At 53.9% G+C, this 105843-nt stretch overlaps 8 protein-coding genes and 1 long non-coding RNA gene across 24 annotated transcripts; 4 read left to right on the top strand and 5 right to left on the bottom strand.

Moving 5' to 3' along the window:
* The first annotated feature begins 510 nt into the window (after positions 1 to 510).
* TFR2 (transferrin receptor 2) lies at positions 511 to 27219 on the top strand. 3 transcript variants are annotated; one of them, XM_032328195.1, is made up of 20 exons: positions 511 to 831; positions 1077 to 1326; positions 1435 to 1621; positions 7317 to 7457; positions 7539 to 7650; positions 7773 to 7895; positions 8268 to 8384; positions 8516 to 8655; positions 8934 to 9097; positions 10051 to 10170; positions 10686 to 10768; positions 10843 to 10906; positions 10993 to 11060; positions 11144 to 11220; positions 11300 to 11384; positions 11473 to 11700; positions 11987 to 12127; positions 14635 to 14937; positions 23139 to 23158; positions 27209 to 27219. In XM_032328195.1, the coding sequence occupies exons 1-18, from the start codon at positions 793 to 795 to the stop codon at positions 14917 to 14919; spliced, it is 2424 nt and encodes an 807-aa protein (XP_032184086.1). In that variant the 5' UTR covers positions 511 to 792; the 3' UTR covers positions 14920 to 14937; positions 23139 to 23158; positions 27209 to 27219. The 3 variants fall into 3 exon arrangements, with proteins under 3 accessions (XP_032184086.1, XP_032184087.1, XP_032184085.1); XM_032328196.1 differs by lacking the exons at positions 23139 to 23158; positions 27209 to 27219 and adding an exon at positions 15813 to 15878 and having other exon boundaries at positions 14635 to 14920; XM_032328194.1 differs by lacking the exons at positions 23139 to 23158; positions 27209 to 27219 and having other exon boundaries at positions 512 to 831; positions 14635 to 15398.
* Positions 17386 to 20231, bottom strand: MOSPD3 (motile sperm domain containing 3). Of its 3 annotated transcripts, none has more exons than XM_032328220.1 (6): positions 20139 to 20231; positions 19397 to 19660; positions 19097 to 19172; positions 18632 to 18861; positions 17686 to 17850; positions 17386 to 17605 (listed from the first exon to the last, which is right to left on the bottom strand). In XM_032328220.1, the coding sequence occupies exons 2-6, from the start codon at positions 19596 to 19598 to the stop codon at positions 17574 to 17576; spliced, it is 705 nt and encodes a 234-aa protein (XP_032184111.1). In that variant the 5' UTR covers positions 19599 to 19660; positions 20139 to 20231; the 3' UTR covers positions 17386 to 17573. The 3 variants fall into 3 exon arrangements, with proteins under 3 accessions (XP_032184111.1, XP_032184109.1, XP_032184110.1); XM_032328218.1 differs by having other exon boundaries at positions 20048 to 20221; XM_032328219.1 differs by lacking the exon at positions 20139 to 20231 and adding an exon at positions 19892 to 19945.
* PCOLCE (procollagen C-endopeptidase enhancer) lies at positions 22894 to 27832 on the bottom strand. 2 transcript variants are annotated; one of them, XM_032328211.1, is made up of 10 exons: positions 27713 to 27832; positions 26725 to 26833; positions 26039 to 26297; positions 25747 to 25821; positions 25017 to 25141; positions 24404 to 24540; positions 23867 to 24096; positions 23552 to 23629; positions 23260 to 23430; positions 22894 to 23129 (listed from the first exon to the last, which is right to left on the bottom strand). In XM_032328211.1, exons 1-10 carry the CDS (start codon positions 27805 to 27807, stop codon positions 22963 to 22965), a joined length of 1446 nt encoding a protein of 481 aa, XP_032184102.1. In that variant the 5' UTR covers positions 27808 to 27832; the 3' UTR covers positions 22894 to 22962. The 2 variants fall into 2 exon arrangements, with proteins under 2 accessions (XP_032184102.1, XP_032184103.1); XM_032328212.1 differs by lacking the exon at positions 25747 to 25821.
* Positions 27833 to 28021: 189 nt separating this feature from the next.
* FBXO24 (F-box protein 24) lies at positions 28022 to 38574 on the bottom strand. Of its 4 annotated transcripts, none has more exons than XM_032328202.1 (10): positions 38137 to 38574; positions 35842 to 35940; positions 35560 to 35743; positions 34373 to 34611; positions 33902 to 34136; positions 33204 to 33362; positions 32814 to 32935; positions 32415 to 32546; positions 29830 to 30000; positions 28022 to 29509 (listed from the first exon to the last, which is right to left on the bottom strand). In XM_032328202.1, exons 1-10 carry the CDS (start codon positions 38173 to 38175, stop codon positions 29147 to 29149), a joined length of 1743 nt encoding a protein of 580 aa, XP_032184093.1. In that variant the 5' UTR covers positions 38176 to 38574; the 3' UTR covers positions 28022 to 29146. The 4 variants fall into 4 exon arrangements, with proteins under 4 accessions (XP_032184093.1, XP_032184090.1, XP_032184091.1 ...); XM_032328199.1 differs by lacking the exon at positions 38137 to 38574 and adding an exon at positions 36211 to 36468; XM_032328200.1 differs by lacking the exon at positions 38137 to 38574 and adding an exon at positions 36211 to 36468 and having other exon boundaries at positions 32814 to 32866.
* LOC116581160 lies at positions 34007 to 36809 on the top strand. Its single transcript, XR_004281932.1, has 4 exons — positions 34007 to 34094; positions 34829 to 35016; positions 35443 to 35514; positions 35586 to 36809. It is a non-coding gene; the product is annotated as an uncharacterized LOC116581160 (long non-coding RNA).
* Positions 38575 to 38610: 36 nt separating the features above from the next.
* Positions 38611 to 49689, top strand: LRCH4 (leucine rich repeats and calponin homology domain containing 4). 2 transcript variants are annotated; one of them, XM_032328197.1, is made up of 18 exons: positions 38611 to 38918; positions 42611 to 42755; positions 42904 to 43030; positions 43187 to 43292; positions 45315 to 45451; positions 45593 to 45708; positions 45850 to 45949; positions 46186 to 46276; positions 46368 to 46444; positions 46563 to 46624; positions 46715 to 46843; positions 46978 to 47046; positions 47139 to 47242; positions 47374 to 47457; positions 47668 to 47753; positions 47917 to 48054; positions 48154 to 48231; positions 48549 to 49184. In XM_032328197.1, exons 1-18 carry the CDS (start codon positions 38699 to 38701, stop codon positions 48744 to 48746), a joined length of 2067 nt encoding a protein of 688 aa, XP_032184088.1. In that variant the 5' UTR covers positions 38611 to 38698; the 3' UTR covers positions 48747 to 49184. The 2 variants fall into 2 exon arrangements, with proteins under 2 accessions (XP_032184088.1, XP_032184089.1); XM_032328198.1 differs by lacking the exon at positions 48549 to 49184 and adding an exon at positions 49560 to 49689 and having other exon boundaries at positions 38614 to 38918.
* SAP25 (Sin3A associated protein 25) lies at positions 49667 to 51905 on the top strand. Its single transcript, XM_032328217.1, has 7 exons — positions 49667 to 49758; positions 50355 to 50507; positions 50685 to 50785; positions 50876 to 50982; positions 51084 to 51237; positions 51357 to 51454; positions 51537 to 51905. The coding sequence occupies exons 2-7, from the start codon at positions 50362 to 50364 to the stop codon at positions 51822 to 51824; spliced, it is 894 nt and encodes a 297-aa protein (XP_032184108.1). The 5' UTR covers positions 49667 to 49758; positions 50355 to 50361; the 3' UTR covers positions 51825 to 51905.
* A 158-nt stretch (positions 51906 to 52063) lies between these two features.
* LOC116581151 (insulin receptor substrate 2-like) lies at positions 52064 to 58310 on the bottom strand. 2 transcript variants are annotated; one of them, XM_032328203.1, is made up of 3 exons: positions 53936 to 55045; positions 52618 to 53732; positions 52064 to 52236 (listed from the first exon to the last, which is right to left on the bottom strand). In XM_032328203.1, exons 1-3 carry the CDS (start codon positions 54330 to 54332, stop codon positions 52234 to 52236), a joined length of 1515 nt encoding a protein of 504 aa, XP_032184094.1. In that variant the 5' UTR covers positions 54333 to 55045; the 3' UTR covers positions 52064 to 52233. The 2 variants fall into 2 exon arrangements, with proteins under 2 accessions (XP_032184094.1, XP_032184095.1); XM_032328204.1 differs by having other exon boundaries at positions 52064 to 53732; positions 53936 to 58310.
* A 64-nt stretch (positions 58311 to 58374) lies between these two features.
* AGFG2 (ArfGAP with FG repeats 2) lies at positions 58375 to 80764 on the bottom strand. Of its 6 annotated transcripts, none has more exons than XM_032328205.1 (13): positions 80261 to 80764; positions 71746 to 71839; positions 70775 to 70890; positions 69584 to 69737; positions 68803 to 68968; positions 67974 to 68099; positions 67261 to 67293; positions 61846 to 61966; positions 61590 to 61672; positions 61326 to 61412; positions 60267 to 60395; positions 59856 to 59941; positions 58375 to 59566 (listed from the first exon to the last, which is right to left on the bottom strand). In XM_032328205.1, the coding sequence occupies exons 1-13, from the start codon at positions 80479 to 80481 to the stop codon at positions 59510 to 59512; spliced, it is 1473 nt and encodes a 490-aa protein (XP_032184096.1). In that variant the 5' UTR covers positions 80482 to 80764; the 3' UTR covers positions 58375 to 59509. The 6 variants fall into 6 exon arrangements, with proteins under 6 accessions (XP_032184096.1, XP_032184097.1, XP_032184100.1 ...); XM_032328206.1 differs by having other exon boundaries at positions 61326 to 61409; positions 80261 to 80760; XM_032328209.1 differs by having other exon boundaries at positions 80479 to 80760.
* Between the last annotated feature and the right edge of the window lie 25079 nt (positions 80765 to 105843).

The following is a 105843-nucleotide window of genomic DNA, read 5'->3' as shown; positions in this document are numbered from 1 at the left end:
AGGTCATCCAGTTGTGCTCAGGTCTTGACCAGGACTTTCCACCAATGCCTGGTGGGCTTCGACCCGCAGATCCTGGAGAACCCCGACTTGGAGCGCTCACTTGTCCCGCTTAACCTTATGCTCCCACCCATGCCCCTCCCTCCGCAGAAGTTAATGGCTTGAGACCCACTTTTCAGCCTGATTTTAATGAGACAGTCATCTGCAGGGCCAGACCAACCCCCAGGTCACACCACTGTGACCAATTCAGTTTAGGATTGCTTGGGGGCAGGTGTTGGGAGCCGGGAACTAATGTGTTACAAGGCCCGGCTGTGTGCTCTGTGCACGTGCTTGGTGGGCCTGCAAGCCGGATGACTCGAGGGGGAGCGAGGTTTTCATGGCGGGGAGCTTAGGAAGGGGTCCCCAAGGACGGTGGGAGGGGTGGAAGCAGGAGCCGGCATCCTTATCTTTTTGCCCTCCCCGGCCATCAGTCCCCCCTCCCCCACCCCTGACCGGAACTAGGAGGCCAAAGTCTGCCCCAAGGTCAAAAAAATTGATTGTTTTGCCGGGAAGGAGCGGGAGAGGGACTGTGGAGGGATTGGCAGGGGACGGCACAACCCCTTGTCCTCTAGCCTGGGCTGGGGGTTCATATCTGGAAGGCTGGACTGAGGCCAGGACAGAGCCCCCACCCCTTTCAGGGGGAGAAGAACAGCTTGGGCCCAGGCTGCCTGCCAGGGCTGATAAGAGGCCCTCTTGGAGCTCCCACAAACGGTTTATCACTGTGGGGGGAACGGCCTGCAGGGCTCAGGAGGGGGCATGAGCATGGAGCGACTTTGGGGTCTACTTCAGAGAACGGTAAGACCAAATGGGTTGGGGGACACTTTAGGCCTTCTCTCCAGGTCCTTCCACCCGCCCCCCAACCCCCAAGGCTGGTCCCTCCCCTTCCCACCGCCATCTCTCCCCTCCAGCTTGCCTCTGGGGACCCTTTCCCCTGCCTTGTGCTCCTTTGGCACTCCAGAGCCACTGACCGTTATGGCCAGATCCTACCCCCTGTGCCTCTTTCCCCAGTCTCATGCCCATCGTGCCCCCACCCCCTGCAGCAAAGGTTGTCCCCACGACCCTCTCAGACCATCTACAAGCGCGTGGAGGGCACCCAGCAGTGGCGCCTGGAGGAGGAAGAGGAAGAGGGGGCGGAGGGGGCTGAGCCAGCAGCCCACTTCTGCCCCATGGAGCTGAGGGGCCCCGACCTGGGCTCTCAAGCGGGGAGGCAAAACCTTGGACTCTGGGCAGCAGCAGGACGAAAGGCTGCCCCCTACCTGGTCCTTACAGCCCTGCTGATCTTCACTGGGGGTGAGAGTCTTCCCGCCCCCACCAGGGAAGGGCCTGGGTTGGGGGGATTTACGGAGTCCGGAGTCCGGAGCGGGGCGCCAGGGGAGTCTCCATCTTGCCCTCCCCCAGCTTTCCTTCTGGGCTACGTGGCCTTCCGCGGGTCCTGCCAGGCATGTGGGGATGACGTGTTGGTGGTCCCCGAGGACGTAAACTATGAGCCGGGCCCAGACTCCCACCAGGGCACCTTGTACTGGAGCGACCTCCAGGCCATGTTCCTGCGGTTCCTGGGGGAGGGGCGCCTGGAGGACACCATCAGGTAAGGATCAGCCTGTCCCCTGCCCCTGGCCTTGAAAACCCTCATTCGCTTGGTTGGACTCCGCTTCCTTTCCTCTCCTCCTAGGACCCTGATGTGGGGTCGCTTCTGAGTCCTTCCGCTCGCCTCCTTGGCCTCCCTGTTCAGTGTGGTCCTGGGAAGGATGTATGTTTGGAGCGCAGGGAAGGGAGAGTGTTCTGGAGATAAGCGGACAAAGGGCGGGACGCCTGGGTGGCTCAGTGGGTTAAAGCCTCTACCTTCGGCTCGGGTCTTGAACCCAGGGTCCTGGGATCGAGCCCCATATGGGCTCTCTGCTCAGCAGGGAGCCTGCTTTCTTTCCTCTCTCTCTGCCTGCCTCTCTGCCTACTTGTGATCTCTGTCAAATAAATTTTAAAAAAAATTAAAAAAAAAAAAGAGGGCAAAGGGCTTGGGAAATTCGGGAGCGAATGAGGGAGAGCATAGGGGGCCAGTATGCAGATAGGAGGCAGGACAGATCCAGAAAAGTCCTGAATGCCACATCACGGGTCCGTGGATTTTGACCTGGGACTGTGGGGAGCTCTAGGGGCTGGGGGCACAAGGAGGGGCGGGGGAGCTCTGAGGAAGGATATTTTAAACAATCAGAAAAAAAAAAAAGAAAAAAAAATGAGAAAGCAAATGCATTCAAGAGCTCAGACCACCCCCCTCCATCTACATTACGGGAGAGAGAAGCCAGCCAGAGGCAGACCACACGGGGTTTCTCTTGTTTTGCTGAGGTCACTTTCCCCATTGGGAAGGAGCTGCCCAGGCAGGTCCAGAGAAGAGGTAGAGTCACCAGGAGCACTGTCTTGGGTCAGGAATAGTATTTCAGTGGATTTTCCTGGGGGTTCTAAGTAGAAGCCCATGTAAGCCATAGACAGTAAGAGATACAAAGTTTCTTTCTCAATGGTTATACCCTTTCTTTTTCATTGCTTTATCACATTAGAGAGGACATGAATTTAGGTAATGATGACAGGAGATAGGCTTGTCTCCTGACTTGCATAGAAATTTTTTTTTAATTTTTTTAAAAGATTTTATTTATTTATTTGACAGACAGAGATCACAAGCAGGCAGAGAGGCAGGCAGAGAGAGAGGAGGAAGCAGGCTCCCTGCTGAGCTGAGAGCCCAACATGGGGCTCCATCCCAGGGTCCTGGGATCATGACCCAAGCCGAAGGCAGAGGCTTTAACCCACTGAGCCACCCAGGTGCCCCTGGATTTTTTTTTTTCAAATATTTTTCCAGAATGTACTGAAATGATCATCTGATTTTTTTGCTTCAGTTTATGTCTATACGTTTTTAGTGTATGTTTCTGTTGTAATTAGTATTGATAGATTTTTCTCATCTTCATGGGATCAGTGTGAAACTTGATCAAGGTGTATTACTACTCTTTGCATACACTGGACCCACCTTGCTCAAAGACCTTGCGTCTGAGCCATCAACAACATGCGGGGCCTCCTCATTTTCTTGAGCAAGAGTCGGTCTTCTGGGTGCAAGCTGAGCAGGTGGATGGTTTGTCAGGTCCCACGGGCAGGTGTGGCACCGGGGATGCCATCAGAGGGCAGGGAGGTAAGAGGGGGGTGGTGAGGGGGGTGAGCAGTGAAGGGATCCACCATTCCAGGGTGGATGGAAAAGGAAGGAACGGGATAGTCTGGAGCACTCAGTGGGGTTGAAAAGCAGGCATAGGGGAGGGTCAAGAAGCAAGCCAGAACCTGGAAAGATCTAGTCAGAGAGTGGGATATTGGAACTTTTAAGATTTATCTGATCTCCCGGGTTCTATTTATCTGCATGTGTCCAGCACCTAGCCCAGTGCCTGGCATTTTAGTTGGTGCTCAGTAAATCCCCAGTGGGTAAAGATTCCAGAGATGGAATTCTGAGTAACCACAAGCCCGATGTGGGTGTGGCAGGGGAAGTGAGCCGCTAGACTCAGTGACACTGATGAGGTCTTTCATTCATTTATCCACCAAATGTCTTTGAGCCTGTACTATGTGGCAGGTGCTCGGCTAAGTAGGTGGGGTTAGTGGAGGAGAGAACAAAAGTCTGGGCTATGTCCTTATGAAGCTTCCAGCCTGTGGGGGAAAATCAGTACTGAACTAATAATCACTTTCATGACAATGTATTTATTACCACTGTCACTGTTTCGAAGGAAAAGTGAAGGATGTAGGGAATGACTGTGACCAGGGGGACCCGACTTAGATTGGGGGCCAGGGAAGGCTTCCTGGAGGAGGTGATGAGCTGAAGCCTGAGGGCTGAGTTGTTCACCAGGCAAAGAGAAGGTAGAAAAGCATTCCAGGGACGCCTGGGTGGCTCAGTTGGTTAAGCAGCTGCCTTCGGCTCAGGTCATGATCCCAGGGTCCTGGGATCGAGTCCCACATCGGGCTCCTTGCTCGGCAGGGAGCCTGCTTCTCCCTCTGCCTCTGCCTGCCTCTCTGTCTGCTTGTGCTCGCTCGCGCTCTCTCCCTCTGTCTCTGAAAAATAAATAAAATCTTTAAAAAAAAAAAATTAAAAAAAAAAAAAAAAAAAAGAAAGAAAAGCATTCCAGGTCAGAGAAGAGTAGGTGCAAAGGGGCTGGGGTGGGAAATGGTGGCTTCTTGGAGCAAGTGAAGGAAGGTCCATGTGGTTGTCTGAAGGAGAGCAGAGGGGTCCGGTATCCAGACAAGTGGTGGGACAGAACCAGAAAAGTCTTGAAGGCCCCATCATGGACCTTGGATTTTTGACCTGTGGCCTCAGGGACCTGTGGTGTCAGGGTGGCTATAGCTCAGGCCATAAAAAGCCTTAATATCTACCCAAACTGCTTTGGATTTTATTCTAAGAGAAAAGAGAGAAATGAAGAATTTTTTTTTTAAGATTTTATTTATCTGAGAGTGAGAGCAAGAGAGAGAGCATTGGAGCAGTGGGGAGGGGCAGAGGGAGAGGAAGAAGCTGGCACCCCACTGAGCAGGGAGCCCAACACTGGGCTTGATCCTGGGACCCTGGGATCATGACTCAAGCCGAAGGTAGACATTTAACCCACTGAGCCACCCAGGTGCCCCAGAAATGAAGACTTTAAAACAATAGAATATCATGGTCAGATGGGAGGGGGAGGGGTTTTTTAATTTTTTTAAGGTGAGTGCCAAGAACAGTTTATAATACTCCTGACACGGTGGTTCAGTGTCTCTGTGAAGGGCTTTTTTTGGTTTGGTTTTGTTTTTTAAAAGATTCTATTTTTAAGTAATCTACACACAACGTGGGGCTCAAGCTTAATAACCCTGAGATCAGGAGTCCCATGCCCACCGACTGAGCCAGCCAAGTGCCCCAGTGAAGGGCTTTTAAAATTTCCCTCCCTAGCCCGTAGCCCTCTTTCCCATGCCCTCCCCCAGAAGCAACTCATCTTTTTTTTTTTTTAAGGTTTTATTTCTTTATTTGACAGAGATCACAAGTAGGCAGAGAAGCAAGGGGTGGGCAGGCTCGAGCAGAGAGCCTGATGCGGGGCTTGATCCCAGGACCCTGAGATCATGACCTGAGCCAAAGGCAGAGGCTTAACCCACTAAGCCACCCAGGTTCCTCTAGAATCACCTCATCTGATATTTGCTGTGTGTCTTTAAATTCACACATGGCCTTGCTATACATGTAATGTTTTATGGGCACATGTAGATTTTTCAAAACATAAATGTTTGCCTAAAATCCTCTGTGTCCATTATTTTAAAAGTTAAGCCATATGGAAAAATACAAAGAGGAAAGTTTAAAAAAATAAAAATCAGGGGCGCCTGCGTGGCTCAGTGGGTTAAAGCCTCTGCTTTTGGCTCAGGTCATGATCCCAGGGTCCTGGGTTTGAGCCCCACATCAGGCTCTCTGCTCAGTGGGGAGCCTGCTTCCCCCTCTCTCTCTGCCTGTCTCTCTGCCTACTTGTGATCACTATCTGTCAAATAAATAAAATCTTTTTAAAAAAAATCATTCCAAGAGGCATTGCTTGGATGTAGCTATCTCTGGTGTGTGTTTTTAATTTTGATAAACTTTTTTTTTTTTAACTTCACATGGTGTTTTCAAGGTCTATCCATATTGCAGCGTGCCCATCAAATTTATTGTTAGGCACAGGAATCCGCACTGCGCATCACGTATTTTACAAACACACTAAAACTAACACAGGCTAGCTCGCTCTTTCTTTCTTTCATTTTTTTTTTTAAGATTTTATTTATTTATTTGACAGAGAGAGATGACAAGCAGGCAGAGAAGCAGGCAGAGAGAGGAGGAAGCAGGCTCCCCGCTGAGCAGAGAGCCCGACGCGGGGCTTGATCCCAGGACCCTGAGATCATGACCTGAGCCGAAGGCAGCAGCTTAACCCACTGAGCCACCCAGGCGCCCCTCTTTCTTTCATTTTTGAGATTTTATTTATTTGAGAAAGAAGAGGGAGAGCATGAACAGGGGCAGGGGGAGAGGGAGAAGCAGACTTCCTACTGAGCGGGGAGCCTGAGGAGGGGCTCCATCCCAGAACCCCAGGGCCCCAGGACCCCAGAACCCTGGGATCATGACCTGAGCCAAAGGCAGACGCTTAACGGACTGAGCCATCATCTGAGCCTGACAGATGCAGTTTCAAACAGATGCTTGAGCTCCTGGATTGGGCTGGGAGGAGGCGGCAGGGATGGTACCGAGAAAGCCCCCCTGACCACGAGCCCTGGGGTGCAGGGGTCCTCTTGAGAGCTGAGGGGTGGAGGCTGGGACTAAGGCACATCCTGCACATGGATTTCGAAGTGGCAGCATGGACTGAGGGGACCGTGTGTCGAGAGGAAAATGCTAAGCCAGATGCCAAAGTCCTTGATGAAAGCAGACAAGGGACAGATTGGCTGGAAGAAGGGCAGAAGAGGGGAGAGCTGGATGGCAGAGGCTTCAAAGGGGGTTTACCGGAGGAGAGATGGTCCGAAATTCCAACAGTGGAGCGGGGAGCTTGCTTCTGCTCCAAGCCCGGGTGGTATAAGAACCCGAGTTCTCTCCTGAGCTCAAGAGCCCCACGGGAGACCTAGCCTCTCAAGGGACAGCTTGGGTTTCTGCCAGAGCAACAGGTAGAGGGGTACTGGATGAGGAGGCTGAGGAGGGAGGCGTCCGCCTTGGAGCGGGCACAGGTGAAGTCCATGGCAGGGAGACGGGGGTGGGGGGGTGGGGGGGCCAGTCTGTGGCAGGAGTGAGATGGAAGAATAGGGGGACAACAGGCTCACTTAGGTGGTGACAGTGGAAGAAGACAAGGGACCCGCTATCCTATCAGGAACCATAGTATCAGATGTCTCTGTTCGGTGCAGCTGGAGGACGGGGGAGACGGAGGGCTGCCCAAGCCCACTTAGTCCTTCAGAAGAAAAGCGTTTTCATGGGTGGCCAGTGTGCATGTGTGTGCATGTGTGTGTGCACGTGTGTCGGGGGGCCGTAGATAGACTGGTGAGTTTGCCTGGGCAAGGAAAAACCTAAGGAATGGTGGGCAGGATAGCACGGTATCGGATGCTAAGGCTTTAAGCAGAAGGAGGTGACCTTAGAGATAGCCCAGGTGGTGACCGGATGAATGGTGATGGCCTGGGTCAGGGAGAGACTTAGGAGCCCCTCGCCGCCCAGAGCCCAGGGCGACCCCACGTCTCTGGCATCATTCCCTCCTCCCGCCCTCTCCTCCAGGCGTCCAGAAGTCCCTCTCCCCTTCCGCGCCCCAATCCCGCCTCTTCCCGCTCAGGCAAATCAGCCTTCGGAAAAGGATGGCTGGCTCGGCGGGGATGGCCGCTCTGGCTCAGGACATCCGGGGGGCGCTCTCGAGCCAAAAGCTGGACCACGTGTGGATGGACACGCACTACGTCGGGCTGCAGTTTCCCGACCCGTGAGTGCGCTGGGGGCGCGCGGGGGGCGCGCGGGGGGCGCGCGGGGAGCCACGGAGACGCTCACCACCTCTGCTCTTCAGTGCTCATCCCAATACCCTGCACTGGGTCAATGCGGCTGACAAGCTCGGGGAGCCCCTGCCGCTGGAGGACCACGACGTCTACTGTCCCTACAGCGCCACGGGCAATGCCACGGTGAGCGCCCCCTGTCTCGCCTCCAAGTCGGGAACAGCGCGCACCCTTTCTGGGGTGGCGGAGGAGGGACCCGGAGGGCGAGCCTTACCGCCTTACCGCCTTACCGTCCTCCCCATCCCCAGGGAGAGCTGGTGTACGCCCACTACGGGCGGCCGGAGGACCTGCAGGACCTGCGGGCCCGGGGCGTGGAGACGGCGGGGCGCCTCCTGCTGGTGCGCTTGGGGGAGATCAGCTTCGCCCAGAAGGTGAGCGTCCCTGAACGGGGGAGTGGCCGTGGAACCGGGAGGATGCGGGGCTGGGGAACAGAATAGCAGCGGATGGGACGCGTCTAGGAGGCTGTCGGAGAGAGAAAAGAGAGAACCAAGTGGGTCGTAAGAAAATGTTGGCAGGAAATGTTGGGATGGGGAACAAACACGGAGGAATGCAGAGGACAGTGGGACAGTGCCAAGGCACCGGGAGAAGGCGGGAAGATGAGGGTCAGGCGGTGCCCACAGGCTCTCTGTGGTTCCATGACAGCGGAGCGGAGACTGTGCTACTTCCCTTTTCCTTGCTTCTCCTGCCCTTACAACTGGGTGCTCTCTGGGAGGAGGAGTCCGTTAGCCACTCCCCTTCCCCAGGTGGCCAGTGCCCAGGACTTTGGGGCCGGAGGAGTACTCATATACCCCGATCCAGCAGACTTCTCCCAGGACCCACACAAGCTCGGCCTGTCCAGCCACAGGGCTGTGTATGGACATGTGAGTCTGGGGGAGCCAGCAGTGGTTTCTTGGAGTCCCCAGAACTGGACCTCCTTGTCTGGGATGAGGCTGGTAGGCTACCCCCGGGAGCCCAGCTCACAGCTTTGGTGTGGACATCCCTTTCCTCGCAGGTGCATCTCGGAACTGGGGACCCCTACACGCCTGGCTTCCCTTCCTTTAATCAAACCCAGTTCCCTCCAGTCCAGTCCTCCGGCCTCCCTAACATACCCGCCCAGCCCATCAGTGCGGACATTGCCTCCCTCCTGCTAAGGTGAGGGGCCTGTGGGGGCCAGGATGGGAGGAGGAAGGGAGACATAGCTAGCCTGTAAAGTGCTTTTGCATGAAGTAGGAAAAGGTCGATCTTCTGCGTGGGCTCAGCCTCAGTTTGAGCAGGACACAACCTGCACAACTGTCCACGGCAGCAGGCAGAATGCAGAAGTCGAGCTGGAGCCGGAAGGTGGGAGGGAAAGCGCAAAGAGGGAGCTCTGGGCTCTTCTACAGCCTGAGCCTCTGTGTCGCTTCTGACCCTTTCTCCCCACCTTTCTCCAGGAAGCTCCAAGGCCCTGTGGCCCCCCAGGAGTGGCAGGGGCGCCTCCCAGTCTCCCCTTATCGCCTGGGCCCTGGGCCAGGCTTGCATCTCGGGGTCAACAACCACAGGGTCTCTACCCCCATCAGCAACATCTTTGGCTGCATCGAGGGCCGCTCCGAGCCAGGTGTGCTAGCTTGCCCAGCATCCCCTGCAGCCAGAAGTTGGGGAGCCACCACTCATGAACCCTGGCTAGAGATGGGGATGGGGCAGGTGGCCCTGGGGGCGTGGGCAAGAGTGGTGCTCAGTGGAGGGGGCGGCAGGGCTGAGCAGGGAGGGAGGCTGGCGAGTTGAGGCTGATCTGGGACCGAGAGGGGTGGCAAAGAGTAGATCCCATGGTCAAATCTGTCCAGAAACGGGATGGGCAGCTTGGCACAGTAGTGAGTTCTCTGGCACGGGACGGGAGTAAGCATGAGTTGGGTGATCTTACAGCATGAACGGGACTTCCCATGAGATAGATGAACCTTTCAAACCTAACTAGACATAGAGAGCAATGGGCAGTCAAAGTGGGTTTTTGAGCCAAAGAGGGTGGTAGCTACAAGCGCTGATGGAGAGACACGGGGTGGGGGGTGGGGGGGCATGTGGCGGCTCAGAGGAGAATGCGGGAGCAGGGGGGGGTGGATTAGAGAGAGGCGTGAGGGAGCCAAGCTGCCCATCCCGTTTCTGGACAGATTTGACCATGGGATCTACTCTTTGCCACCCCTCTCGGTCCCAGATCAGCCTCAACTCGCCAGCCTCCCTCCCTGCTCAGCCCTGCCGCCCCCTCCACTGAGCACCACTCTTGCCCACGCCCCCAGGGCCACCTGTCAGGACTTGCGCAGGACATGGCCGGGCCAGGGAGGTGATGGAGTCCAGCATGAGGCCAGGCACCCTGCTGAGGGAGCAGGCCATCTAGGCAGGGCCGAGGGGAGGAGGGCCACTCTTCTTGAGGACAGCAAGGATTGTAGGGCTGGGAGGTGGAGAGTTGTGGGAGTGCAGGACTGGGAAATGGTGGGGAGGCCCCATGAGCACGCACCCTCCCGGGTAGTCTCTGGGTTCTCCCAGTGTAAGGACGTGGACCCCAAGTCTCCCCTCCTGCAGATCACTATGTTGTCATCGGGGCCCAGAGGGATGCGTGGGGCCCAGGTGCGGCCAAGTCCGCTGTGGGGACGGCCATCCTGCTGGAGCTGGTGCGGACCTTTTCCTCCATGGTGAGCAATGGTAAGGTCAGGGCCTGGGCCGGGCAGCTGGGGCTGTAGCCCCAGCCAGCACAGGGCAGAGAGGCAGGCGGGCACAGGCTAGAGGGTGGCCAGGCAGACCTGGGCTCCAAACCTGGCTTCCTCACATCCTAGCTGGTGCCAGGCAAGTCGCTTCTCCTGTTTCTGCTGCAAACAGGAGAGTAGAGTTGGCCCTTGAGCAGCACCAGGGTCAGGGGCGCTGACTCTGCTCAGCTGAAAATCTGCATGTGAGTGGACCCAAGCGGTTCAAACCCAAGTTCAAGGGGCAGCTGTAGTAATGGTCCTCGGTCTGAGTGAAGCATTAGGCAGGAGACTCCGGAGGAAGGCTAGCTCCGTCCCTGTGATAGTGGAATCTGGGCAGACCAGGTGAGGTGGGCTGGGCTGGGGGCTTGGTGGGAGGGACAGAGAGACCCCAGGGCTGCAGGACAGAAGGAGACAAAGGTGCGTCACTGCTGGGCCTCCAGCGGAGCCCATCCTCCTGACCCGCTCTGCTTCCAGGCTTCCAGCCCCGCAGGAGTCTGCTGTTCATCAGCTGGGACGGAGGGGACTTTGGGAGTGTGGGCTCCACGGAGTGGCTGGAGGTAATGTGGGGTCCAGGGCAGGGGGTCAGGCAGTGGGGAGGAGGGGGGTTAAACTCCACGTCCCTCATCCACAGGGCTACCTCAGCGTGCTGCACCTCAAAGCCGTGGTCTATGTGAGCTTGGACAATGCAGTGCTGGGTGAGTGGGGACGGGGGGCACCCGCTGGGTGCACGCTGGCCGCGGGGCCCAGCCTAGAGCCTGGCATCCTTTGTCCCTCTCTACAGGCGATGACAAGTTCCATGCCAAGACCAGCCCCCTTCTGATCAGCCTCATAGAGAACATCCTGAAGCAGGCAAGAGCCTGGCCAGGAGCCAGGGACAAAGGGAAGCTGGTGGCAGCCAGCGCTTGACCCGTGCCCGTGTCCTGCCCCCCCAGGTGGACTCCCCTAACCGCAGTGGGCAGACCCTCTTTGAGCAGGTGACCTTCAACAGCCACAGCTGGGACGCCGAAGTGTAAGTTGGGGCCAGGAAGGCGGGAGGACAGCTGTGGGGGGAGCCGAAGCCACACGCCCTCCAACCTGCCCACTCCCAGGATCCGGCCGCTGCCCATGGACAGCAGTGCCTATTCCTTCACGGCCTTTGCGGGGGTCCCTGCCGTCGAGTTCTCCTTCATGGAGGTGAGACTTCCTGGCCCTGCCCCAGAGCAGCAGCCCCCCGGCCCCTGTCTCCCGTGCCCCTGCGCCAGCCCGAGCCCTGTCCCGGCAGGATGGCCAGGTGTACCCGTTCCTGCACACGAAGGATGACACGTACGAGAACCTACACACGATGCTGCGAGGCCGCCTGCCTGCTGTGGCCCAGGCTGTGGCCCAGCTCGCGGGGCAGCTCCTCATCCGGCTCAGCCACGATCACCTGCTGCCTCTGGACTTCGGCCGCTACGGGGACGTGGTCCTCAGGCACATCGGCAGCCTCAACGAGTTCTCCGGGGACCTGAAGGTCTAAGATACAAACCCTGCTCCTGGCTTCTGGGGGTAGGGGGGGCGCTATATCCCCTTAAAGCGTTGCCCCGGCTCCTCACAGTCCTTAGGGTCTAGTCCCCTCTGGCAGCCCGGCCCCTTGACTCCTGCCCTACGACCCAGCTGGTACCCTCCCAACCACCCAGGTCTTCCCTCTCCCAGCATCCCGTCCCCCTAAAGCCCCTCTTCCTGCCAGCCCGGGAGTCCCAGCCTAGGCCGGGGTCCTGGCCCCCGCGGCTGGCCCCAGTCTGCATCTCCACCCTCAGGCCCGCGGGCTGACCCTCCAGTGGGTGTACTCGGCGCGCGGGGACTACATCCGCGCGGCAGAGAAGCTGCGAAAGGAGATCTACAGCTCGGAGGAGAGGGATGAGCGGCTGATGCGCATGTACAACGTGCGGATCATGCGGGTGAGGCCCCGCCCACCCCTCCCCCTCCCCCCTTCCCCTCCATCATACATACACACACACACACACACACACACACAGGGCCCTCCACTGCCTCCTCACCCCTCTGGAGGGAAAAAGCATGTACACGATCGTCCACCGTACAAGAGGCACAAGCTTCTGGCCCAGGAGGGGCAAATGCTTAAGAAATTCAGAGCAAGGAGAGCTCTCTTCCTCCTGGTAATAAGGCGGGTGAAACCCAGAGAAGCTGCCTGGGGGAGGTGTCAGGTAAAGTTATACAAGACCTTAGTCCTTGGCCCGTTCCTCCAGCTTAGTTTTGAAGACTTTGCAACCCACACAACATCTCCTGTTCCATCCCCCTGCTTCCTTCCATTTCTTTATGCCAAGAACTCGGTCTGGCCACCCACTGATTTTGGAAAATGGGATAAGTAGGGGCTGTGGGCATGGGGGAAAGTCTACAGGGCAAAATTAAAAACTGGAGCATCCTCTGTGAGTGTAGAGTAGACAGCGGACCCTCAGTGTATGCCCGACATTGAGTCCTCCTTGAGTCCCTGCCTGTTTTCCTTGGCATCACTCATTCTTTCTGTTTACAAACCCACCCCTCTTGCTCTTTTGTCCTTGCTCCTTTCTCCTGACCCCCCTCATTCTCTCTCTGTAGTTTCCTCTTCCTCCCCACTTCCTGGCCTCGCCACCTCTCCTCCCCTCTGTCCCCTCCACTAAGACACCAGTGATCCTGCAGGTGAGACAAGAGATTGGGCCTGGTTCCTTCTCATTTACAGATCTTGTTCTAACCCCTGCTGTCCCAGACTCCAGGAACACAAAATGATCCTCCCCTCGCCTGACCCCCTAAGTAGCTACATGTCCCCCATCTGTGCGTAAGGGACATGACTCAGACTCAGGGCTGGAGAGTTTAAGAATCAGTACTTCAGAACCAGGAGCAGAGAGCTGGGCCAGACCCAGGGAAGGTTGTGGCTCTAGACCAGGGGCTGGTAAATGATAACCCGTAGGCCAGACTTGGCCTGGTGCCTGTTTCTGCAAGTAACGTTTTATGGAAACACAGCCACGCTCATTGGTTTTCATATTGTCTATGGCTGCTTGTGTGCTGGCTGTGGTGGTCAAGTTTAGCATTTGCAGCAGAAACAACATGGTCTGCAAAACCAAAAATATTTACTATGTGCAGAAAAGGTTTGCCAAGCCCTGCTTTAGACTATGACGTTGGCCTTGAAGAATGGACAGAACTTGGGTCGGTGCAAAGAAAAGTCATTTCGGAGTGGAGAGGCCCAGAGTAAGGGTGTGGTGGGGACACAGGCCTGGTTGTCCTTAGGAGCAGCGTGTGGGCTAGCAGAGCCAGAACAGAAGCCTGTGGAGAAGCAGGGGGGCAGAGGTACACCAAATAGTGGGATAGAGTTCACCGATGAGGAGCCTTGAATGCCAGGATGAGAAGTTTGGATTTTTAAGGGTCCAGGCATCAAGGAAATTAGGAAGGTGTTTGAGCAAGGAGGTGATGTGGGCGGAGTGGACTTTTAGGAAGGATTTGGCCAGGGTGTAAATGGAGAAGAGGGAATGAAGTTAGCAAAGACCGAGGTCTGGATGAGAGTGGCAGGTTGCTGATGAGCGGCAGAAGATGCCGCCCGTGGGTGAGGGAACTGGAGTAAAGATGACAATTTTCCTGGGGAGGCACCCACCCACCCAGTGGGTATTGGAAAGTTCCCCAAGTGATTCTTTTTTTTTTTTTTTTAAATGATATGTTTTATTTATTTGAGAGAGAATGAGAGAGACAGAGAGCATGGGGGGGCAGGGGGGCAGTCAGAGGGAGAAGCAGACTCTCCACTGAACAGGGGGCCTGATGCAGGACTCCATCCTGGGACTCCATGGTCATGACCTGGGCCCAAGGTGGTTGCTTAACCAACCGATCTCTCCAGGCGCCCTCCCCAAGTTGATTCTGATATGCAGCCAGAGAAGAAAACTAATGGCGTGTAGGTAAGGAGACGAGAGGGTGTAGGTCGAACCCTGGGCTTGGCCATGGGTGGTAGCAGAAGGAACCAGAGAGGGTGGAAAGAAGGTGAACGAATCCGGCTAGGAGAGAGGCCGTCTCTGGAAAGACGTTTTGCAGGGAGGACAGACAGACAGGCACTTAATTAGGGCTGGCCAATCCCTTTGACCTTTGACTCTGGGCTGTGGACGTTCCCGGTGGTGAGGGGGAATGCAGACCATAGACTTCTTTGAGGCTTCAGCCGGGTAAGTGAATGGGTGAAGAGGGAACACTGGGGAGACGTGGATGCAGGCTTGGAGGCCCAAGGCTCAGAACTGGATAGAACCCAAAACACAGCGCGAGGACGCATCCTACCCAGCTGCTGGTGACGTCAAGGAATGGCCGCCCCCGATTGGGTAGCCACAGGGAGGTGGGACTTGAAGCAGCTGCAATGGTCCCAAGCTGGGTGGGGAGTTGCTGTTCTGGCCCGCGCTCTCGGCGGAACCCCCACCCCGACCTGATCCCCTTCTTGGCGCAGGTGGAGTTCTACTTCCTGTCCCAGTACGTGTCGCCGGCCGACTCCCCGTTCCGCCACATCTTCCTGGGCCGCGGAGACCACACGCTGGGCGCGCTGCTCGACCACGTGCGGTTGCTGCGCTCGGGCGGCTCTGGAGACCCCGGGGCCGCCGCCTCCAGGGTGGCTCCCGGCCTGGGCTTCCAGGAGAGCCGCTTCCGACGCCAGCTGGCCCTTCTCACCTGGACGCTGCAGGGGGCCGCCAACGCACTTAGCGGGGACGTCTGGAACATCGATAACAACTTCTGAGGTCCACGGTGGGAGGGGGCGGGGGGGACGGGGGAAGAAGCTGGGGCTTATGCCCGGAGCTCTTGCTCTCCCGTTAGAGTGATTTCTGGGTGATGGGGGTGCCTAGTACCACCTGTCATTGCCCACCGATTTCTCATCAGCCCTTCCCGTCTCTGCAAGGGGCCCAGCCGAGGTGCCAGTGCAGACACCCACCCCCAGGCCCTGCAGTGTAGGAGCAGGTGAGCTGTGCCTTCCACGATGGGCCGGCCATCCTGTCAGCTAATCTGAGAGCATCCCCGTGCTCATCGCACAGCCCTTCCCCTTCAGGAAAGGGGGTCCCCCACACCTAGCGACGCCTCTGGAAGGTTTCCTAGGCCCTGGGAGGGGGCCACCCCTCTTAGTGGAACCATAGCCTATAGCCCCAGCAGGTGGTCTGTGGCTGGAGGGGCTGGGGTTTGGACCTGAATAAACTAGACGGTGGCATCTGTTCTTTACAAACACCTTTATGCATGTTCCTTACTCACTCCACCCAGTCGTCTCTCACTTGAGACAGGGAAGGGTTGGGCAGAAGGGCCAGAGAAGGTAGAAGTAGGAATGCTCTCTCTCCACGTCTTGGGAGGCCGCAGGCTGGGCTCTCACGTCCAAGGCAGCTGCATAAATCCTGGGGCTGGTCTTTGGGCTACTCCGTCCTCTTTTGCTCCCAGTATGGCACAACAGGTCCTACCCTGGTTCCAGCATGAGCCTCTGCCTTTGCCCCTGCGCACCTCCTTGAGCCCCTCCATCCAGACTGGGTTCTCGGGAGCCTGGAAGAGGGTCAGACCCTCCTCAGCTATTTCCTTCCCTGACATACTGTCCAGGACAAATTTCCCAAAGTGGTTTCTCGGCCCTTTACCTTGTCCATTTGCTTCTTGTAGCACACAGAATAGTGGTCTGGAAAAAGATGTTCACGTCGTAATCCCCAGAACCTGTGAGTGAATGTTACCTTACACAACAAAAAGGACTTTTTGGACGTGATTCAATTGAGGATCTGGAGATGGGGAGTGTTTCGCGCTGAAATGTGTCCCCCTCACCAGAGCTGAAGCCTGATCCTTAGTACCTCAGAGTCTGTATTTGGAGACAGGGACTTAGGTTTGAATGAGGCCATTAGGGTGGGCCTAATCCAATCTAATCGGGGTCCTTATAAGAAAATTTGTCACAGGGGCATCTGGGTGGCTTGGTCAGATGTCAGGCTCTTGACCTCAGCTCAGGTCTTGATCTCAGGGTCATGAGTTCAAGCCCTACACTGGGCTCTGCACTGGGTGTGGAGTCTACTTTTTAAAAAGGTGGGGGTTCCCTGGGTGGCTCAGTCAGTTAAGGGCCTGCCTTCAGCTTCGATCATGACCTTGGAGTACTAGGTTCGAGCCCTACATTAGGCTCTCTGCTCAGCAGGGAGCCTACTTCCTCCTCCCTCTCTCTGCCTGCCTCTCTGCCTACTTGTGATCTCTGTTATGTCAAATAAATAAATAAAATCTAAAAAAAAAAAAAAAAGACGCAAGAGGAGCAGAGGTGGATAAAGGCGACGTGGCAGCAGAAGCAGAGAACAGACTTGAGTCTGTCTTAACAACCTCATCTTGCTGATTTTTGTCCACAGTCAACAACCTGCCAGTGTCACCGGCTGCCCCTTTCCTTCCTTCTCCCTTGCTCTGCATCTGAGGGCTGGACACATACCTTTTGAGGATCCTGTCCTTTTCCTGTGCCTTAGTTTTCTTGCCTGGTTAAATTGAAGTAATGTCAGACTATGCCATTGCCCCCAATCTTGGCAGGGACCTTGGTGTTTCTGAACCACTGGAGCTTAAGTCTTAAAGGGAGAGAAAAAATAAGGCACATAAAGGGTCAAAAAGCAGAAAAGGATTCTGGGTATTAGAAGCATCTAGGCAGGGGCGCTTGGGTGGCTTTAGTGGGTTAAAGCCTCTGCCTTTGGCTCAGGTCATGATCCCAGCATCCGTGGGGCTCTCTGCTCAGCAGGGAGCCTGCTTCCTCTTCTCTCTGCCTGCCTCTCTGCCTACTTGTGATCTCTCTGTCAAATAAATAAATAAAATCTTTAAAAAAAAAAAAAAAGCATCTAGGCAGCCCTGGCAAGAGGCTCTGATGGCTCAAGACTATGAGACTGGATATGTGCAGTGGGCAGGATCGGGCAAGATTTGTTTCTTTGTAGGTTAAGTACATTATTTTAGGGACGGGACCCTATTTGGGGGGCTAAAGGGGACCTTAAAAATCTGCCGGCCCAATCCCCTCATTTTAGAGGTAGAAAGAGAAGCTCAGAGAAGTTCAGTGACTTGCTCAAGGTCACACATTTTCCCAGTGTGACACTAGGACCAGAACCCAGGTCTTCTATATCCTCACTGGGCTCCTTGACTGTCCCCCACCCCTTCCTGGGTCTCCTGTGGCCAGAAGGAGAAACTTCAGGAAAGAATTGGGAAGGAAGGGGCTGCTCCCTCCGTTTCTCAGTTTGATTTTAAAAATTTATTTTATTCAATTTGGAAAATGAATACAAATCCCTGGGTGCCTGGGGGAGGGAAGATGGGCGGGAAGAAGAGGGAGTAGGAACTGAGGCGAGGCATAAGCATCACAGTGGCTGTCTCATGGGCACGTCCAAGTCCCTGCCCCAGGAGGTGGGGGGAGGGTGAGCAGAGGGCTCAGGTCCGGAGGAACACCGTGGTGAGGAGTCCTGGAGAGGAGAGAAAGAAGACCAAGGGGGTGAGCAGACCTGGGGCCCTGCTAGCCTCCCTCCTAGGTCCCAGTGCTCACCCAGGATGTAGGCTGCCACCAACTTCTGTCCCAGGGAGACGTGCAGGATTTGGGGCAGCTGGCTGCCGAGCTCGTCCTGGAGCGGGAGCAGCAGGAAGGCCACAGAGACTATGCCGGTCAGCAAGAAGAGGAGGAAGGAGCTGGTGGCCAGTTGTGGGGGGCGGTCTGGGAAACAAAGGTCATCAGAAGCTTCACCCCCCCTCCTGCCCAGCCCAGCGCCCTCCAGGGAGGAAGCTGGAGATGGGAGGTGTATTTTGATGGGCCTCCAGGGGACATATGGCAAGTGTCCCCTCCTCCCTGTAGCTTCTGTCCCCACAGGCATGAGAGACCCTCTCCCCTCTGGGCCCTCAGCACTTTTTTCTCTTCACCCTGCCTTCATTATTGACTCTGGTATATGTCCCTCAGGCAAGGGACTGTCTCCCATGTGCTGCCCGCAGCTTGGTTTGGCATAGTTGCTCAGTATGGGTTTTTTATTGAACTGAGCAGAGAGGAAGCAATGATAGGAAGTACTGAGGTTAGAGCTAAGGAAGAACTTTTCCTTCTAAGTAGAAGCCGGAAACCAGGGAAACTACAAAGCCTGCTTTTTGCCTAACCTGATATAAAATCTAAACTCCTAGGAATGCTTCTACAAAGAAGCAAAACACGGAGCCAGAAGACCCCTTCAGCTCCAGCTGAGCCCATCTCTAGGGTAATGCTCAAGAACTTGGGGCACCTGTGTGGCTCAGTGGGTTAAGCCTCTGCCTTTGGCTCAGGTCATGATCTCAGGGTCCTGGGATCGAATCCCGCATCGGGCTCTCTGCTTGGCAGGGAGCCTGCTTCCTCCACTCACTCTCTCTCTCTGCCTGCCTCTCTGCCTACTTGTGATCTCTCTCTGTGAAATAAATAAATAAATTCTTTTAATTAAAAAAAAAAAAAAGAACTTGAGAATTCCCATCCCCCGACTCACTCTCTGGGAAGTGTCTGGCCTTGGGTGGTGCTGTCCAGGAAGGAGGCCCTGGGTGGGGTGTTGGGTCAGGCTGTCCCTGAAGCTCAAGGGGGTAGGCTGGGGCCCTCAGAACCGAAGTGATGTCCTTGCGCCCCACCACTCGACCCTCAGCTCCCTCCTCAGACAGCTCAATGCGGAAGCGGTCCTGGACGTCATAGTGGCTGGGAATGGGGGCCACGTGGCGAATCACACTGGTCCCAAAATAGGAGAGAGACCCAGTGAGAGGAAGTAACAGGCAGTGATCCAAGTGGATCCAGGCCCCACCTCCCAGAAGCCTTCCCCTTAGGGACGCAGACAGAGGTGGGGAAAAAGGTTGCAGAGAACCAGGTCTGAGCTGTATGATACCAGCTCGGTAATTGAGACAAATTGAGACAAGGTGGCACCGACCCCTGGCTTCCGTGAGTCCCCTCCACCCTCCTCACTCACATGTCAATGCAGGATTGAGGCTTCACATATCCTTCTGCGTCAAACACCGTGTATTTGGCCGGCGCTGTGCACAGGACTGAGGGGTAAAGGCACACAGAGACCGACTTTTGCTTCAGAGACAAGCTTGCCCATGGAGGGACATTAGAGTCCCCCCCCCTTCTAACCCAGGGCTGGACGTGACTCTTCCAGCCCGCCAAGCTTGGCTATCTGACCCCACTCATCTCACTCCTCCAGCCCGCACATCCCCCAATGTCCTGCTGCCAGACCCAGATCCCGGGCATGAGGCGCCCATCCCTTCACCTCGGAAGCGAAGCGCAGCTCCCGTGGGGTTATAGAGCGTCAGCAGCTGCCGGGGTCCGCTCCGCTGGTCCGCCCTGAATACTAGGTCCGGGGGAAAGACGAGGACAGGGACAAGTCCCGAGGGAGGAGGGGCGCCCCGGGACCCCCGCCCAGGAGCCCCCGGGCCCACCAGCTCCTGGTCCTGGGGCGCCCCACGGCGCATGCAGGCTGTGGACGGTGGACATACGAGGACAGAGCTCAGGGGACAGGGCCCGGAGTCTAGAGCTGGGGGACGAGAGGGGAGAAAGGGATTGGAATGAGATCGGGGGGCAGGGCCTGGTCTGATGCCGCCGCCGCCGCGTCGGAACCCCGCTAGATGAGGCTCCCGCAGACCAGGCCCAGGCCCCCCAAACCCTTCCCCTCTCCAGCTCTGTCCCGGGTCCCTTTAAGCCCCGCCCCAAGCCCCACCTCATGGTCACGCCCACCCCATAAACCCTGCCCCTAGCTGTTCCCAACCCGGGCCTCGTTTCCAGGCCCGGCTCCCGATCTCCAAAAGCCCCGCCCGCCCCGCCTCGGGCCCCGCCCCTTCCGGGCGTCCCAGCTCTCTGGCCAGACCCCGCCCGCCGCAGCGCCCCCCTCCGGAACCGCCCTTTCTCCAATCTCTCCAGAGACCTTTATTTGCCCCTCCGACTCCTCCCTGAGGTTGGCCCGCAGCGCCTTCGTGCCTCAGCCTCCGAACTGCCGCTCGTGCTGTGAGGCTTACCTTCTGGTCACTGAACCTGCCAATCAACTTTTGGCCGGACCGAGGCTGCCATCTTCCCGAGAGACCGGTTTCTGCACTTCCGCCGTACGGCCCCTGTCATTGGCTAGGGCGGCCTCGTTTCCGCCGTCAGCGCGCGCCGATTGGTGAGTCTAATGACGTGATTGGCTTGATCCCAGTGACGTATAACTTTACGGGCTACTCTGGCCAAAAAGCTCTACCCGGAGTAAGTCAGGGGGTCCGGCGGAGTTTGGGAGTTGGGAACTGGGCTTTGTTCCTCCCCACTGAGACCTCCAAGTCGCTAGAATCACAACCCATAGGAAAGCCCTCTTTTTCTATTTTAATCCCAGGCTCTCCTAGAAGCCCCTGCAGCCATCATAGCGGCTTTCCATGGTCCTAGTTGGGAGGTTGCTTCCAGTTGGGCTAGGATTGAGGCAGGGAAACTGCAGGGACCCCATTGTTTTGTTTTGGTTTTGTTTAAGAGTTATTTGAGAGAGAGAGAGAGCACGAGTGGGAGGGGCAGAGGGAGAGAGACTCCTGAAGCGGACTCCCCGCTGAGCGGGGAGCCTGTTGCCCGGTGAAGCCGAGGACCCTGATCATGATCTGAGCCAAAATCCAGAGAGTGGGCCGCTTAACTGACTGAGCCCCTCAGGTGCCCCAAAAGCCGCCCCCCTCTTTGATTCTTTTCCAGTTTCTATTCTTGCTAGGACCTGCACCCCCACCCCACTCTACACATGCCTCCTGATGCAAAAAGCATATGTCCTCCTTGTAAGGGACAAAGAGAGAATATCTTTGGAGGCTTCCAGTACAATAGGTGATACTTAGGGAATGATCTGACAGAGCCGTCCTGTGCCTATTCAGGCCACTCTCACTAGATATCTACAGGCCAAGACCCCCTGGCTTCAGGGAATGAGTGACTTATGAAGGACGTGGAGCCTATGCTTGTTCTGACCAGTTGTTGGATGCCTGAGGGAACAGGTGTAGTGGACCTCAAGAAAAGACGAGACTGGGACGCCTGGGTGGCTCAGTTGGTTAAGCAGCTTCCTTCAGCTCAGGTCATGATCCCAGCGTCCTGGGATCGAGTCCCACATCGGGCTCCTTGCTCGGCAGGGAGCCTGCTTCTCCCTCTGCCTCTGCCTGCCATTCTGTCTGCCTGTGCTCGCTCTCTCCCCCTCTCTCTGATAAATAAAATCTTTAAAAAAAAAACTTCAAAAAAAAAAAAAAAGATGAGACTCATGCTCTGTTCCTTTCCAAGTCTCAGGAATGCTCAGTCCATCTCTGTCTCTCTCTGTAGATATAGATGTATAGATATATCTAATGGATCTCAACACCCAACCTTCCTGCATCAGGATGTCAGTCCATGGCTCCTCTCCTGAGTTTCCCTTTCCAGCGTGGGACTCAGAAATCAGTCGCATTTGCATAAAGGAAGTAGGATTTACCAGCCCTGCCACTGGCATCATCCCAAGGTGAAGGATCTCACCCCAGGCCCCACGACTGGTTAGCAGTAGAGCAAAAATAAAGTTCATCTTATCCCAAAGCACCCCAACAAATGCAGAAATCCCTTTATCCTCTTAGGCTTTTGTTTTCTTGACATAGTTTCACTTGATTTTATTACCTGCTTTTTATTTTATCTGCTCCAGTAGAATGTACTTTTCTTCCCTACAAGAGCAGAGACTTTGTTTTTTGGTTCATTCCCAAGTGCCCGCCATTTGAAATGAACAAAGGAGTGACTAGGAAGAAACTTTGAGCTGAGATCTGATGGAAGTTAGGAAGCGGGCCATGAGAAATCAGGGGAGCGCATTCTGGATAGAGAGGATAGCTAAAGCAAAGCCCCGAAGCAGAAGGGTACTGGAAATGGTCAAGGAGCCACCGAGACTGGAGGAGTGATTGCAAAGGGGACAGCAATCACTGGGAGGGTGCGATGCAGATCACCTAGAGCCTCGGAGTCTGCAGTAGGACTTCAGATTTTATTCTGAGACTGATGGAAAACTATGGAAGAGGTTTTCCTCATTTCTTTTTCTTAACGGCTTTATTGAGATCTCTTAGACATAGAAAAATTGTTTAAGGTGTACAACTTGAGGGGCACCTGGGTGGCTCAGTTGGTTAAGGGTTTGATTTCAGGTCAGGTCGTGATCTCAGGGTCTGAGATCAGGTGATCTCAGATGATCTCACCGTTCCCACTTGGGGGGCACGGTTTGCTTGTCCCTCTCTGTCTGTGCCTCCCCCTGCTTGTGTTCTCTTTCCCCAAAGAAAGTCTTTTAAAAAACATGTATACATTGTGAAAAGATTACCACAATCAAGCTAATTAACATATCCGACACCTCTGTGGTGTGTGTGTTGGGGGTGTGTGTGTGTGTGTGTGTTGAGAATAAGGGAGAGGGTTTATTTTTTAATTTTTATTTTAAAAAAATTATAAAGATTTTATTTATTTGGCAGAGATCACAGGTAGGCAGAGAGGCAGGCAGAGAGAGTGGAAGAAGCAGGCTCCCTGCTGAGCAGAGAGCCCAATGCAACGCGGGGCTCCATCCCAGAACACTGGGATCATGACCTGACCCAAGCCGAAGGTAGAGGCTTTAACCCACTGAACCACCCGGGCACCCCCTAGAATAAGGGAGAGTTTTGAGCAAAAGGTGACAAGGTCTTAGGTTCTTAAAAGATTATTCAGGATAGCAAACAGTCTGTTGAGTCTGTTGAGTTTAACGCATGAACGAAATCTCCTAGATGGACCCCCAGACTACAGAAATGGAGATGATACCCCTTCCTCCATCAAGAAACATTTATTTGGATAAGAAAGGAGTCTTTAGGGCTCCGGAAGGTAGCCTGGGTTTTAGGCCTGGGACCCAGCAGCCCGAACAGGCTGGGAGGGGCACTTCCTCTTGCTGAGGTTGGTGAGGATCTGGTCCTGGTTGGACCGGTAGAGAACCACGAAGCTGTCTGCAGGAAGGACAGGACCTCTGTTTTCGTCCACTTGGCCCATGATCAGATAACTGGCTCCTGGGGGAGGAGAGGGAGGGGTCGAGAGGGTGTTATTGAGACCTTGTAAGATGTACCTCCTTGTCAGTCCTCCAGATTCTATCATTTTCATAAGGCTATGTCCTCTTCCCCATTTTGCCACATCCGTTACCTTTCTTCATGGGGGGGCACTGCTTGCAGGGCACATAAAACTTCAGGGGGGTGTCAGTGAGTGGAGAGGGCAGGTCCAGGCCTCCGGTTTTGTAAGCACCAATGAGACTGACGGTGACAGTGAGGCCCTCTCCTGGACCCCGAACCATGGACTTCACTGTTGCGGTCACCACTGTGGGAGAGTGGGCGTGAGAGGTTGAGGCGACAGGAGGCCAGCTCAGGGCTGGAGCCAGGAGGGGGGACTCTGAGGACAGGAGGGGAGGTTAGAGCTGCTGGCAGATGGGGCTTCTTACCCAGGCTGCTGGAACAGAAGTTGCTCTGCAAGGTGCCTGTCCGTCGGCACTGCTTTGGGCAGGACACAGCAGGCACGGCTAGGAGGGAGAGGGGGCGACGTTTGTGGAGGGGGACCCACCCAGCAGGTAGGAAGGGCCACTTCCCTTATAATGGCCTCATTGATTTGAATTCATTCAGAGTTCTGGGCAGCACCCAGTACCAGACGTCAGTAAGGAGGAGGCACCAGTGAGTGATGAATGAATGAGTTTGGAAAGTTGGTGTTTGAAACGGCTCTCTTCAGTCTGCATCCCCTTCCTCCCCCTTCCCAGACTCACCGGGGGCCCCCGGAGTTGCCTGGGCTTCAGACGAGGCCTTTGGTTTCTCTGCAGGTGGGGGTCTGGGCTTGGGGAGCGAGGTACCCGGCCGGGCAACCTCCCCGGGGCTCCGGGCCTGCCCTTCGGCACCTCGCGGCAGGGTCTTGTAGGAGGCCGAGAAACCATCGGCCGTGACACTGAGGTCAGAGACGAACTGGACGAGGAGCTCGTTCCCTTCGGAAGAGATGGTACTGCGGGTGGCGGGGCACGGAGGAGGGGGCGTCAGGCGGGCCTTGTCATCTCCGCCCTGGTTGGCTGTACCAGCTTCCGGCCTTCGCAGGACCTACTCGCTTCTCCATGGATCGGTGGACCCGGACCTGTCCTGGTGCCAAGCCGGGTCTCTTGCCTGGTCTCCTACTAGCTCCGCCCACCCGCCTGGGGCTCACGGGTTCAGATCCCGCCTCTTCAGCTAAGCCTGGTCTCCCCCCGCGCCCCAGTCCTTTCCCTAGAAAGGTGGAGACGCTGGGACCCACCAACCACCCGGGTCCATCCCCTCACCCCGGGGCCGTGTCGCCGCAGAACTTCCCCAGCCTCTTGGAGTCATCGCTCACTGCTCCGTTGAACACGCTGACCGAGTCGTAGCGGCAGTAGGTGTCGGGCTCCAGGTCAAACTTCCCGAAGGTCAGCGAGATCACCTGTCCCCGGGGAGAGAGGAGGCTGCGCGGCTGGACCCCCGGAAGCCCAGAAGCTCGCGGCACCTCCTCTTCCTCCTCCCGGGTCCCCCGTACACCACCCCCCTCGTAAAAGCGTTCACACCCCAGCTCGGAGGGTCACACGCCCAGGGGAACCCTTCGGCGGCGTCTTCCGTCTGGGCACCGTCTAGTCCTGGCTCGCGCTCAGGGAACAGACCCGGCCTCCACCTCCAGCGCCACCTCATACACCCACAACCCCGTTTATGGATCAGCGTCGGGTACCTCGCTCTCGTAAGACTTGTCACAGGTGTGATTTTACACTTTTTGTTTGGGTGCAAGCAGTTCTGGGTCTGTTTTTGCTCCCTACCAGCGCGAGCTCAGTGGTCGCCACCGAGCAGATGGTCAGTAAATCTTTGCTGGCTGCACGCTGGAGAATGGCGCCTGGGTCCCCGAGGGCGGCCCGGGCAGGGGGTCGGTACCTGGTCCGGGGGCGCGATGATGTGCCAGGAACAGCTGATGCCCGGGGGGTAATCGGACTCGGGCCAGTTGGGCGTGGTCAGGGTTCCCTGGGCCTTCTCCAGCCGCCCCCCGCAAAATTGGTGCTCTGGGGAGGGGAGAAAGTATTGGGGGTGGGAGGCGGTGGAGACCCTCGGTCAGCTCGGAGAGAGCTCTAGGCTGGAAGACTGTGCTGGAAGCTCAGACGTCTGGGTCCCAGCGTGAGGGGACGAGAAGAGGGGTAGGAAAGAGGGGGTTGGTTAGCAGAGAGGGGGCCTGGAAGAGAAGGGCTCGGGGGAGTCTTGGACCTCCGGGCCCCCCAGGCAGGCGGTGGAAGGGGGAGGAGCCATTGGCTGGACACGGTCCCTTCTCGCCCCTCCCCCTGCCCCGCGGCCACTTCGTTCCTCTTCCCCGGGGAGATCCCATCTCCCCGGTCCGGCGGAAAAGTCCCCTGTGCAGGCTCGGGAGTCCTCACGTTGTGAGGGTGCCCTCAAATTGGGGCACAGCCCAGAGACCCCTTTGGGGAGGTCTCTGCCTTAAACATTTTAGGGGAGACTTATGCCGCCAGGAGGGGGGTGATGGGACCGCAATCGGGAGCCCCGGGCTGGGTGTAGGGGGCTCCGGGTTGGGGGAACCTAGTTCCCCAGCCCGGGGGTGCCCCCTCACGCCCGTCTGAGGGAGCCCGATTGCGGACGGGGGCGGGCAGTTACTCACCGTCCCAGTAACCCCAGGCCGCCCATTCCACCCGCGGGTCGGTGACCCATTTCCGCCTCGCGCCTGGGGGGGGGCCTGGAAGAGGGGGTGGGTGGGAGCGGGAGGGGGGGAGAGAAGACGGGGAGGAGGGACTGAAGGGGCAGTTAGTGAGGAAAAAGGGTAAGGGAGGTAATGGGGGCCCTAGGCTCTCGGGCGCCGGGTTTGGCGCCGGGTGGAGGTTAAGGCTGGGGGCGGGGCCTGCGCCGGGGGCGGGGCCAGGAGAGGGGGAAGGCGGAGGTGAGGGAGGTCTCACCAGTGCCTGAGGTGGCCCTCCCGCTGTACCAGAGCAGGAAGCCTCGTCCTCCCGTGCCCTCGTCCGCCGTCATCCTCAGGGTCACCTGGTTGCCGGGGGCGACTAAGGGCGCAGGCCGGAAGGTCCCGCAGAAGCGTCCAAGCCGCTGGCCCGAGGTTCCAGACCCGGCAAAGACCTCCAGAGCATCGTAACGGCAGGCCGAGTGCTGCTCCAAGTCGAAGACTCGGAAGGAAAGGGACACAGTCTGGCCCTCAGGGACCTGAAGGCAGGGACAGGGAAGAGGACCCGCAAAGTCAAGGCACACACAACCCAGGCGGAGGGTACCTGCATTTCATACAGAAACGGGGCCTGAGCAGGAAGGGACCCCATCAGGGTGCAGAGCAGGGGGCTGGGGCGCTGCCCTAGCTTGTGGCTCAGGCAGGGACAAGAACTAGGGCATGGAGAGATTGGAGGGTCGAGAACGGAGTTGGGAGTAGGGGAGCAGGCCCTGAGTTAAGGAAGGTGTGAGGACACTTTGCCACGTGTTACTGTGGGCACTGCTGCCCTCTGTGACCGGAGGGAACAGGGCTTGGGCCTGGGAGAAGCGGTGGTGCAGGGACCGGAGGGGGCCGGCAGACTGGGGTTCCCTTAGCAGTCAGGCCTGCAAGACTTCAACCAGGGGGTAGTGATCAGGAGGACCTTCTCACCGTGATTGTCCAGATGCACTCCTTATTGGGGGGGTAGAGGTTGGGGAAACCCTCACTTGCCACGTAACCTGACTCCCCGGTCACATCCCCTCCACACAGGAACACGGGTCTGGAGAACAGAAGAGGGGTCAGCCATGAATGGAGGAGAGCTTGGGACCGATAGGGTAATGAGGATGGGGCGGGGTGTGTGGGGGGGGGGGGGTGCAGGGAGGGACGCCAAGAGGATGGAGGAGAAGGCCTAGGGGATCTGGGACAGCCTCAGCCAGCCAGACCGGGATTGAGAGGATTAAGAACAAGTGGGGCCAGCAACTTTGCTGTCTTTCCAACACCCCCAGTCCCCACCCCCACCCCAACAGGAATTCCCGGAATCCTCCCCAGGCTGCTCCTCACTCTCCCCCCCACCCTCGCCCTGCCTGGCAGTCGGGGACAGGAGCCGCCTAACTACTTCCAGATGTGGACACAGCCACGAGGCCATGGGGGGGAGGGGGGCGGAGAGATGAGCGGCGGCTATGGCCCTCACGTTGAACCTGGAGACCAGATTTCCCCAGCTCCCAACCTTTGCCCTGCTCCTGTTCCTGCTAAGTACTTGAGTATCTGACTCCCCGGTCCCCCACTCGCTCTCTCCTCTCCCCCCACCACCTCTGATTTCCCTCCTGGAATCCAGATGTCCAGCTACCAGGCAAGTTCAGAGTCTTGGTGCTCTCAGGTTCCACGGAGGGGGGCCAAGGGTCTGGGTGGATGGGGAGACTTAAGAGGACAGGGGACAAAGGGTGGCGGAATGGGGTGGGGGGGACAGTGGTGACCCACAGATGACCGTGGTCTTGCAGTAGGGAGAGAGAACTTAGGGGCTAGGGGGAAGCTGGGGCTGTGGGAGATTTTGGGGGGGGTGGTGTGTGAGGAAAAGAATCCACAGGATCCACAGGCAAAACCCCCAGGAATCAGGGCTTTTGCAGCTCACTCAAGCTATCTGGAAGGTGCCGAGACCTACCTGGTATAGTTGGGGGTCTGGCTCTGGGCGAAAGGTAGCAGGGCCCAGGCAGTGAGGAGGGGCCCCAAGAGGGAGGCTGTGGCAGCAGGCAGCATGGCCAGGGGGAGAGGCGCTGGGGTCCTCGAGTCAGTGGCGGCAGCTGAGTTGAGCAGCGGCAGCGGCAGCAGCAGGGATAATCAGGGCCAGATGAGGCAGCCTGGGTGTGTGGGCGTGGGGACTGGCCAGCGGGGCGGGCGGTGGGGAAGGCGGGACAGGGAGAGTTTAGTCGGGACAGTGGTGAGTCCAGGGGCCTCTCTACGTCCAGGACACATAAATATTGACCCAAGTAGGGGGTCGAGCAGTGAAGGGCAGAAGAAGCATCAAGCCTCAGCCACAGTGCAGGCACCGGGTCCCGTCCTCCGGAAGCCCACTCTGCCAGGTGTGCGAGCATCCTGCGAACACAGCCTCGGGTCCCTCGTCATGATCCTCCCCATGCCCGCCTCCCCGGCACCCACAGGTCGTCCTTCCTTGACCCCCCCCCCCCCGACATCCAGTCACTCACCCCCTTCCTGACCACCCCCTGGCTCCAGCTTATTTTCCACTACGGAATTTCTACTGTCTTCTCCCCATCCCCGGGCCAGACTACCGGAAGGAGAAAATTCTGCTCGCCTATTTTCTCTCCCCAGTATTTGGAGGTGGGGGAGTGGCTTAGGGAGGCATGGTGTGCGGGCGGATGAAGGGCCTGTCCTGTGTCTGAGTAGAACAAAGTAGAACGTAAGGGACAGGGACAGCACATGAGACTGAACCCGGGAGGTAAATCGGAGAAGGGGAAGAGAGGACTGACTTCCTGGGGACCAAGGGCAATGGGTAGGACGCTCTGCGAGGTCAGAAGCAAGTGGCCTGCTCAGGATGGGAGCAAGTCTGAGGGACAGAGGACCCCACTAAAAGAACCAGAGAACCGAGTAGCATATGTTGCCTGCATCGCTCCAGAAGGTGGGGGTTGGACTTCCAAGTCCAGAAGCCAGGGCGGGGGGGGGGGGGGGGCGGGGGGAGGGGAAAGCGAGCTGAGAGATGTAGGTGGTCAGGTCTGCAGCACCTGAATGCCTGAGCCACTTCTGCTCTGCCTGCCCCGGCCATGCTCCTGTCCTCCGTCGCCCACCGCGCCAGGCATCGGGCCCCCGTCCCCTGCCCCATTTTCCTCCAAACCGGGCCTCACTTCAGCCTTTTATTCTATTTGTCCATCAAATCTCTTGTCCATGATAGTCAGATTGGGGGCCCCTCCTGGGCAGCCCCCCAAACATTTTTACAAAACAGCTCCCTGTCCACCCTGGCATGTCGAGCAATCCCCCCCCACCGTGTGCACATACAGTGTTTACCGCTACCGCCCTGTGTCTCCTTAGCTCCTGGCCTAGGGCTGCTCTCTCCCTCTGGGGGTGAGATGAGGAGGGGGAGGGGTCAGCTCTCAGGGTTTGAGGGACCTGGGCCGACCCCTGCAGCAGCCCTCTGCAGCATGTCCAAGGCCTCCCAAAAGAAATCCTTCTGTGCCGCCATCAAGGGCATCCAGCCCACGATCTCCTTCATTTTTTCCATGCGATCCTGCAACGTGGGGCAACTGTGGATCTGGCTAAGGTACTCCTCACACGCCCGGGCTGTCCCCCCAGGGTCCTGGGATGCTCCGGGCCCCAGGCTGGGCTCGGGGGTCCCCACCACCCTGCTGGCTGGTAGGTCCCGGTAGGTGGGGTGGTGCTCGATGTCATGGCTGGACAGCATGTAGAGGCACTCTCTGGTCGAGCAGAGGGAACAGGCACACAAAGGAACCTTGGAGGAGAGAAGGGGCGTGGCTCAGTGGGGCCATCACTGAGGGGCTCCCAGGAAGTTCCAGCTGTTGTGTTCCTCCCTCTCCGGCCAGCCCCGAGCCAGCAAGTGAGCTAGGGCTGGCCGAGCCCCAAGGTTGTGTGAGGTCAGAGAGGGCCAGCAGGGTCTGCTGAGGGAGGGAGCCCGGGGCTGTGGTGTGGGGCCGGGAAGGGAGGCAGGTGGTGCTGGGGCATGCCCCCACCCCCGGGGGGGTTTCCTGTGTGCAGTCTAGCTCTATGGCCCCTGCCCTCCCTGGTTGCCTGCTGGTCTGACAATGCTCTGACCTTGACGTGGAGCTTCACGAAGGAGGCACTCCCCTTAGGCCAGCCAGGGAGGCGGCCTCCAGCCCCACAGCCGCAGCCCAGAAGCTCCTTGCTGAAGTCCGAGCTCTGGCTCAGCACCAGGGAGTGGTTGAGGCCACACCACAGGGCAATGGGGCGTTGTAGATAATGCACCTGAGGACACAGGGCCAGGATCCCTAAGGTGGGAACGCCAAGGATTTGGGGGCCCAGACAGGACAGGAAGGCTCAGGGAAGAATCTAGAGAAACTAGGAGGGCAAAGGGAAGGGACTCAGCGTCCCCCAGCTCCCACCACCCCACTCCCAGCCAGGAGACAGACCAACAGCAATCTCTCCCTCCTTGGATCTCCTGAAGCCCCAGTCGGACTGCATGGGGTCTAGAACTTTCTTCGGTTCCTCATCTTTGCTCCCCAGAAAACAGGCTACTTGCCTGGGCCCAGGGTCTGCTATCCGCTCCCTGGCTGTCACCCCAGGCCTGTGCCAGCCCAGCCTTTCATCCTGCTTTCCAGCCCCAGGAGGAGGGCTATCCTTCCTCTTCCCAAAGTTGAAAGACTTCCTCCCGCCCTCCAGGCCAGCCCCCAGGAAGGACTTTCCTTCCACTTATTCCTCTCTCCTGTCTCCAGCGAGTTCAATTGGTCCTATGCCTGTCTTTCAAATTGGCTGCCCTATTTTGAAAAAAACAACATGGCCACCGGATTCCTGCTGCTTCCAACCTCCGTCTTTTCAGGCAGCAGAACTGGTTACGTGACCAGTCTGAGGTCGACCCCTTCCTGCTCTCACCATGGCCAGGCTTTCCTGCACCTTCTTGTGATCTGGCTTCTCTCCTTACTAAGCTACTGACGTGTTCTCTCCAAGCGCCCTTGACCTCCCGGCGGCCAAATCCAAGAGCCTCTCGCACACTTTCTCCTGAGATTATGAGGGCTTTAATTTTGAAGACACAGGCAAGTAATTTATGGTCATGATAGAGAAGTTATAAAATATTGGTGAGCAAAGAGTAAATTAAAAATCACTGGCCAGGGGCGCCTGGGTGACTCAGTGGGTTAAGCCTCTGCCTTTGGCTCAGGTCGTGATCTCAGGGTCCTGGGATCGAGCCCCGCATCAGGCTCTCTCCTCAGCGGGGAGCCTGCTTTCCCCCCTTCTCTCTGCCTGCCTCTCTGCCTACTTGTGATTTCTCTCTCTCTGTCAAATAAATAAAATAGAATAAAATAAAATTTAATTTAAAAATCTTAAAAAAAAATCACTGGCCAGGGGCAGCTAGGTGGCTCAGTCCGTTAAGTGCCTGGCTCTTAATATGGGCTCAGGTCCTGATCTAAGGGTTGTGAGTCGGAGTACCTCACTGGGTTCCACGCTTGGTGTGGAGCCTACTAAAAAAAAAAAAAAAAAAAAATCACTGGGAATCCTACCACCTACTACAAACATCTTGCTGGATATTCTTCACTGCTGTGTGTGTGTGTGTGTGTGTGTGTGTGTGTGTACAAATTGTATTTTTTTAAAACAAAAATGGCATTGTATTATGTAAAATAATTTTTTTTTTCACTGAAAACTATGGCCTGACCATCTTTCCGTGTCAGTGGGTATTTTCCTGCATTATCTGTCCGTCTGAGTCACTCCCTCCTGTTTGAAACTCTCTGAGCCCACGGCTTCTGGGATTTGGCATCCAAGAATGTGCCCATCGGGCGTCAGCGACAGCCTTTTCATTCCCTCTGCCTAGGACATTGGCCCCTGCCCGGGATTTGCCCCTCTATCCCTACTCCTGTCCAGGTCAGCCTTGTTTCAGCATGGACCCTAATGCCAGCGAGACATTTCCACTTTAGAAAAAGTCCAAATTCACACTCTTTCTCTTTCCTCAAGCCAGTATCCCTTCCCAAGTTTGTAGGCATGCTGTCTTTCTTCAAGGGGTCTCACCCCAGAACCTCTCTTGTCCTCGGGGCCTTCTCCTCATATCTCAGCAGTTTCTAGGGCCTGTTCATTTCCTTTCAAAAACATCTCCGGGATCCTTTCTTTTAGGTTCTCACTGCCCCCAGGCTCTTGTCTCAAATGTTGCTGGGGCTCAACAGTCTCCCAGTGGGCTTTTCATCCCGTGGCCTCCTGTTCTCAGTCATGGGGGGGAGGGGGTGGTTACCTTCTGCTCCCGAACCTGCAGTGACTCCTTCCCAAATCTGTGCCACCTGTGCCGCCTCCTATCTACTGATGTTTGAAACACCCTGTCTGCTTTAAGTGTGTGCTTTAAGTGTCTGCTTTAAGTTCTCGTCCCTACTATACAGAATGCCTCTCCCTGTGCCCGCCCAAATCCGATCTGACCTACCAGGCCCCTGATGACAGCTCACCTCTTCTGGTTAGACCAGCCCACCGCCCGGTCTCCCTGCTTCGCTAAATTCCTATTGGCACCTCACAGTGCCAACCCTGGAAAAGACATGCGCCAGTAGTACCACGGGCATTACCTACGGGTGGCTTAACTTCCCCAGGGAGTAAGGAGTAGATTCTAAAGACGGCGGAGAAGTGGAGAGATTCAGGGCTTAGGGAACTGGAGGAAGGGGGTCAGGGTGACAGTAACGGAGAAACGGTCTCACCTGTGTGGGTTCCCCTCTGTCCATTTTGTCCCCTGTCCCCAGCTGCCCATATCTGTTATTTCCCTGCATGAAGATTCGGCCAAATTCATCCACCAGGCCAAGGTGATTGTAGCCAAGAGCACAAAATAGGATCTAGGAAGTAAAGCAGAAAGAGGAGGGGACTATTCAGTTCTCTCCAGGGGAACCGTGAGCTCTAGAGTCTCCCAGCTGCTAACCTGGCAATTCTAGCTGCCTTCTTTTGGCCTTGCCCGCTGCCTCGCCCCTCTCTCTGGGTCCCCTGTCCCTTCCTGAGGAATCATTTGATCCCTGCTCACATTTCAGACCTCTGGCACCCTTCAAACCCTAACACAACCCCCCTCTGCCCGCCCCCTGGTCTGCCCCACCTCTCCAGGCTCCTACCTTGGCAGGCAGTGAGAGAGCAAGCGGCATCTGCTGGTCCAGGGGGTCAAAGGCTTGAAGGGTCCCAAAGAGATCACGATACACCCCTGGGGTATGCACCTCAAAATACACTCCCCCCTGGTCTGGGGGGTCAGGAGCCCTCAGCTTAGCAGCTTTGGGCACCTATTTCCTAGAGATAAGGCCCTACCTGGGAGAAAAGTTATAAGATCTGGGGTGACACCCCCACTAGCAATGTACCAGTTATGATATCTGGGAACCTAAACTCATCTTTTCACTAGGATGCCCGAAAGGGTCCACCACAGAGCTGGAGTAAGTATCAGGGGGTGCTGTCCGTATCTGGAAGGTCTGTTTTAAGACCAGGGTCTGCAGAAGGAGGAAGGTGGTTCTTACCCGTGATGTAGAGAGTACTGCTCTGGTTGGAAGCCATGCAGGCCACACGAAGGTGAGGCAGGCAACGGGACACCTTCCTCAGGGCCAGCTGGATGGTGTAGGAGCGTGGCTGGTCCAGCTGGGTTTCGTTCACTACCAAAGAGTAGATCTTTCCTTCCTCTGGGAGATGGGGGAGAGGGAGACAATTATGGGGGGGGACCCCCCCCAATATCCACATTAAGTTCCCAGGAGACTCTCTAAGGCATACGGATGAAACATTTACTGTCCTAGAATGGGGCCGGAAGAAAAAAGGTAGAAATGGAATAATGGAAGAGTGACCCTGAGTCCAGACTCTAGCCCTTTACCACCCAAAATAAATCAGGCAAGTCCTTGAGCGTGAAAGATGAGTGGAGAGAACACCTAGCAGTGAGAGTTGGCAGAATCCAACTGGAGTGTTAGGAAGAATGATGCTGAGAACTTGGGGCCCTGCCTGGCTAGAATAGTGGTTTCCAACTCCCCCCCCCCACCACCACAGCACCCTTTATTCAAATGAAACTCATAGCATCTTAGACTAGGAGGCAGACAAAAAGCAAAGCTCTTGGATTTGAGAGCAGGATGAGGTGGCCTGCAGAACCCATGTGAGAGGCCTCCTGCGCCCCTGCCGCAGGATCCGAAGAATCTGTAGAGAGCAGTTTGCAAACCACTGCTCTGGGCCACACCTGTGAGAAGCAGAAGAGCCCGCTGCGTCTCCTGACCAACGAGCACAATCTGTTTGAAGCTCATGGAGTGGTGGAAAGTCATCTTGAAGACACGCTGCCCACTGGACTGCAGATAGACCTCGACACAGTCACAGGCCCGGCTGCCCGTCGTGCCCACCATGCCTGGCTGCTCCCGAGTGGCCAATACATAGAGGTATTTGCGGTAAACCGTGTCACATCTTGGGTCCGAGGCAAACTGTAGGAAGAGATGAAGATGTCTGGGGTCTAGGCCTTGGGAGTGGAATGAGGCTGGGCCCACGGGAGCCTCTCACCACCCAATGGGGTGAGAGATGAGGTACTTGGAGTTCAGGGCTGGGAAACAAAGACTTGTTTCTCAGTTCCTGGGACAGGAGGGCGGCTGTCCCGAGGAGAAGACCTCAGGGCTGGTGTGGTCCCCGGGTCCCCGCAGGAGGGGTGGGCTCTGCTTCTCACATCCTTGGCTCCGCGACACAACACAACATAGCGGCAGGCTCGCTTCCACTGGATCTGGCCAAGGGTAGAGGAGACCAGGGCATTTTTGAGGAAGAAGAGGGTCCCCGCGTAGTCAAGAATGAAGACATGGTCCTTGGTGGGCAAGAAGCGGCGGTAGCCGTGGGCTAGCAGGGGGGCTACGCTCTTGCTGAGACAGCGGCGGCGGCCCCCGAATGCCTGGAAGTACAGGCCCTTCGTGTCTGGAGAAAGGGAGGAGATGGGAGGCTCAGGGGGTCAGCGTGGCACAAGGGAGAGGAATCAGAGCTTGGGCGGACTCGATTTCTCGGGCAGCGTGGTAGTTAGCAGCTCCCAGACCTAAGACTGGGGAACAGACCCCTTCCAAAGGACACTGGAAAGCTCAGAGCATATCTTTAATAATCCCCTATGCCTGAACCTGAGTTCTCTGCCCCCCCTCAGCCCAGGGCACTACACATGCTTTGGAGCGCTTCAGGCCAACCTTGCATCAGAGACATCGAAGGGAAAATAACACATAGAAAAGCAGCAGGAGGAGGAGTGAAAAAGAATGATCGAGAAAGGCCAGTAACCCCGCTCAGCCCAGGCTCCGGATCTGCTATCGGGATCAGATCAGGATCTCCATCTCCAGTGTGTGAAATCAAGTATTTGGGTAGGGGCTCCCTGGGAATGGTTTAGAGCATGTTTCTCAGCCTGGAGTGACTCTGTCCCTCAGGGAACACTGGTTGTCACTTCTAGGGGGAGGTTTGCTCCTGGGATCTAGTGGGGGGAGGCCAGGGATGCTGATGAACATGCTGAAATGCACAGGACAGGCCCCCACTCCAAATAACTATTTGGCCCCCAAATGTCAACAGTGACAAGGCTGAGGAACCCTGGTTTAGAGGAGGGAAGACTCCACATTTGGGGAGTAGTGGTGGTGTCCGGGGTAAGATTTGGAAGAGAGTTTGACTATGGAGAGAGGTTTGTTAGGGATGCTAGTAATGGGGGTCCCTCAGAAGGTGGGGCTAGAAGCTTGTAGCGCTGACAGCATATGTTTTGAATCTAATGGGTTCTTCCAGAGAAAGGGGCCCCGGAAGTTTGGCCAGGAATGCGGAGGCAACTCTGTGGAACAGGAGGGACCCCAGAATAAGGTAGGACAGCGGCAAAGACAGTGGGGGTTTCTGGGGGAGGTGTACAGTTAAGAATGGCAGCTCTCTTCCAGGGCCGGACCCCAGAACCCTGCTCTCGTAGGCGAGGACTGAGCCTGCGACAGATGCGTCTCCACACGCCCTCGGCGTCGCAAACTTCGTGGAAGTAGTGGCAGGTCTGGCCCAGAGCGACTACATCTCTGACTGGGAGGAATGAGATGATATGCTCCACCTGGGGGGGCAGGAGGGAGGAAGCAGGGTTCAGTGGGGTCCCTCCGTGGCCTGGCCCCCTGCCCTTTATTCTTTAATACCTCCCTATGGAGGACTCACCAGCTCTGGGGGGAACAGCTGGACAGAAATAGGGTTCCCTCTCCCCTTCTTCTCTTCACCCCCAGGCTCTGGGCCACATGAAGGGCAGCTCCGCTTCACCTGCCCGAGAATGGGGAGCACAGGGGTTCCATGAGAGTCAGGCCTCTTTTGCTGCCTTCTCTCAGCCTGTCTTTCATTAGCTACTTTCTTGGGGGCTCACCGCCCTGTCTTCCGGCTCTGCGTTCTCAAATCCTCCCGTCTTTCTCTCTAGGTCCATGGGTCACCCTTCCCTGTCTGCCGTGTTCCTTGGTCCACCGGCTCCAAAGAACCCCTCCCCCGACCTCTGGCTACCATCTTCTCCGTCCTTCCCTTGGCTCGCTCCCCCCTCACCCGGAGCCCCTCCTCCCGTCCGCACAGCCTGGTGACTTTTTGCAGCTTTCGCCTCCGGCTTCTCCTCACCATCCTGACTGCCCCCTCCCTGCTCTTGCCCTCATCTCTCCGTGCCCCTAGGCCCCCCGTAGTCAGCTCCTTGGCCCCCGTCCCTGCTGCCTTTCCCACACCATGTCCCCCGCCTGGGCTTGGGGGACCTCTGGGGCCCCTCTGCCTCCTAGGCCCCTCCCCCATGGAGTCTGGGAAGACAAACCTCTCTGTGACCTCACTGCCCAGCCACTGTGACCTATTTTCCCCAACCTGGCCTGGGATTTTGCTCCTGGACAGCTCCTGGGTTCTAGCTCAGCGTTAGCCGCCCCCCCCCCCCGCCCCAGGGGCTCATGGGTTATGCATTTTACAGGAGAGAGAAAGTGGGAACTACTGGTAGATGAGGCCTTTCCTTTTGGGGAGTAATTCTGAGGTCCCTCCACTTGAGGCCCTTTTTTTGCATTAACTCAGCTCCGTAGAGAAACACTGGTGAGTTCTTCCTACCTCAGCAGGCCAGGGCCTCCAGTGATTTGTAGCCCAAGAGTATAAACTCAAAAAAAAAAAAAAAAAAACAACAAAAAAGCATCAACTCAGTTTGACAGCTGAGGGGGACCGGTGACCCTGCTAGACTCTCTTAGAGTCTGAAGATGAAGGTGGGGATAATTCAGCACAAACTCTTGAGTCTTGTAAAAACACACCCAAAGCATGTTTGGGACAGTAACATCAAGGCATGTATGAAGGACAACCTATCAAGGTGGAAGAAAGGGCTAGAGTTACTCTGAAACAGGGGTTATCTCCCACAGTCTAAGCTTTTAATGTAGTCTTACAGGGGAGAAGGGTGCCATGTATGAGAAACAACAGAAGTTGGGGGGGGGGGGTGTCTGTCCAGGTAGGACCAAAGGATCTACACCAATAAATTCAAGGAGTAACCGGATCTTCCAGGAACTTGAAGCAAGCCAGTCCTGGAAAACCAGCCCTCCGCTGCCTAGCATTACAGACTTTATTGCGCGAGCTAACCGTCAGCCACCCAAACTCCCTTATTCATGGGGACTAGTAAACAACTAAGTTTTGAAGGCACCGGGGATGGAATTTTAACCATTCAATAAATGTTTAGGAATGTCAACATTTGAGATGTGATTTATAAGAAACTCTCAGTGGTTTGCGGTCAGGCGACTCTGACTGTATCCTAAGAGAACGCTAAGATCTCTCCGCAGACAGAAGGATCGTCGGCTTCCTCCGGTGGCCGGGTCCCCTTTTATGCCTCCACTGCAGCTCAGGAGGCAAAGAAGAGGGTGCGGATAGAAAAAGCCCACCGAAGGAGCTGCTGGGAAACCGGTGGGAAATCGGGCTTCTAGAGCAAGCGGTAACTTGCGGTTCGCTCTTGCCAACCCATCGACCTCCCTCCGCCTCAGTTTCCTCATTTGTAAAACGGAGGCCTTCTTCTAGAGGGCACGGTCCCTTCTGGACTAAGACCCCCGCCCCACCCCGTCCGCCCTGGGGTTGTCATCACAATTCCCGCCCAGGCGTGATCTTCGGGGCCGGGCGGCCGCTCTGGAGGCTCTCCGGTCTCCCGCAACCCTTCCTCCAGGATTGAGCTGGGCATCTCCGGTCTCTGGTAAGCCCTCCGTCCGCCGGGGCTCCGGACACCGCCGCAGGGCCTCAGCCTCCACGGCCAGAGTGGCCTCCACGGTCCCTTCGGATGCAAAGACCACCTGCGCACTGGCCTCAGGCATCGGCTGGCTCCAGCCCCCCACCCCCGGGCTTCCCTCGCGCGCTCAAAGCGGACTCGCTCCCTAACAGTTCCAGCTCGCACGCGCCACTCCAGCCCCTGCACTGTTCCCAGCCGTGGCGGCGCGCAGAGCTCACATTCTTTACCTCAGTCTCAAAGTTCTAGCTCACCCGCCTCCTCCTAGGCGAAGGGACCGCCTTCTCGCCCATACTATTGGTAGGTACAGCCGTCCCTCAGAGAAGAGGCCGGGCCAGCTTCCCTCCGGAGGCTCTAACTGGCCTTTGTGACAGTCAGTCGCTTTTATCTGCCTTGCGATTGGTCTCCGTTGGAAGAAAACCTGGAGCCCCGGTTTGCGGTCGCTCGGCCTCTATCCCTTCTAGTAGAGCGCCGGCGTCTCCGTCTCCTGGTTAGACCTGATTGGCTCCATCTCCAGACCTCAGCATTGCGATTGGATGCGGCTGCAGGGGGCGGGCCGGCCTGGAGCGTCGGCCGTTGGCGAGCGCTCCATTCTAGCCCCCTCCCTTCTGTCGCCTCACTCCGGAGCAGGAGTCTCCACCCCCACGGCGGGTTCTGATTAGCCACTTCCGACGCGTCTCGGGGCCGCTATTGGTTCGCCGGGTCCCTGAGCCCGTTTCCGCCCTCTTGAAGCGACTACGGCGGCTCCGAGGAGGGGGAGGGGGAAGGAGGGACGGCCGGTCCCGTCAGTCAGGCAGCGGGAGCCGCCGGGAGCGGATGGCGGCGGCGGTAGCGGCCCCACTCGCCGCCGGGGGTGAGGAGGCGGCAGCCACGACCTCCGTTCCAGGGTCTCCGGGTCTGCCCGGGAGCCGCAGTGCAGAGCGGGCCCTAGAGGAGGCCGTGGCCACCGGGACCCTGAACCTATCTAACCGGCGCTTGAAGCACTTCCCCCGGGGCGCGGCCCGCAGCTACGACCTGTCAGACATCACCCAGGCTGGTGAGTGCACCCGGCCCCCCTACCCCAGCCGGGACCCTCATTTGCATAGCCCCGCCCCTGGCTTGTTTCTCACCGGGCTCCGGAGTCTGGCCCGCCCCTTCACCTGACCGTCGGGGTTCTCGACCCCGCCGATTTGCATAACTCTGCTACCTCCCCCTCCCCACTTTGAGAACTACCAGACAATGAACGCGTTTCTCGTTTGCACGGAACGCCCAGCGCCCCGGCCGAGCGTTGGGAGAATTCCCCGGTCTTCTGCTTCTCTTTATTTGCATAGCTGCGCACCTGTAGAACGGTCCCGCCCCTCACCGGGCTGACTCATTTTCATGATCTCCTCAACCTCAGTTCTGATCGTCCCTTAAAGCGGCCCCCACGAGCCCCCTCTGAGGACTCCTTTATCTTCCTCCACTTCGTCTCCCAACTCTCCCCCGCCCCCCGTTCCACCGAGATGCGAGCAGTCTTAGGCCCTTCTCTTCCCTAGCATTTGCCCCTAACAACCTGGTGTTGCTGTTTACCGTGCCTGTTGTCCCGCCCCCTAAGGTCGCAGGCCCTCTCGACTCTTCACCCCGCTAGCCTATGGGAAAGAAGCAAATATTCCATGTCCCCTAACTCTTTTCTCCTCGAGCTCTTCCATCTATTATTCCTGACCCCCTTATCCGAGACTCCCCCTCCTTCTCGCGTGTGTGAGGTCACTGGGGAGCCTGTGACCTCATAGAGACCCTAGAATTCCCGTTTCAGCTTCTGCTTTCCCCTAGAGGGAGGGACATGAGGCAGTTGCTGAAAGGAAGGAAATCTTATCTCCTGGCTAGGAGTGCTGCGCGACTAGAGACTGTCCCACTGTCCTTCTACTCCCCCACTCACAGATCCCTCTAATCGTGCTCCTTCCTTCCTGGTGTCTCTCTCTCTCTCTTTTTTTTTTTTTTTTTTAGATTTTGCTTATTTATTTGATAGAGATCACAAGCAGGCAGAGAGACAGACAGAGAGAGGGGGAAGCAGGCTCCCTGCTGAGCAGAGAGCCACATGCGGGGCTCGATCCCACGACCTGGGATCATGACTTGAGCTGAAGGCAGGGGCTTTAACCCACTGAGCCACCCAGGCGCCCCCTTCCTGGTGTCTCTTGAGGGCAGGGTGTGGGGGACTCTACCATGACAGGTGAGTCAGGCCACAGCTGCTCAGGAGGCAACAACCTATGACCTTGGGCTGGCAGCTGGGGGGTGGAGATTGGGAGCGGGGAGGAGGCCTGCATTCCCGAAGCCCCACCCCAGCCTAGCCCAGGGTGGGACTTGGGGCTGGGTGAGTGCCTTCCCTCCCGGGGACACTGCTCGGAGACTGGTTGCGTTTCTTCTCCAGCAGGTGCCTTCTCACCTGCAAACATGCAGGAGGGCACCGGCCCTGTTTTCTCCACTGCTCTGGGAAGGACCGGTTTAAACTTCTCCACGTTACTTGGGTTGCTGGGTAAACTCCCTTTGCCGCCATGCAGAGAGTGAGTTCAGGGACCGAGTGAGCCCCAGGAGCCATTCCTCTCCCTCTCCGTCTCCCCCAGCCGCCTAACCCCCCCAAGCTTCAGATTGACCTCAGCAGCTGTGTGACACTCGCCGTCTGTTCCCTTTCCCCTCCCCCTTGCTTGTTTTTTGACAAAGACCAAATGTTATTCTTGACTTCCTTAGGGCTCTGCCTCTGTGAGTGGACTCCTGGGGAAAACTACCAAGAACTCCCTGGCCCCTCCCAGCTCCTGCCCCCTCCCACGCTCCTCCACCAGCATTCCGGCTCGGGGTGCAGGCCCTTCTGAGTGAGCTTGTGTGTTGGAGCGGGAAAATCCTCGCTTCCCGAGGGCCTCTCCCCGCCCCGCTCTCCATGCAGAAATCCTGAGTCCTTTCTGGACCCAGGTTGTAGGCCAGGTGGACTCTGTCTTATCCAGAACGTTCTCCTCTGATCCCTCTCCCCAAGCAGATTGCTGATAGTTTGGGGTGGAAAAGGGAAGTGACAGTCAGGGTTGCGTGGACCCTGTCCTCTACACCTCGCCCTACCGCCCAGACCAAACACTTCCAACACTCCGCTAAATTATTTTGAGCCCTCTCCTCCTTTCTCCGCTCTTTCTGAAGCATTGTTTTCCCTGCATATCTCCTATGGCACAGGTCTCTGATATCCTCTGGACTCTGTTCCTTGGGGCCCCCGAAAGCAGGATGAATCCTGAGATGGCGGGGAGGGGCGGCTCTCGCAAAGGAGAAGTGCAGCTCACAGCCTTATAGACCACATCCTGTGCCTCCTGTGCCCTGCCTCCTCCAGCCTGGGCTCCCTTCCGCTCCGAGCTTTTGCCCCATCTCGTCCTCCCCCAGCTTCATGCCCAGCACGCACAAGTGCGCACGCACACCTGTGTGGGTGCACGGAGAGCAGGCGGTGGAGGGCAAACAGGACGACTGCATCTGGCCACCTCCGCCTCGGGGCAACCTGCCCTTCTCCCTTGAAGGGTCTTCTCTCCTTGCACACCAGGGCTGTGAGCAGAGAGGGAGAAAAAAGGAGGCCTGGTGTCTCGGGCTGTCATCCGCCCTGGTAAACATAGGGCCCACCAGACACCGACACAGAACCTGATAGATTGTTTCTACTCCATTTCCTGTCACAAGACTCATTTCCTTGGGGGATAGACCCCAGCTTCCCTCCCATCAGCTTTGGCTCACGCCTTCCTGGGGAGGGCTGCCTAAGAAGCTCACTGAAGTTCTATCGCCAGGGCCATCCCCCTGCAGGCCCTGGGCCCCTCCCTGTGCAGGGGAGGAGAGGAAACAGAAACCCAGGCTTGCAGAGCTCTGAGCGGTTAGTGTCCCCAGACTGGCAGAAACCCCATGCCTGCCTCCTTTCATTGGAGTAGCAAGCGACCCCTTGAAATAAGCGGTACCGTCCTCCCCGCTCCTCACCCACACCAAGACACAGGCAAAAGTGCTGAGCGCCTGAAGCCTGGGTCGGTAAGACAGGAAGTAGAGGGGAGCCAGTGGGACTGGGAGAGGGTGGGAAAGAGGTCCTGAAGAGGCTGGGGTGGGAGGGACCTGAGGACTCCAGCTTCCGCCTCCAGCCTGGTCGGCTCGCCTTCCCCTCCTGGTCCTCGGGTGTCTGTTCCTTCACAGACCTTTGGAGCTGGCTTGCTGATCCGAGGGGCTGATGAATAGCCATTGTCCAGTGTGCCAGGAGCCTTACATATTCTCTAGAGCCAGACTCTAATGACCCTTGGCTTCTCCCCTGTGTTGAAAAGAGGTTGAGGCTGGGGACGAGGCCCCCGTGGAGGGGCGAAGAGGGATTAGCTTTCTCAGTGGTCTCCCCGGGCAGCTGCCCATAGTCAGTTTGAGCCGCCTGGCCCATTACCTTGCTGCTTCCTTTGGAGCAACAGCAGGAACCGCAAGAGTTCTAGAAGCCAGTTACCCTTTCCAGGATAGCCCTTCATTTGTGTATCTGAAGGTGGTTTGTCCTGAGTGTGGGCTTCTCCAGCCCAGTGACCCTGCGGCCTTTGCTGTTCTGCTAATGCTCTGAATGTGCTCGGTTTTGCAGAAAGCTTTGTTCTCTCCAGGGAGCCCAGGTTTACAGGCCTGATTCTTTAGGTCCAGCGGGGAGGCGGACTGCTGGGCAGCTGGCTCTGGGAAAGTCGAGGGCCCTTCTGTCCAGGGGCTGGGCCTGTCCCCAGCTCTCCCCTGATGTCTTGCTTCTCCTAGACCTGTCCCGGAACCGGTTCCCCGAGGTGCCGGAGGCAGCGTGCCAGCTGGTGTCCCTGGAGGGCCTGAGCCTCTACCACAATTGCCTGAGATGCCTGAATCCAGCCTTGGGGAATCTCACAGCCCTTACCTACCTCAACCTCAGGTAGGGAGGCATGGCCGGCAGAGGGTGGGAGCCCCAAGTCCCTCCCAGCGCACCGTACCCTGAGTGCCCCTCCCAGTGCCCTGGAGAGAGGGCAGCACGGGGCTGCCGGGCCTGGGGAGTGAGCCCCATGCCTTTCTCCCTTCCACAGCCGAAACCAGCTGTCGTCGCTGCCACCCTACATCTGCCAGCTGCCCCTGAGGGTGCTCATCATCAGCAACAACAAACTAGGGGCTCTGCCTCCCGACATCAGCGCCTTGGGAAGCCTGCGGCAGCTTGTGAGGGCAGGGCAAGAAGGGGGGCCTTCGAGCCAGGCACCAGGGGCCTTTGGAGAGTTTGGGGAGGGGGGCACCGAAGAACGTGGCCAGGGGCTGGAGGCAGTTTCTGATGCCCCTGGTCTCGTGGCTCCTGGCCTACTTCCTTCCTCATTGCAGGATGTGAGCGGCAATGAGTTGCAGGCCCTCCCGGCGGAGCTGTGCAGTCTCCCTTCCCTGCGGGACCTCAGTGTGCGCAGGAACCAGCTCAGCACCCTGCCCGATGGTGAGGAGAATAGAGATCTGGTGGGGGTGTGGGGGTGTGGAGAGAGTGTGTATGTCTGCACTGGAGAAGTCCCGAAGACTCTTCAACATCACCGACCTAGGTGCCCAGGGTTTTGCAGTGTATAAGACAAACTAAATTATTTGTTCTTGACTGGCATCCCTCTGAGGCTGACAAGGCATGGGTTATTAACTTTATCTTCACAAATGAGGAACAAGGCACAGAAAGGAGAGTGGGTAAGTGGGTTGGCACCCTGCAGAATCCCAAGGTTGGAAGGGACCTTCAGGGCCACCCAGGGCCATCACTCAGCCAGTGGAAGCTCTCGGGCACCTGAGTCAGATGATGCCCTGTGCCTCCTCCCCCAAAGATTGCGAGTCAGTGGAGCCATGAGCTGGAGCCCAAGCAGCCCCCGACCCCAGTTGAATGAGCTAATTGTGATCCACTCCAACATTTGATAGCCTCTGCTCCAAAGCAGGCGCCCCTTCCCTTATTCGGCCGGCACTGTTGTGTGCATCCTGTGTTTTAGGTGGGGGTCAGGTAGACGGGGATGTCACTCCCACCTAGGGCCAACTCTGAAAATGTCCGGGCTTCCCGGGGAGAGACAAGTGGAGGGACGTGCTAGAGCAGGCCATGGAAAGAGCTGCCGGAGCTGGAGGGAGGCTTGTGGCCCTGCTCGGGGAGCTTGAGGAAGACTTGCCCCCCGCCGCCCCGAGGGGTGGCAGGAGCTGACCTGTGAAGGAAGGTTCTCCTTCCTAATGCATCCCAGGGAGAGGGAACCCATGTGCAAAGCGTGCGGGTGGGAGGGAGCACTGCCGGGCACGGATGTGGCAAGAGATGCAAGCCAGGGCCAGGTAGGAAAGATGGGAGCCGGAGCCATGCACATCTTGGTTTTAAAGAACAAAAGAGGGCGCCTGGGTGGCTCAGTGGGTTAAAGCCTCTGTCTTCAGCTCAGGTCATGGTCCCAGGGTCCTGAGATCGAGGCCCGCATCGGGCTCTCCGCTCAGCACGAAGCCCGTTTCCTCCTCTCTCTCTGACTGCCCCTCTGCCTACTTGTGGTCTCTCTCTCTGTCAAATAAATAAATAAAATCTTTAAAAAATAAAAATATGAAAAATAAAGAACAAGAGAGGCGGTCAGGTGGTCACCCATTTTCTCTGGGCTCCCCCTCCTTCTACTCTGGCCCTCTTTCCTGCTAAGTCGGTAGCACTGTAAACAAGCATTTGATCAGAGATCCGATCACATAGTTTGATCTTATGTGACCATAAGAGAGACCCAAGCAAAAATGCCCTGGGGACACAGAGGAAGGAGCAGTAAATTCCAACCTGTCTCTGGAGAGATTTCATGGAAGAGGCAACACTTGGAGCTGCACTTTGAAAGATGGTCACAAAACTGCCTGTCCCAGCTGAGCAAACAGCACGTGGAAAGGCCCAGAAGCCTTTCTGGCTTTATTTTCACACATGAGGGGGTTCACAGGGCTGGAGGTTGTCTGATGTGGTGCGAGGGTGGGTTGTGAGATGGGAAATGTGGTCCGAAGTAGAAAAAGGGCACCCTTTCGTGTGGGTGGCCACAGCCTTGCCTGGGGTGGGAAGGGCTTAGCTCGTAAAGTTCCGGTGGGAATGCCGGCCCCTCCTGCTTGGGTGCCTTTGCGCAGGTCATGGTCCGCTCACCCTCAGCAGCCTCCGCTGCAAGTCATGGTTTTTGACCATGTGCAGTGTCGCAGTTTGGGTCTTGGGGCGGTCAGTCAGGGATGAAGGAATGGCCGGAGTATGGGGTAGGTCGGGGGGCAGAGGAGAGAGAAGCCCATGAGCTGGGCAGGAGCTTGGGGAGGGGAGGCCTGGAGGTGGGCCCGATTCAAGCAGGAAGGGGAGCAGGGAGGTTGTTCTCGGGGCACACCCTCAGCCAGCCAGCCAGGCCAGAGGACGTGGTGGCCCCAAGGGTGGCGAGTGGGCCAGAGCAGAGGGCAGAGGAAGTGAACACAAGGCCCCACCCTTGGGCAGGCTCCTGACTCTTCCCTCACCCACCCCCAGAGCTGGGGGATCTTCCTCTTGTCCGCCTGGATTTCTCCTGTAACCGTGTCTCCCGCATCCCGGTCTCCTTCTGCCGCCTCAGGCACCTGCAGGTCATTCTGCTGGACAGCAACCCCCTGCAGAGCCCTCCGGCTCAGGTGAGGGGGGCGGGTTGCCCTAGACCATGGGGACGGGGCTGGGAACGGGTAGGAGTTGGGAGATGAGTCCCTTGAGTAGCCAGGCAGGATCCGGGGGAGCCCCCTTCCCTTAACCCCTACCATGTGCCTCTTTATACCTAGATCTGTCTGAAGGGGAAACTTCACATCTTCAAATACTTGTCGACAGAAGCTGGGCGGCGTGGGGGGTCTGCGCTGGGGGACCTGGCCCCTTCCCGCCCCCCGAGTTTCAGTCCCTGGTAAGTCCCAAGTGGGAAGGAAGCAAGCGCCTGGTTACTTCCTGCCCGTTCCTGGCAGCACGGACTCGTGGGTTTTGGTGGGAGGGCGAGAGGGCTTGTTGCCCGGTGCTGGACTGACTGGCTCTCCCCGGCGGCCACCAGCCCTGCTGAGGACTTATTTCCTGGACGTCGGTACGATGGTGGGCTGGACTCAGGCTTCCACAGCGTCGACAGTGGCAGCAAGAGGTGGTCCGGGAATGAGGTAAGGGCCTCCCTTCCACGGGACATTGGGGGTCTTGGCTCTGGGGGAGAAACTCTGAGTCAGGACCCTGTGCTTGGTGCCTGGGAGTATCAGGGTGACTGTTCGTGTCTGGAGTGGTCTTTTTCCCTTGCCCAGGTATCTCGGGGAAGGGCTGGCTCAGCAGCAGACCCCAGGGGCATGAACCCCACGAACCCCCAGCACTACAGCGCAGCTCGCTCCCGTTTTTGCATTTCTAGTCAACAGATGAATTTTCGGAGTTGTCCTTCCGGATCTCAGAGCTGGCCCGGGAGCCTCGGGGGCCCAGGGAGCGGAGAGAGGATGGCTCTGGTGAGTGGTGGGGTCAGGGTATGGGGTGGGGGGTAAGGTACGAGTGCCTAAAGGCCTCCAGAGGCTTGCTGACATGCCCTGGCCTCTCCAGCTGACGGAGACCCTGAGCAGATCGACTTCATTGACAGCCACGTGCCTGGGGAGGACGAGGAGCGAGGCGCTGCTGAGGTGAGGGTCCCGTTCCTGGCCGCGTGCAGGTCCTGTGCAGTGTGCAAGGGACCTGTGGGGGGCGGGGAGCGGCGCAGGCTTGGGGGAGCACTTCCATCTCCTGCTGCTCCTTCCTTAGGAGCAGCGGCCACCAGAATTAAGCCCTGTGGCGGGGGACACCGAGAAGGCGTCAAGCAGCAGGTACCCCGGAGCCACCTGACCCCGCACCTTTCCGCCTCCCTCCGTCCCCGGACCCGGCTCTGCCTCACTGGTCCTGCCTCTGCCCCACAGGCGGGAGGAGCCGGCCGGGGAGGAGCGGCGGCGCCCCGACACCTTGCAGCTGTGGCAGGAGCGGGAGCGGCGGCAGCAGCAGCAGCACCAGCAGCACAGTGCGCTGTGGGGGGCCCCCAGGAAGGACAGGTGTGGGCAAGGGGGCAGGGTTGGGCGGGGGGCCTGGAAATGAGGGGAAATGGGTCCTCAGAAGCTCCTCTGCCCCTTGGGGTTGGCGGGTCCCTTGCCTGCGCTGCTGACCCCACATGTCCTTCATTTTCCAGTTTTCTGAAGCTGGGGATCAGGGCTGCTGGCGGAGGGGCCGCTGCCTCGTCCACTCAGGCCTCCTATGAGTATGTGTCTTCGCAGACCCACCTCCCTGAGCTCTGGCCTTGCACGCCGTGCCCCGGCCATCCCCTCTAACTCGCTTCCTGTCTGTCCTCAGTGGCATGCCGAAGTCCAGTGCCACGCAGCCGGGAGCTTCAGGAGGACAGGGAGCCCCCGCCCCCGCCCCCACCTCCCAGGACCCCCCTCCTGCGGCTGGACCAGGTGGGACAGGGACTGGGGGAAGAGGAGGCGGGACTCTGTAGGTGAGGGGGTGGCTGGGGCCTGGGGGCCTGAGGGAAGAGGGGAACTCTGAAGGGTGTCTTTTCTGACCGGTCTCTGGCTCTGGCCCCCAGCGACAGTGCCTGCTCCCCGGCCACTCGGCTCCATTCAGAGACCAAACAGCTTCCTCTTCCGTTCTTCCTCGCAGAGTGGCTCAGGTGGGTTTCCCCTGTCCCCGGCGTTAACCCAGCCCTCAGCCCTGGGCTGCGGACTCCCCTTCTGGCCCGGGAATTCGCTAGTCTATTGTCCTTTGTGTTGAAAATCCCACAAGCACGGAGGCAGGAGATGGGAGTGCCAGACACTGTGACCCAGCTAGGAAGTCGGCTGCGGTTGACAGAGACAAGCCCACATTCCTCCCCTTTCTCCAGGCCCTTCCTCCCCAGACTGTGTTTTGAGACCTCGGCGATCCCCCCAGCTTCTGGATGAAAAGGAGCTAATGGCACAGCTGCGCCAGGTAAGAGAGGTGGGATCTGCGGGGCCGGGCACGGTGGGCCGCTCAGCCTCCTCGAGTTCCCTGGCTTCCCACCGTACCCTGTGGGTGCTTCCACTGAGGACACAAGGGGACAGGCGGGAGTCCCCAGCGAACCTGACCCCTCCCCCATCCTCCTGCCTCCCAGGTCCTTGAGTCAAGGCTGCAGCGGCCCCTGCCCGAGGACCTGGCAGAAGCTCTGGCCAATGGGGTCATCCTGTGTCAGCTGGCCAACCAGCTGCGGCCCCGCTCCGTGCCCTTCATCCACGTGCCCTCACCTGCTGTGGTCAGTTCTGTCCCCGGGCGGGAGGCAGGGGATGGGACAGAGGACGGCCAGGGCCTCTCCCTCACTCTCTCCTTCTTTTCCTTTCTCACGCTCCCCCAGCCAAAACTTAGTGCTCTCAAGTCTCGGAAAAATGTGGAGAGTTTCTTAGAAGCCTGTCGAAAAATGGGGGTGCCTGAGGTATGGGGGGTATATTCTGGGGAGCCCAGGGCAGATCCCTACTATAAAGGGTGGCGACGTTCCGGGCTCAGCTGAGCACTCCGCATGGGTGGCGGGGCTCCATTCACAGGGGTGTCTGCTGCCCAGAAAGAAGCATGTCCGCAAGTCCCCGTCCTGCATGTGTCCCTGCCCTGCATGTGTCCCTGCCCTGCACTGCGCATGTGGGCGTGGCTCAGCCCCTGGCACGTGAGGGCAGGGGGTGGGAAGGATTGTCTTGCTGCTGCTGCTGCTGACGTCTGCTCTTTGTCCTTGTCCGTCTGTCCCTACTCCCTCCCTAGGCCGACCTGTGCTCGCCCTCGGATCTCCTCCAGGGCACTGCCCAGGGGCTATGGACCACCCTGGAGGCTGTGAAGCGGGTGGGGGGCAGGGCCCCCCCGCCCGTCTGGCCCCCTTCTGGTCTGGGCGGCTTCATCTTCTTCTACGTGGTCCTCATGCTGCTGCTCTTTGTCGTCTACACTCGGCTCCTGGGTTCCTAGGACCTGAAGTCACCCTTTCTCCCCGCCCCCATCACCCTATTTCTATTTATGACTCCTGTGCGACCCCGGTCCCTACCAGTGGTGCCTTCAGCCCCTACCAAAGACACTAGTGAGCCCCCTCCCCTCACAAACACTGACCTCAGAGGCCCCACTCTGGTGTACCCAGACCCTGGGCCCCCAGCCTCTGGCCACCCTCCTGTAGCCCCGCCCCCTCCCTCCCCTCTCAGTGCTGATGGTGCCTTCATCCCTCCAGACCATGCCCTCTGCTCCCTCAGGGGGTTGATCTCAACCTTCCTCCTTTTGCCGTCCCTCCCCCACCCCCCACATTGTTCTGGGGAGCTAAATTATCTATATTTTGTAGAGAGAACTCTATATTTGTAGGGGATACAGGGGCCCAGGCTGGGTCCCTGTCTCTGTGTATAAATTGTACAGACCGTGGCCGCCTCTTGTGTGTGTGTGTTTGCGTCTGCTCCTGCTGTGGCCAGGCCCAGCCCTGGCCATGCCCCAGGGGCTTTGTTTGTCAGCCTGCCTGTTTCAGCATTTCCCTCTGGAAATGAGAGGTCTCTGCTCCCCTGAGCCTTGGCCTCCTGTGTCATCGCCCTTCTGTCACCTGCTGGCAGCTTCCTTGTATCTCGTTTGTCCCCAACCCATGTCCAGGGTGCCCCTGACCTTTGCCACCTCCACCTGGAAGGGCCATCCTGTCAGCCTTGTTTGCCCAGGCTTCTGTAGGGTTTCTCCCCCCCTGCCTTTTGAGAAGGACAGGAAAGCCAGAGAACAAGGTGACGGGCACTTAACCCGGGCCCCTCCCCCCAGGAGTCCCTGTGCCAGCCCCACCACATCTTGGAAGAGGAGGGGGCCCCGGGAAGGGGCCTCCCCTACATCGCTGCTGTCATCCACGCACTGCTGGAACGGCCATAGGGGTCGAGGTCGGGTCAAAGGGCTCCCATCCGGCCGGGAACCCAGGAACAGAGAAGACAGCCGCGTCCGGCTCTGCTCCCTAGCAAGGACTCCGGTGAGGGCGGCCTCAGGCTTGGCCCTGTTACTTGGGTGCCCCTCGGCCCGCCCAGGGGTTTGGAAGCCGGCCGGCCCAGCAAGGCCCAGCGAGGCCCCTGGCCGCCCCTGGGTGTGGCGGAGGGTCTAGGATAGAAGACGGTCCCAGATGTTGTGTCAAGTGCAATAAAGAAGCCGGGCCCTATAGGTTGCCCCTCGGGTATGCGTGTGTGTGTCCGTCTGCGAATGAATGCCGTGCGTCGTGGGAAAGGAGGTGGCCCTGCCGCGGGGCGCTGCCGCTCTTCCGTGGCCGAAGGCGCGCGGACCCCGCCAGCCCCGCCGCCAGGGGGCGCCCGCGAGACCCCGGCGGGAGCGCGCGCCACGTGGCCCGGAAACGCGCTGGGCGCCGGCGTGGTCGCGAGGCCCCGCGAGGTGGGCCGGCGACGTGAGCTCGCGGGGCGGCGAGAGGGCGGGCCGCCGCGGGAGGAGGGAGCCTCGTGGGTCCGGGAGGAGCGAGGTGGGAGGCGCGGGCGGCGTGGACGGCGTGGACGGCGTGGACGGTGTAGACAGTGCGGACGCGGGGCCCGGAGTTGCTGCCCGCGCTGCCCTCCCCGTCAGACGCGGCATGTTGCCCCGGCCGCCTCCGCTGTGGGACGCGGGCAAAGAGCAGGCGCCCGAGAAACAAGGCCCCTCGGCGGGCAGTGACCCCGGCGAGGTCTGGAGCTCTGGAGAGGAAGGACTGGGGGAGCCAGGAACGCCCCCACAGGACAGGTGAGGGGCCCCGCCGCAGGGAAATCCGACAGGGGGCCCCACCGTGGGAGGAAACCTCCGCCGCCCACACTGAGGACCGGGTGTGCTCAGACTCCCTGCCCCAGACCCCCCCGGCCCTGCCTCCAGATGAGGGGGAGGCTGTGACGGTGGTTGCACCTCAGTACCTCCCCCTCCCAGCCCGCAGCCCCGGTCCCGAAGGCCTTCCTGGACCCGGAGAGAGCAGCTGCTGCCCCGGACCCCCCCAGGCCTGGCTCCCGAGCAGTTCCGGGGAACCCCAGGTAGGTACAGGCCTTGCAGTCTTTACCGCCCCAGACACCTTTCCACGGACTCCTGAGCCTCTTTTAATCTCTTCAACCCCACCCCTGCAGTTGCCCTGCCGCCCCAGATGGCCTGGGAGGTGGCCCCCTCAAGGATGACGGTCCTAGCACCGTGGGACCCCAGCTACAAGGCTAAAGCAGGACCCCGGCTGGTGTGGGTGAGTTGGGAGTATCTGTGGCCCAGGCCTTGGGAGGGGGCAGGGGTGCCCCGGGAGGGGGCCGAAGCTGCAGGGATCCATCTTTCCTGCCTCTGGCACAGGGGCCCAGCTGTGCGTCAGGCGCCTCCTTCTCAGGCCGGACTTTGTGTCATCCCTCATTCTGGCCACTGTATGAGGCAGCGTCAGGCCGGGACCTCAGGCCCCGGGCCCCAGCAACAGGGCATCAGAACGCAGAGCACGTGCCCAGGGACGCAGGTACTTTGCTTGGTCCCCCAGGCTCTGGAGGTTCCCTGCGTGAGCTCGTCTGGGAACCAGTGCGGCCCTCGCTGGTGTGGGAACCCCAGCCTGCTGCCCTCCTGGCTTTTCCTCCCCAGGGCTCCCAGTGATGTGCCGTGAAGATGTCTTTCTGTCAGACCCGCTGCTGCCCTGTGGCCAGCGTGTCCCGCTGTACCTGTCCGAGGCCCCTCAGCAGGTCAGTGTAATTCCTGCCCCGGCCTCGGGCCACTCCCCCCGCAGGGCTTGGGAGGAGACATTTCTCCATTCGTTCTCCTCAGGTCGTGGGCTCTCTGAAGCTGCTGCTCCCACCTCCTGTCATGACTCCCTGGGTCCTTCGCACCCCCTCCCCGGGCGGCTCCACCGCCTGGCTCAGTGGGCCTGAGCTGATCGCCCTCACTGGCCTCCTGCAGATGAGCCAGGGGGCTCCGAGACCTGCCTCCTCGGGGGCTCCCACGCCCCCTGCTGGCTCCCCAGACCCCGTATCTGACCACCCAGGCCCCAGTGGCGGGCCCGGCTGTTCTCGCTGCACTGACCCGTCTGTCCCACGAACTCCGGAAGCCCACTGAACACAGCTCTTCTGTGGGCATTGTGGGTCCCCCCCCCCCCCGCAGGTTCTGTTGACAATAAAACAGTGTTTTGGTTTGCAAGCAAGCTCCTTGTAGCAAGTGAGTAGCCTGAGTGGGGCATGGAGACAGGGATGGGGTCTCTTCCTGTACGTGGCTTAGGCTGTCCGCCTCTCAAACTCTCGTTACTCATCGGTCACCCCTGCAAGGGGGCAGGGGAATCCATAGATCTAAGGCCTTTCGAGGCTGACCAAGCAGGATCACTTTAATAGGGTATAGGGCATAGGGTGTGGGGGGTCCACAGTACAGTATACAGAAGACAAGGATATGGAAGCAAGAAGGCTCTCAGGTCCACCCGGCTCCAGAGAAGGGAGGATTGTGCGAACACTTGAGTTGTATTGTGATTGTGTTGTCACTGGAAGAGGGAAATTAGGGAGGAAGGGAGTGGCACAACACTTTCAGGAAGCAGTAGAGACAAGATACCTGGTGCTTCAGCCTCTTGCTCTGGGACCCTGGGGCCGGGACTAGTTCTTTGGCTTCGAGGAGATACTAGGCAGGCCCTGCAGGTGCGGGGTGGGGAGGAGCAGGTCCTTGTGGGACCAGTCATTGGGGGCAGGGTTGGGGGCCAGGGCTGACCTGAGAGCAGGTCCTAGGGGGCCTGAGAGCCCCTCTGTTTTGGGAACAGTTTGAGGGGCTGAGGGGAGCAGGCAGGAAGGCATTCATAACTTGGCCCTGTTCTCTCTCTTCCTCCCCATCCATCCCTCAGCTAGACAGGGCGGAGCTGCCCACGTCTCACCGGAGCCTCCCTGAGGTTCTGGAACTCGATGCGGGCATAGCTGTGTTGTGGGTTCCTGCTGTCGCCTCGAACCTCCAGTGAAGGGATCAGGTCCAGGTCAGCGTAATTGAGGCGGCCGTTGGGGGGTTCTTGTGTGGCAGTGCCCATTCCTAAGTAGTCAGGGGCCACGTACTTGATGCACACGTACTCCCCTGCTAGCTCTGAGGGCGGCTGCAAGGAGGGATGCGCCCCTGCTGGTCCCCAACATTCCCCCATGCTGCGACGGGGTCCTTGAAAGGAAGGTCCAGACTCCCCAGCTCCGAGCTCATAGGAGCCGGGCAGGGAGCTGGAGAACAAGGACCCTGGCAGAAAGCGGCTCATGGGAACGTATTCGGTGCCCTGGCAAACTTGGAGCTGGTCGTGGGGGGTTGTGTGGACAGAGGCCGCAGGGCCAGGGGGTGCCATCACCATGTAGCCACCCGCTTCGCCACCCCCCATGGGCTCATAGTTGCTCCCCGCTCCCATGGCTACGTAGCCCCCTCCCAGCTCCAAGTCCTTGGGGTGCGAGGCTGCCTTTGCCAGCATCTGGAGGGTTTTCCTGTTTCTCTCCCCGATGCCCCCGCGAGGGCTCCCGCCGCTTGACTGGGCTATCGAGGCCAGGGTCGTAGAAGATTGGGAGGCAGAGGGTCTGTAAGCGCCGGTCGGGGGATCCCTTGGCAGTGGCTCAGCCCTGCCAGTGGCACCGCCCTCCCCGAGTCGCTTCATGGCGGCCAGTACAGTCTCGTGAATGCTTTGGGCCACCAGGGCGTCGGGCGCCTGTAGCCACAGCTCCCCGGGACCCGTGGGCGCCGAGCGGCCGAGCTCCAAGAAGAAGAAGGAGTCTGCGTGGCCGCAGCGGCGCACGCTGAGCAGGGACAGGCGAAGGGCGGGCGGCGGAGGCGAAGCCTGGGTGTCCCCAGAGCCTCTGCCCTTGGGCTTCCGCAGCAGGCTCAGCACCCCCGAACCCAGGCACAGGCGGTAGCGGCCGCTGCCCAGGCCTTGTGTTCGCCCCAGTCCCTTGGGCCGCAGCGTCACGGGCCAGACGTCCTGAAACGGAGCGAGAATCCAGGCGCCGGGGTCCTCGTGGAGGCTGGGACCTGGAGAGAAAGGGGGCCGGTCACAGGGGCTCTTGGGCCGGGGCGGTTGGAGTCACTGCCCCGAGAACTAAACACGTGTAAACGCTTCATATTTGAACTTGATTTCGGAGACTTACAGGGAGGGACAACCCCGGATAAACTCGCGATCACCCAAGCCCCGGCCCCTCGCCCTCGGCCCCGCCCGCCCCAGGCTCGGGCCTCACCCGCGGCCGCGCGCGCCTCCAGCAGGGCGCTGTACCACGCCTGCTGCTCCGCCTCGCAGGCCGCCGCCACGCCCAGGCTGCGGTCGCGCGTGTAGAGGACGATCAGGTGGCGCTGGCGCGCGTCCACGCGCTTGCTGATGGTGCACGCGCCCGCCAGGCTCACGCTGAGCTTGGGCGGCGCTCGGCCCGCGCGGAACTTCTTCTCGCTCTCGTAGCACTCGAGGCGCGGCGGGTCGGCGCGGAGCACGAAGAAGCGGCGGCGCTGCGACTTCTGCTTCCGCAGGTGGCCGCAGAGCCGTACGTCAGCGGGACAGGCCCAGGGCCGCGGCAGAACCAGCGGCCTGTCCGCCGGCTCGGAGTCCGGGGCCGCCGTGGGGCCACCGCCTCCGGGCTTCATCCCCGGCCAAAGGCAATCGGGGCTGAGACTCAGCAGAGGCGGGGTGGAGGTGGCGGTCTCCGGGGAAGGGGGCAGCGTCCTGACAGGCTGCCACCCGTCTTGATGCCCAGCGTCTCGCCCCTGCTCCGGACTTGAAGTTTGGGGCAGGGGGTCTGCGGTGTCCCCTCGCTGCGCGCGGCGTATGCGGCACTGGCTGCAGCGAGGTTCCAGCGGCCTCCTCGGAGGCTCGACCCTGGCCGGCTCCCCACGCCTCCAAACGCCTCCTGCCCGTTCCCTCCCTCCCTCTGCAGACCGCTCCAGAGTCCCCACCCCCGCGGGGTTAACCCTCGCGCGCCCCCGGCGCTGGACGTCGGGCAGTGGGAGTGAAGTCCGATTGGGGAAGTCTAGGGGACCGGGCCTCCACCCCACCCCAAGCACCCTTGGGCTGGGATTGCGGAGGCGGGGAGTGCGTGGGCGTCTCCTCGGATCTGAGCTGACTGCTAAGGGAGCGGCCAAGTGAGGCCAGTGTGAGTGGAACTGCGTCGGGAAGCGATCCGCAGTCCTGCCGATTTGGGGACGGCCCTGACAGGCGGTGCCACCTTCTGTTCCCGCCACTTCCCACTCTAGGCGTCCAGCACCTGCGTTCCCCCCAACAATGGTCCCATGCTCTTTTTCCCAAGCCAGCCTAGCTCTCAGGGCCACCAAGCACTGGGCTGTGCTGATTTCAGAAGAGCTGGAGTTTCAGGTTCTCTCCGCGTTTAGGGGGACAGGAGGGATCTTCAGATAAGTGAGCTTTTAGATGGGTCCCTGTGCATAGACCACACCCCCAGAGTTCCAGCCAAGGGGCCACTGAAGGAGAACCTGGGAAGAAACCTCTCACTGCCCTCAGCCCCTTCTCAGCACCGCTGTCCCCAAATGCCACCATGGGCCAGCTAAAGGCTCTGACCAGAGGTGCAGACTCTGTGGTGGAGATACTCTCTGCCTCTTCCGTCCTAAGATTTTGAGATAGGTTTGAGATTCAGACATTTTACACCACCCCTCTTCTGATCCTTCCAAGGACCACAGACTCCTGCAGGGGTGTGTGTGTGGAGGGGTGATGTCTCTAGTCACTGCCCACTCTGCAAGACACCCCAGGAGCTGATGCTTGGGTGGGAGCCTTAGAGGACCTCCTATATTGCTCTGTGGCAAGTAAGAGCTAAAGCGGGGGCTGCGGGGAGGGTAGAGGAGGGGGAAGTGCGCAGCCGAGGCCCCTGTTGAAGACGGCATATGGGGAGGAGGGGATAGAACAAGAATAAGGAGGCAAGGGAGGCCTGCGCTGTCTCAGGCTAGTCCAGAGGCCATGACAGTCTGAGCTGGGAGGGCAGGCCGTCCCACTGACACTTCTCCATTTCCCAGGCCTGTGAGGGACTCTTCTGGAACACTGGGGAAGCCATAGTGCAGCGTGCGAGCAAGCTAGGATCCTTGACCATCTTTTCAAGGGTCCCGTTGAGAGTGAGGTGCATAGCACCAACCAGCATGGTGAGGGTGGGCGGCTGGCTGGTAGGCAGGGGGTGCCCGGAGCCTCCACCAGGTGCATCCGGGTCCGCCATAGCTTCCCAAGGGGCAGGGGAGGTGCTGTCAGCTCATGCGTGCACTGGGGCTGGTGGCAGTCACCGCCTTTGGTGGGCATCGGCCAGGGAGAAGCAGGTATGCGACAGACCTAGAAGTGGCCACCCAGACAGAAGTATGTTCAAGGCCAATGCCTCCAGTGTGGTCTTCACAGACTTACGGTGTGCAAAGCAGCAAGCAAAAAAGAGATCTGGAGGCCCCTCCCCTTCCCAGGCTTGGTGCTGCTGGGAGGAACAGGACATCCACAGGTCCTTCGATGGGCTGTGCTTTGAAGCTACCCACAGGCGCCTTCTTCATCCCTCCTCCTCCCCGCTCCCCATCAGCCAGGCCACCGTGCAGCACCCCAGTCCTTGTGCAATCATGGCTGCCTCAAGGACCAGCTCCAGGCCACCTTGTGTCACTGAACCCAGAAGTGCTGGGCACAGATGGAGCGGGAGGGAGCAGGGATCTGAGTACCTGCGTTCTGGGCAGGCAGTGCCAGGTGATTTAGCCACGCTGGGTACCAGGAAAAGCCTGGAGCCGAACAATTGGCCTAATCAGTTGCCCTAGCAACACTGCCCTTGGCCCTACCCAGACAAGATTTATTTTAGCCTGTTGCCCTGGTAACGCCAGCTGCTCCCCAGGGACAGGAAATGGCAGAACCTCAGCTCTGCTGGGTGAGAACATCTCCCAAGCCCAGGGGTCTCTCTCGGCCTCCCTCCTTGGGGTGCAGGGTAGCCGTGGGATGGAATCGCCACATTCTTAAATCCCTATGGAAGAATCTCATTACAGTGACAAGAACCTAGAGGGAGGAGGCTGGGGAACTCAGGCTGGGCTGTTCCCATCAGCCCCTCCCTCCCCACTCCGGAGTTCTCCCCACTCTGTGTAGGGGGACGCAGGGAGCGCCCCCATCTCCTTCCTTCAGCCTTCCCCCCGCATGGCTCCCAGACCCCAACGTGGGGGGAATGGCGTTCTTCACAGTGGTCCTTGGGACTGTCTCCTTCGATCTCACCCACGGGGGCAGGCAGGTGACTTCCCGAAGGCTGGGGCCAAGCCACAGGACTCTTAGTCTGCAGAGCACGGCCACAGCATCGGCCGCCTGGTCAGAAGCCCAGGGGGAGCCTGGGCAAGCTCCACAGTGTGCCTGGGGTTCCCCGGTTTGCCTGCAGTGGGGTTCGGACATGTGACCACAGACAGGGCCGTGCAAGGGCGGGCTGGGGGCGAGGTCAGAGGAACATGGCCCAGTCATTCAGACATCTTCTAGCAGGCCAGGGATTTTTCCATTCTTTGCTGCTCGCCTGGATACAGGAGGCCCCAGGGAGGCGGCACAGTGGCTACTCCATGCCAGGACAGCTGCGGTCCTCGTCTTGGCCTGTGCCCAGGGAACTCGGGTTTTCTGTCCTGGAGTTGGAGGCTGACCCAGTGTCACTTCTCTGATTGGTCATTCTGCCCTGGCCAGTGAGCTGGCGGGAGTCCACGTTGGACAGAGTGCCCTGGGGCGCACGGAGGGGGACCGCAGGGAGGGCCTGGGCCCGGGGCACCGAGCAGTAAGGAGATCCTTGGGAAGCAAACAGCAAGAGAGTGACTGAAGGGCCCTTTCCGTCTCGCCTCCAAGCCTCAGTGCTCTTGGTTAGGAAAGGGAGTTGGGGTGGCCGGGGAACAAGTAAGAAAAGGGTCCTCCTCCTCCTCCATACCAGACCAGCTTCCTCCCCTAACTGGTTCTACAGAGAGGAAATGGGAAACAGAGAGGGACAAGGGACAGAGAGGTGATCAAGTGCGATAAAGAAAAATACTGAGAGAAGGGGACAGAAGGCGAAGAGCCCCAGGGACGGTGGTCTCTAGGAGACCCCGGCGAGAGGAGGAGGAAAGGGGCAGGGAGAAGGGGAACACAGACCCAGGACAGGACGGGGTCTGAGCCTGGCGAAGGTGGGGAGGCCATGCCCGGCTGGGCGAACAGCAGCCGCTAGAAATATTTCTAGAGAAGTCTTCAAAGTAAATAAACCGCTAACACAGTCCCCACCTCTCCTTGCTGTTCTGCTGTTAAAGGTCACTGGGTGGAAAGACCCGGAGAATCCCAAGAATGAGCAGCTGAAGGGCCTAGAGAGTCCCTGGGCAATGCAGAAAAGGGAGGAAGGTCTCCTGGGAGCAAGGCTGAACGCTGGGCTTCTCCTCTGCCCCTGCCCCCTGAGGTGTTTAACCCACACTGGCTACCTTGTCCCCACACAAACAGCCTGGACACCGTGGCTGTTGACACAACACCCTTGGCTGAAAACAGTCTGGGGAGGGGCTGAGGATGTCCCTGCCCGGGCCTGGGGGCGGCCCACTCCTGCACTCAGGCCCCAGCGTCTGCATCTTGGAGCTGGCACCCCTGCACCCCTGGCGGAGTCCCCCCCTCACCTAACATGGCTAACCCGGTCCGGCAAGAATACCTGTCCCGGGCCCGCAGCGCCAAAGTGAGATCCTGGGAGCCATTTCCTTTTTTTTTTTTTTTCAAATGCAGTTCTTTTCCAACATCGCCTGCCACAGCTTTGGCTCAGAGATTTGGGGGGTGGGGGAGGCACATGGGAAAAAGAAAGGAAAAAAAAAAAAAAAAAACCAAACCAGCCAATTGCACAAAGCCTTTCCCTGGAAAAGCCCAGGCTCTGGGGTGCTCAGGACTCGTGACTGCCCCCCACCCCCACCACCCTCTGGAGCTCTGGCTTTGCTGGTCGAGGCACAGATGGGGGTCCGTTCCGTTCCCCATGTGAGAGAGCTTTCTGGGGGCAGAATGGCGGCCTGTGTCTATATATCTCTATGTGTGCGCACGTGTGTGTATATATAATAGACTATATTAGAAAATTCTCTATGTATAAATATAAAACACTGGTATCCAAACATGACACCACAGCGAACTAAAGTGCTTGACAGGAGTTGGGCATGTCTAAGTAGTAGGCAAAACTATTATTCATCCTGAGTACCCAGGATGAGGGAGGTTGCCGGGGAAGCAAAACCATGGAGGGCCTCCTGGCCTGGTGGGCGTGGGGAGGGAAAGGGGGTGCTGGCCCAAGCCAGCCTTCTCAGCCTGTCTGATCACTGTCCCAGGTCAACCCCACACCTTGACCCAACTTTGCCCACTGTGCTTCTGTCCACAAGGAGACCAGCACTGGAAAGTCGGGAATGGGGGGGGGGGAGGCTGGCTCCCACAGGAAGCTGGTCAGTCTGTGCCCACAGTTTCCTCCGCCCACATGGCTGGGAGTGAAGGGACCACTACGTATGCTGAGGGCAGGAGGTGAAGATTCCTGTCATCATGATTAGTAATTTGAGAAATCAAACGCCATCAGTCCTCTAGGCAAGGCCGTGCCTTCTCTCCTCCTGGGTCTCCTGCCTGGGTGAGGGCTGCGGAGAGGAGGGGAGAAGCCTTGGGGGCAGCTGACCTGGGAAGCTGCCCTTTTGTCTGCAAGCCCCAAGCGAAGCATGAGCACCTCCACCATCCCCAAGACTGCTTCCCTGGAAAACAAGGCCCATTCTGTTCTCAGACCTGCAGAAATGCCACAGGCAAATGGTCACCAGAGCTCCTGGGAGTAGAGGGGCCCCAGACGGCAGGGAAGAGGCCTCCCCCCCAGGCCACAGTGCTACAAGAATGGGTTGGTTGGAGGTTTGGAGGCAAATGGGCTTGATGAGGATCCAGTCTGGAAAGAAACAACAACCACAAATTAGGGGATTAGGGGACAAGAGCTGGAGGCCAGAGAAAAGAAGCGGTCCAGCATTCCTTTCTCCCCCAGAATTACCACGCTGGGGGTTGTGGGAAAGTCAGGGGGCTGAGGCAAGCGGGGGGCAGGGAGTGTGGGAGCCAACACCACCCACGGACTAACCCAGCACCCCCTGCGTGGTCAAGGCAGGGCTTCCAGCCCACATTGCCCTGTTCTCCTCAAAGGATTCTGTCCCCGACCCCCAGAGAGAGGCCATACCCGCACTCACCACGAAGGGGTTGGTGGAGGTCCCGGCTGGCTGGCTCAGTTGCCTCTGGCCCAACTTGGCTGGTCCTAAGTCGCTGAAGGAAGAGCCTGGAAAGCAGGGGCAGAAACTCAGCAGACGCAGCCCTACCCCTCATGCTGGGGCTGAGCACTCCACCGGCGGGCCTGCAGGCTGGGGACCGCCCCCCTCCCACAGTGGCCGCAGGAGCCTGGCCTTGCTGAAGTCTGCGAAGGAGGGTGTGGAGCAGAGTCAGAGGACACCAGGCCGGTCTGTGGCTTCTCTGGCGCCCCCTACTGGTCCAAAAGGGAACTAGCTCAGACGTCTGGCTCTCTGATAGTCCTAATAGTCAGGGCCTGCGGGGGCTGGGGGTGGGGGCTGGGGGTAAGAAAGGAGGGTCTAGTCTGAATCCCTTACCATTCTGCTGCTGAGTCACCGAGGTCTGTGCGGGGAACAGGGGTGGTGGGAAGGTGCTGACAAAGGCCCTGGTGGGTGGCCCTGTCTGGGGGAAGCCAGGCTCAGCGCTGCTCATCCCAAAGCTGGGCCCTGTGGACCGAGGACACGAAGTTCAGGGGAAGTTCTGGAACACAGGCTCGAGAATGGTTCTTCCTGGATCTCTCCAAGACGGGGGACATGGGCTAGCGTGTGTCCCTAACCAGAGGTACCCAGTGAAAGTACCCGGAGCGAGCCACGGAAGCTTTTGGCTTTCGCGCCACCTAGCAAACCAGGCCTCTTCCTGCCCACAGTGGCTTGTGGCACGGAGGGCACTGCAGTGCTGTGCAGGGGCATGGCCCGGAACCGGGGTCAGCTGCCAGCTACCTATTAAACTGTGCCAACGAAAGCAAAGTATCAGCGTTCTATGGGCCTCAGTGGTCTCCTCTCTAAAAGCAGGCTGGACCCCTTTCCTAGGGCTGCCGGGAAAAGCCAGTAAAGCTGTCAACAGTGGCGTTTGCCACGCCTGTCAGCGGCGCTGGCAGCCACCAGGCACACTTCCTGGCCTCAAGGTTTTTAAGAACAACAACAACAAAGGCAGGGGAGGAACAGGGAGCCAGAAGATCCCAACACTCCAGGCCGATGACAGCAGGGACCAGGGGCAAGGCTGCAGGTAGGACATAGAAGGTGGGGGTTGGGGGGGGGACACTGCTGAGGGGCGAGAAGGGAGAGTCCCTGCCACATCGGTCGCAGAACCAGCTCGGGAAGCAGCAGTCTGTGTGTCGTGATTCTGAAATTCTCATTCTGGGACTTGAGTGGTCTTCCTTTGCCCACTAGGCGGCCTGGAAATTCAGCCTGGTCTGGCCCGATGAAGGGTGACAAGGGGGCTGATTTCAGGACCGAGGCTGCCGGCCACTCCTCCGAACAGTGGTGTGTGTGTGTGTGTGTGTGTGTGTGTGTGTGACAGACAGACAGAAGGGAAGAAGGAGAGAGGGATTTGCGCCCTGGAGAGAGTCAGGGCCAGGGCAGAGTCCGGAGACTTACCTGTGGCCAGGCCGTTGGGCTGGAATGGGTTGGTAGAAGGCAACTGCGGGAGAGCAGCAGGTACTGTGAAAGGGTTGGTGAAGGCTGCTCAGGGCAGAGGGGGTAGAGGTGGGAGAAAGAATTAATTTTTTCTCATCTGGTTAACATTCGGAAGACAGCATTCCTCTCGAGTTTCCTGTGTTTTCTCCCCTCCCCTCCCTGCAGAGTCCCCAGTTTCCTCTTGGCCTTGGATCTCCTCCCAGGGTCTTCACAGCCAAGACTCACCTCCAAAGGCAAGGCCAGTGCTGCCGCCTCCACCAGCTGTGGCCGACTGGAGCGTGGGGACCGGGCCGGCCACCCCGAAGATGCTGTCATGTGGGAAGAGAAGTCAGCACACAGGGCCCCGGGGCATCAAGGGGAGAGGCAGGGCAAGGGACCAGGAGATGGCAGACCCTTGTCCCAGCCCGTGGGAGGAGCTCAGCAGGCCGGGAAAAGCAAGGCTCTGCGGCCCCAAGGTAGAGTCCCTGACCTCTGAACCCACCTGCTAGGGATACCTCCAGCCGATGGTCCGGGCGCCAGGAGGCCACCCATATCTGCGAGGCTGCTGGGCTGACTGGCCGGTGCCAGAGGAGAGGCCGCAAACGGAGTTACCTGGCTGCTCCCTGGGCGATCACAGGAAACAGAACAGGTTGTGCTGGGCTGAGGCAGGAGGGAAGGGGCAGGAGGAGAGATGGAGGTGGGGGGAGCAGGGGAGACGCGGCCAAGTGATGGCATGAGTGCACCCATTGAGAGAGTCCCCTGGATTGTCTGGTTCAGAGGGCCTTGAGTCCTGCCAAGAGTACTAGGTAACGGCCCTCCGCCCTCCATCTCCCTAGCGCTCAAACCGCCCTCAGGTCGGGTCCATGTCCCTCTGGCTGTAGGCTGACTTGCGGTTCCCTTTTTTCCCTCAAGACATGGAAATGTCTGTCCTTTCCTCAAATCAGCATTTATGGATAAATCCTAGGAAGGGGCAGGTAGAGGGGATGGGGGGAGGAACTGTGAGGGGCAGAAAGCCCAGACGCTCAGGAGCCTCTCCTGGAAGGTGCGGCCCCGCGCCGGAGCCTGCCCGGGCAGCTCAGCTCCCGCTCCCACTGGAGCTGTCCCCTCTCGGGAGGCCACCCTAAGCCAGGAGCTTAGCTCAGGGTTCCTCTGCCTTCTCTGGTCATCACATCGCAAAAGAGAAACCCCCGAGGGTGAGCCCATGTGGGAAGCTTCCAAAACAGCCCGAGGAGCGAGTCCAAGACATCCCTGTCCTTTGGAGAAAGCCTTCGCCTCATCTCTATGATGGGGTCCGGTCCACCACTCTGGGCTGTTGTGAGGGCAAAATGAAGCTATGGATGGATAAGGCTTGACTTTTCTGAGTGCCGGAAGATTCGTACCGAAGGCAAACACGCTTTGCATGGTGTCTGCCACACGTGTAATCCGAAGTCATCTGCTGGAGGACAGCGTGAGAGGGACAGCGAGGTAACCTGGACTCCAGTCTGGGCCCTACTCTGGCTCCTGCTGCGACCTGAGCAAACCACCTTACTCTCCTGAGCCTGTTTTTGCGGGCCCTCTCCTCGGAGGCCTGGAAGACCACCCACCCCTAGGTTAAGTATTTTCGGCAAGTATTTGGAAATCTGTAACGCATGCACAATGGTGAGGTATCATCGTAACTTTTGATACAATAAACTGTCTCCGGGGTCAGAGAAACCAGGCAAGGTCTCAAAGGAAACACGATGGCTGGCTCAAACACAAGCGAACCAGAGCCTCTCCTGGACCCCCAGCTCCAGGCTTTCCATGTGCTCTGTCTCCACCTTGAACAGGAGCCCCCCCACCCCCCACCTCCCGCCCGCCACGGTCCACACCAGCCTTCGGGCTTTAACAGAACCGTGTCTTCAGGTGGGCCTCCTCTGAACTCTGATTGAATGAGCCTGGCTTTCCTCTCCTGACACCTTGTTCTTTGCCCTTGTGGCCACGGACATCTTTGTAGGGACGTGTTTTTGTTTCTGTATCAACTGCGTCCCCCTCTAGACCAGCTGTCCCTTGCCAGGAGTTTTCTCACGGATGTAAGTTACAAACGTGCAAAACAGGACACATGCGGGGTAATTAACGGCAGTGCCGACAGCGAAAGACTTCATCATTCGTTCTACATATTCATCAACACGGGACGGATTAAATAAATTATAGTGTACACATAAGCAGGACTATTGTGCAGGCATAAAAAAACAATGAGGAAGCGCTTCGTGTACTGATGAAAAAAGATCTAGCCGTACTGTTCAGTTAAAACATAAATCAAGGTACAGAACGGCATGTCTATTATGCCACCAAGCATGGAAAAAAAAAAAAAAGAGAGAGAGAGAGAAAGAAAATAGGATGATAAGAAAAGCGAGTGAAGGCCACAGGCTCCTCTTCCCAGGAGCATGGCGGTGCGGAGGGGGTGAGACAGCAGCCCAGCCTGGTGGGGCTACAGAAGCTGCCTAAAGGAGGGTAACCTGAAGCCCATTTGTGGGGAAGGAAGCCTATTCGTGGGAAAGGGGGAATGTGGTGGCAGAGGTGGAGAGAATGCAGGGGAGACTCAGATGAGAAAACTGGTGGGGAAAACCCTGTCGAGAGTGGGAAGGATGAGCAGGCAACTGTCAAAGGGCAGATACTCCCCACCCCCTTCGAGGAGGGGCATAAGGGCAAGGAAAAGGTAAGACACAAAGCAAGGGAGGTGGCCAAGCCAGGCTGGTTCTCAAGCCTATGCTGCTCCCTGGCCCCCTCAAACTTTAGCCTGGCTTCCCCTAAGTTTGGGGGCTTTTCTGAAGACCCCAGAACTGTCATTTGAAGCTCCATGCTCTTCCTTCCCTAAAGGACAAGGCCAAAGCGCTTTGGTTTAAGGGGATCCTTCCAGTGCTAGGCACCTCCACTCGGACTTGGAGAAGCTGGGTCCAGCAGGGAAGGTAGGTGCCCAGGGCTGGCCCTGCCTGCTCCGAGGTTCCAAGGTTGGGCTGCTTCCCGAGTGCCAGTGCTCGCCTTGGCCACCCTCCTTCTCAGTCCCTGGGCTTTCGACGGGAACCAGTGCAAGGCTACCACGCCACTGAGCACACTTGGTCTGCGTCCTCCCCAGGCCCCAGGCGGGCAGGAAGACTGGAAGCCAGCAGCCTGGTATTGAATCTTCTGATTCTCGGGGGCCCCTGGCCTTTCCTGGGCTATGACTGGGGGTATGTGGAATTTCTGAGTGAACACAGCTTCCTGTCTTCACTTAGGTCAGACTCTCCAGTCCTGCTCTGGGCCTTTGGGTCAGGAGCTCCCCAAGCTGGGGAGGTGCCGTTGTCCTGTCCGGCCGCTGCCAGGCTGTGTGTCTCCCCGCGGACACTAGGGGGCAGAGCCGGCCCTCGCGACGGCCAGGTGGATCCAGCACTTTCGGCTGGTTCTGGGGAACCTAGGAATGGAATACCTGCGCTGGCTCCTTTGCTTCCTCTACACTTCCAGCGCCTCATTCCCTGCGGCTGGATTGGTAGACATGCCTTCTAGCAGTTTCGGGGGAAACAGCAGTTTTAGAAACTTCCCCTCTCCAGACTCCCCCTCAGAAATATAAAAATACAACCAGGCCTGTCAGAAAAGACACCCACCTCTCACCCAAGTCTCCCTACTTCATCCCCAGTACTCCTTTATGGCGCACTCAAGAGAACCACCCTCGTGATCACGGCGTGGTGGGAAGTGAATGGGAGCTGCCACTCATCCGACATTCGGGTCTGCCCAGGTCACCGGCCACGTTGAGCCGGTTTTGTCAACGGCAAAATGGAGATCTTTCCGTTCTCGTGGAGATGATATGGGGAAGCTCCTCACAGTGGCTCCCAAGGGCTGGCTGGCTCTGGTGGGCTGCAGACTGTCTCTTTTAGAGATGACCAGACACTGGACAAAAGTTCACCCCAGTTTCAGCCAGAGAGGGCTCTGGATACCTTCCTTCTCTCCTTTAAAGGTTGGCCCTTTAGGCAACGGATTGGGACAGGCATGCACTTTTCTTTTCTTTCTTTCTTTTTTTTTTAAAGATTATTTATTGGGGCGCCTGAGTGGCTCAGTGGGTTAAAGCCTCTGCCTTCGGCTCAGGTCATGATCCCAGGACCCCACATCGGGCTCTCTGCTCAGTGGGGAGCCTGCTTCCCCTTCTCTCTCTGCCTGCCTCTCTGCCTACTTGTGATCTCTGTCTGTCAAATAAATAATAAAATAAATAAATAAAATCTAAAAAAAAATTATTTATTTACTGAGAGAGAGAGCGAGCGAGCATGAGCAGGAGTAGGGGGAGGAGCAGAGGGAGAGGGAAAAGCAGGCTCCCTGCTGAGCAGGGAGCCCAACAGCCACCTGGGACTATAACCCCAAGGCAGGCGCTTAACCCACTGAGCCACCCAGATGCCCCAACAGGCATGCATTTCTGGCCAGACCAATTTATTACCACCTTGTACAGGCTGCTTCCTTTCGAGCTCTCATTCCAAGAACACTTCCCTCTTGCTACACTGAATACTCCTGTGCCAACTTACTTTCTTACTGGGAACATGCAGAAGGGCCAATTACCCCACACAGTACCGGCCATGGCTAGTCTTTAAAACTTCTGTGAATATAATGTGCGGAATTATCATCTGACCCTAATTTCTGTTTTTCCGTTGATTCGTCAGGTTGAAAACACTTTCATCTTTTTCTGGGTATTATTAGCTGCTTGTATCTGTTCCGTGTTATCCTATTCTTTATTATTTACATGAGGTTTGTTTTTTAAGATTTTATTTATTTGCCAGAGAGAGACACAGCAAGAGAGGGAACACAAGCAGGGGTAGTGGGAGAGGGGGAAGCAGGCTTCCCGCTGAGCAGGGAGCCCGATGTGGGGCTCGATCCCAGGACCCTGAGATCATGACCCCAGCCGAAGGCAGACACTTAACGACTGAGCCACCCAGGCCCCCCTATTTATAGTTTAAAAAAAACACATGATGGCTATTAGCTTTTTATCTGTTTTCCATATTGTAATTATCTTTTCCCTGTTTCACGCCTTCAAGGACAATGAAACATTATTATGGGACATCTTTTAGGACACCTTTTATCATTTAGAATGTGACCTGAACAATTTCTACTCCTTTTTTTTTTTTTGAAGATTTTATTTATTTATTTGACAGACAGAGATCACAAGTAGGCAGAGAGGCAGGCGGAGAGAGAGGAGGAAGCAGGCTCCCCGCTGAGTAGAGAGCCCGGCATGGGGCTCGATCCCAGGACCCTGGGATCATGACCCGAGAGGAAGGCAGAGGCTTTAACCCACTGAGCCACTCAGGCACTCAACAATTTCTACTTCTTAGAAGTTTATGTGTTGTCTCTTGGTCTGTGGTCAGATTATAAAAGTGTTCCATGTTTGAAAATCCTGTCTTTTGATTACAAAATTCTACTCCTATTTATTAGGTCAAACTTGTTCAAGTGTTAGTCAAATGGCCTACTTTCCTCCGTATTTGTCTACCTACTTGATCTACTATTAATCTTGGGAGTCTGCCTCTCTGTTGCCGTGTTACATTTTCATTGTGTCTAACAGTTTCTGCTTTCTGACTTTCAAGGCTACCCTGTCAGGTACTTTAAGTTGGTTAACAGGAGGACTTATTTGTGAATTTTAACTGGGATCAATATAAAATGTCCCTCCTTGCTCCATTCAAAAAAACGAAACTAGAATAAAAACAAAAGCACTCAGACAATTCGCGGTGCACAGTGGGAAGGTGGTGGGCAGAGCGAGAGAGTAGGGGAGTCTGGGCTTTGGGCCCAGCTCTGCCCTGCTGTGGGCTGTACGACAGGGAACTGCCGAGCTGCTTCATGGGGAAGCTGGCCACCTTGGAAAGGTTCCTTCCAGACCTCAGAGCTCTCTGCTCAGAGCACCTGAGACAGGCTTCTACCTTGGGTGGGCTGTGGGGTGGGAAGAAAAACTCACCAAAGCTGTAACTTCCAGTTAGCATCCGACTGGCTGGCAGTGGGGGTGGAGAGGGGGAAGGGCGGGTGGGGGGGAAGGGGAGAAAGAGAGAGCGTAAGTCACTGGCTTTCCCCAGACATCGGGTCTTTCCAGCACACCGGCTGCCCTCTTGTGTGTGCAGGATGGGCAACCGCAGGGGGCCGGCCCCAAGGCTATGAAGACCTGATGTCTGGGGGCTCGGGGAGGAACAGGTGCTTTACAGCAGCGGCCTTTAGGGCATTTTCTTTTGGGTGTGTGTGTGTGTGTGTCTCAATTGCTGCACAACACAACACTGAGTTTACAGGCTTCTGCTCTAACGGGGATAAGTGACGACTTCTGGAGACTGTCTTGGACTCTGACCCAGCCCTCGCCCTTTGCGCAGGGTCCAGCACGGGCCATCAGAGCACTCTAGAGGAAATCTCACGTACACTCTTGGTTTTTCGAGTACTGGGGTCTCTCCAGCTTGCCCGTCAGAGCTCTCCTATGCACAGCCCCCCAATTCCTGCGGCAACTGGGCTGCTGTCTTTCCGGGACAAAATGGAGGGGGAGCCCCTTTCCCTGCCAAGAAGTCTCCTCTGCCCCCTCTGCCCAGCTCTCTAGGTCGGTGCAGATGCGAATGAAGGGCAATACATGAACGCAGTCGGAAGCTAGGAGGGGAGCGGAAGGGAGCGGGAAGAGAGCCGGGCAGAGTCTACCTGTGGGTGCGGGCTGGGCCTGGAACGGGCCTTGGCTGCCGGGAGGAATGCTTCCAAACGCGGACGGGCCGGCGCTACTGCCAAAGGCATCGAAGTTGGCAAAACCTCCGTGGGAGGGTGTCTGGCCTACAGGTGGAGGGAACATAAAGGCCATATATATAAAATGAACATATAATCCATAAATATGCACCAACTGGGAAGGCCAAAGGCCACTGATGGGACACTGCCTTTCCACAGGGTCCTGCTCAGGGAGAGATGGCAGGGGCCTGGGCAGAGGGCCAGAAGCCCGCTGGGGGAGAGGCGATGTCAGAGGCCTCCCAAGTTCACTCCCTACCATCTTCTGTCTTTATTCCATGAGGCATTCACATTTCTGTCAGGGGCTACTTTGGGCTAAATCACGTGGGGGAAAGAAGTTGGTTTTGGTGGGGGAAGGGGCTTGAAAGGCAAAAAGGAAAGCTAGATACCATTTTATTCAACCCTCTGTTGGCGGTTGCTGATCTCTGGGAAGAGGGCAGGGGAAATGGAACAGAGGATAAGCCCCCGTCCCCATTTTAATGGAAAAAAGACAGTAATAAACAGGCGCTAGAGTCCCCGACTGTCATGTTTCTGGTCAAACTCACAGATATAATCCTGGCCACTCTCCTCTGACCCCGGCCCTTCCAACCCTGATGCTTCAGAATTGTCAGCGGACTCATTTGTGGCACGGGAGCTAAGAGCCGGCGGGGGGCAGGGGGGTGTAGGGGGGAAACTTGGGTCACCCTAAGGGCGTGAATGCCTTGTGTCAGGGGTAATACACTGTAGGAATGTTCTTTTCCCAGGTCCCACTTACCCCCGAAGGCTGGGAATGCAGCGAAAGCTGGTGCCACCTGGGGAGCAGCAAAGGGGTCTCCTCCTATGTCGGCCAGCAGGTCCGTACTGGCTTTCTTGACCGAGGAGTGGGGAGGCGGCTGAGAGCTCCGGGGCTGGGGCGTCCGAGGCTGAGACTGACTGACAGGCTTGAGAGGAGAAGGCATGATGACATAGAGCACTTGGGAGTCCCAGACATGACCCGGCCCCTGCGTGGCTCTCTAGGCTGCCCCCAGATAGGCACGTGGAGAAAGAAGAGAGGGAGAAACTGCCCTCAACGGAGAGATTTCCTGGGCAGCAACTGCCTGAGCCCCTCACGTACCTAACCTGTCTTCTCAGCGCACCAGCTCCCAGAAGCAGACATTTCGGAGCCTATCAGTGACAGGAACACTGAGCTACACAGGGATGTTGCCGAGTACCCCCTCCCCGCCAGGTCCCCAGCCCCGGAGCTGGGACTTCCTCCTTTTTCCCAGGGGCTTGAGGCATTGTCCCCGCCCCTCCGCGTTTCCTTGGAGCAATGGTCAAGTTTGAGGTTGATACTCTGACTTCCCTAGATAGCACTTCCTGTTGGGTTCTTTCTTCCAGAAGACAGGAGGCCAGGGTGAGGCCGAGACATAGGTAACAGCAGGGCGGAGAATTAACTCACATCTCCTCTACTGTCGTCTGCTAAGTCCGGAGCTGGGGCTGGATTTAGGAAACAGACATCCCTGTCTGCCGAATCCCTAGCTAGTGTTGGAGGGTGGAGGGCGGGTGTTGAGAGTTACCTGGCTAGAGGTGGAGGCAGTGGCGGATAGAGACGGCGCAGGCTCCCCCAGGAGAGTCCGCAGGGGCTTTCCTTCCGGGACGGAGCCCTGGATGGGGGTGGAGGCACTGCCTTTGGTATAAGCGGGCCCCTTGACTTGGTCTGGGGGGACATACCTTGGAGAAAGAATAGTCAGGCTGAGAGAAGAGGGTAACACCGTGCGCCATGCTCAAGTGTAGGCATCTGGGAAGCACAGGTGACAGCAGTCGAGTCCCCTGGTCTTTGCCCACTGATTTTCTTTTTCGAACTGAAGGGACTTTCGTAACTCAGCCAAGTTCTGCCCATCCTGAGGGTCCCTCTTTACTGTCGGATGCTCGTTCTTTTCTGCGGGAATGTTCACTTTGCTCTGACGTGGGCCGGGTTTTCTCTCCCCTTCTCCTTTCTCTTTCTGACATCAAACCGTTTGGATTTCAAGTAATAACCTGCCAGCAATGCTGCTGGACAGGTGATGCTAGCAATGCAGGGGGTGCATTTTCCAACTCCTTTCCAGTCCCACAGAAAGGTTCTGCCCCCTCCTATTCGAAGTGCTCACAGTCTATCCTGCCAGCTTTTGCTACGTCTGATAAAATCCCCTCCACTCCAGCGTATGTACGTACTACCCTGGAGGTATCTTCTTTGTCTGGAGGACACCCCCAGCAGGGTCTCCAAAATGCTGTTTTGTCCACGATGATCTCCTTGCTGTCTGCCTTCTCTTCTATGCCCTAGCGTTATCCCCCCAACATGCACACACCCCTGAGATCAAGCCACGGAAAGTGCCACTGGGGAGAGACAAGGCAGGGCAGGGCAGAGATGCTGTTCTTGTCACCAGGAGAACAGAACACACATAAACTGTGGATAAAATGCTGGGTTTTTAAAGCATAGGGCTCTAGGACATGTGCACCCATCTGCCTCTCTGCATATATGGGCCCAGCTGGGCTTTACCCTGCCCCATACTCCCTCAGGCCCAGCCCTTCTCCAAGCAGTCTAATGTCTCTCCAAAAGAGAGGCATCGACTCTGCGAGGTTAGTGACTGGGAACAAGTTGTCCTTTAGGCAGCTTTATAATTTTGAAGTCTGGCCTTTGAGAAAAGCCCCAGTTCAAGTCTGGAAACTGGACCGTCTGACGAAGAATGTCGTGGGACACGGGTGTGCGCAGCAATGGCTCTCCTCCTTACCATCTCTTTTTCTCGTATTTTTCCTGGAGAAACTCCTTCACCTTCTGAGGGTCCCTGGAATCTGGTATTAAAGATGTCCGAGCATCAAAAAGGCCCAGCCAAATCTTCCTGCAAACCTACAGGCGTGGAATCAGGTAAGAGAGGCGTTCAGGCAGAAAGCATGGGATGGGGAGAGCCACCCCTACTTTATTCATCAATATGCTATTTACTGAGCACAGACACAGCTGAGAGTCTGGGTGTATCTACAAAGCAGACACCGTCTCTGTCTTCACAGAGCTGACCATCTAATGGGGAGGTCATGCCTTAGGTAAGGAAAAATAGATTTATAATTACATGTTATGACACAACTTAGAAAAGAGAGGGCCATGAGAATTATGGGGAACTAAATCTGGAGGGGCGTGGGGTCAGGGACAACTGTTAGTGCTGTGGCTTCTAGAACACCCCTCCAGAGCCTTCCCTGGTCGGCACCCTCCAAGTAAGCCAATCACCTTCAAGCTAGGAGGACCGCCAACACCAAGGATGGTGTCTTCCCACCGCCAGCAGATGTAGCTGGGGAAGGGGTCTAACCCACATTCGAGGACACGTTTGGGCTTAATCCCAGGCTGCTGAGGGTCGGGTTGGTAGAGTTGGCTCCAGGAGATCTTACTCCAGGGGGCCGGCTCTGTCTACTCTGAATGTTCAGGAATGTGGAGCTCTAACTGTCCAGGGGCAGTCTTCCCTGTGAGTGCCCAGGAGTCACCCCCTACAGAGATTTTTGCCCCCCCCCCATTCCTCTAACAAGGGCCTAGACAAAGCACAATTTGTATAACCAAGATTCCACAGATATACAAATATACATAGACAAGATAAACTATACACTAAATAATAAAAGAAAGTCGACCAAAAAAGAAAGCTACAGTCTTGAGGCAAAGCGCCCCCTGGCCAGTAGGGCAACCATACAGCCAGCAGGCATTCCATCGGTGGTGGCTCACCTCGTTTCCACGGGATTGCAGGAATACCACTTCAGGCTCAGTGAAAGTTGTCATGGAGATGGACTTGACTCGATGAGGGGGGTTTAGGCCTCTCCTGTGGGAAAGAGACAGGAAGAGAGGCACAATGCAGTTAGCACTGCAGGTCTGTTTATGGGAGGAGAGGTGGGAAGAAAGGATAAAACAACACATGAATTAAGCTCAGAGAGATCCCTAATTCAAGGAAAGAAGGGAAGCGAGAATGTTTTGGAGGCTTTTAATGACAGTCAAGAATGTGTCATGTTCCCTGTCACTCTGGAGAGGAAGGCAGAGCCCGCCCACCCAGAAGCCTTCTCTTCTTTGCCTCAGTTCCGTGTTCAGCCTGCAGACTGGGGGGCGGGGGGTTACTTCCGGGAACTCAGAGATGGGCCCACTTCCCATTTCCTGTTTTACCACTGCAGGCTGGGGGGTACTTCCGGGAACTCAGAGATGAGCCCACTTCCCATTTCCTGTTTTACCACTGCAGGCGGGGGGGGGGGGGGTACTTCCGGGAACTCAGAGATGGGCCCACTTCCCATTTCCTGTTTTACACCTGCCTGCCCCTCCTCTTTGTCTCAACAGAAAGTGTGGTGGTAGGAGTGGAGAGGGCCCTTCTCTTTCAGGAAGAGATCTCTGGGAAAAGAGATAATCCAGGTTTTCTCAGCTCTGGATCTTTCTATGAAGCAGGAGGAAGTGAGCTTCAACCATGAATAGGAGATTGGCATGAATCAGGAACATGCATCCCGTAGTGATGCTTTTGTGCCAGCTCTGTTGTGTTCTGCTAACTCTCTAGGAGTCTAGTTGTGCCCACAGAAGCCCTGTGGAGATTACAGTAGACAAGAAGGCTTCCTTGCCCCGACTCAACTGTCCTCTGGAGTGTTCTCACAAGGGAAACTTGGCGCTAGGCCAGGTTCCCCTTCCCTTTTCCCTTAAGTTTTACTCTGGTCTAGACCACCAGCACTTATCGGATAAAAACAGAGCTGGCCAAACCACAATGAGTAAACCAGCCCCTGGGACCAGCACGTGAATGAGCACAGGCACCGGCAGGAAAGACAGTTTCAGCTCATGTGGCTTTTCAGACTTAAACTCCCCTGGGGGGAAAAAAAATGAAAGGGCAAACCAAGATATGAAAACAAAAGGAACTCGGGAAGAGGGTCCTGGTTGATGCCATCAGGAAAGCAAAGAGAAAGGCAGAGACCACACAGTTTACCAAACGGAAACCGCAGAAAAAATTCAGGCTTACAGGTGCACGCACAAAATGAAGGTGTCCCTGCAAGTCTAGAAGAATGGCAGTGTTGTGTAAGCCTACACCGAGGCAGTGGGGGGGTGGGGGGGACAGGTGACACAGTCCAGGGCGAACAGTGAAGAGCAGTAGCCCCTTTGAATGACAAATTACGGATTGCAGGATTCTAATGAAGGACAGGACACTGAAGGCTGTAATTGAAGGCATTTTCAGCAATTCTGCTGCTAGACTTTTAAGTAAAGGGTCTCAAAATACTCCTTTAAAAGACAGTATCAAAGAGGTCTGATGCCCCAAGGAAAGATTAGAGCAGTGAAATGCAAAAGCAAGGCTTTGTAACTACATGTCAAACAATAGCTCTTAAATCTGATCGGCCCTGAAAACTCTTCTAAGCACATTTCAGAGATACTCCAGTTTTCTCTCCTAAAGCCTGTCTTACTCATGGCCTAGTTTTGTCTTGAAGTCCAGACAGCCTTTTATATTCTTTCACTAGCTCTTGGTCACCTTAATCCCTAAACCCTTCCCTCTCAAAGGCCAAACGGTCCGAGTTTAGCCAGAGCAGACCTCTCTGTCCCTGTGATCCCAGGGATTCCAACCCTTCCCCTCCCACTAACAAATATATCCTTTGGCAAAATACAAGGTATTGTGGTAGGCGCTTGGAGGAATACAACAGTTATCACTCTGTATCATACAGATAACTTGTCATGTAGGACCTAGTCCTTGATCACTGGGCGCTGGCTTACAGTGACCCTAGAAGCCTGGGCAAAGATACTTCTTGACCCAGTTGGGTGCCATTTAGGCATACACAGAGCCGGATCAGGGAGAATGTGGTACCAGGATGCCGCCGTCAGGGAAGGAAGAGAAATGGCCATGGGAAAAATAAAATGTATTACGTTAACACTAGAAAAACAGATTCGGAGCCTATCACAAAAAGGTCACTGACATTTCCTGAAAGGACAACCAGGAACTGTTAGCAAAGTGTAAACAGGGAGATGTGTTTCCTAGTGGGGGAGGGGGAGGGACTTGACCCATTCATCAGTCTGGAGGGGATGATTAGAACAACAGAACTTCCTATGGCTGAGCTTGGGCTGGAGGGTTTCTTTTGGGGGGGTGGGCATAGATAGGATGAAGGGAAAGCAGAGAAAATTAAGTGACTTAGGTGCTTTGGGCCAAATGAATCCGAGGGAACAGGATGTTTCCGTAGCACAGCACAAAAAGCAGTGCTCTGACCTTGATGTCTGTAGACTGGATTATGTATAACTAGAGCCACAGTTTGGGGGCAGGGAGAATTCTCTACAAGGCAACATTCTGCAGCCCAGGTAGAGGACCTAGTTACATGGCCTATGAGTCAGAGCTTTTTGTTTCTGAATCAGAGAGAGGCCACTGCTGGCTGACAGGAACAAGTTAGATACAAGAGCCCCTCTCCTCCCAGAAGCTGAAATCGAATGGTTGAGGGGTATAGGGGCTCGCTGGGGACATAGCAGGGGCATGCGAGGGGCCAGATCTGAGTCACTGGCCTGGAATCAAACAGAACCAATCTCCAAGCTGCCCCCAGTCTCCCGACATGACTCACAGCTTTCCCCCCAAAAGAAGTGAGAGCTAGAAGGAGACACTGCCCTTCGGGTATCACAGCAAATCCATTCTGTTATTTCTGACCAGGTGGTGCTGGGGAAACACAGAGATAAATTTATTTGCCCAGAATAGGGCAAGTGTTTCCAACGGAAAGCAAGTACGTTACTAGGACTCGAGCCTTGGCCCATTCAGGAGGCCTTCCGCTTTGGTTTCACAGGGCACCTGACTGGCATTCCCACTTTGAAGTGCCCTGAATTACTGGCAGCCAAGGGACCTGCAGGGACCCTAAAGCCCGCCCAGGGCTCTCTCCTTGCCTCTCTCTCCCTTTCCTTTGATGCTAGCAAGCGTAGGACTATTCCTACAAATCCCACACCTTTTGTTTTCCTGTGGTTGTTACCCTTACCACGGCCCGTATTTTGCTTCTGTCTTGCTTGGTGAAAGTCTCAGACCTGCTCAGCAGCTCAGATAAGAAGTTTCTGTCAGGTCAAACAATGGAAAAAAACAGTTCTACCGGGCACCCAAGTTCTTTCCTTTGTGCCAAACTTGGACCTGGGAATTCCTGACTTCTGAATATTTTGTGTTCAGGTTCATACCCCCACCCCGGGGGGTTTCTTTGCTCCTGGGATTCCAGTCTTCTGTCTCTGAGCAGGGTTCTTATCTTGGATCCAAACATCACCAAAGAGAGTCCCTATTAGAGACTCTTACTAGTCCCTAATAGGGGAGCTCCCCACTTACCCTGCTGCAGGCTCAGTTTCACTACTTTTAGGGAACTTCTTCCTAACCAAAAATCCCCGCTTCAACTCATTTCCTGTAGTTCTTCCTTAGTGACAGTGATTAACTGTTGTCCTCTGCCCTCCTCTTCAGGCTCATTCTTGGTTTCTTTGACATCCTTCCCCCTTCTTCTCATCTCTTTGGATGAAAGGTGAAGTGGGAGGCGACGGAGGGCCGGGACTCACACCGGGGCCAGGGACACGTCTGCCTCTCTCACCCAGACGGATGGAAAAGTACTGAATTATTGAGCAACACACTATGCCTTTTCCTCCATGGAGATAAAAGAGCTTCAAAGAGGAACCACTAACAGCAAAGCCAGATGGGGAAACTAAGGCACCTGGAAGTTAGGGACTTGTCACAAAGAAAGAGCTGTCAAGCACCTCTCCTAGGCACGCAGCCCAGAGCTCTGTCCACCCAAATCCTGACTTAATCCCACTACTGGAATAAAGTTGTGCAGAAGTAGAGGAGACCAGTATCTATTACTGAGTCCTGAAGGACTATGGATTAATGATGGACCTATGGGGTGCCTGGGTGGCTCAGTAGGTTGAGCCTCTGCCTTCGGCTCGGGTCATGATCTTGGGGTCCTGGGATCGAACCCCACAACGGACTCTCTGCTCGGTGGGGAGCCTGCCCCCCCCGTCTACTTGTGATCTGTCAAATAAATAAATAAAAACCTTAAAAAAAAAAAAATGGACCCAAAGAGCCAGGTTAGGGAAGCATGCCACAGACTTTGCAGAAAAAAAACTGGGCGTCAAAGACCGTTCCCATTCCTGATGTTAATGACATTTCAGGCCCTATCTATTTTTTTACTAAAGAAACATGGTCTATCCATTGAGGCAGGTGGGCAAACCAGAACAACAACAAAAAAAAACCAAACCACTGAAAGCACTTGTTTTGGCAAAGGTACTTTTTAGCAGCAATCTGTACCCTGTCCTAGCTGTGCTCTCTACTAGAAGAGTCAGACACAACAAAACACATAGGCAGATGTGTATGTTGGGGAAATGAAAAGGACCTATATCCAGGTTAAGGAAACTAGGTATTGGACGAAAACCAAATGAATAAAACTAGGTCAAATTTGGGACCTACAATTGTGGCAGCATGAATGTAAATTTAGAAACAGCCCAAACTAGCAGCTTCTCTCTCAATCCCTCACACCAACGCTGTGGTTTTCTGCTAGAGCTGAGAAAATATTTCTCATGAAAAAAGAAAATGAGAATGAGCTCTCACATGTAGTGATGAAGCCATAGTTATAGCCACCCACCAGTATTAAAATTGAAAATTTTCTGCAGATCTTGGGAAATTCAACTTCGGCTGCAACAGTCAACTTTGCCACATCAGTCCGTGCAGCCAGCTGGGAGCTCTGGTAATAGTGCTCACTGCCCCCAGAACGCTCCACTCCCCCAAGAGGCAGACATACTTGTAACATCCTCGGTAGAAAGCTGGCTTTCAAAATAAAGCCAGTCTCGTTGTCTTCTTTCTCTGGCTATGGTACTGAATGTTGTACTTGAATTCTTGCCCCCCTCAATACCCTCATCCTTTTTTTTTTTTTTTTTAAAGGAGATCGTATCTTTTTTTTTTTAAGATTTTATTTATTTATTAGACAGAGATCACAAGTAGGCAGAGCAAGAGGTAGAGGGAGAAAGTGGAAGAAGCAGGCTCCCCACCGAGCAGAGAGTCCGATGCGGGGCTCGATCCCAGGACCTCGAGATCATGACCTGAGCCGAAGGCAGAGGCTTTAACCCACTGAGACACCCAGGTGCCCCCCCCTTTTTAAAGGTTTTATTTATTTGAGAGAGAGGGAGCACACAAGCAAGGGGAGTAACAGAGGGAGAGGGAGAGGGAAGGCACCCCGCTGAGCAGGGAGCCCAACTCAGGGCTTGATCCCAGCACCCTGGGATCATGACCTGAGCCAAAGGCAGATGCTTAACCAACTTAGCCACCCAGGTGCCCCAAAACCCTCGTCCTTTAAACAAAGAATATTTCTTCTCTTTCTGTCGTCATACCTCAACGTGAGCTCCCATCACTCTCTAGCCCATGCTGAGCTTTACCTCACAGCACTTATTACCACCTGTAATTATATATTTAATGATTGACTTAAAGCCCATGGCTTCCACTACGGTGTAAGCTACATGAAGATGGGTACAGTTCTGTGCACTGCCATATCTCTGGTGCCTAAGACCGTTATCTGGAGCTTGATAGACACTCGGACACTCAATAAATGTATGTTGACAGATTGACTGAATCAGTGAGCAGCCTCTTGGGGCCTACCATGATATTCACTTCCCAGCACTGCGAAATCCTCATCTGCGGGCAATCAACCATGTGGGTTTAAGATATTAATTGGTCTATGTGTCCCCACGGAGCCAGGCCCCTCCACGGCCTGCTAGACTGTGCCTGCTTCCTCTTGACTCTGCGCCCAGCGATAAGCACTTCCACCTTCTGTTCACGGCCCACCCGCCAGCTCCCAGCCTTGCCCAAGGTGCATCAGAGGGCACAGGCAGTACTTTGTGAAGACCCTTTCTTTATAAGGTTCCTTTGCCTTGCCCTACTTAGCTCATGCTAATTAGAACTTCAATTAGCACAGGAGAAGTACCATCAAGAACTTAGGCACAGCCAGGAAAACTACAGCTGGCTTCTAGAATTTCCTCTTTCTCTCCTTATGATGTCAACATGCCCTTTAGTTTCAGCTTCATTTATTGACCCGGCCTTTTGATCTTTCACTAAAGACCAAAAATAATGAACACAGGGAAAGGTGGTCATGTTCTGCAAAATGTGCCCTGATATTTAAGGAGTTAACTGTTCTAGCAAAAGAACAGGTTTTTAATGTGTGCCAGATCCCCTGACCCTCCTTCTGTACTGATTGAGGGATATTCATTATAGAAAGGAAATATTATATATGGGATACTTTAAACCAAGATCTATAAAATACATACATATATATATATATATATATATATATATGTGTATTTTTAAAAGATTTTATTTATTTATTTGACAGAGAGAGAGATCACAAGTAGGCAGAGAGGCAGGCTGAGAGAGAGCAGGAAGCAGGCTCCCCGCAGAGCAGAGTCCGATGCGATGTGGGGCTCGATCCCAGGATCCTGAGATCATGACCTGAGCTAAAGGCAGAGACTTAACCCACTGAGCCACCTAGGCGCCCAAGATCATAAAATATTGAAAATAGTGTCAGCCCTCCCATTTAGTCGGTGCTTTATCTTTTGTGCCATGCAGCAAACCATGGGGATGGATTAATACTGTTTCCAAACATTTCCTTCCTAGGACTCAGACTCTGATATGCGATCAGTTTTATCCCCCTGCTCCCAGACTCTATAATCAGATTTTCCTCTTCGTAACAGGATCTTTGGGAATCTGTTCTTTCTCTTTCTGCTATAAATAGTCCTAAACTTCGCTCCTTCTCTCCTCAGAGTACTTGTCCCAGTCTCAGTTCTATCCTTTTGGCTTCATTTAAGTCTCTACCTTTTGACACCTTCCTGTTTGGGTTCTAATCATTGTCCCAAGAGCCCTACTAGTGTTTACTTAGACCCAAGTCGTTAACACACAAGTGAGGTTGCTCAGAACACAGAAGTTTGGCAAAGGAGGTAAAAATCCCAGAAAGAGAGAGAGAGAGAATCCTGCACGGTATCTGAGGAGAGCTGGATCTTCATTTCTGGTCTGCCGTGATCAGAACTAATATCCAATAACAAATGCTGAAAACAGCAACCCCCATATGGCACTGGATAAATCAGTAAACCTCTCTTTGCTTCTGTTCTCCCATCTGTCATGTAAGAACAATACTGCTCCCTCCTTGGCTCCTAAAGGTGTAAGAAGAAACAAGGAAAGCCCCCCTTGTTAAATACAAAACGGACACACCAATATATTAAAGCAATACTGAACAAGTCAGAATGAATCTCCTGATGGACTTGGATAGAATTGAGATACAGGGTTGGTATCAAATGTTAATCACCATCTAACTAACTAATTTCCTATGCGGGGGTGGGGGGTGGGGGGTGGGGAGAACCTTACTCTGTAACCAAAATCTGGCCTGGAACTGTGTGGCTCTAAATGAGCTGGGGCATGACCAAATACAGTGCCGGTGCCAAGTGTAGCATTGCAGATTATACAACAAAACTCCCCCAAATCTGGAAAGAGCTGCCAGATGCTACTGCCAGGATCAAGCCATGGCAACAAGAAGCTTAAAGGTGTAAACTATTACACTTAAGGATGGCTCATCCAGATCCCCACACGTTTGGAAAAGTTAAGCTCTCTAACAGGGTAAACGCATCCGCCCTCATCGCTGGAGACCTGCACTCCAGAGCCCTGCACCATTAGGACCTGACCCTGAACGCCGGAACGGGGCTCCTTACCGGTCACTATCTCTAGGCTGTCAGCCCGGGTTAACCTACCTATTTTAAAGGGGTTTCTCCATCTCACACTCCAGGATGGGCACAAGCCGGAAGGAAGAAAAGGACGCCTCCCTCCAGAGCCCAGCTTATTCTCCCCCTTTCCTATTGGCCCCTCACCACCTCCACAGAGTTCCCATTCAAGGTGTGTGTCATTCTCTGGCCCTTTAACCGCCCCCACCCCCGCCCCTATTCCCTTCAACTCTCCCCCCACTTTCGGTTCGGTTCGGTCCCCCCCACCCCTCCGGGAGTTTCTCCCTTCTTGTCCGGTGCCCTTCCTTTCCCCTGCAGCGCGACTCCAATCGTGTCTTGTCTCCCCTGCCTATGTCCCTTCCCCATGACAGCTCTCTGCAGCCGACGACCCTCTCCGCGCATCAGGAGCGTCCCCAGGCCTCCCCGCCGCCCGGACCTCGGCTCTGTCCCTTCGCCCCGGATCCATGCTGTCCCCAACGCCGACAACACTCCGCAGCCCCTTCCCCCCACCCCCACCCCGCCTACCCGGCGCCAGTCCACTCACAGGAGGCCAGAGCAGGTGGTGCAGACGAAGCTGCCCACGGTGATATCCACGTAGGTGACGCCGCGCTGGGCGCACTCGAAGCAGTGGCGGTTCCCCGCCTGGCTGCAGCCGCCCAGCTCCCGCACCCGGCGACACCACACCTCCGAGGCCGCCTCCGCCTCCGCCTTTCCCCCGCTGACCCCGCCACCCGGGCCTGGACCCTTCTTCGCCGCCATCACCATGGTTGCCCGCTCCCTCGGACCTCCTCCACGCAAGTCCGCAATCGTCCCTTCAACCACAGCCGTCTTCCCGCCTCCTCTGCCTCCTCCGCACAAGCGGCTCCCCTGACAGAAGCTAGGGAGCCGGAGACGTCCGCGAGAGACTCCTCAACCCCTTGCCTTGCCTATTCTGCACGCTGATTGGTTAGTCTCCTCCCACCTCCTCACTCTGATTGGCTCGACACTGGACGGCCTTGGGCTGCCGGAGCCCCCAACGCCACGCCCCACCGCCTTCACCCTCAGGCCTCTCCCGTTGGCCCGCAGAGACACTGCCGCGAGAGCCGCGCGTGCCCTCTCCCTGTCCCCGCCCCCTCTCGCCACTGCCTCCACGGCGGCCCGCCTCCCAGATTCGATTGGTGAGTCCTCGGAACACGGGCTCCGACGCTAGCTCTGATTGGCTGGCGAGGCTGCAAAGTTAGCGCGCGAGAAAGAGTAGGTGTCTCGCGCGTGCGCAGCCCTGGTCCTCCTGAATGGTGGCGCTGATTCCCGCCAAATTTCAAAGGCACAGTCACTACTAGACGGTGCGGAGAGGTACGAAAAGCAGAAAAGTGGTCATGGAAGGGACCGAAGGGAGTAGGAAAAGAAGGGAGCCCTCAGAGGAAGGGAGAGACGGGCGGGAGTGCTTTAAAACGCTCTCTCATTTTACGGCTATGCTATGCCACGGGAAATCTCATTTTACCGAGAGTTTGGGTTATATGACTCGAGTTAGGTCACATGACCGGTACGTGGCCTGGCCAGGATGCTGATGTGGGTCGTCGTCTGACTTTAGAAACCCTGCTTTTAACCCCCACGCCATCCGTGGAACGGTGTTTGACAAACACGTATGGGTTTCAGGCGCTGTTCTAGAGAGTGGAAGTCCAGCAGCAAACCAAACAATCAAAATTCCTGTCCTCATGGAGCTTACCGGCTAGGAGGGGGAGGCAGACGGTAATGATAAATCCTACGCAGAGAATTAAAATAAGGTATTTTAAAAAAAGATTTATTATCTTATTTATTTATTTGACATGGATCACAAGGAGGCAGAGAGGCAGGCAGAGAGAGAGAGGGAAGCAGGCTCCCCACCGAGCAGAGAGCCCAAAGTGGGGCTCGATCCCAGGACCCTGGGATCGTGACCCGAGCTGAAGGCAGAGGCTTTAACCCACTGAGCCACCTAGGCGCCTCTAAAATAAGGTTTTGTAAAGGAGGGTGCCTTGTTGGGTATTTTAGATTGGTCAGGGTAACCACCTCTGTTGATGTCTCTCAGTGATATTTAAGGTGAGACCCGAGCACTAAGAGGAGTCAGCCATGAGAAGATCCGAGGGGGAGCAATCCAAACGGAGGGAAAAGCAACTACAAAGTCCCTAGAGCATGAAGAAACTGGGTGTTTTGAAGCTGCCAAAAAGAAAGCCAGCGTGACTGGGGCATGGTGAGTGAGGGGAGAATGGAGGGGATTGTACTGGAGTGGGAACCGATTGTGTAGAACCTTCCAGGCTTTCGTAAGGAGTTTGGGTTTTCTTCCAAGTGTGTTGGGAAGTTGTATCAGTTAGAATTACATCCTCCTATGACAGAAAACTTCCAGTAATTAGGGCTTAAACAAAATGAAGCTTATTTCTCTCTCCTGTAAAAATCTCTGTAGGCGTTTCAGGGCTGGTGCATTTCCCCACTACAGCAGGGGCCCAGGCTCCTTCTATCTTGTTGCTCATAGGACATTACCTTTGCTCCCAAGTTCACCTTGTGATCTATTCCACCTTCAACCATTATGCCTATTACAGCAGCAGGAGGAGCCTGCCTTTTTTTTTTTTTTTAAGATTTTATTTATTTATTTGACAGAGAGAGAGACCACAAATAGAGGCAGGCAGAGAGAGAGGGGGAAGCAGGCTCCCGGCTGAGCAGAGAGCCCAATGCGGGGCTCGATCCCAGGACCTTGAGATCGTGCGTGACCTGAGCCGAAGGCAGAGGCTCAACCCACTGAGCCACCCAGGCGCCCCAAGCCTGCTCTTTTTAAAGACATGCCAGGAGACTGCACACAACCTCCTTGGTTCTCTCTGGTCAGAACTCAGTCACATGACCACACCTAAGAGCAAGGAGGGACTCTGGAAAATGTGTTCTTTGTTTTGGGCTTCCGTATGCTCACCTGAACTTCAGAGGTTCTGTCATTGAGGCAGAAGGAAAGAAAGGGCCTAAGGGTAAAACTACAGTGTCTGCCACAGCAGTCATGGAAGGATTGTAGCAGGGGCAAGGCATGATCCGATTTTCCGTTCTAAAATCATGCTCACTGGAGGGGAAATGGTTATAGGTGGTGAAGATTGGAACTAGGGCAACCAAAAAGTGAGTTCTGCAGTCTAGGTGGAAGGTGATGGCGGCATAGACCAGGGTGTTAGGAGTGGGTTAAAGAGAGATGGATTGATTCAAGGAATGTTTTGGAGGCAAAATGCATGGGATTTGTTAATGGATTACATGAGGTGACGAGGAAGAAAAGTCACTGGCAGCCTTGCAAGAGAAGATTGTCCAGCGGAACTCTCCATGATCGTGGACATGCTCTGTCGCTGACTGTCCAATGTGGTAGCTCTCAAGCCCTTGAAATGTGGCTAGTAAAACTGCAAACCTGGGATGTTAATTTAAATTAAATTAAATTTTTTTTTTTTTAAAGATTTTATTTATTTATTTGACATAGAGAGATCACAGTAGGCAGAGAGGCAGGCAGAGAGAGAGAGGAGGAAGCAGGCTCCCTGCTGAGCAGAGAGCCCGATGCGGGACTCGATCCCAGGACCCTGAGATCATGACCTGAGCCGAAGGCAGCGGCTTAACCCACTGAGCCACCCAGGCGCCCTAAATTAAATTAAATTTTAATTAATTAAATTTAAATAGCCACATGCGGTTGAGGACTATCATAGTGGACAAGAGCAGCTCTGGATTTTTGTGTTGAGCAACAGGGTGGCTTATAGGGCCATTTCTTGAAGAAAGGGAGACTGTAGCAGGAGCAGCTAAGTGGATGCTGAGAGCCAGAAATCAGAAGTTTTGCTTTGGACGTGTTGATTTGAGATCCTTATGAGGCCTCCAAAGGGCTGATCAAGGAGCCAGGTGGATGTATAATCTGGATTTGCAGGGGAGGCTAGAGCTGGACATGTCGGTTTAGGAGTCATCAATAACTAGGAGTTATTTAAAGCTATGGGACAGGTTGAGGTTGCTTAGGTACAGCACGTAGACAGAAGAAGGCCCAGAACTAAGTCCCGGGAACCCACACCTGTACTTTGTTCCACCTCTCCAGCTACAGAGTGTCTCTAAAAGGAGGCAACATCAAGTCACATCCAGATAAGACAGATGTGACATCTCAGGCCACTTTAAACATTCTAAGTTTCAGAGTTCACTACTTCAACGTGCTGCCCATTCTTCCTATATTCTCTGTAGCCAAGTGTTGGTTCTTACTATTCTTTTTTTTCTAAAGATTTTATTTATTTATTCAACAGAGAGAGAGAGAGAGAGATCACAAATAGGCAGAGAGGCAGGCATAGAGAGAGGGGAAGCAGGCTCCCCGCTGTGCAGAGAGCAGGATGAGGGGCTCCATCTCAGGACCTTGAGATCATGACCTGAGCGGAAGGCAGAGGCTTAACCCACTAAGCCACCCAGGCGCCTTATTCTTACTATTCTGAAACATCGAACAAACTGGTAGACTTAGCTCCCTCCAAACCCTGATGTATACAATAGTGGGGGAGGAAAATTAGTATATTTATGTGGATTGTGATGGTTTTCTGTTAATTTGTGCCTCTGGGTGTGGTGGTTCAAGGAGGCAACCACCACCCTCCCAGGCCCTATCAGGGAGTAACAACCCTACTTCCCCTTCATAATCAGGGGAGCAGGCTAGCACAGGAACACCCTTTCCTGCCATTGCCCTAGTGGGAGGAGGAGTCCCAAATGACCAGGGAACCCTAATTGGGTTCCTCAATGACAACACCTCACCCTAGACCATTATGTCTACAGAGCATGAGTGACTTGGGGGATGGGAAGCAAATATTTTTAGAGAGAAAAGTAATAGAGCGGTCACCCTGCACCCCCCAACCCTCCACTGCAGCCCTAGGCTTCTGGACCTCTGTATTGGCCGAGAGAGAACTGACACTGCATTTTGGCGAGAGTTTGAGATCACATATCACTTTCTACAAGAAAGCGTCCCAGCCTTACAGGTGCGGTCTCTTGGATACTGCTAGATCTGTTTTCAGAACACCATTTCATTGTTCTAGAAGGCCAGCTGCTTCTGGTGCATGGGAAATACGATAATAGCCAATGGCTTGCCAACTGTCTCATTTCTTTTTCCCGGGAAGTGAATTTCTTGGTTGGAGACAATTTTATCCAGACACTCTGTTGTTACGCAAAGTCAGTAGTTCCAAGAATGGTAAAGTAGAGGCATAACCAGCAGGGAAAGCAAACCCAAAGACAGAATAAGTGTTTCTTCCAGAGTGCATAATTCACCACACCCTCTGTGACACAGGGGACCTGACAGAGCTGACCTGCCACGGGATTCCTGACAGGTCCCCAAGAAGCCTGTTGCTCTGTTAGGACTTTAGGACTGTATCCAGCTCCCTCCTGAATTCAGTTACTGTTTACAATACTTTATTTTTTCAGTTCATTTTCTTCGTTTTCCTAAGGAGCGATCACGTTGTCTTCAAATAGTGATAGTGTTAACTTCTTTTTTAAAAAATATTTTACTTATTTATTTGACAGAGAGAGAGACAGTGAGAGAGGGAACACAACAAAGGGGAGTGTGAGAGGGAGAAGCAGGCTTCCTGCCAAGCAGGGAAGCCCGATGTGGGGCTCGATCCCAGGATCCCGAGATCATGACCTGAGCCGAAGGCAGACAGACGCCCAACGGCTGAGCCACCCAGGTGCCCCAGTGTTAACTTCTCTCTCTCTCTTTTTTAAAACAAGGATTTATTTATTTATTTATTTGACAGACAGAGATCACAAGTAGGCAAAGAGGCAGGCAGAGAGAGAGAGAGAGAGGGAAGCAGGCTCCCTGCTGAGCAGAGAGCCCGATGTAGGGCTCGACCCTGGGATCATGACCGGAGCTGAGGGCAGAGGCTTTAACCCACTGAGCCACCCAGGCACCCTTGGTGTTAACTTCTCTTGATGGTTTTTGTCCCCAGTTACTTTCTTCTGTCTAATCAACTTGTTTGAACATCTAAAACGAGGGTTGGCTTCTGTCCCTCTGCTTACTCAGTTCCCCCATCCCAGCCATCCGAGACTCATTCTGAAGGGGCTTTTGTGCCCCACGGTTGCCCCTTCACCGTTGGAGAAATGTACTGCTGGCGCTTTTTGAGGTAGGCAATGGCAGTGACTTGTCCCCTTTCCTTCCACATGCTCCTCTGCTAGAATTCCAGTACTTTTGGCAGCGTTTCCATCTGAATCTGTATCGTGGATTGAGGTTTCAGCTAGTTCAGTGTTTTGCTGAAATTTGTATTTCTGTTTCTTTCTTTCTTTTCTTTTTTTGTTTAAGATTTATTTATTTATTTACTTGACAGACAGAGATCACAAGTAGGCAGAGAGTCAGGCAGAGAGAGAGGGGGAAGCAGGTCCCTGCCGAGCAGAGAGCCTGATGCGGGGCTCGATCCCAGGACCCTGGGATCATGACCTGAGGCGAAGGCAGAGGCTTTAACCCACTGAGCCACCCAGGCACCCCTGTATTTCTGTTTCTTATTCTCCACATTGCTCTTGGATTGTTGCAAGAAGATAAACAGGGAAATGCTTCCTTTATGCTGCCATCTTCCCAGTGGGACTGTCCATGGGCTTGTAGCATAATAAAGCTTGAGGCAGTCCCCTGCTTGGTGGTACCAGCATACCATGTAGAACCATCTGTAAATTGGCCAGCGCCAATTTCCCTTGCTTAATTAATCATAGAGGGGCTCGCTCTCACAGGCTGATTTTGAAGGTGAGGAACAATGGGGCAAATGAAAGCTGACTTGACAGGCGAGGGAGAAAGGATATAAAGACATAAACAACATGCTCAAGTGACTTACTTAGGCCTTCAGGATCTGGAGTGCTATAGGAGAGCCCACTTCCAAGTTATAGGAGAGCCCACTTCCAAGTTGCCCAATTTTGAGGAGAGATGGGGTTCAGGTCTCATGGTAACTTTACATTCCAGATAGTTACACCAGACTTCAGAAGCAGCAAGCTAGGGGATGCTTCCTGAAGTTATATGCTGAAATGCGGTCTTGCTTCAGAGCCCGGGAGGCCCCGCGCTGTGACTTTCTGTTCGTAATGCTAATGGTTTGGTCAACACCTCCAGCACCACTGGGTTAGCAAGGCCCCAAGGGCATCTTGCTCTGCAGCCTGTGCTAGTTTCAAAACTTCCTTTTTCTTCTTCTCCTCACTCAAATGGATGTATTTTCAGGGCAACCAGTCAACGAGTCAAAGAAGGTCTCCTCAGTAGGGTTGTTCTATGCAAGTTGGCCATGGACCCTCCCATGCCCACAGATTTTTCCAAGGAAATCAACCCGTCGTCCCATAGCCCACACCGAGTGGGCAGCCCACTGTAGCAGTAGAATGATCCCTGGTCACAACTGACTGGAGGGTAGGAAGACCCATGATCCCAAGGCGGGCAAATCGTACCATGGCCTGGGACCTTTAGAGTTGTCTGATGTGAAGAGACAAGCGAGGAGACTTCAGCTTCTGTCCATGATGGAATAACAGGGACTTCGTTCCCCCTCCGATGTTAAATGATCTAAAAAGGGACAAAATATGGGGGACCTGGCTGGCTCCATCGGTAGAGCGCACGACTCTTGATCTTGGAGTTGTGAGTTCGAGCCCCACATTGGGTGTAGAGATTACTCAAAAATAAAATCTTTAAAAAAATTTAAAAATGGACAAAATATACAAAACACTGGGCAATAGGCAGGCACGGGACAGTAATCCCTGAGGAAGGGGAAAAGAATGAGGTCGGTCCTACCGTTACCCCAGCTTGCTGCCTGGAGAGAAGTCCCAGTCTGTAGTAAAAAGAGGACTCCACAGTCTGGAGTCCCAGTCTGTCTCCCATACAGAGACCATCTGGAACTGAGAAGACAGAGTTGAGGCCAAGAGAGCTTGAGTTTACGGGATAAAATACTGGAGAGAGAGGGCGGAGAGATAGGAAGAGTTTCCCATCAGAAAGGAACAAGTGAAATGACTTCTGGAGATCACACAGGTCTGGGACTAGTTCACATTCCTAACAACCAGAATGGAGAAATCTCATAATACACAAAACATTCTGGGTACTCCGAAGGATACTGCCTTGGTAGGAGAGCTAAAGTAGCCCTAGACTAAATGCTGCTTTGGTCCTCACCAACAAAATTTAAAAGAAAGGGGCACCTGAGTGGCTCAGTGGGTTAAGCCTCTGCCTTAGGCTCAGGTCATGATCTCAGGGTCCTGGGATCGAGTTCTGCATCGGGCTCTCTGCTCGGTGGGGAGCCTGCTTCCTCCTCCTCTCTCTCTCTGCCTGCCTCTCTGCCTACTTGTGATCTTTCTCTGTCAAATAAATAAATCTTTAAAAAAAAAAAAAGAAAGAAATTTAAAAGAAAGACTTGGAAAAAAGTCATAGGGGTGCCTGGGTGGCCCAGTCCCATTAAGCGTCTGCCTTCAGCTCCGGTCATGATCTCCACGTCCTGGGATTGAGCCCCGTGTCAGGCTCCCTGCTCAGAGGGGAGTCTGCTTCTCCCTACCCCCGCTTATGCTCTCTCTCTCTCTCTCTCTCTATCCCCTCCTCAAATAAATAAATAAAATCTTAAAAAAAAGAAAAACAAAGTCACATACTTATTTCCAAATAGCTTGGCTGTATCCCAAAAGACAGGTCAAAAATATTTAAAGGAAAACAAGGAAATCCAGCACCCAAATGTAAAAACTCACAACGTCTGGCATCCAAAAAAAAAAAAAAAAATTAGAGATGCAAAGAAGCAGGAAAATATGAATCATGGTGTGGCGAGAAGATCTTGGAAATGAAAATATGAAAACCTCAGAAGAGTGGTTAAGAGATAAAGTTAAGGAAATATCCCCAAAAGTAGTTCAAAATGAGATAGAAAGAAATTATGAGGTACTTAAAGGAACAGCCCAAGAAATCCAATATATGAAGAGAAGTTATAGAAATAGAGAAGAGAAAAAAATGGAGGGAAAATATCACTGAAAATTTTTTTAAAAATTTCCCAGAATGGAAGGGCATGGGTTTCTAGGTATAAAGGACTTGGGGCACCTGGGTGGATCAGTTGATTAAACGTCTGATTCTTGATTTCAGCTCAGATCATGATTTCAGGGTGGTGAGATCTGGTCCCTTGATGGCTCTGTGTTGGGTGTGGATCCTCCTTAAGACCCTCTCTCTCTCCCTCCCCCCTCAACTCCCACCTTTGTGCACGCACGCAAGTGTGCACACACGTGCTCTCTCTTTAAAAAAAAAAAAAAAAGGACCTATCAAGAGTCCTGATGCAATTGAGGAAAAAACTAAGAACCTCACCAAGGCACAGCCTTGTGAACTTTAGAATAGAGGAGTTAAAAAGAAGAACTATGTAAGTTTCTGAAGGTACAAACGATCCAAATTAGAATTTATAATAGTAACTCTGGAAGCTAGGAGGGAAAGGAGCAACGCATTAAAATTCTGTAGGAAAATGACTTCCAACCTGCAATTTCAAGCACAGCCAACCTACAATTATGATTACTCTAGAGTAAAGATAGTTTCATTAAGGCAGTTTTAGAGTCAAGTGACCAAAAAACCTAAACAATAGTTACAATTTCTTTTTTTCCCATTTCACATAGAAATCCAGGTCACTAGAGTGGCTTTGTTCCATGCAACCTAGTTTCATTCCAGTCCCCACTCGGCCATGGCCAGGGTGTGGCTCTCAGCCTCGTGGTCCAGGATAGGACGGTAGCATCCTCCAGATGGAGGAAGGGATGATAAAGAAGGAACCAGGGGCATTTTTTCCAGCTATTTCTTTAAGAAGTTCCTCAGAAGCTGCCAAATGACACTTCTGCTTACATGCTGTTGGTCAGAATCTGGCCACATGGCGACTTAGCTACGAGGGAAACTAGAGAATGTAGAAAGACAAACTTTATTTTGGATGGTCTTGTGCCCAGCTAAAACCTCTATTATTCTAGGGGCGCCTGGGTGGCTCAGTGGGTTAAAGCCTCTGCCTTCGGCTCAGATCATGATCTCGGGGTCCTGGGATCGAACCCCGCATCGGGCTCTCTGCTCAGCAGGGAGCCTGCTTCCTCCTTTCTTTGTCTCTGCCTGCCTTTGTGCCTACTTGTGGTCTCTCTCTCCGTCAAATAAATAAATAAAACCTAAAAAAATTAGTAAAACTTCTATTATTCTAGAAAAACAGAAGACACACATGGGTAGAATAAGTAGCAACTTCTGCTACACGGACTTGAACATTTTCTGAGCACTCTTTCTCAGAAGCTACCGGGAGTGTATACTACTAAAGTGGAGGGATTAAACAAGAAGGAGGAAGACTTAGGATCCATGAATGAAGGTATCCAACACCAGAAAGATGGCACTGGTGACAGGAGATTCCAAGACCACAGCTGAGTGAAAGCCTAGATAGCAGCCTGTTTGGGGCGGAAGTCGGAAGGTTCTAGGAGGGATTTCTTTAAGAAGATGAAACTGATAGACGACCTAATAATTTCCCTTCACCTGGCAAGCACAGCAACATACATTTACTTCTGGGACGGTCTATTCCATATGTTTGAAAATAATGAGAAGACATTTATATGTCATTGTTTCATCTAGGAATAAATACCTAGAAAACTATGCAAACAAAAAGACAAGGCCATTATTAACACCAAGGAAAACACATGGGAAAACAATAACATTATAACCTGGGGCTCAGTAGTGAATGGCATTTATATAGTTATAAAAATATAACTCTTACTATCTTTCTAACTACATAGCAAACTTATATTTGGAAGATGGTGGCTTGTGTGTATGACTAGGAAGTGAAAGAGAGCTAGATCTCATTGTGGATAGTACAGATGAAGGCTAAACCTGAAAGATCTCAGTAATTCAAAATATAATCTATTTTTAAAAATTTATTTATTTATTTATTTATTTGACAGAGAGAGAGAGAGAGAGCGCGCAAAGGTAGGCATAGAGGCAGGCGGAGAGAGAAGTGGGGGGGGGAAGCAGGCTCCCCACTGAGCAGAGAGCCCGATGCAGGGCTGGATCCCAGGACCCTGAGACCATGACCTGAGCTAAAGGCAGAGGCTTTAACCCACAGAGCCACCCAGGCGCCCCTCAAAATATAATCTGATTATTTGGAAATATGAAGATAAATACCAAATACCAAAATAATCAGCCACAAAAACTGAAAAGTCCTTGCTTCAAAGGAGCTGGAAATAGAGAAGGATTGAAAGGGGTCTTCTATTTTTTTTTTCTTTTCCTAGCAAGCTTTTGGAATTATTTAACTCTTTAAATTATGTACATGTCAAACTATATTAAAAATAAATAAAGAAAGAAAAGGCAGAGTCTCTTTCCTGGGATTTTCGGGTGAGAAATGCGGAATCAGATGGAAGGAGAGAAAACACTAACAGGGATGATAGTGGGCAAGCCACGAAAATAATCTGGGATAGAAGAAAATCCATAAGGGCGCCTGGTGGCTCAGCTGGTTGAGCGTCTGGTTGATTGTCTGCCTTTGGCTTGGGTCATGATCTCCAGGTCCTGCTTCTCCCTTTCCCTCTGCCCCTACTGCGTCCACCACCCGACTCATGCTCTCTCTCTCAAATAAATAAATAAATAAAATCTTTAAATTAAAAAATTTAAGAAATTTTATTTTTTTAAAAAGATTTTAATTTATCTATTTGACAGAGATCACAAGTAGGCAGAGAGGCAGGCAGAGAGAGAGAGGGGGGAAGCAGGCTCCCTGCTGAGCAGAGAGCCCAATGAGAGGCTCGATCCCAGGACCCTGAGATCATGACCTGGGCCGAAGACAGAGGCTTTAACCCACTGAGCCACCCGGGTGCCCCAAAAATTTAAAAGAAATTTTAAGCAAAAAAAAAAAAAAAAAAGAGAGAGAAAAATCCAGAAATTCTTATTCCTAGAGTTTTCCTGGATCCAGAGCTTCCTTGAATTTCAGTCTACTCGTCGGACCCCGCTGTAGCCTCAGATCCAGAATAGTTGGTCTCTGTCATCTAGTTCCCTTCCTTGAGCTTCGTTGAATGAACTTTGGTTACTTACAGTCAAAACAAAAAAAAAAAAACCCTGTTAGAACAGAGGTATGTGCTGCTTCCAAAACTCCCTTACTAGTTGAAAGGGTGTAAAATGTAGGAACTTGATTTTCATTTCCGCCCCCTCCCTTTCATTTCAAATGATATATTCCATTATTCTTTATTCCGGTGGTCTCCGAAGATCTTCACTCATGTGGCAGGTCCTCATATTTCTTCAAGTTTTACCTCACACACCCCCATTACCTTCATGTCTCAGCAGGACATGAAAGAGACCTGCTACCTCCTAATGTTCAAGGCCAATCAGCATGATCTCACAATGTAGCAGCTGAAGGATGAGGAGTCAGTTAGTGTGGTCAGCTGTCCCTGTCTGCCAGTGGTTTCCTGGGATTTAGAACTTTCAGATCATCATGAGCAAACCAACCCTTAGTCATCCTAGGTCAAGTGGACTAGGTCCCTGTGAGGCTATGCTGCTACACCTGCCAGCGGCCAGATGGTGTGGGTAAACAGAAACAGCGTATTTTTATCATATCAATACACCTAATTAAGCTTGAGGTAACCCTCCATTATTTTTCAAGCCCTGGCCATCTTCTTTACCAACCAGTCTGGAGAACTGAATGATTTTGAAGCAGCCCTCCTGCAAGGCTTCTGTCCTCTTCTTCAAGGAGCTCTGGGTCTATAACTCATTCGGAGGTGGTCACGGCCAGAGGGCCCCCGGCTATGCAGTATGCTGGCTTGAGTTACATCTTTGTTCGTTAAGCTAAGGAATTATTTTGCTGTACAAATCAAGCAGAACCCAGGCCTGCCCATCTGTTCTGTTCCTGCCAACACTTCAAGCAGAAGCCAAAACCTCAACTCAGTGTGTTAGGCCATTTTTTGCACCGAAATGATCACACCTACTCGGCTTTTGCTTTTTTGTGGCCACAGCTAGGGGTGATATTCAAAATATTTAGCAGCTGGTTAGCACATGGCCGCTACTCAGAACAGACACTGACTTTAGCATTAAGTCTGAGTCCAGGAAGCCAACAGCTGGGCTGGGTGTTAACCCTTTAGCTGCCAAATGAGAGGGAGGTCTGGTGGCCTGGAGGCCGATGGACAGGGGTGAGGCATCAGGGGACTTGAGGTAGCAATTTACCAGCTGATAAGAAGGCATTTCAGTATTTCAACAACCTGCATGGCCATTGGCAGAATGTCAGCTTGGCTGTAGCCAAGTGCAGAGATGGGATGGTCCACCCACTTTACTCTTAAGACCTGCCTCCCCGCGGGCCTAACCACCTGATTTCCTCCTTTCCCAATGTTATCAGTAATTTCATTTTGATTAACAGCCTTTCTTCCTTGTTCCTGGCTGGACTCTTCCCCATGACCTGCCTCTTATTCTGCATGCCCCAGCCCCAGCCCCCCAAATATGTTTTGCTAATTAGTCTTTCATCAGTGGTGAATTTTCCTGAAGAAGATGAGGTGTGGCGGGGGGGTGGGGGTGGGGGGTGGGGTGGGGGGGGGTGGGAGGCAGCCATAGCAGGTCAGTGGCCGCGACGCTGTCCTTGCCTTCTCCTTCATCCTTGGTATTTATTCATCTACGATATGCCAAGAGCCATCAGGCTCTTCCGTGTCAGCTTGACAAAGTACAAGCAGCCAAGATGTATTCAGGAAGAGAAGGAAAATGGGGGCGGGAGGAGGGAACAGAGACCGAGACAGGCAGAGACCGAGAGAAATAAAGGAGGAAGGAAATGAACCGTCTACCCTCCTTTATTTATTCCATTTCCTTGATTATGAACCCACGGGACTCAAGCCTACATAGTCACTCCTGCAACAACTCCTTAGAAAATTCCTGCGATTCTTTTTGCCTGTCATTCCTTTTTTCCCTGCTCAGACTTTGCACACCATCCTTGGTTTCATGATACTTCCAAACTCCTATGACCAGATGTTCCTCATTACGAGGTGACTCATCATAGTTGGTCGGTAATCGTGAGTGCAGGAGGAATTATTTGGAGGGGCCCAGGAGACTGGGGAGCTCCATTCTCTCAAGATACTGCTATTCCAGCTGCCAAGACTTCAGTCTTGGATAATCAAGACCTCGGTTTTAACAACAGAAAACCGGCACAGTTGTGAACTCCACAAATGCTGTCATTTGGCACTTTACAGTATCTTTTGTTATTATGAAATATTTGGCAGAAAATTTTTGCGGTAACGTATTTGAAGACATGCGAAGAATACCTATTAAGTATATTAACTGTGGTGCGTAATGTAGATGAACGTCGATAAACCTACAACTCAAGAAGTAGAATATAATGAGTATTCACTTTAGGGGTGTAATTTTCAGCGGTTTTCAACCTCTGGCTAATAGTAAAAGGAATTTCTTGTTGCAGGACCAGACTGGCCTTCAATACTCTCATCTGCTCAGGTGCCCTGGGACTAATATTTGTTCCTTCTTGATGCAAATCACTTAATGCTATAAAAAGTGTCCACTTAACCCTATAGTCATTATACTCTTTATTCCTTTAGAATGTCCCTCAAGCAGTGATTCTCAAATGTTGACATACTTCAGGATCCGCTGGGGAGATCTGGAAAACCCTGACGCCCTAGCCCTGCCCTGGAACAATTAAATCAGAATCTCTGGGGGATGTAATCCAAGCATCCGTGCTTTTTAAAGTACTTAGGTGATTTAATGTGCTCTAAAGGAATGGCAGTAAAGTCCACCAAAGCTTTACCTTCGGTGGCTGTAGAATTTGAATACCAAGACTTCATTAACTGTGTTATCAGCCCATGGACTTCTAACTTCCCCTTCAGGGATGTCAAGAGATCAGCTCCTCCTCTTCCTCTCTCCAGAGGTTTCCATACCTCTTCTGAGATTCTGTTTATTGCAACTCTACTCCTGGCACAAAATTCAGTGTTTGTTAGGGTAGTTTGGTATTTCATTTGCAAGAAACGCAGCTAACTTGGAAAACATTTTAGTTAAAGGAAAGGGTATGGGTATATTGTAAGGACATAAGAGGCTGGAACTGGCAATCTACTCAGAGTCTGAGGTTGGGCTGGCGGCTGGTTATTGTCTCTTCTGTCTTTTGCGGCCTCCGGACCCTCTTTCATGTCATCCTTCTTTTCTTTCCTGTCTCCTCCCTAAGCAGTGGGAATCTCATTAGTTTGGCTATTTCTTTTCTTTTCTTTTTTAAGATTTTATTTATTTATTTGACAGAGAGAGATCACAAGTAGGCAGAGAGAGAGGAGGAAGCAGGCTCCCCGCTGAGCAGAGAGCCTGATGCGGGCTCGATCCCATGACCCCGGGATCATGCCCTGAGCCGAAGGCAGAGGCTTCAACCCACTGAGCCACCCAGGTGCCCAGTTTGGCTAACTATTTCCACTCAGATTCTGTATTAGGCAGTCCCTGGTCCAGTCACCTGTGGCCAGCATCCGCTTAAGTAAAGCCCAAGGCTCAAGTAAAAGGGAAATAGCATGAAAATAGCAATAAGAAAATAGAAGAAACCATACTAACATCAGACAAAAGAGATTTTAAAAGAAAAAACTATTAGAGATAAAAGGGACATTTTAGGGGCACCCGGGTGGCTCAGTCATTAATTGTCTGCCTTCAGCTCCAGTCAGGATCCCGGAGTCCTGGAAGGGAGCCCCGCATGGGGCTCCCTGATGGCTGGAAAGCCTCCTTCCCCCTCTCCCACTCCCCCTGCTTGTTTTCCCTCTCTTGCTGTGTCCCTCTCTGTCAAATAAATAAATAATTTTTTTAAAAGGGGAAATTTTATAATGATAAAAGGGTTAATCCATCAGAAAGATATAATAATCATAAACACGTACACAACTAACAATAGAGCCCCAAAATACATGCAGTAAAACAGAATCACAGGGAGGAACAGACAATTTGCTAAAATAGTAGGAGCCTTCCCACTTTTAATAATGGGGAGAACTACTGGGCAGAAGATCAACAAGGAAATGGACATGGAAAGCGGTTAACTAGACCCAGCAAACAGAGTGGAAGACCCTACCCACCAAATGCAGAATATATACTCTTCTTAAGTGCGCTTGGAGCATTCTCCAGGGTATGTCAGGCCACAAAACACATCTCAATAAGTTCAAAAAGATTGTAAAAAAAATAAGTTCAAAAAGATTGAAACCATACAAAGCATGTTCTTCAACTTTAATAAAATGAAATTAAGAATCAAAAACTAGAAGAAATTGGGGAAGCTCACAAATATTTGGAAGCTAAGCAACCCAGTCCTAAATCATCCTGGTTCAAAGAAGAAATCATCAATGAAATCAGAAAGTACTTTGCGATGAATGAAGGTGAGAACGTACCACAGCTTAGGAAATGCAGCTAAAGCTCAGAGAGGGAGATCTGTAGTTGTTAATGCCTATGTTACAAAAAGATCAAATCACTACCAAAAAGCCTGAATTATGCTTAACAGTGAAAGACCGAATACTTCCCCTTCAGGAACAAGAAAAGGATGTCTTCTCTCACCACTTCTGTTAAACATTGTCCTAGAGGTCTAGACAGGGCAACGAGGCAAGAAAATTAAATAAAATTAAATAAAAGGCATCTAGATTGGAAAGGAAGAAGTAAAACTATTTCTGTTCATGGATGATATGATCTTGTATATAGACACCTTAGGAATCCACTAAAAAGCTATTAAAACATGAGCTCGGCAAGGTTGCAGGATACAAGACCAACAGACAAAAATCAATTTAATTTTTTTTAAAGATTATTTATTTTTTTATTTAACAGAGAGAGAGAGAGAGAGATCACAAGTAGGCAGATAGGCAGGCAGAGAAAGAGGGGGAAGCAGGCTCCCCGCTGAGCAGAGAGCCCGATTCGGGGCTTGATCCCAGGACCCTGAGATCATGACCCAAGCCAAAGGCAGAGGCTTAACCCACTGAGCCACCCAGGCCCCCCAATCAATTTAATTTTTATGCAGTAGCAATGAATAGTCTGAAAGTGAAATTAAGAAAACTCAATTTATAATAGCATCAAAATAATAAAATACTTAGGAATAAATTTAACAAGTGTAAAATGTATATTGCGAAAACTACAAAGAGCATCGCTGAAAGAAATTAAAGATGAGTGAAATAAGTGGAAAGACATCCTCTATTAATGGGTTGGAAGATTAATATTATTAAGATGGGAATACTTCCCAAATTGAGCTACAGATTCAGTCCAATCCCTATCAAAAATCCCAGGTGGATTTTTGAAAAAATTGATTCTAAAATTCATATGGAAATTCAAGGGACTCAGGAGAGCCAAAATAATCTTGGAAAAGAAGAACAAGGTTGGAGAACCCACACCTTCTGATTTCAAAATTTATGTCAAGTCTACAATCAGCAACACAGTGTGGTATTGGCATAAGGATAGACATACAGATCAATTGAATAGAACTGAAAGTCCAGAAATAAAACTTTATATTTGTGGTAAATAAATTTTTGACAATGATGCCAGGGAAACCAAATGGGGAAAGAATAGTCTTTTCAACAAACATTGATGGGATAACTGGATAGCTACATCTGAAAGAATGAAGTTGGACAAAAGTTAATTCAAAATGGACCAAACTTCTAAGTGTGAGAGTTAAAATATAAAACACCGAGAAGAAAATACAGGCATAATGACCTCGCATTTAGGAAAGGTTTCTTAGATATGACACCAAAAGCATAAGCAAACAAAGAAAAAATAAATTGGGCTTCATCAAAATTAACAGTTTTTTTTTTTGTTTCAAAACCAAAAAGCAAAAAGACTGGGGTACCTGGCTAGCTTAGTTGGTCGAGTGTGTGAATCTTGATCGTGGGGTGGTGAGTTTGAGCCCCATGTTAGGTGGAGAGATTACTTAAAAATAAAATCTTCAAGGGGTGCTTGGGTGGCTCAGTTGGTTAAATATCCAACTCTTGATTTTGGTTCAGGTCATGATCTCAGGGTCCGGGGATCAAGCCCGGCATCAGGCTCTCTGCTCAATGGGGAGCCTGCTTTCCACCACCCCACCCCCCCGCCTATATCTCTGCCTACTTGTGATCTCTCTCTCTGTGTCAAATAAATTTTAAAATTTTTTGAAAAAATGAGCAAAGGATATGAATAGACATTTCTCTAAAAAAGATACACAAATGTGCAATAAGCACAAGAAAAGATGCTCAACATCATTAGTCATCAGGGAAATGCAAATTCAAACTCCAAATCAATGAGACACCCCTTCACACCCGGGAGGATAGCTTTTTTTTTTTTTTTTTTTTTAAAGATTTTATTTATTTATTTGACAGAGAGAAATCACAAATAGATGGAGAGGCAGGCAGAGAGAGAGAGAGGGAAGCAGGCTCTCTGCTGAGCAGAGAGCCCGATGCGGGACTCGATCCCAGGACTCTGAGATCATGACCTGAGCCGAAGGCAGCGGCTTAACCCACTGAGCCACCCAGGCGCCCGGGAGGATAGCTTTTATACAAAAAAAGTAGAGGGTAAATATTGGTTGGGATGAAGAGAAATTGAAAGCTCATATGCTGCTTCCAGGAAGGCAGAATGGTACAGCTGTTTTGGATAGAGTCTGGCAGTTGGTCAGATAGGATGCTCTTCCACTTCTTGGTGTATACTTGTGAGAACTGAAAACATATGTCCACTCAAAACCCTGTACACAAATGTTCACAGCAGCATTAAGCATAACGTTCAAAAAATGGGTGAAATGGTAAAGGAGACAGAGTACAGTTACCCTGATGAACACTGAGTAATGTATAGCATTGTTGAATTTTGGGGGCACCTGGGTGGCTCGGTCTATCAAGTGTCTGCCTTCTGCTCAGGTCATGATCCCAGGGTCCTGGGATGGAGCCTCTCTCTTTCAGTGGTGAGCCTGCTTCTCCCTCTCCCTCTACCTGCTGCTCTGCCTACTTGTGGGCTCTCTCTCTCTCTATAAAAAAAAATTGTTGGGGCACCTGGGTGGCTCAGTGGGTTAAGCCTCTGCCTTCGGCTCATGTCATGATCTCAGGGTCCTGGGACCAAGTCCTGCACCCCCCCCCCCCCCACCGCCTGCCTCTCTGCCTACTTGTGATCTCTCTCTCTATGTTAAATAGATAAATAAAATCTTTAAAAAATTGTTGAATTATTATATTGTATGCCTGAAACTAATAGAACACTATATGTTACTGCACTTGAATTAAAAAAAAGTGGGAAACAATACAAATTTCTACCAACTGATGAACAGGTAAACACAATACAGTATGTCTTTACAATGGGATGTTTGTGTGGATGACCCTCGAAAACATTATGCGAAGTGAAAGGACCCATCACACATTGTATGATCTCATTTATATGAAATGTCACAATAAACAGATCTGTGGAGACGGGAAGTAAATGAGTAGTTGCAGAGGACTGGGCAGAACGGTAGCATTGAGGAGTGACAGCTAAGAGGTAGGGGGTTTCTTTTGGGGATCGTAAAAATGTAAAACCAGTGGAATGTATACTTTAAATGGGTGAATTACAGAGTATGTGAATTATATCTTGATAAAGCTGCATTGCATATACATAAAAACATATACATATATGGCAGTATATAAATATATACATATATATATACACACAAACACACACACACACACACACATATATATATATATATATATATATGAGAAAAACAGCCCCAGTCATTCTCTTATATATATATATGAGAGAATGACTGGGGCTGTTTTTCTTAAGCAGTGTAAGTGGAAAGCGTGAAGTTTTATAGCCTGCCCTAGACAGGAGGCCAGGATGGGGTAGACTGAGCTAAGGCAGTGGCGGTCAAAGTGCTCAAATCAGCATCAGGTGATTGATGCACATGGGGACTGAGGGAAGGGAAGATCCAGGAAGACTCTCCTCGACTTTACATGTTCAGTTAGTTCCAAGTCCTGCTGACCCCTACGAGATCCCCCTGTTGCCTCTCTCTCCCCCTGCTATGGATTGAATTTTGTGTCCAAAATTTATGAGTTGAAATCTTAACCATCAGTGTAATGAAGGCGAGTCCTTTGGGAGGTTGTTCCTTATTGGCAGAGCCTTCATGAACTTGATAGTGCCCTTAGAGAAGAGGCCCCGGAGAGCTCCCTTGTCCCTTCAGGCCAACGTGAAGATAGCAAGAAGACAGCTGTCTATGAACCAGGAAGCAGGTTCTCCCTAGACACCAAATCTGCCAGCACCTTGATCTTGGACTTTTTAGTTCCCAGAACTGTGGGAGATGAATGTCTGTTGTTTATAACCCGCCCCCGCCCTGGTCTATTGCATTCTGCTACAGCACCACAACCCCACATCCAATCCATCTTCTAAACCACCACCATAGTATCCTTCCTAAAACTCAGATATGATTGCACTACTTTCTTCCTCAAGATCTTTCCAATAATCCAAAGCCAGTTTGTCTCCCACAGCCCCCTCCCCCATGTGCAAGGACTTGCACAGACACACCCACTCATCCTTCATCACAGCCACAGGGAACCATGTGTCTTCTTTGATCTCTGCCACATCTCTCCTTTGCTAACCCTGTTTCCTCAAGCTGGAATGTCCCTCCGCCTCCACACCTACAAGGGTTGAAATTATCTCCATTCTTTAAGACCTGATCATGATTCCACCAACTTCATGTAACCCTCCTTGTTTTTCTTTTTTCTTTTTTCTTTTTTTTTGTTTTTCACACCCCACTACCTTTGGAACCCACAATCTTGTAGAGATATATGAGACAATTGAGTTCTGTACTACAATGTGATAATAACTAGCCGCTGTGTGCACAGGGTCCTAGGAGGCCAGGGGAGGAAGGCAGAGTCTGTTCAGTCATTTGGAAGATTGAAAATTCCACACTCAAGTTGACTCAAGTTGACTTACCAGTCTGAGCACTTAGAACTCTGTGAGGAGGCACTGATTTTATCCTAATCGGTGCCTTTCCACCAATCTGCTGTTTCCTCAGGAGCAGAGGCTATGTTTTTGATTTCTGTACCTACAGCACCTACGAGGGGTCCTGGCCAGAAAGGGTGACAAGAAACCTTTAGAGAAGCCTGAACAGATGAGAAAGGGTGTCCGACTCATCTTGGAGGAGGGGCAGGAAGTACTTCCTAGAGGAGGTAGCGTATGAGTTGAATCCCAAAACAAGCGTGGAGTTGAGCTGGGGAGGTTGGGGAGAGGTTTCTCCCACGAGAGAAAACTTGAACAATGGCATGGAGGTGAGCAATCTGGCCCCCTTGGGGAGCTGGCAGGAAGTCAGCATCCCTGGATTAAGGTTTTAGAAAAGAAAGCTGAGGGGCGCCTGGGCGGTTCAGTGGGTTAAAACCTCTGCCTTTGGCTGGGGTCATGGTCTTGGGGTCTGAGATTGAGCCCCGCATTGGGATCTCTGCTCAGCAGCGAGCCTACTTCCTCCTCTTTCTTTGCCTGCCTCTCTGACTACTTGTAATCTCTGTCTATCAAATAAATAAATAAAATCTTTTAAAAAAAAGAAAAGAAAAGAAAGCTGAGAGAGAAAACCGAAAAGGGCCAGATCATGAGGGCTGTGAATGCCGTGTTGATGAATTTGAAATTGACCTACAAAGCAGTGAGGGGCTCCTCAAGGGTTTTGCCAGAGAAGATTGGATGGGTGTTAGGTAATGTTAAGGAGAGAGATTCTAAATCCATAGATTCCAGCCTATTTGGAGGACTCTCCCTTCTTAAAATTTTAGTATAATTTGGTGTTGAAAAATAGGCAATATGGTCACACCATTCAAAACCCAAAACGTCTAAAGAGATATTGTGAAAAATCTTTCCTCCTAATTTCCAGACCGTGTGGTCCACAGCTCTACCTCCAACTCCCTTATCTGGGAGAAATCAAGTGTACCAGAGGCTCCGGTTTTGTCATGGACATATACAGGCACACCTCATTTTATAGTGCTTTGCAGATAGTAAATTTTTCACAAATTGAAGATTCATGCTCACCCCCGGGGTGAACAAGTCTGCTGGTGGCATTTTTCTAACAGCATTTGCTCACTTCACGTCTCTGCATCATGTTTAGTTGATTCTTGCAATATTTCAAACTTTTTCATTATTGCTATATTTGTTATGGTCTTCTGTGGTTAGTGATTATGACTTGCTGAAAGTTCCAAAATTGGTTAGCGTTTTTTAGCAATAAGGTATTTCATTTTATTATTTTTAAAGATTTTTATTTATTAATTTGACAGAGATCACAAGCAGGCAGAGAGGCAGGCAAAGAGAGAGAGGGGGAAGCAGGCTCCCCGCCGAGCAGAGAGCCCGATGTGGGGCTCGATCCCAGGACCCTGAGATCATGACCTGAGCTGAAGGCAGAGGCCCAACCCACTGAGCCACCCAGGCACCCCAGCAATAAGGTATTTTTTTTTTAAGATTTTATTTATTTGACAGAGAGAGATCACAAGTAGGCAGAGATGCAGGCAGAGAGAGAGAGGGAAGCAGGCTCCCTGCTAAGCAGAAAGCCCGATGTGGGGCTCGATCCCAGGACCCTGGGACCATGACCTGAGCCAAAGGCAGAGGCTTTAACCCACTGAGCCACCCAGGTGCCCCCAGCAATACAGTATTTTAAATTTAAGGTATATACTTAAAAAAAAAAAGTTTTATTTATTTATTTATTTGCCAGAGAAAGAGAGAGAGAGAGAGAGAGAGCGCACAAGCAGGGTCCCTGTATGAGCCTGATGTGGGACTCAATCCCAGGGCCCTGAGATCATGACTGGAGCCGAGGGCAGATGCTTAACTGACTGAGCCACCCAGGAGTCACCTATATGTTGTTTTTTAAAGACATAATGCTAATGCACACTTAAGAGACTACAGTATAGTGTAAACATAACTTTTATGTGCATTGGGAAACCAAAAAACTCACTTGACTTAATTTATTGCAGTATCTGCTTTATTGCAGTGGTCTGGTGCCAAGCCCACAATATCTTTGAGTTCTGGCTGTTTACAACTTGCAGCTCATTGCTCTTTTTGTTTTGTTTTTGTTTGTTTTGTTTTGTAAGCATTGCTGTTTACAAATTGCAGCCCATTGCTTTGTTTTTGTTTTTGTTTTTGTTTTTTCATTAACAATATATCTTGTCGGGGGCACCTGGGTGGCTCAGTTGGTTGAGCAACTGCCTTCGGCCCAGGTCACAGTCCTGGAGTTCCAGGATCGAGTCCCGCATGAGGCTCACAGCTCCATGGGGAGTCTGCTTCTCCCTCTGACCTTCTCGCCTCTCATGCTCTCTCTCACTGTCTCTCTCTCAAATAAATAAATAAAATCTAAAACAAAAACAAAAAACAGTATATCTTGGGGTGCGCCTGGGTGGCTCAGCTGGATGGGCATCTGCCTTCGGCTCAGGGGCTCAGGTCATAATCACAGGGTCCTGGGATTGAGCTCTGAACAGGGCTTCCTGTTCAGCAGGGAGACTGCTTCTCCCTCTCCCCCTACCCTTTCCCCCAGCTCATGTTTTCTCTTGTGCTCTCTCTCTCTTTCTCAAATGAATAAATAAAGCCTTTAAAAACAAAACAAAACAAACAGGGGAGCTTGGGTGGCTCAGTGGGTTGAGCCTAAGCCTTTGGCTCAGGTCATGATCTCAGGATACTGGGATCGAGCCCCAAGTCAGGCTCTCTGCTCAACAGGGAGCCTGCTTCTCCCTCAATCTCTCTCTCTGCCTGCCTTTCTGCCTACTTGTGATCTCTCTCTCTGTCAAATAAATGAATAAAATCTTAAAAAAAAAATAAACAAACCCATTATATCTTGGAGATCTTTCCTACTAGTCTCTAAAGAGTTTCTTCATTCTTTTTCATGGCTGTTAGTCCATTGTATGGCGATTCCATAATTCATTTACATTTTGCATATGCACAAGTATATCTGGGGCACTAATTTTAGAGATTTCTCCTTAACACCCAAAAGTTTCACTGATCTCCATGAAGATACTTGTGCTGCCTGCTGATAGAAAAAAATACGTATTACAAAAGATTGCTCTGAACTCGGGAATACTTTTAAGTGAATTTGTGCTTTTACGTGTTATATAAATTTGAAAGTAGGTATGTGTATATGAGACCTATCATTTTCCCGGTTCACAGACAATGTTCAGTGCACGTGTGGATCTCAGCACCCACATGCCCTAACTGGGTATTTTCCCCCGGGGTGCGGGTGACTGTCCCTCATTACAAGACTTCGTGTATGAGTAATCTGGGGGGCAAAACAGAGATGGAAATACAGAATGGTGGCTAGGTCCTTTACTTGAATGATGACACCAGGGGAACAGCAGGTTTGGGACAGGGAGAGGCACACAATATGGGCATGTTGAGTTTCCTCTGTCTCGACAACACATATGTGGGATTTTAACCTCCGCGACATTGACGAATATCCTATCCTAGTGGGTTTACCAGCTGGGGGATTTGCTAGGAGAATGTGTGGGGCATTCATGGAGGAAAGGTTGGACATCCTGGACCACTCCATCTGAATTTCTTGAGCCCATTCTCAGAGGCCAGAGAAGGTCCCACTGCTCCACGGTCAGGGTGATGAAACTCCCCGACATCCAAGAAATAGTTAAATATCAGCACTCCCTTCAGTGCCAACCCCTGTGTCAGAGCCCTGGTATGGGGGTGCCCCAAGACTAGTAGGGAATACACAGAGAAACATTTAATTAAATATTATGTAATACAAAATGGTTGTGGTGGTCCTAAAATATGTCCCCATATTCTATAATGCTCCCCCTTCCAAACAGTAGCAGCTAATTCCCCTCCCCTCGAATGTATGCTTAGTTTAGGGACTCACTTCCAACCAACAGAACGCGATGGAGGTGATAGGGCATGACTTCTGAGGAGGTTATATAAGACATTACGCTTCTACGTTGCTTTCTTGGATCCCCCTTTCTGGCAGAAGCCAGCTGCGTATCATAGAGGCCGCAAACACTGTGGAGCAGAGACAAGCCAATCCCGTCATGTCCTGAAGTTCTGACTCACAGACACTTCGAGATAATAAGTAATCACTGGTGTTTTCAGTCACTATGTTTCGAGGTCCTTTGGAATACAGCAACAGCTAACTAGTTTAATGGTGGTGAGGGAATAGAGAGCACTAGGGGAACACAAAGAATGGATAATTAGCTCAATATGAGAGGTCTAGAAGGCTTCCTGGACCAAAGAAAACTTGAACTGAGACTGGAAGGGTGCATAAGAATTATCCAGAAAGATTGGAAGAGTGTTCCAAGCATAGGAACAGGACAGGGAAAGGCAGGATGGCTTAAAACAGCATGGAATATGGGCATGAGCTACAGATGTAGCTTATCCCCTTTGAAGAGGGTCCCAAATAAATGGGCTTGATACCCAGTTCTTTCTAGAACAATCCTATTTGCTACATGTTTCCTCTTGGCAAATGTACTTAGCACAGGACGACGTTTTTTAGCTTGTTCAACCTTTGGCCTTTCACAAAGAGGATTTCAGAAATTCAAGAGTCTCAGACCACACACAGTGTCACTTTTTTTTTTTTTAAACCATCAGAACACTTCCTTTCCTGAAAAGCGATATCCCAACTTAGATGAGCATCAGAATTAAAACACAAGAACAGCAGATTTCTGGGGCCCGATGCAATGCTACTAGATCTTACCCGGACAGGGCTCAGGATTTAATCCAAACTTCTCACTTTACAGACGAGAACAAGAGACCCATGGGACAGAGCTGAGACTAGAACCCCAGCCTTTTCATTTCTCCGTGTGGTCTTGCCTTCTTATTCCTCTACTGCCCACCAGAGCACCTTCCTTTCATAGCATCATGGCCCAATCCCAGCCGTGTGATGGTTAAATATCGTGTGAGCTACAGAGGTTTGGCCTACAATGTAGATCCCAATCTTTGCATTCCGCTTCTCCACAAGCCATGACTAAAAGAGAATTTGATGTACTATTGAAGTTTTATGTCCCTTACTTACATTTTTTTTATCCTACCTTTCACTCCTATGCCTAACCACAGACGTTCAAAAAATTGAGATATATGGGGATAAAAATATATGTTTATAAAAAATAAAAAATTTATTTAAAAAAATTGAGATATCATTCACATATCATAAAATTCACCACCTTAAAGTACCCAGGTCAGCGGTTTCCAGCGTATTCACAGGGTCACGTGACCATCACTACCCCTCTAATTCCAGAACATTTTCATCACCAAAAAGAAATTCTGTATCGCAGTCATTCCCCATTCTTCCCTCCCTCCTAGCCCCTTCCTATCCCTTACTTGTCTACATTCTGTCTATATAGATTTTC

This window comes from Mustela erminea, chromosome 20, assembly GCF_009829155.1.
Source record: "Mustela erminea isolate mMusErm1 chromosome 20, mMusErm1.Pri, whole genome shotgun sequence".
In the NCBI taxonomy this organism is placed as follows: Eukaryota; Metazoa; Chordata; class Mammalia; order Carnivora; family Mustelidae; genus Mustela; species Mustela erminea.
Note: the sequence above shows the minus strand (reverse complement) of the source record. Positions and strands in the feature narration are given on the sequence as shown.

Excerpts from the sequence above, each read along its gene's own strand:
- TFR2 (XM_032328195.1), top strand. The coding sequence starts at position 793 with ATGAGCATGGAGCGACTTTGGGGTCTACTTCAGAGAACG. Across the intron at positions 1,327-1,434 it reads CCTGCTGATCTTCACTGGGG|CTTTCCTTCTGGGCTACGTG; the intron begins GTGAGAGTCTTC and ends GCCCTCCCCCAG. Across the intron at positions 11,385-11,472 it reads TCGAGTTCTCCTTCATGGAG|GATGGCCAGGTGTACCCGTT; the intron begins GTGAGACTTCCT and ends CTGTCCCGGCAG.
- MOSPD3 (XM_032328220.1), bottom strand. The coding sequence starts at position 19,598 with ATGCGCCGTGGGGCGCCCCAGGACCAGGAGCTGGTGGGCCCGGGGGCT. Across the intron at positions 17,851-18,631 it reads GGCCAGACACTTCCCAGAGA|ACCGCCCCCCACAACTGGCC; the intron begins GTGAGTCGGGGG and ends TTTGTTTCCCAG. Across the intron at positions 17,606-17,685 it reads GGTGGCAGCCTACATCCTGG|GACTCCTCACCACGGTGTTC; the intron begins GTGAGCACTGGG and ends TCTCCTCTCCAG.
- PCOLCE (XM_032328211.1), bottom strand. The coding sequence starts at position 27,807 with ATGCTGCCTGCTGCCACAGCCTCCCTCTTGGGGCCCCTCCTCACTGCC. Across the intron at positions 25,822-26,038 it reads GAGGGCCACCTCAGGCACTG|GCCCCCCCCCAGGCGCGAGG; the intron begins GTGAGACCTCCC and ends CCCCTCTTCCAG. Across the intron at positions 23,130-23,259 it reads GTGCCCCCCCATGAAGAAAG|GAGCCAGTTATCTGATCATG; the intron begins GTAACGGATGTG and ends CTCCTCCCCCAG.
- FBXO24 (XM_032328199.1), bottom strand. The coding sequence starts at position 36,444 with ATGGGGGAGGGGCCTAGGAGGCAGAGGGGCCCCAGAGGTCCCCCAAGC. Across the intron at positions 35,941-36,210 it reads GACGGGAGGAGGGGCTCCGG|GTGAAGCGGAGCTGCCCTTC; the intron begins GTGAGGGGGGAG and ends ATTCTCGGGCAG. Across the intron at positions 29,510-29,829 it reads TCGTGAAGCTCCACGTCAAG|GTTCCTTTGTGTGCCTGTTC; the intron begins GTCAGAGCATTG and ends CTCTCCTCCAAG.
- LRCH4 (XM_032328197.1), top strand. The coding sequence starts at position 38,699 with ATGGCGGCGGCGGTAGCGGCCCCACTCGCCGCCGGGGGTGAGGAGGCG. Across the intron at positions 45,709-45,849 it reads CCCCCGAGTTTCAGTCCCTG|CCCTGCTGAGGACTTATTTC; the intron begins GTAAGTCCCAAG and ends GGCGGCCACCAG. Across the intron at positions 46,277-46,367 it reads GCGGAGAGAGGATGGCTCTG|CTGACGGAGACCCTGAGCAG; the intron begins GTGAGTGGTGGG and ends TGGCCTCTCCAG.
- SAP25 (XM_032328217.1), top strand. The coding sequence starts at position 50,362 with ATGTTGCCCCGGCCGCCTCCGCTGTGGGACGCGGGCAAAGAGCAGGCG. Across the intron at positions 50,508-50,684 it reads GGAACGCCCCCACAGGACAG|CCCGCAGCCCCGGTCCCGAA; the intron begins GTGAGGGGCCCC and ends TCCCCCTCCCAG. Across the intron at positions 51,238-51,356 it reads GCACGTGCCCAGGGACGCAG|GGCTCCCAGTGATGTGCCGT; the intron begins GTACTTTGCTTG and ends TTTCCTCCCCAG.
- LOC116581151 (XM_032328204.1), bottom strand. The coding sequence starts at position 54,332 with ATGAAGCCCGGAGGCGGTGGCCCCACGGCGGCCCCGGACTCCGAGCCG. Across the intron at positions 53,733-53,935 it reads GGAGGCGCGCGCGGCCGCGG|GTCCCAGCCTCCACGAGGAC; the intron begins GTGAGGCCCGAG and ends CTTTCTCTCCAG.
- AGFG2 (XM_032328205.1), bottom strand. The coding sequence starts at position 80,481 with ATGGTGATGGCGGCGAAGAAGGGTCCAGGCCCGGGTGGCGGGGTCAGC. Across the intron at positions 70,891-71,745 it reads TGCAATCCCGTGGAAACGAG|GTTTGCAGGAAGATTTGGCT; the intron begins GTGAGCCACCAC and ends CCACGCCTGTAG. Across the intron at positions 68,100-68,802 it reads TGCATTCCCAGCCTTCGGGG|GCCAGACACCCTCCCACGGA; the intron begins GTAAGTGGGACC and ends CTCCACCTGTAG.